This window comes from Mauremys reevesii, linkage group 1 (assembly GCF_016161935.1).
Source record: "Mauremys reevesii isolate NIE-2019 linkage group 1, ASM1616193v1, whole genome shotgun sequence".
NCBI lineage: Eukaryota > Metazoa > Chordata > Testudines > Geoemydidae > Mauremys > Mauremys reevesii.
The window spans coordinates 74,661,975-74,806,153 of record NC_052623.1 but is presented as its reverse complement, the minus strand read 5'-3'; the positions used below and the strand labels follow the sequence as shown (position 1 = coordinate 74,806,153).

At 41.0% G+C, this 144,179-nt stretch overlaps 1 long non-coding RNA gene across 1 annotated transcript; it reads right to left on the bottom strand.

Moving 5' to 3' along the window:
• Nucleotides 1-73,015: 73,015 nt before the first annotated feature.
• On the bottom strand, nucleotides 73,016-129,363 carry LOC120384991. The gene is made up of 4 exons (XR_005589189.1): nucleotides 129,240-129,363; nucleotides 121,425-121,498; nucleotides 86,460-86,530; nucleotides 73,016-73,110 (listed from the first exon to the last, which is right to left on the bottom strand). It is a non-coding gene; the product is annotated as an uncharacterized LOC120384991 (long non-coding RNA).
• Between the last annotated feature and the right edge of the window lie 14,816 nt (nucleotides 129,364-144,179).

Sequence of the window (144,179 nt, the reverse complement as noted above, 5' to 3'; positions counted from 1 at the left end):
ATGTAGAAGGTGTAGGAGATTGGACTGAATCTGTAATGACCCTATGACACCCCCTTGAAGCTGCTTTTCTGAAAAAATCCCTGATATCAGCTTGCTTACTATGCCTCTTTTGCATAAAAATAGAGTGCAGAATGTGCAATTGTATAACCTCCTGGGCAGTATACTACTCCCAGTTACTAGGTTGAAGATTTGTATTGAGAGATATCAGAAATGCTGGTTAATAGAGCTTTCCAGTTGATGAAGTGCCGGACAACACAGATTTTACTGGGTATATTTAGTCTAAATCTGAACAATATAACATTGTGATACCAGCAGTCATGGAGAAACCTCCAAAGATTCTGAGTTTGAATACAAATAAACAATCAGATATTCAGGGGTGAAATCTTAGTGTCCATTGCACTCAGTGATGAAACTTCCCTGGACTTCAGTAGACCAGGATTTCATCCAAGGTGTTTATTCTAAGATTTTGCAAAACACTGTTCTGGTGTCTGAGCTTCTATTTCCATTTGTCATCTATAAAATGGGGATAAAAACACACAGGATTGTAGTGAGGATAAATTAAAGATTTGTAAAGTGCTTTGAAAAATGTAAAGAACTATGAATATTTGTGAATAGCCCACCCACTTCTATGGAGTGCATTGCTGGAGAGCATGGCAACTATGATAAATGAATTATTAAGTCCCTATCCCCAGCTCCTACCACAGAAGCAGCTTATCTATTTCTCTCTCGTTTTACTGGATGCAAATTTTTACCAATATAAGAATGATATAGTTACATCTAATACTTGCATAACATAAGATTTAACATATACCTCTAAATGGCATTACTGCTATGCTTATCATACCTGTAGAATGCACCAAAATTCTCAAACTGGATACTATCCTTAAATCTCCAATTTCTTGTTTAAGTTCAACAAGTTGCAGCAAATCAATCCTCGTGTACGTCTGACAACTGCTTTGAAGAATTTCAGACTTGATTTTAATTGAAGCATAGCACCATGAAATCATTAGTTAAAATTGTCAATAACCTCTCAAAATGCTAAAATTGTGGACCTAAACTTGCAAAGCAATGAAATCCAGAATCCCAACATTGATTTATTTGAAACCTATCCATAGATTACATTAGGGCCAAGTAAATTGCAGCTTGAAGGGCTAATGATTTTTGGAGGTGTGCAAATCATATTGGGGCTATTATTTATTGTGGGTGTCATCAGGTATTCAGAAATAGAATCAGCAAAAGGAATTGAAATGCTAGTAAGTAATCCTTTTTCTTGATGACACCAGAGATTTGCAAAGTTTATCCAGGGAAAATAATACAATGGATTAAATGTCTTATAATATTTCTGAAACACAACTGATATTTAAATAGATATAGAAGCCATTCTTAGATTACATTGTATCAGACAGTGATAGGATTAGTTGAAGACTAAATGCGGGAAAACAACATGTTTAATATGAAACTGTGTACAAATCTCTCAAATATCTTCTCTCTTCCATCTCTTTTTCTTTAATGTTCTTTCTTAGTAATATGTCATTTTATTATATGGCTAGTATATAAAAATATGTGTATATTATTTATGCAATATAAAGCAATTCATTTTCTTGATTTCAATAGATTTACAATAACTAAGCAATATATATAATTTGAAAATATCAACAGCTTTCTGAACTTGTCCTCTGTGCATCTAAGCTAACCACTCAGTTTTCCTTGGATGCTTCCATTTATTTGTTTGCTTGTGAAAGACAGTTTATTAGTATTTGTTGAGCACTGACAGAATGTTCAGCACTGTAGAGGATTTAGGTAGGTGATACCGGGCCTGAAGAGCTTCTAATAAATTTAAAAAAAAATAGAACACAAAGGCCTTGTCTATACAGGGGAAGTTTCCCCAGAAAAAAATCAACCCAGTTTGAAAACCAATTGGAGTTACTGTGTAGAGAAGGTTCTGGGAGCCGGACCTATTTAAATAACTGGTTTAGTTATTTACATCCAGTGTCTGAGACCCCGGGAAGCCTGAGTCTATAGAAAGGAAGCTCATTCTTCCTAACTTCAGTAATATCTGTCTACCAGCTTTCCAGTGAGTTAGACTCAAGCACTGGCACAGTCAGACAACAACAGTTCTACACCATTTCTACTGTCAACATTTTTCTCTCACTTTCGGACTGGTAGGTCAGCCTATCATCAGAGCTATTCTATTGCTTGAATATGAGAACAGTTCCCTTCCCTAATGGTAGAGGAATGTTGTTTACTCCTGTATTCTTTTCTCTTCGTTCTCTTCTTCTGGCTCTGGGACTCAGTTCTAATGCCATATTGTCTTGTTCTAAGCATAGGTGCTGGAAGTAGGAGTTCTGGGGGTGTTGCCGCACCCTCGGGCTTGAAGTGGTTTCCATCATATACAGGGTTTACAGTTTGGTTCAGAGGCTCTCAGCACCTCCACTCATCAAATTGTCCCAGCACCAGTGGTTCTAAGCATTATTTATTTTCAGTATTATAGTTGGGCAGGTTATGGCAAAGCACAGGAGGAACAGTTTACAGCAAGGTAAGTTCCTCACTGGTAATAACCCACGAGTGACAAAAGTCAGCACTGTTTCTGTGTGTAGAGAGGCTTTTCAGTATTTAATCTGTATGGTTTTCATCCTGCAATTCATAGCACGTGGGTAAACTGCTGCATTTGCATGGAATCTAGTTGAAGTCAATAGATCGCTGCACAGGTTCAAGGATTAGCCTGTCTCTAAATGCAGGATCAGTGACCTAGTTCATTCCAGCACAAGGGACTTCTGCAAATCCTTGTGGATTCATATTTTTGAACCTTTTGTGAACAGTGACTAAAACATATACAAATTATTATAGTTCAGCAATCATTTTTAACAGTTCAAATATTTTGTTATATATTATTTTTTTATGAAACTAGTATTTATTTTGTATTCATGGCTCACTAAAAGTAGAGTAAATGTACTTGTGTAAACAATTATAGTTTGTAGTTACAAATTAAATTTAGATAGTATTATTTACACAGCAGTTCATTTGCATAATGAAGCTATTTTTAACCAGTCCAGATTCTTCCAGTATAAAACAAAACAATCTTATTTTTATTGCAGTATTTTGATCTGTTAATCAAAACAACGTTCCAGTTACCAGGGAGCAAATAGATTGTCCAGGGAAATCTAATTTTACAGTGTAACACAAGGGTCGGTAACCTCTGGCACGCAGCTCACCAGGGTAAGCACCCTGGCGGGCTGGGCCAGTTTGTTTACCTGCCGTATCGGCAGGTTCGGCCGATCGCGGCTCCCACTGGCCGTGGTTCGCCATCCCAGGCAAATGGGGGCGGCAGGAAGCCGCGGCCAGCACATTCCTCAGCTCAATAGTTAGGTGTGGTATGGTGAGGAAAAGAAAAACAATAAATTTTAACTCCAGTTTCACTACTTTTTATCATATTATGTGTAGCCCTTTCTTTGATCAGGACATGCAGGCAGATGGATCATTGCCACAAGGATGGCTTTTAAAGGAGAAAAAACCAAATTTAAGTTTAACAAATATCAAATGAGGTATTCTCTGCCCACCTCCAACACAAATACTAGGCATTTTAATAGGTTGAAAGCAGGATTGAATGGCCTTACACCTTATAATGAAAAAATCAGTGCTGTCCTCTGCTATGTCCTGGCCCAGTTCTTCTCTCTGGATGGAGAACAGTTTGTTATAAACAGACTCCACACTTGTGCTCCAAGTGCTTATAAATCCCCTGGATCTGCTCCTAGCTCTGGGTCTCTCAGGCACACAGACCTCATGTCTGATATCCTTCTTGGGTAGTGACACCATGCAGTCCAACTACTTAATCCACAGCCCTCCTGAGCCCGCAGTTACTTAGACCTTTTCTCCAAAGTATACCTGGCTGTGGAAGCTCTGGTTTTGAATTAAACATTTCAGGGACAATATAACAGGAAAGAAAGGAACATAGGCTTAGCAAGGAAATTTCTTAACCACAGATACTTTACTCTTAAATAGGACTAGAGTTACATATCTTTGAAAAGAAATTCGGAGTGAAACCCTCATGAGTCTGATGTTACCACTCTGTGAGTCTGGTCAGCATATTTAGGCCAGGCAGACCTTCTTGCCTTCTTGGTCTGGTCTCCTTTCACTTTGCATTGGTCTGATCTCCTACTCAGAGAAGCAAACACCTTTTACAATTGTCTCTCTCCACTTCTTGGCTATGTACTCCAGACTGAGGAACTGCAGCTCCTTACCCTAGCCAGCACTCTGCGTAGAGAGTTAATTGTTTTTGTGGATGGGGTGGTAGTTGAGAGACAATCAGAGTGGATGGCTCTCTCTGTGGTGTTTTATAAGCGCCCCATGTCTACAATAGACTGACCTTGTCAGGATTAGACTGGTTTGCCACAACACAATGGAGGTCACAATATAAAGTGAAGGTTTCCATGAAGGTTACAATCCCAACATGATTCACAAAACATGTGTAGCGCCCCTCTCCACCTGATTACCTCCTTTAATGGCAATCCGCTTACAGGTTCTGATGGACAGGTCTGGGTTCTTTTGGATCCCGCCACCCACTCAGCAGGGTGTATCTTTTTTTTTGTTTTTTGTTATGAAATTATTTGGCGGTGCCTCCACCCCCCTCGCTTCTTCCTGGCAGGGTCACCAGGGCAGCTTGGGCAGAAAAGTCTAACTACAGCGGAATCCCCACTTACTTGCCAGATAGTTGGAGACTTCCAAGAAATAACACACCACATAAAAATATATTCAACACAACAATTATATTAAACAGGCAACAAATACAACATAACAGGGTGAAACACTATTATTAGGGTCACCGGTGCCCACACTTAAAATACCCATGACTTGATGTAACAAGTGTAAAATTAGTGTCCTGTTGGTACGTGTACCTTGCTGGGGCCCTTGATGACCTATAAAATTCTCTGCAGAGGTTTAGCAGTGTGGCTGACAGGGTTCAGTACAGCCCAAAGGACCCACAAGTGGGAAGAGGTGGTGAAGCCCTCCACAGGTATAATAAGCGGTAGGTTATAAAATCCTCAAACCCTTACTCCCTGGTGTTGGTGTCCCTAGGCCTAAGTGAACCAAAGTTGTGACTGTAGGCCTGTGTGAACCAAAGTTCTTCCATGCTGTAAACTTTAACCAGCTAAGATGCTAATAAACAACAAGCAAAATGTGTAACTGTCAGCTTTCTTAGCTTGCAGCTGCAGGATAGCTCGAAACAACAAAAAGCGGCAGTAAGACGGGGGGGAGAAGGGGGAGGAAAGTCTGCATGCGTCTGTGCTGTGAAGGCCATAGATAAATATGCGAATGAGAACAGTTCTAACAAGCTACATTATAGTGTTAAGTGTAACTGTTGCAAGGGGGAGGGAGAAAGGGGGAAAAAAAGGGGGGTATAAATGCTGGGACCCCGCCTGCGTGCGGGTGTGCAGGATTTGAGATTGTAATTTCTCCCTTGCACCTTTTTTGAGCTCAAATAAACTTGGTTTGCCTCTCCACCCTGGTGTGTTAATTAGTACGACGCACACCGGGCAACGAAGCCCGCTGTTGCTCCTCCTCGGGCCCTTTGGGCCGGCAACAGTTTTGGCGTCCCTGGGTGGGCTCGAGGCAAAATTGTGCCTTGCCCGGACTCCTCCAATGGCCAGTGGACGATGGTCACAGCCGACGCCCAGCGCGCACCAGTGCCTTTACCGGGGGCCTCGGCAGAGACACATCAGGCCGACCTTGGAAGACACAATGGTGCAACTCACTCAGATAGTGGAGAAGCTGTTGCAGGTGACGGTGAGGAACCAGTCCTGTGGATAAGGTAGGAACAGTCCAGTGGTGTGGACTTTTGCCTGAGGTTGGGGACGCCCAGCCATTGTAATTCCCATTAGACGATAGAGCGTCCTATAATGGGTCAAGGGAAAGCCTGTGGTATGGGGGAAGGACAGGGTACGGCCGGTAGGGCAGGGTGTATACCCTTAGAATGCATTCTAGTTTGTAGGGAGAGCTCTTATAAAAATCCCCCATCACATGCACTGGGAGGAGGACTGTCCACGGGGACATCTGTCTCTGTTGGGCTCATGCCATCTGAACTTATTGACTGTGCAGCAAGATAAGATGCATCGTGGTAATAGGAAATAATTGCTTTGGTGTGTGTGTGTGTATATACTAGTGTGAGGTTTCAGAGTAGCAGCCGTGTTAGTCTGTATCCGCAAAAAAAAACCAGGAGTACTTGTGGCACCTTAAAGACTAACAAATTTATTTTAGCATGAGCTTTCGTGAGCTGCAGCTCACTTCTTCGGATGCATAGAATGGAACACACAGACAGGGGATATTTATACATACAGAGAACATGAAAAGGTGGAAGTATGTATACCAACAGGCAGAGTCTAATCAATTGAGATGAGCTATCGTTAGCAGGAGGAAAAAAACTTTTTGAAGTGATAATTAAGATGGCCCATAGAAGGTGTGAGGAGAACTTAACATAGGGAAATAGATTCAATTGGTGTAATGACCCAACCATTCCCAGTCTTTGTTTAGGCCACAGTTAATAGTATCTAGTTTGCATATTAATTCAAGTTCAGCAGTTTCTCTTTGGAGTCTGTTTTTGAAGTTTTTTTGTTGCAAAATTGCCACCTTCAAGTCTGTCACTGAGTGGTTAGAGAGGTTGAAGTGTTCTCCCACTGGTTTTTGAATGTTATGATTCCTGATGTCAGATTTGTGTCCATTTATTCTTTTGCGTAGAGACTGTCCGGTTGGGAGGCTGTCTATAAGTGACCATCCTAGACACTACTGTGCTAATAAACGATGGTCACATAAATACCACCCTATACCGGAAACTCACTGACCGCTATACTTACTTACTTACATGCCTCCAGCTTCCATCCCGGACACACCACACGATCCATTGTCTATAGCCAAGCTCTAAGATACAACCGTATTTGCTTCAATCCCTCAGACAGAGATGAACACCTACAAGATCTCTATCAAGCATTCTTAAACCTACAATACCCACCTGCTGAAGTGAAAAAACAGATTGACAGAGCCAGAAGAGTACCCAGAAGCCACCTACTACAGGACAGGCCTAAAAAAGAAAATAACAGAACACCGCTAGCCATCACCTACAGCCCCCAACTAAAACCTCTCCAGCGCATCATCAAAGATTTACAACCTATCCTTAAAGATGATGCCTCACTCTCACAGATCTTGGGACACAGGCCAGTCCTCGCTTATAGACAGCCTCCCAACCTGAAGCAAATACTCACCAGCAACCGCACACCATACAACATAAATACTAACCCAGGAACCTACCCTTGCAACAAAGCCCGATGCCAGCTCTGTCCACATATCCATTCAAGTGACACCATCATAGGACCTAATCACATCAGACACGCCATTAGGGGCTCGTACACCTGCACATCTACCAACGTGATATATGCCATCATGTGCCAGCAATGCCCCTCTGCCATGTACATTGGCCAAACCGGACAGTCTCTACGCAAAAGAATAAATGAACACAAATCTGACATCAGGAATCATAACATTCAAAAACCAGTGGGAGAACACTTCAACGTCTCTAACCACTCAGTGACAGACTTGAAGGTGGCAATTTTGCTACAAAAAAACTTCAAAAACAGACTCCAAAGAGAAACTAGAAGCAGCAAAGAATCCTGTGGCACCTTATAGACTAACAGACGGTTAGTCTATAAGGTGCCACAGGATTCTTTGCTGCTTCTACAGAACCAGACTAACACGGCTACCCCTCTGATACAAAGAGAAACTGCTGAACTTGAATTAATATGCAAACTAGATACTATTAACTGTGGCCTAAACAAAGACTGGGAATGGTTGGGTCATTACACCAATTGAATCTATTTCCCTATGTTAAGTTCTCCTCACACCTTCTATGGGCCATCTTAATTATCACTTCAAAAAGTTTTTTTCCTCCTGCTAACGATAGCTCATCTCAATTGATTAGACTCTGCCTGTTGGTATGCATACTTCCACCTTTTCATGTTCTCTGTATGTATAAATATCCCCTGTCTGTGTGTTCCATTCTATGCATCCGAAGAAGTGAGCTGCAGCTCACGAAAGCTCATGCTAAAATAAATTTGTGAGTCTTTAAGGTGCCACAAGTACTCCTGTTTTTTTTTTGCGGATACTAGTGTGAGTGACTGTTACCGGAAGATGCCCAGAGTACCCTGTGAAGCAAAAGCTCGTGACCAGGACTACTCTAACACAAGCCCGGTAACTAGTGGATCTTTAGGAGATCCGACCCACGGTGGGCTGACTCGGCCTGGCATCGTCCGGCGAGGAAGCTACCTGGGTCTAGTAGTGTGTGAACACAACTTCCCTCCCCTTTCCTTTCCGTGTGGGCTACTGACAGTCTGATCATCTCACTGGATGCAATTACAGTAAGCGGTGCCATCTCCCAGAGACTAGCCGATGCTCTTTGCTGAAGGGAGGTGTAGGAGAGTCGTGGTCATCCTCATTAGTCTCTCCTGTCTGAGTACCCTGTAGGAAGAGATCCTTAGTTTATGAGCCGCTAGCGCAGACAGGGCACCCTCCCTGTGTGTGTGAGTGGAAAATGGGTAAGGGACAGTCTAAACATTCTACCTCACCCCCTAAGGGTACCCCAGCATTTTACATGTACGTACATTATGGTCCTAAAACCTGCAGGTATTTAGAAAATTGGAATCTTCACACGTGTGAAAATCCATCTAAACAATGCCCATTAGAAGGTAACTTCAATCTAAATAAGATCATACATCTCAGAGGAGCTTTTAATAACCAAAAAAAAAGGCCTCTGACACAGTGTGAGCAATTTGTCTAGGAATGGGTTAATTTGAAATTCAGCTTGGCCCAGAGATAAAGAGAAAGTTGCTCTGCATTCAAGGTCAAGAATCAACGCAGACTATGCTAAGTACAAAGGAAAACTGCTTTCGGCCCCAGCTGGCTGTGGAAAAATAGAGACAGGCAAACCAAAGGCAATACAAGTTACAGAACTGAGATTGCATTTGCAAAGCTTAACTGTCCAGTGAGATCCAATAGTCTTTGCAACCCCGGAGCCGGTGTGGCTTGGTGACACTGGAGAAGCCACAGGCAGCAGACCTGGACTGGAATCTCTGAAAAAGACACCGCAGGAGATTCCAGGGTGTAAAAGAACAGCCCTCCCAAGAGCGGAAGCATGTTGAAAATTCTGGACAAGCTGTATACAGGATAATCTCCCGTCCACCTATTCCCCTTCTCTGAACGTTATACACAGACGTGGCCAGTCTGGACATGTGTAAGTATTAAAGTAGCTTAAAGCTTGGTGCATTCATATTTTTCCTGAGTGATGTGGGAGCGTTCCCAACACTCTCCATTGTTGTTTTATTATTTTCAATGAAGCTTTAAAATTTGGTTATATGGTGTGTTTTCTCTATCCTCCCCCACCGTCCTGCAGTGTCAGCCTGATCACCTGACATGAGGGATAAATTGGTAACAGAAATTTGTCAGTTTGGTGAGCAATTAAGAATGGGGGAGCCCTGCAGAATTTACACCATCTATCTGTTTTACTCTTGTTATTTTATGTTTGCTTTGTTTGATACTGTTGGTGTTATATGTTAAGAATTGCATGATTAAAGGTGAGCCCTAATAGGATAAGGAAACACTATCTGGTTCTGGTTCTGTTCTGTTTAACCGGTTACTGTTGTTTTTCTGCTCTGTTCATTTGGGCGTTAGGTGTGTGGGCAGAACTGAACTTCTCGTTCGTAATTCCTCAGGGTGGAAGCCATGTGTACGATGAAGCTCTGAGGTCGTATTGATATCCTTCTGTCCCGTCCCCTGTAATGGACAGCGTAATAGAAGTGGAAAAATCTGGCTTAGACTGTAATTCCCTCTGCTCTCTGTGTAATTTTCTTTTCTGTATAAGTGTCAGCAGACAAATGGGTGGGTCTCTGGGTAAACCCCCTAAGGGGTTTGGATTATATGTTAAGTAAATGGCCTTTACCTACTGGCCATGTATTTTTGCCCAGGTGGCAAGCCTCACAAGGGAGGACTTGGGTAGTCTTGTGAGTAAAAATGTTTTAGGGAAAAGACAAGAAGGTTGGGGGCTAGTTGAGAATCCCACCCTCCTAGCTAAACTGGTAGTGGAACAAGTTGGTGCCCATGGAAGGGACGGTTCAGCAAGAAAAGCAGGATCGGGCCCAGGCGAGCAGGCAACAGACAGAGAGATTGGAAAACAGGTTGGAAACTTTTGAGGGTGTAGTGGAAGGAAGGAGTAAGTAAGTATAAGCATGGGGATTTCAAATACCCAGGAGGATATTTGGAATGGTGATTTGAATTGGTAAGTGGCTGTTGAAAGACAAGCAAGTGATTTAAGGGAAGAGCAAGTGATTTAAAGGAGAGTGAAGAGTTAACTCTGTAGTTGCTGGAGGGAACAGCAGTTAAAACTTTGTAAAAATGCTAAAGAGGAAAGTTCTTGGTGTCTTTAAAATGTTTGTAAATTCAGGCAAAGAAATTATTAGATTGCAATCATTTGGCTATGAACAATTTTGTTGAATTAGCTGAAGAATGTATACAGTGCTATGTAATTGAAATTGTATTAGGCTCTAAGAGCACTATAAGTGGTAATGTTTTCTTTCAGTGTTTAAAATCAGCAATTAAAAGTAAAAAGCAAGCCAGAAAGCATCTGTATTAATGCAAATTATCTAACTGATAAGGTAGAAGCCACTAAAACCTGGGCTGCCTATGAAACACATACAAGAAAATATGGGGTAATTCCCCTGTTTTGCCTAAAATCAACAAGGGTATTTGTATATTTGTAAGCAATGGTTGACTGCCCAGAAGGGGTAGACCTCTGTTTTTGTCTTTCAGATAATCAAAGAAAACTAATGCCAGCTGAACAGCATTCAACGTAGCATGATTTACTGGCACAGTAAAAATTATGTTTTGTGTTCTATGTTCTGTCTTGTGGTGTTTGTCTCGTGGCCAGAATTGTTGTGTTTAATATTTTCATGGGATGGTCTGGTTTGAAATAAAGCAGAAGGGTTGGATTGAAATGCAGATACTTGTTTTGTTCAACTTAGAATACAAAGTGTTTGGATACATCAGGAAAAATGTGATATATTAAAGTCTAATACATTTTCTTAAGTAAGAGAAAGAAACTTCATTGGCCAAATCTTTTAATTAAAAATTGTTATTAAAATTTGCATACCAACAGTCTTTGAAAGCAAGGACATGAAAAGTTAACCCACTCCCCGTATTGTACAGGGGATCCTTCTGGCTACCTCAGATTTCTAGCAAGAGGGCTGGGGATGGTGGAAAGCTATTGAACTAGAATGAACTCATCAAAGTGGGTGTGCTTGTCCTGGCTTGTTGTTCCAAAGCTCTGTAATAAAGTTATTTAGTGAAAGAGTATATGTGGCATACATTAAATAGTAAGACTAATGTACTGTATAACAGCAATGTGTATGCGTTCATTGTTAACAAAAGGTGTATAAGTAAAAAGTAAAAGTTTCCTTTGTAGGTTAAAAAAAAAGCCAAAAATGGGAAAAAGAAAAAAACGAGTTAACTGAGAAAAAATAGCTAACATGCTCAGTCTAAGGATAAGGCGCTGGCCCCATTCAAGGACACTGCTCACAGTTAAAACTTGGCTGATAACCAGAAAAAGGGGGGGACTTAAATTTGCCCACGCAGCTATGAGATCTGCCAAGCACTAATGAAATGTGTTAGGTTTCTTTTTTCACAGGTAAAGAAGCGCTACCCAAAGACCCTAGCAGCCCTGCCACTCCTTGGAACCAGGAGACTGGATCAATGTAAAGGTCCACCAACGAAAGACTGCTTTGGCTCCATGCTGGAAAGACCCTTATTAAGTCCTGCTGACTATCAACACCGCTGTGAAGTGCCAAAGACTGACTGCCTGGACCCATGATTTTCACTGCAAAAAGACCCCTCCACATCAGGAGAATTCTCCTACTGATGATTAGCCTATTTCTCCTTCTAGCTCCACTGTGCCTTCTGGACAGAAGGGAAAAAGGACAAGGTGAAGTGCTAGCTAACCTCTCCCTTGTCCACTGACATACCTACTGTGCCTTTTAGCTTTTCTAGAAAAAGTAAAACCATTACAGGGTGACGTGCTGGTAACCTCTCCCCTGTAAGATGCTGAACCACGACTGTTTCGGGAAAGGAGATGGAACACTCACTCCACTAAAATTGCCAAAGTCCAGGAATTCCTGACTAAAAAGGACATTGAGAACTGACCCTGATGAAGAAACAAAGAATTATGCACTGGCAGGAAAAAAATTGTGGGACCCATGCTTGGGAATGTGGTATTAATTGGATTTTGGGGTTTATTCTACAGGCTGCGCCCTGTGTTTTGGATAAATCCTTCAGTATGTATTGTCCTCCCTAATTGGATTTTAAATGACATTGCCCTTATCCAGTTTTTAGATCACTTCTACATACCCAAATTGCTCACAAGGGACTGCCATTAGATTAACACAACAGAGAGCCTGGGTTATTTCCTCTGGAAAAAGGGAGAATTAACCAGATCCCTGTGGGTTAGGGCCAATAGTGCAGCAGCCATTTGAAATATTCTTAAAAGCCAAGAACATGATAAGAAATTGGGCCAACTAGAAAAGGCCACTAGCCTTATTTTTGAAGCTCAGCTATCCCAAGTACAGGCTGGAGTTGGTGAGTTACATGTCATTTCCACCATTAGTTCTATGACCCAGAAGTTACTGACAGGGATGGTATTGAATATCAATAAGGCTGGGAAGGCATTGCAGTGGGATCTAGTATGTTTAAAAATTCAGGATTTCCTGAATGACCAGCTGATGGCCATTCCGAGTGATCTTGAGCACCAGACTTGGCCCACTGCCCTTACAGACACATCAGGAGTACCATCTGATCTGTGGTCAGGGAGACATACTTGGACACTTTCTGGATGGAAGTGTGGACATTCACAGTGCTCCTTCCAAGCATATGGACCGGTTACGGTGGGTGTGGGTTCCCACATACCGAATCCTGCCGGGTCCACGGGGAGGATGAATGTGTAACTAAATTATTCACCGAGACATCTGGGAAATTAAACCACTTGGTATACCTACCTGATTTATAGTCAGTGCCCCGATCCCTTAGAGTGGAATCTTGTTCATTTAACAACTTTTGTCCATGCATTCATTCCTGGGTTGGGGGTGACTAAGCTCAAAAGAGCAGTTGTACATATTTCTGCAGAGCTTCTTTGCTTTTTGTCTTCAAAGTCTGAGAAAACTCAGCTAAACGTTTGTTGAGTATTATCAAAGGGGGGAGTTGTTGGTGTCCCTAGGCCTAAGTGAACCAAAGTTGGGACTGTAGGCCTGAGTGAACCAAAGTTCTTCCATGTTGTAAACTTTAACCAGCCTAAGATGCTAATAAACAACAAGCAAAATGTGTAATTGTCAGCTTTCTTAGCTTGCAGCTGCAGGATAGCTCGAAACAGGGGGCAGGAAGCAATTAATTTGACTTATGGCAGGGTTTTTAATTATGTTTGTTACTCTAATGCTAGTATATAAATAAAATCTAGAATAGAAGGTGGAAAATATTCACAGTGACATTGGTATAATGAAACATTATGTAGAAAGTGATATAACTACTTCCATTCCACTTGTCTACATTCAAATTTGTGAACATTTAACAACATATCACTTTTCAGCATTTGCCCTCAGTAAATTTTTGCTGTGATATTAATTTCTCCTGTTGCATAAGGCAATCTTTTTATGACTATCTCTACAGAATAAATGATGTATTTTAAGTACTGTGGATTAAGAGTGCCCACTAGTGTCAGTTTCTATTTATCAGAGCTTTTTGATGCATTTCCAATAATTGATCCCAAGAAAAATAACCCATTGGCAGAGAAAACACTGGAAGGAACAAAAGCTGAAAGTTTGTCTTCATTAGCGCTTGTGCAAAATATAATTTTAAATGAAAGCCAGACTGGACTTCTCTTATGCTGTGAATACCAACATATCCAAGAAGAGTGAATTAATGATTATGTTTGTAAGTCTGCACTGTCTAATAATTTCATGTCTGTCTTTTGGGACCTGAAGGTGAATTAAGTTGTGAGTTATAGATGATTCCTTGTCTATATTGATATCCAAACTGTCAAATTCAGTTTAGATGCACAAGAAAGAAAATCTCTGAACAATTAAAGTAAGATAATTTTGTACATACAATGGCCAGTGTAATGAGCTTCAGAAACAAGAGAAATTGATCAAACAATTTTTTTTATTCTCACCTCAGGTCCTTTTATCCATTTGGTTAATAAGAAATAAAACACATTGATGGATGTAGTCTTGTACTATAATTTGAAAAGCATAATTTAGACCTTGTGCTACAAAAATGCAATATCTATATAATTTGCGAGCTATGAAAATATCACCCAAATTAGTGAGAAATAAAATAAACTACAAAGGAATCAGGTTAATAATTATATAATAATTAAAAAGTTATCGTCCTTTTTAATGAAAAATCACTGTGATTTTCTACTGAACTTGGTTGTCTGAACCAGGTCATTGAACATTACAAATTCTGCTAACGTTACTGGAGACAGAACAATCTAAGAGGTCCCGTCCCATCCTAAAAGTACATAACATGCATATGCAGTTCCCAATTACCTTAATTGGAGCTATGCAAATGTATTTGAGAGTGGGATTTGCCACTGCATTGCAATATTTACTTGATATGAACATAAGAACATAAGAAAGGCCGTACCGGGTCAGACCAAAGGTCCAGCTAGCCCAGTATCTGTCTACCGACAGTGGCCAATGCCAGGTGCCCCTGAGGGAGTGTACCTAACAGGCAATGATCAAATGATCTCTCTCCTGCCATCCATCTCCATCCTCTGACGAACAGAGGCTAGGGACACCATTCTTACCCATCCTGGCTAATAGCCATTTATGGACTTGGCCACCATGAATTTATCCAGTCCCCTTTTAAACATTGTTATAGTCCTAGCCTTCACAACCTCCTCAGGTAAGGAGTTCCTCAAGTTGACTGTGCACTGTGTGAAGAAGAACTTCCTTTTATTTGTTTTAAACCTGCTGCCTATTAATTTCATTTGGTGACCCCTAGTTCTTGTATTATGGGAATAAGTAAATAACTTTTCCTTATCCACTTTCTCCACATCACTCATGATTTTATATACCTCTATCATGTCCCCCTTAGTCTTCTCTTTTCCAAACTGAAGAGTCCTAGCCTCTTTAATCTTTCCTCATATGGGACCCTCTCTAAACCCCTAATCATTTTAGTTGCTCTTTTCTGAACCTTTTCTAGTGCTAAAATATCTTTTTTGAGGTGAGGAGACCACATCTGTACACAGTATTCGAGATGTGGGCGTACCATGGATTTATATAAGGGCAATAATATATTCTCAGTCTTATTCTCTATCCCCTTTTTAATGATTCCTAACATCCTGTTTGCTTTTTTGACCGCCTCTGCTCACTGCGTGGACATCTTTAGAGAACTATCCACGATAACTCCAAGATCTTTTTCCTGACTCGTTGTAGCTAAATTAGCCCCCATCATGTTGTATGTATAGTTGGGGTTATTTTTTCCAATGTGCATTACTTTACATTTATCCACATTAAATTTCATTTGCCATTTTGTTGCCCAATCCCTTAGTTTTGTGAGATCTTTTTGAAGTTCTTCACAATCTGCTTTGGTCTTAACTATCTTGAGTAGTTTAGTATCATCTGCAAACTTTGCCACCTCACTGTTTACCCCTTTCTCCATATCATTTATGAATAAATTGAATAGGATTGGTCCCAGGACTGACCCTTGGGGAACACCACTAGTTATCCCTCTCCATTCTGAGAATTCACCATTAATTCCTACCCTTTGTTCCCTTTCCTTTAACCAGTTCTCAATTCATGAAAGGACCTTTCCTTTTATCCCATGACAGCTTAATTTACGTAAGAGCCTTTGGTGAGGGACCTTGTCAAAGGCTTTCTGGAAATCTAAGTACACTATGTCCACCGGATCCCCCTTGTCCACATGTTTGTTGACCCCTTCAAAGAACTCTAATAGATTAGTAAGACACGATTTCCCTTTACAGAAACCATGTTGACTATTGCTCAAGAGTTTATGTTTTTCTATGTGTCTGACAATTTTATTCTTTACTATTGTTTCAACTAATTTGCCCGGTACCGACGTTAGACTTACCGGTCTGTAATTGCCGGGATCACCCCTAGAGCCCTTTTTAAATATTGGCATTACATTAGCTAACTTCCAGTCATTGGGTACCGAAGCCAATTTAAAGGACAGGTTACAAACCTTAGTTAATAGTTCCGCAACTTCACATTTGAGTTCTTTCAGAACTCTTGGGTGAATGCCATCTGGTCCCGGTGACTTGTTAATGTTGAGTTTATCAATTAATTCCAAAACCTCCTCTAGTGATACTTCAATATGTGACAGTTCCTCAGATTTGTCACCTACAAAAGCCAGCTCAGGTTTGGGAATCTCCCTAACATCCTCAGCCGTGAAGACTGACACAAAGAATCCATTTAGTTTCTCCGCAATGACTTTATCATCTTTAAGCGCTCCTTTTGTATTTTCATCGTCAAGGGGCCCCACTGGTTGTTTAGCAGGCTTCCTGCTTCTGATGTACTTAAAAAACATTTTGTTATTACCTTTGGAGTTTTTGGATAGCCGTTCTTCAAACTCCTCTTTGGCTTTTCTTATTACACTCTTGCACTTAAGTTGGCAGTGTTTGTGCTCCTTTCTATTTGCCTCACTAGGATTTGACTTCCACTTTTTAAAGGAAGTCTTTTTATCTCTCACTGCTTCTTTTATATGGTTCTGCAGTGTACAAAAGAGAGGACCTAATCATGCAGTTTGTACTCAAGCAAAATTCCCATTGAAGGACTGCTGGACTGGCCATGACTAAATTCACTTTTCAGAACTGGGACATCATTTTACAGTGCTCTAGACCAGTGGTTCTCAAACTAGGGCCGCCAGTTGTTCAGGGAAAGCTCCTGGTGGGCCGGGCCATGTCCGCAAGTTCGGCCGATCACAGCTCCCACTGGCCACGGTTCGCTGCTCCAGGCCAATGGGCGCTGCAGGAAGTGGTGCAAGCCAAGAGACGTGCCGGTCCAGCCCTCCAGGGCTTTCCCTGAACAAGCTGCAGCCCTAATTTAAGAACCACTGCTCTAGACAAGTACTGTAGTATTTTTACAGGCAAAATACTAATAGCTCACATTGTATTTGTGCGTGATCCCAGTATTTCTGCTGTTCACAATGACACAAAGATGATGCCTATGGATTTCAGGTGTCTGCTGCCATTTTCTAAAAGCTATGTTTGGTAAGTAAACATACAGCTTTTAGAAATGAATCAACAACAATCAACTGAGGTTCATACAGAATTCTTTGAGGCTAACTTGATTTTAAAATGTTCTGTGTCTAGATTTAACCAGGTCAGTTTGTATCAAAAGCAGGAGTAACTGAACTTGTATAAAATACTGGAAGAAATTAGGCTATTACAAACTCTTTTTCTCTTCCATATGCATACGTGTATTAAATTAAATTAAATTAAATTAAATTAAATCACTGTGTTCCTTTCCATCTCATCTTAGACTCTTATTGTCCCTGACCCTTACTCACACTGACCCTTTTATGCATTGCATGGAGATGGATGCTTGTAGGAATATCTCTGTGCACTCTGTACACTGAATACCTTCAAAAAGACCTTCAACAAACTTATCTAAGTGGACAGAATCTTACCTAGGTAGAGAGAAACATAGAGACATAAAATGTGTGTGCATAAATCATGAATCAATGCACTGACCAACAGTGACAATACTGGTTCATAGAGTCCAGAGTTTAAGGCCAGAAGGGACCACTAGATCATATCACAGGCCACCAACACCACCCAGCACCCACACACTAAACCCAACAATGCAAATGAAACCAAAGCAAATGAGATCCACAGGAGACTAGACTGTTATGTGCCACAGACAAAGAATTGGTGGGGCTGAGGTGCACCAATGTCTGTGGCCTCTGCAATGTCAGGGAAATTATTAAATTAGATGTTCCCAGATAATCCTGGCAAGTAGCCCACAACCACATGCTGCAGAGAAAGGCAAAAAAACCAACCAACCCCCTCACCCTCTCAAAAAAAACCCCACAAGATCACTGTCCATCTGACTTGGGGGAAAATTCCTTCTGAATCCCACATATGATGATCAGTTTGATCCAGAGCATAAGAGCAAGATCCAGGCAGCCAAGCACCTGAGAATATAGTCTATTCTGAATATTGTACTCACTGCCAATTTTATTTGTTCAGCAAAATCCTTTTGGAAGACAAATCAAGTTACTCAACCTGAATTATAGTCAGTGGTCACAACAACTGACACACCACACAAAGCTAAATCTTTCTGAGATTTAGTAGATTATTTTGTTAAAACTGTGTAAGCTGATGGAATACAAGTCGCTTTGGGCAGCAAGTTTTTTTCCCCCTCAAAGGCTAGTGTTTATAATAAGAAAATAAAATAGTTTAACAATACCAGAAAGTAAATGAACTGTAGACTGGGAACTCTTCTCAGTCCAATCCCATGACCCCTGTGTTTGGAGCCATACATGTCTAAAAGTACTTGTCCTCCCTTTACTTCCCAAACATCTTCTTCTATAGCCTTTCCTATGAGCATCTGTGCATGGAACTGGGGAAGCAGAGCTCCAGTTAAACTCTTGTTAACCTTGGACAGGTAGTTCTCCTGTTCTTTAAAATGGAGCAATGTGGACAATAATAGCTGTATTTGGTACATGCCAAAATGTAAGTATAAAATACCTTAATGTTACAACCAAATTAATATCACTGCAGTCAACTTCAATTTTATATTTCTGGGCATATTTTAATTATGTAGTCCAAAAGATTGCATTAAAATAAGGTATTATAACACATTTGCTTGCAAATAACTATTTCCTTTATTTTATAGGTTTGTGGGTGTGTTTTGCTCATAGGCAACTTTAACTGCTTTTATTGGTGTTTTTGTTCAAAATTCAAGAAAACCAGTTAAGAGGTTGCTTAACAGCAACCATCTCCCCACAAAAAAGCAAGTTAAGAGAAACTAATTTACCATACCCAAACATTATCTAAAACACTTTCACTGTCAGACACTAGGTAGACACAGGGAACACCCTTCTTCCTACAACACATCCAGAAGCACAGTGTGAGGCTTTCATCTTGCAGGCTTCTCTGAGTAGTTACTGCAACAGCTGAGGAAGCTCTTAGAAGGAAGGCAACAAGGGCGATGTCGTGGTGGAGTCTGCTATATACCACCAGACCAGGGAGATGAGGTGGACGAGGCTTTCTTCCGGCAACTAACAGAAGTTACTAGATCACAGACCCTGCCTCTCATGGGAGACTTCAGTCACACCGATATCTGCTGGGAGAGCTATACAGCAGTGCACAGACAATCCAGGAAGTTTTTGGAAAATTGTAAGGGACAGCTTTCTGGTGCAAGTGCTGGAGGAACCAACTAGGGGCAGAGCTCTTCTTGACCTGCTGCTCACAAACAGAGAAGCAAAAGTGGATGGGAACCTGGGAGGCAGTGATCATGAAATGGTTGAGTTCAGGATCCTGACACAAGGAAGAAAGGAGAGCAGCAGAATACAGACCCTGGACTTCAAAAAAGCAGACTTTGACTCTCTCAGGGAACTGATAGGCAGGATCCTCTGGGAGAATAACATGAGAGGCAAAGGAGTCCAGGAGAACTGGCTTTATTTTAAAGAATGCTTATTGAGGTTGCAGGAAAAAAGCATCCTGACGTCTAGAAAGAATAGTAAATATGGCAGGTGACCAGCTTGACTTAACAGTGAAAGCCTTGCTGATCTTAAACACAAAAAAGAAGCTTACAAGAAGTGGAAGATTAGACAAATGACCAGGGAGGAGAATAAAAATATTGCTCAGACATGCAGGAGTGAAATCAGGAAGGTCAAATTGCACTTGGAGTTGCAGCTAGCAAGGGATGTTAAGGGTAACAAGAAGGGTTTCCTCACGTATGTTAGCAACAAGAAGAAGGTCAAGTAAAGTGTGGGCCCCTTACTGAATGAGAGAGGCAACCTAGTGACAGAGGATGTGGAAAAAGTTAATGTACTCAATTATTTTTTTGCCTCTGTCTTCACGAATAAGGTCAACTTCCAGACTACTGCACTGGGCAACACAGTATGGGGAGGAGATGACCAGCCTTCTGTGGAGAAAGAAAGAAGTGGTTCAGGACTATTTAGAAAAGCTGGATGAGCACAAGTCCATGGGGCCATATGCACTGCATCCAAGAGTGCTAAAGGAGTTGGCGGATGTGATTGCAGAGCCATTGGCCATTATCTTTGAAAACTCATGGCAATCGGGGGAGGTCCCGGATGACTGGAAAAAGGCTAATGTAGTACCCATCTTTAAAAATGGAAGAAGGAGGATCCAGGGAACTACAGGCCAGTCAGTCTCACTTCAATCCCTGGAAAAATCATGGAGCAGGTCCTCAAGGAATCAATTCAGAAGCACTTAGAGGAGAGAAAAGTGATCAGGAACAGTCAGCATGGATTTACCAAGGGCAAGTCATGCTTGACTAACCTAATTGACGAGATAACTGTTTTTGTGGATGAGGAGAAATCAATGGATGTGTTATTCTGTGACTTTAGCAAAGCTTTTGATATGGTCTCCCACAGTATTCTTGCCGGCAAGTTAAAGAAGTATGGGCTGGAACAATGGAGTATAAGGTGGATAGAAAGCTGGCTAGATTGTTGGGCTCAACGGATAGTGATCAATGGCTCCAAGTCTAGTTGGCATCTGGTATCAAGTGGAGTGCCCCAGTGGTCGGTCCTGGGGCCGGTTTTGTTCAGTATCTTCATTAATGATCTGGAGGATGGCATGGATTGCACCCTCAGCAAGTTTGCAGATGACACTAAACTGAGGAGAGTGGTAGATACACTGGAGGGTAGAGATAGGATAGAGGGGGACCTAGACAAATTAGAGGTTTGAGCCAAAAGAAATCTAATGAGATTAAACAAGGAAGAATTCCATGCACTGCTACAGACTAAGGACTGAGTGGCTAGGCAGCTGTTCTGCAGAAAAGGACCTAGGGGTTACAGTGGAAGAGAAGCTGGATATGAGTCAACAGTGTGTCCTTGTTGCCAAGACGGCTAACAACATTTGTATAAGTAGGAGCATTGCCAGCAGATCGAGAGACATTATCATTCCCCTCTATTTGGCATTGTTGAGTACAAGTACTGTGTCCAGTTTTGGGCCCCACACTACAAGAAGGATGTGGAAAAATTGGAAAGAGTCCAGTGGAGGGCAATAAAAATGATTAGGGGGCTGCAGCACATGATTTATGAGGAGAGGCTGAGGGAACTGGGATTATCTCATCTGCAGAAGATAAGGGGGGATTTGATAGCTGCTTTCAACTACCGGAAAGGGAGTTCCAAATAGGATGGATCTAGTTTGTTCTCAGTGGTAGCAGATGACAGAATAAGCAGTAATGGTCTCAAGTTGCAGTGGGGGAGATTTAGGTTGGATATTAGGAAAAACGTTTTCACTAGGAGGGTGGTGAAGCACTGGAATGGGTTACCTAGGGATGGGTGGGATATCCTTCCTTAGAGGTTTTTCAGGTCAGGTTTGACAAAGCCCTGGCTGGGATGATTTAGTTGGGGATTGGTCCTGCTTTTAGCAAGAGATTGGACTAGATGGCCTCCTGAGGTCCCTCCCAACCCTGATATTCGATGATTCTATGATTCCAGACTTCTGTTTCACTCAGTTCAACCCCCCCACTATCAACCTTGTACCCTACGTTATTGCTGATATCTTTCTACTATACACCTCAGATGTGTGTTGGAGTCTGGTAGCAGGCCCAAACATGTTATAACCCATTCCATCAATCCAGGTCTCCCACACACTGGACCCTAGTCTTGCACTCTTCTCCATGGACCATTCAGTACCTTCACATTCCGGGGTCAGATGTTGCCATGCAGCCTCTTTTAGACCTTCTAGATAGACCTTCACCAAATGTCTACACTGCCTGCAGAAGTGAGCCTCTCAATCCAGGTTGACAGACTTGAGCTAGTGGGGCTCACACGAGCGCTGTAAAAATAGCTGTGTAGACAGTGCTTTGAAGATGTAACTTGGGCTGGAGCTCGAGCTCTGTAAACCAGTCCCCACCCCACATCCTCGGCTTTACAACCTGAGCTTCAGCCTAAGCCACAACTTCAAAGTGCTGTCTACACAGCTATTTTTAGAGTGCTAGCACAATCCCCACTAGCCTGAGTCTATTTATCTGGGCAGGGAAGCCTGTTGCCACAACTGTGTAGACATACCCTGTGGGGTCTATGAGGTCACTGCCCTAAATCCATAGAATGTTCTTCTCAGTAGTAGATAGCATCCTACTTGTGCAGGGGGTTTCTTACTAACCATGCAAGATCTTGTTATCTCTGTAATGCAGTAGTGACTGAAGCAGTGAGTGGGGAGGCAATGAGTATCATAACTAGCCTCAGAGTATTCTATAGAAGTTGGGTGATGGCACTTACTTCACGGCTCCATAACATCTAGGTGAAAGAAATGGTTTTCTAATATTTCCTGCCTCTCAGATCACCAAAAAATCACTTGGCGAGTAAAGCCTGATAAAGCAGGAGTTTGACCATATTTGTTCCCTACAAAAACTGAATCTGTTTAATGGACCCAGTTGCAGTTCTGAATTAAGTTTAGATTAAAAAAACTACTACATGGAGTAGTTGTATCCACTGCAACTCAATCTGTAACAGTAGCCAAAATAGAGTTATACAGATGACATAATGCGTGTACATCTCTGCTTCAGTGCTGGTCTTCTTCTTGTGTCCTTCTACCACAATCATAGGTTTTTGCAGTGTTGGGCACATGATATGGCCTGGTATGTGACTCTGGTAAGGTCTTCTGTTAGAGCGCTTTCCCATCACCCCCGCCCCTGTTTCTTGTCATGCAGACAGAAAGCAGAAGACCAGAAGTCTGAATTGCAGGCAATGCGATGTTTAGTGGGGATAGTTTCAAGCAAGCATATCCATAGCTCTATACACCAGCAGAGTCTGTTTCCCATGTTCTGTTCTCAGCTCTGAACCTGCAGATTGTTTACCCGGTGTCCCACTTCCCAGCTGTGACACTGCAGAGCCTTGCCCGTTTCCCAGTCCCACTTCCTCCTTCTTAGCAGGCCTAAATATACCTGCAATGCACACCCCCATGGTCCCACCCCTTACAATTTATGGTCATGTTCTGTTTTTGGGGGATCCTAAGCCTGGGGACTTTGTCCCACTTATTTTGTATCCCATGGGAGGGGTAGGGAGTGAGGTTGTGTTCTGGCCATGGCCAGGACTCTCTTTAGCTTTTAGTGTTTCTTATGCCTCCCCCATCCCCCGTTTGCCCCTCCTAACTGGTTGCTTGACCTTTGCTTGACAGAGGAGCCAAGTAGCCTTCCGGTGTATGCTCGTATATTACATTCCCAGCATACCCTGTAATACTTTTAACTCCATCTCTTATCTCTTTTCACCCCATCTGATTGTGAGCAGATGTAACACACGGTGTGTTTGTTCTTCACACATATTAGTAAGGATATAAGAGTACCAAAAGTCAAACCCAAAATTCTATCTCAGGCTAACAAACAAGCCTATATACACCTTCCATGGTGCACGGTTCCTCCAGGAGCTGGCAGACCAACAGATGTTCTGTATTCTATATTTCATCATAGTCACCTGTTTCTGGGTCATTGAGGTAGCTCCACTTCCACATAATGACTTTTGATCTGCCAACTCTTGTTGGCATAGACATATTCTTTATTTATATTACAGTGGTAGGTGTTCAGCAGGATTCAGAGATACAAAGAATCTGACAGAGGCCATAACATGAATGTCGCAATCCGATGCACAGTTATGGCTCTGTATGGCCAATTGTCGGTCTACGGCCATCTTGTCCTGCTAAAAGGGCAAGGCAGCCTCCATCTTGGACCAGGTTCTTGTTGTATAGGAGAGGGCAGAGACTCAATCCTGCCCAGCAACACTGGCTGTGTATGCTCTCCTGTGTTTTTGTTTTTTTTTCTCTCCTGCTGGGCCATCTAAAGGTCAGGCTAGTTCTGTGTGTGGAGGCCTGATTCTGCCCAGCAACCTGTTTTTTTGGGGTCGGTCGTCTGGAGGTCAGGTTAATTCTGCCCAGAGACTCACTTTCCCGCTCTTTTTGGACCCAGTCATCTAAGGGTCAGGTTTGTTTACTCGTCAACTCCAGTGTGCCGTGTGCAAAGCCTTCCGACGTGGGGTGGCAACAGCTCGAAACCTGAAGGGAGGAGGGACCAGGGAGCCAATCAGATGCTGACACGAGGGAGTGAGACCCTTCTATAAAACTAGGTTTCCCCCCAAAATTTGTGTGGAGCATCCGCGTGTTAGCTGAAGGACCTGATCACTCATTCGGCCAGGGTCTCCTCCCGGTAAAGTGCACTCGTGTCGTATCGTTTGGATTCGTTGTCATTTGGACCCGATCCCTGTCAGCTCGTCATGCTTCTGGTGTCTGTTCTGCTGGTCAGCTGCGCCTGGAGTGCGGTATTTGCTTTTTAATATCTGACAGTTAGCTTATCTAGCCTTTTATTTTTCCCCTCCCTAACTTGGTGCCAAGTGTCTACTCGGGATATCGGGATTGTATTGGTGAGCTCAGAATTGCACAATTGTTTAGCTAGCTTGTATTATTGTTCTATTAGTTATTGAATTGTTAATTGCAAACTGCTTTATGTGTTTGAATCACTGCTCTGTCTGTGTCCAGTGTGTGTGTGTTTAACTGGGGAGCTGCCTCTACTTAGAGGGTAGCTGACCAAGGGGGTCCAGTCCCCGCAGTCTGAGTGAGTGGAATCTGCCCAGCTGCAGCCGCACCACACTCTGGGTTTACCTTCTGTGTGAAAGCAAGGGTGGCTGAGGCAGTGGCCCGTGGGTCTCTTTTCTGTGTTTGCACCGGGCACCGCCCTGACGAACCCGATTCCTATCTGTGTGATTGGTGTGTTTGCCTATTTGGTGTGGTGTGGTGAGCAGTATAAAGTGTATTATTACTGTGTTTTGGGGTGTGTTTGTACTTTTAATACCATCCCAGCCAAAGTTGCCTACTCCCCCGCCCAAGTTGTAACCTTCCCCTAAATAAACGCAGCCACTTGGCTTTTCAGTGTTACCCTGGTCCTGCCTGTCTTTTCCTCACGCAATACCAAGCTTGAACGAACCCCCAGCTAATTCAGACAATGAACACTGCTGCTTTGGCCCTCTTTATAGCTAGTGCAATATTTGGATTCAGAAGGCAAATGCAAAAATGCATATGTAGTGCATATGCTAGAGGCCAGATTGTGGCATCCAGTCTCAGACCCATGACAAATATAGTGTTGAACCCCAGTACCCCAGTGTGAATACCATGGCTCATGGGTATAAACAAAAATGGTCATGAATAAAATTAGTCTGGACATTAGAAGAAGGTGCCTAGCCATCTGAGAACAACCTCCCACTAGGAGTAGTGGGGACAAACAATCTAAGTAGGTTAAAGATGGAGTGTGATAAATTTATGAATAGGACTGTATGATGGAATTGCATCTGAAAGCTTGGAAATTGACTTAATGACCCAGGAGGTCCCTGCAGACTGTACAGACCCTGCAGACTGTACCATCATGTAGAATGGTTCTTTCCCAGTCACCATGTCCATGGCCTGCTTCACGAATGATCATCTTCCCACTTCCTTCCTGAAACCCTTGGGAGTAAAGGGGAAAACAGGGGACCACTCCTTCATAACACTGATAGGGGATGCACTGAAGGAGAGATCCCTGATCTCACCCAAGTGCAAGGGCTGCAATTGTGAATGCCATTTATAAAGGGTATAGGAGGAGGGAGTGGCTCCTTGTTTGTCTGCCATTCCTGTGAACTAAATAAGGACTTTTTACAATCAGGATCCTAGGTTCTAGACATGTATCTGAATAATACTCCAGAGTTAAGACTTATAGTTCCCTGTTAGTTGCATAGTATGAAACACAGTACTCTATCAAAAAGTAAATTAAAATATGTTATCACCATCCAAGACAAATTATAACCAGCTTTTACTGGGAAGTTGATTGTAATTTACTTTTTCTGTCCTAAAGCAAATTACTTATCCCTAAAATGTTTATGCTCTAATTTTTAACATAATTAATCTATTAAACACCATTTGAATTAGTAGATTATTGCAGGAATATTTGATGCCATGCATACCAACAGCAATATATTTTAGGAACGTGGCTGCTCATTACCACCTCTCCCCCTCCCCCCGGGGTAATGGACTAATGCTGCAAATTACATTGACTACAAATAGTTTTAATGATCATATCTCAGGTTCAGTGAATCTATTTCTTAATGAGACATTTTCATTAGTCATGACAATCTGATACACAATGCCGTAACATCACATCAGAGCTACTGAATTCTTAAACTTTCCTCTTTCTGAACTATATAATGGAGACACTAATTATTTGTTTAAATACATGCAAAGCAACAGCCATCCATAGCACTGATGTGGCAAGGTAGGTAAAATAGGGAGGATAACTTTATTGAAATAAAATATCTGCTATGAGGTGTGAAGGGAGTTGGCTACTATAGCTATTTCTAATCAAGCATGATTAACAGTTCTTGGGTGGAGTGCTTCCATATTCATGGCTACATTTGCAAAGCTATGTTTATAAAGTGGGCCTTTAGATATATGGAGGATGGGTAGGAGCACTCTTTTTGAATATTAGTAGACTTCAGCTTAACATTGATTCTGATTAGGCAACTAGTAGAAGTATGATAGAGTGGTACCTTCAAAGCAAAGTGACTTCAGGCTATACTTGAAGGAGCAGATAGACACCTAGATGCTTTTGAAAATCCCATATTGGTGTGTTTAGGGTTGGATTGAGACACAGAATTGCAGACAACAGTAAGAAAGTATATTCATAGAACAATAGAATAATAGGACTGGACCTCGAGAGGTCATCTAGTCCAGTCCATTCATGCAGGACTAAGTATTATTTAGACCATCCCTGACAGGTGTTTGTCTAACCTGCTCTTAGAAATCTCCAGTGATGGAGAGTCCACAATCTCCCTAAGCAATTTATTCCAGTTCTTAACCACCATGACAGTTAGGGATTTTTTCCTAAATGTCCAGCCTAAACCTCCCTTGCTGCAATTTAAACCCATTGCTTCTTGTGCTATCCTCAGTGATTAAGAAGAACAATTTTTCTCCTTCTTCCTTGTAACAACCTTTTATGTACTTGAAAACTGTTATCATGTCCCCTCTGAGTCTTCTCTTTTCAAGACTAAACAAACCCAATTTTTTTCAATCTTCCCTCATAGGTCATGTTTTCTAGACCTTTACTCATTTTTGTTGATCTTCTCTGGACTTTCTCCAATTTGTCCACATCTTTCTTGAAATGTGGCACCCAGAACTGGACACAATACTCCAGCTGAGGCCTAATCAGCCTGGAGTAGAGAGGAAGAATTACTTCTCGTGTCTTGCTTACAACGATTGCTAATACATCCCAGAATGATGTTCACCTTTTTCGCAACAGTGTTACACTGTTGACTCATATTTAGCATATGGTCCACTATGACCCCCAGATCCCTTTCTGCAGTACTCCTTCTTAGGCAGTCATTTCCCATTTTGTATATATGCACCTGATTGTTCCTTCCTAAGTAGAATATTTTGCATTATTGAATTTCATCCTATTTACTTCAGACCATTTCTCCAGTTTGTCCAGATCATTTTGAATTTTAATCCTATCCTCCAAAGCACTTGCAACCCCTCCCAGCTTGGTATCATCCACAAACTTTATAAGTGTACTCTCTATGCCATTATCTAAATCCTTGATGAAGATATGGAACAGAACTGGACCCAGAACCGATCATTGCTGGATCCCACTCATTATGCCTTTCCAGCATGACTGTGAATCACTGATAACTACTCTCTGGGAATAGTTTTACTACCAGTTTTGCACCCACCTTATAGTAGCTCCATCTAGGTGGTATTTTCCTGTATTGTACACAGACATTTTATTTTGAGAATGTGTAGCTTGAGCTGCGTGTTTTGCTAGAACCCTTTAAGGGAGCTATCTCTCTAGATCTCTGGGGTACTTATTTGGCCCCCTTTACCACAATATCTGAGCAAATCAAAATCTGTAATGTATTTATCCGTGCAACATCCCTATTTAACCTCCTTACTTCAGTCTCTCCCCTTTCTCTGTCCCTGTCATAAGCAGACAGTTAAGGGTTAATTCCTCTTTTACCTGTAAAGGGTTAAGAAGTTCACATAGCCTAGCTGACACCTGACCAGAGGACAAGATGTTTTCAAAAAGGGAGGAGAGAAATCAGTCTTTTGTCTGTGGAGAAAAGTTTGTGATGGAGCGAAGGATCCAGGAATCAGCCATCTAACATTTCTTAAAAGTAGTACGTGTTTAGAGAAGAAATATATTTGATTATGTTTATTTTCTTTTGTGACTTCATTTTGCATAAGAGGGAGAATCAAATTAGGTGCCTTTGTGTAACTAAGATTTTTGCCCAGAGGGACCTCCTCTGTGTTTTGAATCTGTTGTCTGTGAGAGTAGCTTGCATGCTAATCTATTCCTTTCACCCTTTTCCTTTACTTAAAAGTCTTCTTTTAAAGAACATGATTGATTTTTCCTTGTTTTAAGATCTAAGGGGTTTTGGGATCTGGGCTCACCAAAAGTTGGTGGAAGATGAATCAGTCTCAATCCTGCCAGGAAAAGGGGGATAAAGACTGGGGAAATAATTTGGGGGAAGGCAAAGTTCCAAGTGACTCTCCCCTTAAATTTGGAACAGGCTTGGTGGTGGCAGCTTACTGTTAACCTAAGCTGGTAAATAAGCTTAGGGGTTATCTTATGCAGGTCCCCACATCTGTACCCTAAAGTTCAGAGTGGGGGTGACACCTTGTGGGTCCCTTACTATCCAATTGTCACTAACTGACACTTAGGATCCACTGTCACCATATTCTAGATCTGTTTCATTGCAGGCTTCAGCTAGGAGCCTTCATCATCTATTCTGGTTTACAACCTCACTGCTGGTCCCAGCTTTCTCTCTTTTCAACACGTCTGTCATTATCACACTACTATCTCTTGCGCACAGGGCAGCAGCCATTTGTTGGCTGGTCAGCTGACAGGAAAATAAGGCAGTCCTGAGTCCTTCCTCAAGAAAGAAAGAAATTAAGACAAGATTTTCAAAAAAAAAATAGTTGCCTAAAGTTAGGCATGAAGTTTCATATTTAGGCACCTGATAAGATGGATGATCTTCAGAAGTTCCAAGTATTCAGCAGCTTCCAGTGACTTCAGATGAAAAATGACAATTGTTGTCTGTGTATCTCATGATTCCAGTCCCCAAGTGTAAGTAGATACTTCTGCAGAAATCTCATAGTAAAGAAGCTTGAAACAAAAGAGAAATGAAGTTAGAGTGAAGGTTGCTGATTATATACCTGGTTCTTTAGGATCCTGAAGGGATAAAAAGCTTTCATGCTGCTGGGAGCTCAGCATCTTTGTTTATTGATAGCACTTTACTGTATTTTACTAGCACAGCTTACAAAGGCCTAAATATGAACCTAGAAGTCCAACTTGTCCTTAACATTTATTTTCCCTTTCTTACAAATATAAAAGTTTTAAGTAACAAAAGAATCAAATCTCCTCCCTACTTCCGTGGGGAACTCTGTGCATTTATATCGTTAAGTAAACTTTTCCAAAGAGAGAACCTGGCAAATTGTAGATGATATTCCATCTTCCTAAAGACTATTACAATATTTAATAAAGCTCTATAATATGTCTTCCTTGTTAGTATAATTCCTACAATGTACTTTGCGGTTTCCATTTAGTTGTTTTGATCTGTGCCAGACTGGTTTCAGTGAGATCAAAAGATTATAAATTGCTAACTACAGACTTGATTGAAACATAGCAGGCTACAAATCCATGTGATGGCTTTTCTTACATTGAATATAGGTCAGTTTCATTATTTACTTTGTTGTTGTGTCTCTTTGTGTGAAGTGGTATTGAGAGAAAACAAGCTAGTTTACCTAGTCCAATACAATCTTTACTCATGTCATTAAACCATGTGCTAGCAGTGTTCATGTTATGTATAGCAGAATTTACTAGTTATGCATGACATGTCTTTTCCAAAAAGCTAGCATGTAGGCAAAAATATTAATACTAGTTCAAATTATACCACAGAGATAATATGTGTCAAAATTAGAGCTGTGCAAATAATTGATTTTCAGTTCATTGGCTGCTCAAAAAAAATTGAAAAAATATTTTTGGTCAAAAATGTAGCTGACATTCTTCTGAATTTTCTTACCTTTTTGCTTCAGTTTCCACTCTAGATTTATACTTCAGTTCCCTTTCTAAGCTCTATTTCTCTATTTTTGGTAGGTAATTGATGACCCAGTTTCCCTTATTATAGAATAGTTTGGCTGTCCAGCAAAACTAATGAATCCAGAATAAAGCCGTACAAAATGGTTCTTCTCAATAGTCTCTATGCTTAGTAGTATATCAGCCTTCCTGGTGATATAGGCCCAGACAATTTCATTGCCCCTATTGGGTACGCAGTCCCTTACCCTGTTGACACAGGGCTTTTCAGTCATTTCCATCTTTGAACTAAAATAAACTATAGAGGCCAAATCAATAATCCATTCCCCACCAAGGTCTTCCCTGGTGTTTCACAGTGATGCAGAAGTCCCTACACATTCTCACTGGAAGCTGCAACCTGGAGTCTCCATACAAGCCTCACACCCTAGACATCTGCTTACTTTATCTTTTTCAGACTTCATTTCTTTCCGTGTGCCTTTGTCTTTCATGCTCCCTTTAACTTTCTACCCCTCTCTGTTCAGCAATTTATCCTTCTTTTTCTTTTCATGACATTTCTAATGGGGTCTGTATATTGTTGTTTCTGTCAGTTTCTATGCTGAAAATCATGTGAGAAATTCAGGCTTGGTGCAAAGGAAAACAAGTTGCTCAACAGTAAGGATAGGAGGCCTCTAAAATAAGAAATATTTGAGTGGTATAATAAATGTGCTTTAGGTAACTCATCATTTATTGGAGCAGTGGGCTTCAGTTTGGGAATGATAACACCCATTGTTAATATGGTTTCATTTATTTTTAAGAATATTTCATTTAGTTTAACTTCACTGAGAGCTCTGTTCTCCAAAGAAGATATCCAGACATCTCTTTTTTATGTAAGGGGACATTAATTGAATTTATATTCTACAATGTCTCTGCATTTCTGAACATGCTCAGGATTTATGTGAGGTGCTTATTTCTGTGATGCTCTTGCCACTTAAAACAACAAGCAAGAGAGGTGATGTTCAACCCGGAATGTGTGAAAGGCTTTCAAATTCTGTACATGCATAGGTTGAGTTAATAAGCACACTGCGATTATCTGTTTTCTGTGTGATCTTCATTAAGAGTTGATATTCTTTCACTATAATGACAAAGCCTCAAAATCAGATTCTGCCCTCAGTTGTACCTATAAAACCCCATTGTTATCTGTGGGGTTTTACAGGTGCAATTGAGGTCAGTATTTGGCCGTTAGTTATGATTTTTGATAGAAGATACAACATTAAGCATTTGCCTTACCAGAAGGGAGGAAATAGGGTTTCAGGATATGCTGTCTCTCTTGTGTGCATCTTAGTCTGTGTGTGTTTTCCTCCCCAAAGCATAATTGACCTTTTATAAATCACCAGTGCTTGTAAATCTTGTTTTTTTGAGATGGTATGTTCATATTCCCACTTGTAGGAAGAATCTTCACCATAGTTGAGCTTCAAGACCTTCCTAGAAGTGGGCACTATAAAAAAAAAACAAAAAAACAAAAACCAAGATCATTCCTAGCAGTGCCACCTGCCAGAGGCAACTTCACAGATCAATTCAGACTGTAGCCAGTGCTATTTATCAGTTAATCTGGTGGGTATTACTAGACACTGCTTTTCAATAAGGTTCCTGAAGCTTAGGGGTGTTGGGAATTGGGGGCAAAGGAAAGGGAAGGCATACAGCAACACATCTAAGAAGGGTGAATATGGAGAGGCAACACTCTTTAAGAACTACAGTTAAGGCAATAAACCTCTTTTTTCTCTAATACTAGGAGAAAATGGATTACTGAAAACTATATTGCTATTTCAGAGTTTAGCTCCATTGCATTTCTCTATTTTGTAGATCTCTCTGCTTCTATATACTCTACTACAGATCTAAGTTTAAAAGGACAGAAATGCATGTAGCATTAGACAACTGTTTAATTTATTATTTTTGTTATTATTAATATCATTATTATTATTATTATTTCTGTTAAGGCAGCTCCTGCAATCTCTTGAAAAGGGGAGGAAATCACCATGTTTCAGGAGGAATGCTTCTTTTATATCCTTCACTCTTTCTTGCTTTCTCAGAATTTTGCATGCAATAAATAGGGGCACATTTTCTGCAAATTATGCAGTTTTAGTTCATTTTTAAAAAAAGTAGTCTGCCTAAACTAATCTGCCCGGGGCAAAAAGAAAAAGGTGCAGCCATTCTTTGTTCCTACATCAAGATGGAATTTAGTCCTAATTCATACAGATCAGGATCACAACAACTCCTGGAAGGGGCAGTTTTCCCGCAACTCTTGCTGCTGTGGTCAACATTCTCTCAGCACACTCCCAAAATTTCTGGTAATGCAGGATATAAAGCAGTGCATAAATGATTAGTTCAAAGACATAGAAAGTAAGCAGGTGTTAGTGTATGGAAAATCAGGTCCATAATATCTATCAGTACAGATATATTACGAAAGCTCAGCAGACTTCACAATTCTTGGAAAAGCTGTTTAGCATGATTATAAATACTTGTGTCTAGCCTCTGTCACCTGGATATTCTAGTGTTCCTGTATGCCAAGAATCTAAGCTTCAAGCAGATATCCTAATGAGTGTGCACACTGTGACAATCTGCTAGGTAAGCTACTAGATGCACAGCAATTTCATAATTTTTATATGTGTGCCCTGCCTATGAATAGTAGAGGTGTCTTTTACTCCTATCTCATCAAATTCAGGAAAAAACCCATGTAAAGCATCTAAGAAAAACTCTGATTGATATAAACTTCTTCTTAGCTTTTCTTGTACAAGCCATTTTTGTTAGTGTAAATGAATTTCATGATAAGCACCTGGAACATCCTTTTTTAAATTCTGAGATTAAAACTTCTCTTAACTTAATGCACAATAGATTTTTTTTGTTCATTCTCCATTCCTTAGATAGCAATATCATTTACTAGATAACTTATTTTTCTGCATAATCTTTATTACAATAGTAGCACGGACGTAGGAAATATTCAGCCTCATCTACTTGTTATAAATTAGTAACAGTAAAATACCACAGCCTTAGGTTAACAGCAGAAGCTGACACAGGAAGGTGACCCAGTGATTAAGGAGCCTAGTTTACAGTTTGGAAGACACAGATTCAATTAATTGCTCTCCCATGGACTTCCTGTTTTACCTTATGTAAATTATTTAACATCTTACGGATAGGGAACTTTGTGTCTGAGTTCCCTATCCGTAAAATGGGAATAATCACAATTCCCCACCTCACCCAGTTGCTGGGGGGGATAAATACAGTAAAGGCTATGAACTGTGTTAGAAGAAAAAAGAGCAGGTTGACCCAGAGGCAGATATGAGTACAGACTTCTTTATTGTGATACTTGTTCCCCTGGACCCAGTTGTCCAGTAAGCACTGGCTTAGTTACATCACACTCTTTTTATTTACATTAGTATGTAAACGCCTACGCCTACATCTGCTACAACCCTCCAAACCCTTAGTAAGTAACAGAAACTCTATACTATGATTATACCCACCCCTATTGACTGATTACAGCATTATGCATATTATACACACATCTTTACCTTAAAATACATTTCTTTGCAGTAATTTGTTGCTACAAATTCTCTTAATCTGCAATTCTCAGGGGAGGGAGGAAGGGGCCATGACCCCGGGCTCGCTTACGTAGCTGGGAGAGAAAGGGAGGATGCAATAACACTTCTTTACCCAAAATATATCCTTTAGACCCCCACGTTTCTTATACAGCTGCAACACTTATTAATTCTTAGCAAGGGGAAGGGAGGGGAAAGGGGTAACACTTTATCTATTAAGCAAAGAAATAGTGAGTGCCTGTGCCTACTCCCTGATACCATGGCAGCACAGCAGTGGTTTTCCATGTCTTTACTTAACCCTTACATATCCCAATGAAGTGCTCAGATACTACGATGGTGGGACTATACAAGTACTTAAAATATAAACTGGGGAGCTGTTTCTTATGCCCCCCACAACAGACCCAGTAAATGTGGGAGATGAATGGCCGGGGAAGATTCTTTACAATATAACAGCTGATTGTATCATGTTATTGCAGTCATACAATGTAGAGCTTTTGCTTTCATGCTACCACTCAATAACTGCTCAGGACAAATACATTCTATTGTCAAAATATATATGGAGTAATCCTGCTTGCATCCAAAGCAATGGCATAGTTCCTAATGCTTTTGATGACAGGAGGATTGTTCCTATAATTAAAAGAGTTGGTTGAGGATAATATAAAATATAGAGTTTTGTTGAATATTTAAATTATTCACCTATAGTAGGTTATTTGACATATGTTCTTCATTCGGTTATAAAGGTGTACAAGTATCTACAAGGAGACTTTGTCAAAAAAGGTAAAATATGATTCATCCTGCATTTGATTAATCCTATTTAAATATAATAATTATTAGCAATACATTGAGTTTTTTTAAATACATATTAATTTAATTGGTAATTAATATGTGAAGACCACAAAGCATTAAAAAACTTTTTACTTGCACAAAACTAGCTTTGAGGCAGAGGTAGACAAATATAGCCTGGTGTATTCAGCTATTTAAACTTCATGAAAACTAGTGGAGTGATACTTGCATTGTTTTCATTTCTCTGTTCCTGTCATAATGCAATACCAAACATTAACATGGTAAATTCCATTGTAACTAAAAAACACATCAAAGAAATCTTGTGAAATGCTAAGGAAGGACTTAAGGATTTTAACAGAAAATGCTAATTTGAAAGCAACTAGCCATTATGTATATGGTTGGCGTTAACAGTCAAAGGGTAGGTCTATACTTACCACACGGGTCGACGAGGAGAGTTCGACTTCTCGGAGTTCGAACTATCGCGTCTAATCAAGACGCGATAGTTCGAACTCCCCACACGCTCCGGTCGACTCCGGAACTCCACCACCACGAACGGCGGTGGCGGAGTCGACGTTGGAACCGCGGACTTCGATCCCGCGGCATCTGGATGGGTGAGTAGCCCAAACTAAGGTACTTCGACTTCAGCTACGCTATTCGCGTAGCTGAAGTCACGTACCTTAGTTCGACCCCCCCCTTAGTGTAGACCAGGCCTAAGTGCATTCCTCACTCACCATTATCAAAGGAAAAGCCCACATTGGTAGAGACACAGTCACCTTGCTTTCTGTGTTAAGATACTACAAATATGGATTCAAAGAAAGGTCCTGTACCTCTGGACAATTTCAATTCTAACAGGGGCAGAATAACTGAATGAGAAAACAGAGATCCCCAGAGTTATTCTGGGTAGCCCTGAACAACTTTTGGGAAACAGGCAGTCTATTACATGTCTACCACCATTTGAAGTTACAAACTGTGATTTACCTAGTATATTTTGCCTGCTTTAACTTCTCAGTAACTCCCATTCTTCTTCTTAGCTAATAAATCTTTAGTAGATTTACTTTAGAATTGACCACCAGAGTTGTCTTTGGTGTAAAATCTGGAGTAACAATTGATCTGAGGTAAGTGGCCTGTCTTTTAGGTCTGGGAGCAGCCTAATGTGGTGTGATTTTTGGTTTATGTGACCATTTTGTCATAAAGTTAAGTTTATCTGGATGGCAAGATAGACTGGAGAGGCTAAGGGGGACTGTCTGTGACTCCAAGGTAAGACTGGTATACTGATATATTGATCCAGAAATTCACATTTGTTGCTGGTTTGGGGAAAACTAATTATAGAACATACCACCAGTTTGGGCTGTCTGCCCTTGTTTCCTGACAGTCTACCCTGAGATAGGCACTCATGGCTGTGAGCCACGGCAGACAGTGTGACAATGACTAGCTAAGAAAAGGAGAATGTGTTGCATGCAAATAGTGCTTTGGATAAAATACCAACATCATGCCCCCTTCCTCTGAATGCAGATACTGTATCTCTTTTTATGGAATTCCCAAGATTCAGACCTAGGATACAAATAATGCACTGCTGCTCTCATTGGGCATGTTTAACTTCTTTTTCTCCCTCTCTCTCAGATTTTGTGGGAATGTATAGCATCAGCAAAATTCTACACCCAGCTCTGCCAGTATGCCACAGTTCTTTTCATTCAGCAACATTCCTATTATTCCAGATACGGACATCTTGTGAGCAGTTATTGCTGATCAGGTAGAATTGTGTGGTAGTTCTGTGATATGGATAAATACCCACTGTGAAGGATAAATAATAACTGCACTGCTCTGTTATGGTACTGGTGGAGGAGGGCAAGAGTTGACATTTTGACTGCATTATACCTATGGAAGAGAATAACATCTAGTGGTTAGAACAGAGAACTGGGGGCAGGGATGACTGGATTTCATTGCCAATTCTTACTCTTACCACTGGATAACTCACACAGGTCATTATTTTGAAAAAAGGCTACTGATTTTAGTTGTCCCACTTGAGACTCCTGAGACATCTCAAGTTGGGCACCCAAAAGTTGAAATGAAGTTCCCCATATGTCCTTCCTTCTTTCTCATTCCCTTCCTTACATACCCTGGTACACACACTCACACAAACCTTTGTATAATCTGTCATAATATAGCCCTTTATTTTGTAGTTTATCAGCAAATGAAATCCATTATATTTCAGAGGTATGTAGGGATTTCATTACATATTTTCTGGAACTACAGCAGTCCCATCTCAAATCACCATTATTCTTCATTTACAAGGACAAATTCAGATCTGGTGTGACTGAATGCAATTCCAGTAACTTTACAGTAAGTCATATGAATTTCACCAACAGTCATTTTGCCAGAAGGATTTCCCATAACAAATGACATTTTTAGGCTTGTTAGATAGCTAGCAAATACACAACCCGCACTATTCTCAGATACAGCCCAGTTTGGTGTCAGTATTTCTCATTTCCCAGAATGACAGTAAAGGATATGGCATTGTTCTTTGGGTGAGAAGGTCCACAGGTAACAAATAACTTGTGAGTCAGTGGGTATCAAACATTTTACAGAGGTCAGTTACTACTCCAGTGATGAAAATTTTAACACACTATGGTCATAAATAATGGCCTAGGATGGGAAGAACATATTTGCCACTCTTGCTTTCCCCTGAACTGAATCTTGTTTGTACAGTTGCACCCTTGGGGTTGAATAAAAGCCACTAATATCATAGATATGTCCATGATCCAGTCATTGGTCCCTGGATTCAGTTTTAGCTCAAGGCTGCAGCTACCATGACAGCAAGTGTATCTTTATGTGAAATCAAAGATTTGAGTGAGGATGTATGGTAAAATAAATAAAGCTTACTTAAAATGCTGCCAAGCCAGTCTCTTGTCTCATATCTTATTACAATTCCCTTTGCATTCAGAACACATGATATTTTTAAGCTAGTTTGTTGTTGAATGTGCTAAGATGGTTTCACCTCAGACATAAATCTGCTGGTAGTTTCTTGAGGCTCCTGAGCACTGAGCACAGACAGTGAGTGTTCCAATGACAAAATGTAAACTTAGTGTCTTCTGGAAAATTTGTTACACTAAAGCAGATTTACACAACTTTGGGATGGCTCATGTGAAAGTGTAATTGCAGAAAAGGTGCAATAAAATCCATCTTAGTTCTTCTATTTCTTCTCTGCTTTCTCAGAGCACTATCAGCATCCAGAAAGCAGCTGTTACTTAAGACCTTTCAGTTGCTTGTACTTTCCTTCAATCATTTTACAAAAGTATGCCCAATCTTTACTGAAATATATTCTTGAAATGCATACGTAGTTAGTTACACAGTGTACCTGACTTTCTCTGAGTCATAGTGTCTCAAATCAAATCAGGCATATCTGGAACTAGTATCCACAAAATTCACATATTGAAATGTATGGAGTCATCATGACATAGTAAGCCTCAACAGATATTTTAATATTTTTATTTGTATTCTGGTAGTCTCATTACGGTATGTGTTATACAGACACATAGTCCCTGTTCAGAAGACCTTCCAGTTGGAATAGAAAAGACGAACAAAGGATGGGAGGGACAATAAAGGCAATAGACAATAGAGCTAGGAAGGGAACTCAGCACTTCTGAGTTTCACTCTAGTGCTCTGGATATTAGATCATGCTGCCTGTCAGAATACAAGGATGTATTGAGCTCTTTAGAAATTGGGCAAGATGCCCTCTGCTCACATGGAACTATGTTCATATTACATTTGTCAAGTTAAACTATCAAACTCTAAACAACAAGTGTCAATCATCACATCTTCTCTTATAAGTCATTCCCTAAGCTCAAGTGTGCTCAGACATTTATGAAACTCTATTTAGTTCATTTTGAGCTTGGAGGCTATACTTCCAAAGGTCCTTTTTTATGTGTGCATGAACTGCTCACCCTACAATTCCCAAAGTGCATGCATGTGCAAAATGCATATATATACAAGATGGCACTTTCACTAATTTCCTTCCGAATCTTGAAGCATTTCTTGTTCTAAGCAAAATGATGATATAGTGCAGTAAACATGATTTACCTGATTTAAAGAGACAAAGAAACAGGTTTTGTTTTATTATAAAGCACTCTATTTGTACTGGCACAAACCTATAAGCCCCAATGTCAATAAGATTTTTTCTGTGCTCAGGGTGAAATTAGACATTGTTACTGAACTAGCTAATTTTCCAATTAGCATAACTAAATGAAGCTCAATATCTTCAGGAATGGCTCTTTCTCCCACAGTACTCATATGGCCTCCATTATTTTAGCATTTGATCATCTCACCTCACCCTGTGAGGTAGGGAATAATTATTATTATACCTATTTCACAACCACTGAGCTGAAGCACAAAGACACAAAGAGTGGGATTCGCAAAGGTGATTTTGGCACCTAACTGCAACTTTAGATGTCTAAAACCAACATTTAGACACTACTGGCATTCGCAGAGCTACTTCTCAGCCGCAGACTAACCTCTTGGCAGCTAAAGACCCTGTCTGCCTAAGCTTCCACCATTAAAATTTCCACTGTGCCTACATTTAGGAGTCCAAGAGCAGCCCCAGTCACTGAAGTCATGACACTGTGCAGCTGCTTGGCACCTAACCCCGATGGTGTTCATAAACAAGGTATTCCCCTTGCCGATTTTTTCGTCAGGGCCAGGGTACAGTACATGTATTCTGAGCAAACAAACCCCCACAAAAGACAACAAGCAGGAAGTGTTTCCCTCCACCACCCTCATAACTTTCATCCAAGTGGTTCATGCCCTCACGTAGAATGTGGGAGACTCTAGTTCAATTTTCTCCTTTGCCTGATGTAGAACATGAATTTCAACTTGGCTCTTTCTTTCCCCAGGACGCAGGAGAGTGTCCACCTCATTGGCAAAAAGGTGATAAGGGGAGCTGCCACTTCCCCTTCCTTATTTTTTTTCTTGAAAAAAGGTTGATCTGGCTTAGCAGAGGGTTCACATCTGAGAATCCACAGTGGTGATGGATGCCTTACTTCAGCCTGGACTTAGGCAACTAAATGAGGGGCTAGTTTTGGCAGCTCCCCATTCGACAGCTGGATTTTGTGAAACCCATTCTTAGATGCCTAACTCTCTCCATTCATTGCATATGTAGCCTAGGCACCTAACTCTGTGCAGTGAATTCCAGTAGGTAGCAGGGCACCTTAACATTCAGTATTACAACACTGAGGCTATGTCTGCACTACAAATTACTTTGATAGCACTTGTGTCGCTCAGGGATGTGTATAATCCACTCCACTAAGCAACATAAATTACAGGTACCTAATTGCCAGTGTGGATAGCGCTGTGTCAACAGGAGAGCTTCTCCTGCCGACATAGCTACCGCCTCTCATGGAGGCAGGTGTTATTAAGAGAGGCTTAAGAGTGAAGCACTACCGTGGTGCAGCAGCATTGGTGCAACTCCGCTGCTGTAGCAGCTGTGGTGTAGACATAGCCTGAGTGGTGCAGCAGCTAAATCACTCCCAAAGTCAAACAGGAAGCTTGCAGTAGAGCAGGGACACAAAGCCACATCTGCGAGGCATTAGACTAGAGCAACAATTACCGGACCATCCTTCTCAAAATAGTTCTTTTGTCCCACGTCTCTCAAATACCACTTTCCTCACATGCATTGTTGCCCAGCCTACAATTTCCAGGTTCCCTTTGAGATATACATGTCCCAAAATTTTCTTGGGCCTGAAGCTTTGAATAGGCTGTGGTGGACCTGTAACTTCCCTTAAAGGGCTAGCACACCTTGTTACAAAGCAATACCACGAATCTAACTACTTTTAATTTTTGAAAGAAGATAGTCCTGATGTATTGAGAGCAGAAGTGAATGAGTTAACCCAATAAAACAGACAAATTTCTTTGAAACTGTAAGTAAAATTTTCCCTTGATGTACATCTCTTTAAAATGTTCAATAAAATAAGTAAAAGATAAAAATACAATAGTTCTGTTTTCAAAGCATTCAGCTTCACATTACTAAACATTTAAAGGTGTTGTTACAGACTTGTAAATAGATAGTTTGTCAGGTTTTATTTCTTAAACCATCTATACTAAACTCTATTTCATTCAGTAGGAACATGAAAGTTTTAGCAGGGACATTTGACAGTATACTAAACTTTGAAATGTCAGTTCATTGCTGCTGTGCTTTGTATTAACTCTGGTGACTTAACACTCACCAAATGAATGATAGTGATTGCTTTATGTCTAAATCTTTGCTAATAAGTGTGAACATTTAGATGGATCAGAAGACTGCAGTAATTATTTGGTTTGCCTGTACCAAGATTTATATTAATTCCAAGCATGATCCTGTCACATAATACTAGAATTTAATTTCAAGAAGGATTATATATAGATTAGCTGTCCTATTAAGAAAACACAATCCCAAATGTATGTGTGATATATCACAGTTTGAAACCATCTTTCTTTATTAGCTTTGCACATGATGTCCTATAAGATATAGGAATTAGATACAATGTATTTAAATATAATTCAAATATGTCTAAAATTTGTTAAAGAGATTTCTGCTTTCATGGATTACAACAAACTAATAATGTTGGAGCTGGATGTAAATGGTGAGAATAATGCAAGAAGAAGTATAATTTATAATATGTTGATCAAGCAAGTGTGATGCATGCCTTAGGTTCATAAATGTTGGATTACTGAAATATCATTTACTATGAACCGGTAAAATGTTGATCCATTGCAATCAGCTAGCACAGAATATGACAAGATGAATTCTGGAATGGATGGAAATACTGCCTATCTGCCACATTGCTGTTCTTACCAACTATCACTTCACACAAGGATTGAGTCAGAAGGGTTGGTTTTGACCTCTCACACCCTTAACATTTCATCTCATCTTAAGGGATAGGCTTTCTGCCATGGTTTCAGACAGGAAATCTTGGAGACCAATTGTACAAGAAACTGACTGCTCCTCAGGTGCACTGAGACCTCTCAACTCCTATTGATTTCTTGGAAAGTGAAAGGACTCATCAACACTGATCAACAAGATTCAGCCCTCAGGGTAGGATTTCCAGAAGTGACCAGAGTGGCCCTAACTCTCATTTATTGACTTCAGTCAATTTTTTATCATTTACTTCTATGAGGGTGGCATTAGACCAGTGCTGAGCACTTCTGAAAAGCCTTGGCAATGACAAGAAGTGGCCTGGACTAGTCTTGCTGAAGATATACCCGGGGTATAGAGGCGAGTTTGTATTTGGCATGGCTAACTCATACTGCCATTCACTGCTGCCCTTGCTACTGGGGCTGCACTACTACTTTTAGTGTGTTAATTCAAGAAGACTTGGTGTGTGTATGTCTAAAGAACTGGGACGCACACGCCTACCTCCTAGTGTGTATGTGTCTTTACTCCAGCAGTCCCCAGACTTCTATTATATTCTTCACCCTGAATTTAGAATGACTGCAGTGTTAGTTCCTTTTAACACCTGTTTGTCATTTCTGAAAGCCTTCATCCTGGAAAATCAATCTCATTTTATGTCTTTTATGTGATTTTTCTTGTTTTATCTGTTTCATTTTGTTTTCTGACAAGTGCCTAGAAAACCATTGATGGATAGGAACCTAAATAATAAGATTAGTAGTAGGATAGTAGGAGTATTTATTAAAGTATATGAAGAAAACAGCTGTGATGAACACAAAGATGATGTACAGAAATATAATGATTTAATACAAACCTATCTTTGCAGTTTTTACTTAAGCAAAACCCTCAATAATTTTGTAATCCATTGTTTATAATGCCTCTTTGCAGTAAAAAAGTAGATGTGTGTCCTGCCACAAAGGTTATAATTTTGGTAGATAATACATAGATGAAGGGTGGTATCCATGGAATGGTTGCAACACCAAGAATATGATTTTGGGGTGAAATTAGTACATCTTAATAATTCCACAATATTTGTCTTGAGGTTTTGAAATTAATTTGCTGTTGTTTTAGTCAAAATGTTGGATTGGGGAAGAGATGAAGCTTCAGTCCTAATCCTGTACTTGAAAGTCAATTGGAGTCTTGCGACTGACTTCCATTGGTACAGGATGTGCATGGAGTAGGAATCAGAAAGTGGGTAGAAGAAGACAGTTAGTTGTGAAGCTGGGATGCAGTGAAAGGAGATTTCTACAAGAATTTTACTTAAATAAGGACTGCAGAACTGGACTCTATATTCATTATGTTGGCATAGGCACAATATAAGGAATGAAATGGCAGTACTTGCATAACTTATGGCATAAGTTACAAAGTATTATTTTTAATTACACATTCTTCTAATTTTCAGAATTATTTTCCTTTCACTTTTAGGGAGTGCAGACCTTAGAGATGTTTGTGATTTTTGGTATTTGTTTCCAGTCAGCTCTGTGATGCTTCTGTGCAGTATGAAAACTTTGTGTGGTTGTGGTCAAAAGAAAATGAATGTATAATTTCAACACTGGTGGGAAAAGTAATTGTTTACTAGCTTGATCCTCAGATCAAATCGCAAGCAGACCACAAACATTATTTTAAGCCCAAGTTCAGATACGTGCCTCTCCATGGGCACTAATAGTTTTCCTACTTTTAATGAAAGGAAAGAAAGATGAGCTAGTGGCTAAGGCACTTCTCCAGGACTGAAGAGCAACTGTTCTATTCCCAGCTAAGCTATAGACTTTCTGTGTGACCTTGGACAAGTCATTCAGCTGACTGAATTACCTCACCTAGAAAAGTGGGTACCTCTACTTCCCTCTGTCACAGGCAGGGCTGGCTCCAGGGGAGGGCAAGCAAGGCCATGAGACTGTGCACAATCTTCCAGGAAGCATTGAACTACTGTGACACTCAGGTTTCACCCTCTCCCGCAACTGACTTTTTTTCTCTCTCTCTTGTGCTCTGGGGTGGAGTGTCAAAAACATTTTATGCCTGGGCTCACAAAAGGGTGCTGGCTGCTCATGCTCACAGGAACATTGTCAGTATTAAATCCAGTAATGAGTGTGAGGTGCTCAGATACTCCAGAGATAAGCGCAATAAAGATACAGAAACCAAGAATGAACTCTAAGAAGGACTGGCAAATCTTATGGCAATAGTTGCCGTCTTCAAATCTCAGAAATTATAGGTCTTCTTGGGCATTCGACTGAGTAAGTACAATGAATTCTATGATATTTCTCTCAACTAGATGTAAAGTGAACTCCCATTCAGAGCACAGCAGAGGAAGTGTTAGACTTCTACTGGGGTGAACTGTTTCTAGAGGTAGTTGGAATTTTTTTTTCTCCATTGAAAATTTCAGTGAAAATGATTGTTCATGTTTTGTCAAAAATTTCAACAGATATTTTGTTGAAAAACTTAACCCTTCCCTCCCGCATCTGAACTCATTTTCTCATGGTTCTCAGCAAAGTTTAAAATATTCAACCCAAACATTTTCATTCATTTTCAAACATTTTCCTTCAAAAACCCCTGAAAACCAAAGCCTGAAAATATTTCAGTTTTCTAAAGAAAATAAACACACACATTTTCAAGGACACTTTTGGAATGGAAAAAACCAGTACTTTGGTGGAACACCAAATGTTCTGACAAAGTGTCAATGGAAAAAAAAATTGACAATCAATCCCTGCAGCACCTAGGATGAAGGAAGCAGAGGATACAGAAGAAGAGCCAGACTTTAGAGGCAGAGCATGATCCTGTTACACGCGCACCCTATTACTTGCAATTACAGACTAAAGAGACAGGGTAGACTGGATGAACTTCAGCCCCAAAAGGTTTTGATAACTTGTACAACCACATCCTTCTTCAGGCCCTGAAAAGCAATAAAGTGAATTCTGATTGCGCATGCCCAGTCTCTAAAGGTGGCTCCTAGCTAGGAGGGCTTTGGAATAAGGGGTGGCTCTGAAAAAAAGGCAATTTGTGAAGGGGTGTTTAAAGGTTTTCCAAGGAGTATTTGATCAGTTGGCTAGTTGGGGTTGTGTAGTAGTATTGGCTTGCATGCAGTGGAAGGGAAAGCTGGGCTAGGGTGTTTCCCCATCAACGTATGGGGAGTTATAATTGGTGTTTGGTGGCCTATGTGAAATGAGTTCTTGATCCCAGTGATTCTTAGAAAGAGGTTCACATTATCTGCATCCCACTCCAATTGACACTAATTGTTATCTTTGCTTGGAGTATCAGCAGAGACACCCAGAACTGACTGAAAATAAAAAGTAAACTATTATTTTTTCCCTTAATGGTGATCCCTGAAGAATAAAGCACACTGGCAGAGTCTTGTGGTGAATCTTGTACTGCCACTGCTCAGGCTGTACTTGTTCTGTGGAGTGAATGCCAGAGCCCTCCAGTATTGTGAAAAATGGCACGTTTTACAAGCATTACAGTCACATTTAACACCACTAAAACACTCATATTTCCTGACTGTCCCTGAAACTTAGGATTATGACCTTAGGAAAAGTTGTCAAGTGGCTTCAAAGTATGTTTCACTTTGTAAGTGCAAATCGCATTGGAATGAATCCATTTAATGTTTAGAACTGAATGTAAATAAAGCACATACATGAAAGAATATTCAGGATCACTGATACATGCATGGTACTATTTTATCAGAGATACTTTACTCGGTTTGTGACTCTATATAATATACATCTGAATCATTCTGTCATTTTTCATTTCTGCCAGGACAGAAGTGTAGATTTTTATTTTTTTTTACAAAAAGACAAAATAAATGAAAACTGTTTAACCTTAATTTCAAGAACTCAGGATTTTATTTTTAAATCCCCACTCAAAACAGCTCACATTGTGACTGCATACCAATCATGCTTGTGTTGCTTACTGTTCCAGAGAGATGTCTGAATGTGAGACACGCAGACTTTATTTATGTTTCCCCTCAGCATAATTGGTCTCAACAATGCATCTTCATCTTCAAGCCTAGATCGTTGTGTATTGGTTCCTCAGGAAAAAAAAATCTTCCTGAGAGATAGTGTTGTTTTTCATGCAGATTTGTATCGACAATAAATGAAAAGTCTTATTTCTAATGTTTCTAATGTCTGTTGCTGAAAGTCCATTGTACAGAAAATCTCTTTTCGCTTCTTTAGTTAGTATTATTTGGTATTTGCATTTAAGAGTTTGGGAAATTTTTTAAATATTTATCTCTTCCTCTAAAAGTCACTTAAAATGAATTGCATTTACAGCTTTGTTTGCTTTTCTGAGGTTCACCACAAAATTCCAAAGGCTCTTAAGCAAAGTAAGCTGTCACAGGATAAGAGGGAAGGTCCTCCAATGGATCAGTAACTGGTTAAAAGATAGGAAATAACGGGCTGGAATAAGTGGTCAGTTCTCAGAAGGGAGAGGGGTAAATAGTGGTGTCCCTAGGGAGCTGTACGGGGACCAGTACTATTTAACATATTCATAAATGATCTGGAAAAAGGGGTAAACAATGAGGTGGGAAAATTTGAAGATGATACAGAACTTCTCAAGATAGTTAAGTCCAAAGCAGACTCCAACGAGCTACAAAGGGATCTCACAAAACTGGGTGACTGGACAACAAAATCACAGATGAAATTCAATGTTGATAAATGCACATTGGAAAATATAATCCCAACTGTACATATAGGATGATGGGGTCTAAATTAGCTGTTACCACTCAAGAAAGAGATCTTGAAGTCATTGTGGATAGTTCTCTAAAAAAATCCATTCAATGTTCAGTGGCAATCAAAAAAAGGAAACAGAATGTTGGGAATCATTAAGAAAGGGACAGATAATAAGAAAGAAAATATAATTTTGCCTCTATAAAAATCCATGATACATCCACATCTTGAATACTGCATGCAGATGTGGTCACCAGTATAAAAATATATATATTGAAATTGGAAAAGGTTCAGAAAAGAGCAACAAAAAGTATTAGAGGTATGGAACAGCTTCCATCTGAGGAGAGATTAATAAGATTGAGACTTTTCATCTTGGAAAAGAGACGACTAAGGAGGGATACGATAGAGGTCTATGAAATAATGACTGGTGAGGGGAAAGTAAATAAGGAAGTGTTATTTACTCCTTCTCATAACACAAGAACTAGGGGTCACCAAATGAAATTAATAGGCAATAGGTTTAAAACAAATAAAAATATCTTCATGCAATGCACAGTCACCCTGTGGAACTCTTTGACAGAGGATGTTGTGAAGGCCAAGTCTATAACGGGGATCTAAAAAGAACTAGATAAATTCATGAAGGATAGTCATCAACGACTTTTAGCCAGGATGGGCAGGTATGGTGCCCCGAATCACTGTTTGCCAGAAGCTGGGAATAGGCGACAGGGGTGAATCACTTGATGATTATCTTTTCTGTTCATTCCTTCTTGGGTACCTGGCATTGGCCATGGTAGAAAGAGAGGATACTGGGCTAGATGGACCTTTGGTCTGACCCAGTATGGCCATTCTTATGTACCTGTTTCTATTATTCCCAGCAATCTCTGGAACAGAATAGCATTCTCAGAGGTTTAGGATGTTCCCCTTTTTTTTTCTTTTGTATGAAATTTACATTTTTGCCAAACTGGCAAATGTCTAGGATGTTTGGGTTTTTTTGGTTGTTTTATGTTTCTTCCTTCTACATTTGTGGAAAATGGAATATAAGATATACTGACATTTTAATTAATAGTAACCTATACTGGTAACTTCCTACATATGGAGGCAAGAATACAACATGTGGAAAAAAAGGAATAGATGCAACACAAATTGTCTCTAAACTCAAGTGGGAAGAATCATACAATCTTTATTGTCAAGAGGAAATTGCTGACTTTGCAAAAATCTTTGAAATTCTTTTTAAAAAGTCAGTTACCTCTAAGAGGTCCCATTAAATCTTGCCTGTAAAATGTATGGTAGTAAACATACTAATGACTATAAGTGGCAATATTTTTACATGGCCACATAAAAGAGATTTATTATTAGGAATGACTTCTGCATGTAACAGGAGTAAAGGAACTGATGTTCTATATCAGTGTCTTCTGCTGGCTATTTTAGGAATACCATCTGATCTTACTGAAAATTCATAATTTTCTGTCTAGTCTAGATAGGGTCAAAAGTGCAAAAGAATTTAGTTTCTTTTGAAATGGAAGAATAAAAGTAGGACAAAATGAGGGGGCTTGATCAGAACACAGGAAGATCTATTAAAAATAGTCCAACTTAATAACACAGCATGGTTTTGATAAGAGTCTAAACAGTAGAGGGAAGGGTTATACTATAAGAAAAAAAAGTGTTGAAAGCTTTCAGTAACTGGTTGTTCTTTATTTTTCAAGGAATAGCTGCCAAAATATTTTTTAAAAGAATATTTTGTGGGTTATTTTATTTGCCTTCTGGTTTTTGAAGCTTTAGAATACACTCAAGTCATGTTTTCAATCTTTTTGCTGCAACCAGGAGGGCTAAAATCTTACTTTTTCTTAAATGACAGCTCAGATTATCACAGAATAACACAAATTCCAGGATCTGGGCTTTAGGAAAAAACTCTAAGAGCTAGATTCACAAAAAAATATTTTAGCACCGAACTTACAGTTTAGGTACATTCAAGAATCAGGCCACAGTGGTATTCACATAACCCCAGCTCAGCTATATCCACTGAAGCAATCTTGTCCACATGATTGTTTACCCTATCAACAAATTCTAATAGATTGGTGAGGCATGATTTCCATTTATAAAAGCAATGTTGTCTCTTCCCCAACAAATTGTGTTCATCTATGTGTCTGATAATTCTGTTCTTTACTATAGTTTCAACCAATGTACCTGATATTTAGGTTAGGCTTACCAGCATGTAATTGCCAAGATCACCTCTGGAGCATTTGTAAAAAAAAATGGTGGCACTTTAGCTATCCTCAAGTCACCTGGTACAGTTCTGTAATTTTACATATGAGTTCCTTCAGAACTTTCGGGTGAATATCATTGGATCCTAATGACTTGTTACTGTTTATTTTATCAATTTGTTCCAAAACCTCTTCTACTTACATCTGAGTCTGGGACAGTCCCTCTGATTTGTCACCTAAAAAGAATGGCTTAGGTGTGGGAATCTCCCTTACATTCTCTTTACCTCATTTACCTTCTCCAAAATGGCCCTGTCTTTTTGAGTGGTCCTTTAGCACCTAAGTTGCCCAGTGGACCTACTGATTTCTTGGTAGTCTTCCTGATTCTGATGCCTTTTTTTCTGTGTGTGTGTGTGTGCTGTTAGTTTGAGTCTTTTGCTAGTTGCTCTTCAAATTCATTTTGGCTTGCCTTTTGCACTTGACAGAGTTTATGCTCTTTTATAGTAGAATTTAACTTTCATTTTTTAAAGGATGTCTTTTTGCTTCTAACTGCATCTTTTATTCTGTTGTTTTGCCATGGTGGCTTTTTGTTTTTGGTTCTCTTACTATTCTTTTAAATTTGAGGTACACTTTTAATTTGAGCCCTTATTATGATGTTTTTTAAAAATTTCAAGTTCCAAGTATTTGACTCTTGTAAGTGTTCCTTTTAATTTTAATTTAACAAGCGTCCTTATTTTTATGTTGCTCTGATTTCTGAAGCTAAATGCTACTGTGGTGGGCTTCTTTGGTATTTCCTTCCCTCCACAAGGATGTTAAATTTAATTATATCATGGTAGCTATTACAGAGCAGTTCAGCTATATTCAGCTCATGGACAAGATCCTTTGCTCCACTTAGGACTAAATCAAGAATTTCCTCTCCCCTTGTGGGTCCCAAGACTTGCTGCTCTAAGAAGCAGTCACTAATGATGTCTAGAAACTTTATTTCTGCATCCCATCCAGTCAGTATGGGGATAATTGAAATCCCCCATTATTATTGAGTTTTCTAATTTTATAGCCTCTCTAATCTCCCTGAGCATTTCACAATCACCATCATCATCCTGGTCAGGTGGTTGGTAGTATATTCCTACTGCGACACTCTTATTTTTACAGCATGGATTTTCTGTTCATAGAGATTCTATTGTACAGTTTGATTCATTTAAGATTTTTACTATATTTCACTCTATGCTCTATTAGACTCAATAACTCTGTAGCCTGGTGATTAAAGCACTCACTCAGGCAATGGGAGACCTAGAATCCAGTCCCCTTACTCCAGTGACTTTAATTATTAATTCAGATAATGATGCAACAACTTCACACATCAGAATATCCCATAGACTATTAGTTAGGGCCCTCAACTGAGAGGCAGCTGAGCTACCCTTCTACACCTAAGGTGGAGGGAGGACTTGAACCAAGGATCTCCTACATCCCAGGTAAGTATACTAACCAATGGACTATAAGTTGCAAGGGAGCACCTTCTCCCCTCCCTCTGGCTTCTTGCTAAAATGTCATAAGTGCCTAATACTAAGCGGGGCTTGTAATTGAGAATCCCAAGCAGAGGGCTGAAGCCTAGACTTACACACCTATCTCTGTGAGAGTGCCGGGCTTAGGACACACTCCTCAACTTGGCATCTCCCATTGGCTAGTTTAGGTAAAGAGCTGACTCGCATACTGGCTTTGTGATTCTCATTCTGAGGCACCTCTCTCTCCCCATTCATTGTATAGAAAGCTTAGGCACTGTAGTGAGGCAGAGTGGCTCCCCTCCGTCCCGGAGGAGGAAGACCCCAGCCGGAGGCCAGAGTAGGCGGAGCTAGGGAGCTCTTAGCCCGCCCCTCAAAGGGTCAGGCGGCAACCTGGAACTATAAAGGCCAGACCTCAGAGCTCAGTAGGAGCCCAGCTGCCGGAAAGAGCAGACATCCCTAGGGGAGCTCCGGACTGGGAAGCTCCTGCGGCTCAAGGTGGCCGCCCAAACTGGCCGGAGCTACCCCACGCCTGCTACCCGGAGGAGCTGCTGGAGCTACCCCGCGCCCGCTACCCGGAGGAGCTGCCGGAGTTACACTGTGCCAGCTACCAGGAGGAATTGCCGGACCTGCCAACCAACCCCTGCCGCGATGAACCCATGCTCCAGGACCCTGCGGAGGCCAACGCCAGGACCCAGGTAGGGCCCGAGGGGGAGTGTGGAAGTGGCCTGGGGGCAGCCGACCCCAGTCTGGCTGCAGCATTACCAGAGCCTATGTCAGTGTGTTGTGGCCAGGATCCCCACTGACTAAGCAGCGGATCCTCAGCCTCTGCTAGGGCCCTGGGCTGGGACGCAGTGGAGTGGGAGGGCCTGCGTCCCCCCTGCCACCCCATTCCTGGGTGGCAGACTCCCCTTCTCCCTGGCATGAGGAGGCCAAAGCCTATCATTTCTGCTCAGCCCTGCCTGAGGGCCTGAGCACCCCTGACTCAGCGTTTGTTGCTCCGCCCTGACCTAGGGCCAGGCTCATAACTGCTGTTATGGCTCAGCCCTGCCTGAGGGCCTGAGCCTCCTACTCAGTGGTTGTTGCCCCGCCCTGACCTGGGCCGGGCTCATAACTGGTGTTACGGCTCAGCCCTGCCTGAATGCCTGAGCCTTCTGACTTAGTGGTTGTTGCCTCACCAGAGCCACGGCCAGATGCAACCACATTGCAACCGACTCGTGTACACGCACCTAACTCAGGCTTTGTGAACTGCAGTGAATTTCTGGGTGTCTTAAAATAAGGTGTGGCAATTCTTGGTGTCACCATGCTTAACATTTTTTTTTTGTTTTGGTGAATCTAGCTCTAAATATCATGAGACATGATAAATTTGCAAGACTGCAAAAAAAATGTTTTACTGTTACTTTGTGTGACATTTACATCAGTAAGAATACACTATGGCAATGTATATAACATATAATAATCACCATATAGGAGATATTGAAATAATGTGATTCTGCATCTTAAATCTAACTTTCTTATAGTGTCACAATTCAAGATGGGCAAAAATTTTCATACTAGTTTATTTGATGAAAAAGGAAGTTTTGGTAGACCCAAAACTATTTGCAGATTTGACACACAGTTCTGGCCACTCACAAAATGGCTGGGAGGACAAGGAGGTGCTGCTGCTGCTGGTACCAACACCTTCCTCACCTCCCTGAACCGTATCCTTTAGTCCCAGGGTTAAGGCACTAAGCAGACCTAATGTTCAAATTCTTGCAGGCTTTTTAAATTAATCCAAAATCTGAAAAAAATAAAATTTAGTTTGGCCCAACTAATTTTTTTTAACTTCCACCAAACCAAATGTATAATATATATATATATATTAGTCGCAGTTAAAAAAAAAGATTCATTGTTTATTTACCCAGCTCTTGCATCACTTGAGCAAGAATAGCATAGACAACCAGCTCCTCTCTTCCAGAACAAATGCCTATCACTCCACCTAATCTCATCATGCCGTCTGCATTCTAACTATCCTCATTAAGTGCTAGACATCCACAGAAGAGTAAGAGGTCCCTAATAAAAAAAGAAGAAAAACACTTAGCTATGTTAAACAATCTAACACTTGAAAGCAGGGAGCAACACTGTAATATAACCAGTATTTTGTCAAAAACAAAGCAATAAAATACAAATATTTCCTAGATAACTGTCTAGGCAGATATTATAAACTTACTAATGTTTCCTTCATTAATTCACAATGCCATGATTAGTTTGCCTGGTTTCCATGTCAGCAGCTGACATACTGCATTCCACAGACTGCATGGCATCTTTGGGGGTTGTAAAAATGTAAGTTTCTCCTCCAACAACAATCCTTAGTGTGCTGGGAACAATAAGACAGAATTAAAGTACAAAGACTTTTTTTTTAACTCTGATAAAAGCTCTGCACCTTTTCACTAAGAGTGCAGAATAATCAGGGAAAAACCTCCCAGATGCATCTTCAGACTTTATTTTTTCAGCTCATTTTACTGCTCTTAAAATCAGATTTCTGTCATATTTTCAAGTGCAGTTTCATATGGCTATAAATAGAAATTTCCAATTCCAAGTTAGAAGAGGGCTAATGGCATTAAATTGAAGAAGGCATGGTAGAACCAGTGGATCTATAGCTTACAATAAGTATTTCCATACAAATTCACCCTACATGGTTCCCTCAGGGCATACCAGAAGTCTAGCAATACAAATTTTACCTTTCATTTTATTGCCCAATGGATCAATCTAGGCTTTGAAGACTTTTATTTTCCTTTTATAACTTTGCTACTGTATGTGAGAGAAATGGTGTACTATTTTTATTGTAAAGGGGTTCTATCCTGATAAGCTTTAAAGTTACTTTTTTGTGCCAATATGAAACATTTCAAAGAGAAGTTATTTCCCCTATCACACAATTCCTAAACATAAAGCATACTGTTAAAAAAAAAGACTTGGTCACAGGTTCTCCAACTTATTTTTAATTTTGCTGATGGATGAATGTTGAGTAGCTATTGGTTGTGAGAGTTTTCTAAATCATTTTGTTTTATAGAACTTTGTGCCAAACTTACTGTAAACTGCTGACATAATGTAATCTCAAGACCTTTTCACTCAGACAAGGCCAAGTTAGCTTCCTCAAAGCTGGTCTCTGTTCTGTATTTTTGAAATTTTGGGGGATCATGGATATACAGCCTCTGTGACAAGCAAACATGGAATTTTTTTCCTATAAATTGCTGGCTTAAGCATGATTTTTCCTAGCACTGAAGTTTTCTATGGATGACCCAACTCAACCATTATTTGGGTCAAGTTGCATAGATCCAAGGAAAAGCCTCACACCTGGAAGTAGGTGTTTCAAGGCAGAGTAAGCACAGATCGTAAGATCGCAAGTCGTAAGAATCAAGGTTAAGGCCAAGAAGCCTCATCTTTTGGGTTTACAAGCCACTTGAGGGAAGTCTGATATTCTAGAACTCTGATGCTGATCACCTTTGGGAGAGGATGTCGCACAACATCAATGAACAGGCTACGCCAGCCTTTGACTCATCTCCCTGCATGTGAAAACAGCCTGCTAGCAAGCTCCAGCTTCTGTGCCAGAAGAGTCCAGAAGAATAAGAGATGAAGAGGTCATGAACCCCGTTATTATAAGTATCTGATTTTTTTTCCTTTTGTTTTTATTAGGAAACATCTCAGCCTTTTTCTTTAATTTTAGGGTGTGAAAATAATGTTGTGCTCATGCAAGTGTGTCCATGTGGGGAAGGCACCAGAAACTTTCCCATTTTTAAATAATCTTAAAATATAGTCTCATACAGATACTCATTGAAGTGTGTTCTATTTTCTATGAGTCCTAAGAAAATTAAAGGTATCAGCTGTAAACTGCCAAACAAGAGTTAAACATCCAGTCACCAAATTGTTTTGTTAAAAACTGTATTGTAAATCTCTGTTAGGTAGTCAGAAAGGGGAGAAAAGGGTTAGCCACCACACAAGAATTGCAGTCTAAGTAGGAAACTTTGTAATTGAATCAGAAGTTTCATTTCAGATATAAGATAATAATTTGGTTTCAGTATCAAAAGATTTAACCAGATCCAAGTTCTGATTTGATTGACTTGGGTGAAATTCTTTAGTGGAACTTTGTAACCAAAAGGACAGCCATCTCTTCAGGTCCTTTTTTAGGATTTATAAGGATTGATAATTTGGAGTATTAATCTGATGATTTAATTAATTTGATTATTTAATTCCAATTCAGTACTGAATTAATTTTGTTGATTTGACCTTGATTTGGTATTTATATTGTTTTATTCTTAGTTTAGTAGTGCTAATAGTAGTTTAGCTTTAGTTATATGTTATAATTATATGTTTTCTTGATTTTACTTTTAATATAATTAATAAAATGTATAAAATAGATACTAAGTCACATATCTTTCAATAAGTAAAGCAGCTCCAGGATCACTGAGGGCATGAGTGAATATTAACTAGTCATCCTAAAATCCTGGCCCCCTCCCAACCAATTAGTTCTCACATATATAGAACAATAGTCACTTATTGTGGATACCAAATCAGATATATTTTCCTGTGTAGACATAAATTATGAACCCAGGAGTTGAAATTGTATTATCTAGTGTAATTACTGTTTTGTACAAGTCAAACCTCACTAGTTTGTTGTTTTTCATTGTCATCCTGAAAAGTTTTAAACTCAAATGCACTAGATTTTAGAGCTCAGATGGTTGTAGTAGCTGCTGTAGCATCTTGTCACAGGTGTTTGCTCTTTTTAGAAAAAATGGCTTGTTCTATCCTTTAGGCATTATTTCCTAATCAAAAAGTGAGGGGGAAATATTTCTCTCTGCATCTAAAAATCACCTATATAGGATCATTAAGAATTCCCCCATAGTCTAAGCCAGTCTTTGAACTGCAGGGAAAATATTAAATGCCTGGTTGAGCTATGAACAAAACTTTCAATGACATTTTTTCACTCATATAACATTCATAAAATCAAAATACCACTGGTAGGTATTATTTCAAGGAAGAAAAAGGAGAAATATATCTAAATAGTATTTCATAGTCACTCTCCCATATAATAAAATAAAGACAACTGAAGGCCTCAGGGAATTAGCTAAATGGGAAAAAATATGTTTTCTGATACTTTGTTTGGATGTGTGGTGGAAACACAAGCATTTTCTAAGGGATTTCTGGCTCCAGTGCCAGTTCAGAACCTTCTACTGGGGAGATCTCAGAGTATTTGAGTTAGCCTATATTTGTTAACTGCATGAAGTTTTATTCATCTCCAAATCTTAAGGTCTGAGAATTTGAAGACTCCTTTTGCTCTATGCCACTGAAAAAGATTTCCCCAGATTCCTATACTCTTTATCAAGTGTTTTTCCTGCTTCAGGAGAATCTATTCACAAGTATTACTTTTTTGAGTAGTGTATCCTGTGATCTTACCATCCAAGTACATAGATGAAAGAGCTCTTTTATGTGAACAGAAAAAGTTAGTGTCTGGAGAATCTGCTAGCTGATTAATGTTCTGATGCCTGAATGTACCTCAAAAATACTACCTATCTTTTCCACATTTTTCTGCCTAAACTATTTACCATTTTCAAAGAAAGTTATTCAACAGAAATATCAGGTAGATTTTTCCCCAAAATCTTCCCACCATTAATGTTTCAGTCTGTCGTGTGATCTAAAATATTTGGAAGTTCACACACTTTTTTTTTCTTTTTGAGAAAGTGCATCCTCACAGCAGAAGTAGCAGGCATGTGAAAGGATCGAGATAATTTAGTCTACACACTTTCAGCATGCATGAAAGCTGTGAAGCTGCTGACGTGACAAGGACAAGAGATTAATCTTACTTTATCATAGCCAGCAGCAGGGAAGGTAAATAACAAAGCATGTGTCAAAGTAGCATAAAACAGCAATTAGCAAAAAATTGGGTACTTTTCACTACAATGAATCTGCCAATCACATATAAGGGTTACAGTAAGGAGAATTATTTTGTGAAGATTTTCTGTGGAATGATGATATACAAGATAATTTGTTCCTCTAATCAAAACATTACTTATTTAGAGTCAGTCAGGCACTTGTGCTAGCTGAATATCAAATATCTTCCATTAGAAAGATAGGAACTGACATAATAAATCGGAATATTGAGATATCCAGTCAAGTATCCTATCTTTGTCAGTGACCAATACTGATACTTCAGAGGAAGCTAAATGGAAAAACAACTGTAAATGTTCCCAGACAAATTGTGCAGTAACTCACACTGTAGTGGAAGAGATTGACCTCTAGTAAGTGATGAAAACTAGGTTCTCAAACATGAAACATAAGAAACAATTCAATTTAGCTTAATTATAAATGCAATTATCTGACATGCTTTGAGGTGCTGTGCATTGAACCTGCCAATCCCCTTACCTGATTTTTTTAGTGGATAACAGGTGCTGGAAGTGGTAGGATGGGGAGGGTTATGTTTTATTTGAACTATGCAGCACAAATCATGTTATTGTGAATTCCCCAAGTGATTTTATTGGCAGACCACAACTAACTGGGTTTTGTAGCACATCCATCATTGTAGTATCTGAGCACAGAGATTTTTTAGACAGGCTGCAAATTCTGTGGTTTCAGGGTGCAGGGTCTAGATGTGTGTGAGTGGGGTCCTAAGTAGGGAGAGCCCTAGAGAGGGCCAAGTGTAAGGAAACTTGCATGTTCCTTATTCATGAGACTGAACCTTGCAGAGCACAAGCAAAATGGAAGAGGAGCTACATGTGCTTTGCAAGCAGTAGAAAGACATGATTGATGAGACAAAGCTGCTGAGGCAATTTAGGTTGGCCACTTGACCACAGAAGACAGGACAACTGGAATTAGTTCAAATCCAAATCTTGAGATACAACTTCGGAGGGCAAGCAAATAAAATTCCTGTATTCAATTTTAACTCTCAGTGTAAGAAGGTCCCCTTTGCAAATACTTCTCCACTGCTGCAATGGAAGATACTCTTCCTGAACTGAAACCCTGGACCCTACCTCATTGACGTTTGCTGGAAGAGGTTTTGCCCACCCTTGGCAGCCCATGAAAAAAATTGCATGTAAACTGAAGGAAGGGTTGTAATGATTTCCCTGTCTCTGATGGAATTGCACCTTCTCTATGTCCCTGACAAATCATTTGTTCCAGGGACCCAAAATTAATTTGGTAAATGTAGGAGGTTGTATTTTTAAATGAATCTGTTTGCATCAAATGGTGCACACATACAGGATATCCCACGGCCCTGCTTAGATGTCTCACACTGAACAATTTTACACTTCCAATATTGTAGTTTCTGAATTTGCTTGTTAAGTCGTGTTGCTTCCTGCATTGGTAATGAGAAAGGGTTTTGATTAAACAGGAAAACAAATTAATATATTCCCCCATCCTTCATCCTTTCTGTCTGCAAACACATGCACCCGTAGTGCCCAGACTGAATCATGAGTAAAGGAGAACATTTTGTGGGACCTGTAGCAGGTTTCAACCCTTGCTCAGATTATTTCTGCTGGCCCTTTAAATGACTTCCTCCCGATTCCACTCAGACTGGCTGCAAATCCTCTCAAATAAATAACGTTTGAAACAAAAATCTTCATGACAAATGGTTCATTTCTCCCTGGGTATCTCTGTTGAGTGCATGTGTTTCCCAGTGCTTCTCAACAGTTTGGAAGCTGAGTGAAACAATTCAGTCTCCTTGGCCTAGGTGTGGTTATCAGGCAGTCTCCTTTTTTTTGGTGTCTGTCCTGTTATGAGGTAAGAAGTAAATTATAAACTGTCCTCCTTCCCAGAACTTGTTCTAATTGATGTGACAAGGATGGAGCTGATAGCAATATTAACAACATTATTATCTATGTAATAATTTACTGAACACTGTATGTGACCTGGTCAGTCAGGAAGTTATGTTGGGGTTATTAAAAGATCCTGTACCATAATTTATATTGGAGGTAGTGCAATGTTTATTATGCATCTATAATGGTCAGATCAGTGGGGGTCTGTACAGGAAGGCAACACAATGGCTTCCCAGATAAGAACACCTTAGCACACACTTGAATGATAATGACATTCTTACATACTTCAAGAGCAAAGTGACACCGCTGTTTTACCAGGCAGGGAGGCTAGAGATCAAAAGGGCTACAAATAAATTTAAAAATGTTTTGATCCCTGCAAAAGGGGATGACTTGTCAGGGTGCTGGCAGTGAGCTCTGCCAGGGAGACAAGCTGATGGAGAGAGAGACAGAGAGACAGAGAGACTATGGAGGGAGTCAAAAGAAACTGGGCCTTCCCAGATCCAGGGAATGAAAAGTCTTTGGGAAAAGCAAGATATGTGTACAGTGTGGTTTACTGATTTTAAGATGTATTTTCTCTTAACTACTTCCCCCCCCCCAAAATAAATGATACTTTGTTTTAAGGAGTCTGTCTGGTCACCAGTTTCAGAGTAGCAGCTGTGTTAATATGTATCAGCAAAAAGAACAGGAGTATTTGTGGCACCTTAGAGACTAACAAATTTATTTGAGCATAAGCTTTCGTGGGCTACAGCCCACTTCATCGGATGCATAGAATGGAAAATACAGTAAGAAGATATTTATACAGAGAACATGAAAAGGTGGAAGTACCCATACCAACTGTAAGAGACTAATTAATTAAGAGAAGCTATTATCAGCAGGGGAGAAAAACTGTCTGGTTACCGCTTATCACTGTCATTGCCTTGGAAGGAACAAAAAAGTCTCTGAGCCTAACACAGGTCTGGTGAGGTAAATCACAGTTAATACCAGGGAACTGTAACCCAGGGCTGGGTTTGAGTGTGGGAGAATCATGTGATTCCACCCCACACAGGTGATAGCTGAAGGCCTGAGTTCTGGTAGAGAGGGTGCTCTTGATAAGCTCAAAAGGAGTCAGAGGTGCAGTTCACCTAGTAACTGTGAAAATTGGCTCAAGAGAGGGGAGCCCTCCCTTCTGCTAAGTTAAAAGGAACAGTAGATTAGAAGGAGTCCAGATAGTGAGAATTATTCCAAACTGAGGTCATTTGCTTTCTCTCTGTGTCTGCCTCTGTCTTTCCCAAGGTTTCTGTCTGCCCCAGAACTCCTGGATTTGGATAGCCTGGGCCCACAACAGCCCGGTCCAGCTTTAAAGGACCAGTATATCCCATTACAGACTGCTTGTTAAAATGCTGGTGGCACATCACTGGCCTAGCTGGCTTTTCTACAAGTAGATTCCTTTCGAAATTTAGCCACCGTCTCAATTTCTGCCGCAGCTCCTTTCTGCCGTCAAGTTTGCTTACAGTGATCTTTTTCTCTGCAGTGCTTTATCTGACATGAAGTGGTCTAAAGTACTTCCAGATACTGGTGAAACTCAGCAGAGCAGAGGATTGCTCCATTTGGGCTCAACGAGGAGTGACAGGAGCAGCGCTGTAAACTGAAACTGCCTGGGAAGGATCCAAGTATACACAGCAGAATGGGAAACTGGTTATTTAGAGATGCCATGACATAGACTAGAACTGGCAGAAGTCTGGGAAGGGAAGGGCATCTGGTGGGGAGAAGGAGATCATGAGGAGTAAATGGACTGATGTATCACATACAAATGATGCCACCCAGCCAAGTGCTGTGTATTTTTATTTACTTCCGATTTAACAACTGCTTTAATAAATTATTATTAATGATTATTATTTGTAATTGAATTCAATGAGACTCCAAGCAGGCACAAAGTCCTGCCTTTGTGTAGCAACCGCATAGGCAGCCTTTGTTTGTTCTAACTGTCAATAACAGCCTAATGCAAGTCTAGAGTATTTAATTTCCTGTTGCTGTTGGTTTTTGGATTTCACTGATGAGCCAAAAAAAATCATCAACATTTGACTGCATTGCCTATGAAACAACTGATTGAATGGGAAGAAAGCGGCTTGAACTGTGGAATGTTCTGTCTGCATACAGAAAAAGTGGTGCCAATATAAGTAAAAAGGTGCAAGCAGAACTTTGCATCTACTCTCCAAAACTTTCAGCACTTTAGAGATTTTTCCCTCACTCATTTTTAATGACTAGACACAAGTAACTTGACAATGGTTAGGTTGCTGGTGTGTTGAGAGCACTGCCTGTCATGCTGATGGATAATGTCTCACTGTTTCCTTGTGATCCCCTGTCCATCTGTGTCCACTGTTGTGTCTTATATTACATTTAGATAAATTGTACATTCTTTGGAGGAGGAGGCCATCTTTTTAGTTCTGTGTTTGTACAGAGCATAGCACAATGGAATGCTAGTCCATGACTGGAGCTTCTATTGCTACTGCAGAATAAATAAATAAGTAGCCTACAGAATTGTGTTATACTAATCCTCTGAAGCCTACACTTTATTCAGAAACACCATTCATTTGATAATGACATCCCCTTCTCTAAAGCTTCTAATTATTTCTCAAGTTCTTTTATGAAAAATGTTCTCTTTCAGTGTCCAAATAAATAAATCAGAGTTAATCGCTACAAAGTGGTTTATGAAAGTATGAAAACATTAATATTGATATGATGGGTAAAAGGTCTGAACCTAACTATTTTTAAAAGAAATTGTGATTATATTAATGGAAACCTTTGAGAAAATTAATTTGAAGCCATACTTACAGAGTTCAAAGTAGTAATCAATTATTTAGACTTAATCACATCAAAGTGAATACTAAAGTTTGAAACTGAGATGTCATGTATTCTTGCAAGCTTTCCCTCAGTGGCATACCAAAAACCTACAGCTACCAAGAGAAAGATAATTATCTTCATATGTGATATAGCAATGGATGTTTAAAGCCTTTGTGCAACAAACAATGCAAATCTAGAGCTTTGTACATAAATTAAACACAAAAATATTACATATATAATCATAGGGCTGGAAGAAAACCAGAGAGGTCATCAAGTCCAGCCCCCTGTGCAAAGGCAGGACCAAGTAAACTGAGACCTTCCCTGAAAGGTAATTGCCCAAAATGTTCTTAGAAACCTCCAATGATGGGGATTCCACAACCTTCCTTGAAAGCCCCATTCAAGTGCTTAACTGCCCTTATAATTAGAAAGTTTTTCCTAATATTTAACCTAAGTCTCCCTGGGTGCAGATTACTTCTTGTTTTAAGCCCTTACTTCTTGTTTTACCTTCAATGGACACAGAGAACAGCTGATCACCATCCTCCTTATAATAGCCCTTAACATATTTGAATACTTCATCAGCCCCTCTGCTCCAGTCTTCTTTTCTCAGGACTAAATATGTCCAGTTTTTTTTTAAATCTTTCCTCATAGGTCAGGCTTTCTAAACCTTTTATCATTTTTTGTGACTCTCCTCTGCATTTTCTCCAATTTATTCTGTCTTTCCTAAAGTGTGGCACCCAGAACTGGATACAGTACTCCAGCTTAGGCCTCACCAGATCTGAATAGAGCAGGACAATTATCATCTATGTCTTGCATACAACACTCCACTTGATACTGCCAGAATGATATTAGCCTTTTTTTGCAATTGAAAAGTTTAGATTAAGTTTAGATTAAGTGACTTGCCTAGCTTCATATAGGCACTCTGTGGCAGGGGGAGGGATAGAATTGATTTTTCCAGTGCAGCATTCAACTGCCTTACCTGTGACACCGTCCTTTCTCTTCATGCATGACCTACTTCATTCAGTCATGACAAATGTTCCAAGCTCTGGAAAAATGAGGCAGGAGTCCTACAGACAACACCTTCGTTTACTACACAACTCTGATTCAACTCCAGAGCAGGTTCCTCCCGTACACTGAAAGAAGCTGCGGTTCTGTGTTAAAAATCGCTTATGATCATAAATAAAGGTTTCAGAGGTGTTGATCATAATGCATAGGCACAAGCAGAATAATGTTGCACAGACCACTTTAATTCTGCCATTTCCTAACTCCTGAGTGATTGACTTTGCACACTTATTAGTTCTTTTTACTTAGGAAATTGTGCAAAAAAATGTTTTTTAATAAAGCAAACTGAACCCCCCGCCCCCTGAAATACCATCATCTGGCATTATTTACATCAACATAGGTCATCCACAGGGTGGCAATCTTTAGATCCACCACACAGACCTGTGCCACTTGAATGAATGGAATAACGGAAGTTGAAAACCTCAATAGAGATGAGTCGGATGAGGAAATATGCCAGTAAGTTTCATAGATATTTGCTTACAGCAGAGAAATGATGAGAATCAGGGATTTTGGGTTGCATTCCAGGCTCTAGAGGACAGTGTGTTGTAAAGGCTGCTCTTATGATTAAATTTTATGCTTTGACACTTTTCAGTTTTCCAAAAGCTTGTGATTGTAAGGAATATCACTTCTTATTACATCTTAAATGAAAGCCAGTAAAGGCTAAATATTCCAATGTTTGTATGTTAGTGAGATTCTTTGAGCCAAAGTGGATAATGAAATATGTTACTTAAGGGACTTATCATCAAAAGTGAGTGTCATAGGTCTCACCCCCACTTGGAGCTGTTGGGTTCCAATGTGGGGACCCGCATGTATCCCCCCACCCTAAAATCCTAGGGTAGGTCTCCTTTTTGCTGCCACCACTCGGTCGATTCACGTGGGCCGAGACACCCCTGTTTTCCCCCCCTCCTCTTTCCAGAGACGTTCCCTGGGGGAATACAGATCAACTCACAGAGAGAGAAACCTCCCCCCTCCCCTCTCTGCCCGGAGATAAGCTTGTCTCACCACCAAGAGAGAGTTTCTTAGCCCCCTCCCCCTGTATCCACAGTAGAGGGATTTAATCAAATCTTTATAGAAAGAATTTATTAAAAGAAAAACAAGAAAATACAGAATCTCTATGAGTCCAAGCTGGACACTCATAGGGTATAACCTTGCTAAGTTCTGGAGAGAATCCTCTCTCCTTCTCAGTACAAACAATACAGGCAGAATTAAAAATAATCAATAACAAACACACAGAATTGCAAACATAGGATTATTAGATGAGGACACAAAGTATCTTTCTAATACTCACTATCTTGACTAGAAGAAATTAGTTCAGAAAGGTGGAAACTTGTAGAGACTTGATTAAAGCATCTGGACCCTTGTGATTCCAAACGGCTAAGAACAACACACACACAAACAGAGAGAAAAAGTTCCCTCCTAGGAATTTTAAATTCTCTTCCCTGATTGGTCCTCAGGTCAGGTGTTCACCAGGTACTATGTGTTAACCCTTTACAGGTGGAAACTTAACCCTTAACTAACTATTCATGACAGTGAGAAGTTTGATGGTTTTGTGTTGCATGTCTAGGTTTCCAGAATTACATATAATTAAAGTTTTGGAGCCATGACTGGTGATGAATCCTGTGGATTATGAATTCCTTGTTAGAGAACAAAAATAGAGTTAATAGACACTCTTTCCCCCTTTCTTTTCTATTAGAAATAAAACTGATTTTCTTTTTCTGCTCCTACATGTCTCAAAATGCATATGAAGTAAACTTACTAAGAAGAGATATAGATAATCTGTTCATGTTGTAGTGCATGTTCATTTAGACAAGCAGAAATGATTACTATTAGGTCATGGCGGAAGAGCATGATAAAGTCCTTATGGTTAGATATTGATATTTATGATGCTTATTCTTCAAGAGGTGTTGGTTTCAAGAGACATCTTTAAGCAAATTAATAGGAATACTCCACCGAAGGACTAGCATGACTTTTGGAGTGAACTTGATAAGGCGGTATGGAAAGATTAGCCAACTGGTTTGAATAAAAGTTGGGAGCCAACTTTATGTAGAAAGGCCAGGCTCCTGAAAAGGACAGCAGGAGTAGCAATGCTATTGTAAGGAGAAAAAAATTAGATCATATTGAACTTGCAGCGAAATATAGATTTTTTAAAAGCTCAATTGTGTGTTGTACATAAGAGCAGGGCAGCATTTGTGGGACCCAGAGATGGGGTTAATTGGGCTGAGGGGAGCTTAGAAAATTTAAAAGGAAAGATTATGCTCTAGGGAAGACACATGCATATTCGCCTTTTGCCCTCCCCCCCTTTGCTCTGCATGCTTTGTACTGTTGTGTACAAAGGGATAAATAATGCTTTGTTTTGAAGAAGCTCTTTGTGAGTGATTTTAATCAGCCACTGTCACACGGTCCCAGAGAGAAAGATCTTTCGGGTGTCACATGTTAATATGATTGGTGATTGGAGGGCTGCAGACTCAGAATCCAGGCCCATGGTGGTAGGGCCATGGGTTCCACTCCCAGTAAGGAGCAGAAATCCAGGCCTGTTACCTGAGGTGTGCACTCAAGAGAGACTGAAAAGGATGCAAAGCACAGCTTGCCCTTGCCAACATTATTAGTACATAATGATAAATGTGGAAAAAGAGACATAGTGTCTCCAACAAAAAGTGGAGGATGCAGAGAACAGAAAGGTTAGGGAAGAAAAATCGTCAACTAATCTGCCATTTTGATGGTGCTGTTGCAATCCAAGAGAAAATTTTATTGGAATGTATTTGTCAGGACTTTTCACCTGAGTTACAGAAAAAAAAACCCAAAAAAATGGCAGCAAGGGAGTAAAAATGTTTATCTCTGAGCATTTCTCTAAGGCCTGGTCTACACTGGGGGGGCAGGGTCGAACTAAGGTACGCAACTTCAGCTACGCGAATAGCGTAGCTGAAGTCGAACTACCTTAGTTTGAACTACTTACCCGTCCTCATGGCGCGGGATCGAAGTCTGCGGCTCCCCCGTTGACTCCGCCACCGCCGTTCGCGGTGGTGGAGTTCCGGAGTCGACGGGAGCACGTTCGGAGTTCAATATATCGCATCTAGATGAGACGCGATATATCGAACTCTGAGAAGTCGATTGCTACCCGCCGATCCGGAGGGTAGTATGGACGTACCCTAATATTTACTTCAACAGACAGCAGCCTATAGCCTATTACTCGCTTTGAGTAATACAGGGATGGAAAGTGTGTAAAATCTCAGACTGAAATTATCTCTTGTTTATGATGTACTGTTCTACGCAATAATGAGTAACAGGGTTCTGAGTGCTCTGCAACAAACTCTATCTAAATTCTTCTTCATCAAAACTCTCTGATGTCAGTGGTGCTAAACACCGTGTTCATTGAAATTTATGGCAATGTATACCACTTTAAAAATGTTCATGAATAGTGCAATCAGTACATTTACTGTACATTTTAATAAGTGCAATATAAACCTCAGTTCTGAAAGTTTTCTGATTTTTAAAGTGACCCAATAGCCTGTGAGACACAAAACTTTATATTGACAAATATAATAGTGCTGCAGAAGGTGTAGGGGAGGAAGGAAAGTGGAGAAGCTGGATGTTATGGAAGTCACACAGCATTTATTTTTCTTCTTGTTTTATCCAGGCCACAAGTAATTGAAGATTTGAATCTTTTCTGCCCATCCCATTGAAAGGGAGTGAGGGGAAAAGGTGATCTGAGAGTTTATGGGGTTTGAACTCCTCTTTCCCTGTTCCAGGAACACTTGAGAGTAACCAGATGCCTATAATCATAAAACCTATTAAAACTTTTACAAAAGCCTAGATCATTCTGCAATAAGGCCAGATTTTGCAGCCTTCCAGAACTGTAAATATCACAGGGACCCTAGTGAGCAGTAGTGCCCCTGTGAGAACATATAAACTGTCAGAGGTGTGCAATCCACCATTAATGGGAAGAAATGGAGGCTTGGGGTAGCATTATTCAAAGTATCTAAATCCCATTTTCAAATGTAAACTAAGCATTTATGCATTTAAGTCATATGGACTTGGCATGAAACTTAGGCTCCTGAATGCTCAATTCATTTTCAAAATGGATTTAGGTAACTAAATCACTTAGACATTTTTGAAAATGTCATCATTGGGCTTTTTAAATAAAGCATGTTTTCCAGAACCTGGAAGATGAAGCTTCACAGAGAGTTAAAAAAAAAAAAAAAAGGCTTGGACCAGAATCATGTCTATCTTGTGCACTCTCAGCATTGGAGGGTAGTGGTGGTGCGGGGAAACAACACCTTGTTACTTCATTTTGGAAAAGCAGAGAAATTTCTCTTAAGAATGATTAATTCATATTGGCTATAATAAATAACCATAGGCATGAAAAGTGGAAGGTGCAAAGTTACCTCTCATTGGATTGTCAATCACAGTTCAATTGACTGTGACAGTCATGAAGTGATGGCCAGCCAAGAGCTAACAAACCAGTACTTTGAGCCTATTGATAGACTGGGAAATTGTTGCAAACTGCTTTAGGTAAGATTTGTTTAAACAAATTGAAACCTAATTAACAGTCTAAAAATATATTGATACAATGTTGCTAAAGGGACAGTTTGGACTTTTACAAATAGAAAAGCAATTGTCAGATTCACAGAATTTCAACACAAACCTGGCACAGTCTCTGCTTACTCCTGGCAGAGTTGAATGTGTTCCACTTCATATTTTTCATATGTGTACCAGGCATGAAGCCAACACATATACCCACATATGGGAAATGTTTGGCATAACCAGATGTTAAGAGATGCATTCTTCTAGCATTGACATCTGGACCTGGGTCTGCTCCCCTGGCACATTCGCTTTATGACTTTTTGGTTGGCTCCACTGCTGGCTGTTGTGACAGCTGTTCAGTGGTCTGTAGGCTTGGTAAAATGTTGCTGGGCTTCTTTATCTTTTTGGATGTCAGATTCTTTGACTCACACAAGAGCATGTATAATTTAAATGTTATTCCATTGTGTTGGCTAATGAGGCAAAGTATGGATTTACAAAATGAGCCATACCAAGATGCAAGACCCTAATATGAGGAGTGAAAGGATTTGCTCCCCATGTCTCTGTTTATTCATTATGACACTGGAAACTTGTTTACGCTTCTATATTTTCTTACAAAAATTATATGCAAAATTTTAGTAAATAAAGAGCAACAGCCACTGCATCTACTTTAAAGGAAAATATTCATTACTTAAAAAGCAGCTATAAAATCCAACCCTTTTAAACAGGAACCCCAGTGATCATCAGTTTAGTAGTTAAATCAGCTCTTTATAAACAAATCTGATTTGAGTTTAATGCTGTATTATTTAGTAGCATACCACATTCATTAAACTTGAAAAACACAAGCGAAAGGAGTCCTTACTGCAAAAATGTTACAATTTATAGTATTCCACTGTTAAATTGTACTTAAATTGCAGCTGAGATTTACAACATGCAATCACTTTCTGGGACCATCGATCAATTTGCAACAGAAATTTCACTTGTTTGTAGGTTTGAGAAAATTTAAAATACTGTATTCCATACAAAAAAGTAACATTAAGGGTTGTGTCACAGTTCCAGGGCAAGCTGTACCTTTGACCCCCTCCTTCCTTCAGACCCAGTGCTCAAACTTCTCTCTGAGTGGAATCCCATGATTCACTGCACTTTTATATAGTCTCCTGGTTACAACAGCCTTGTTTACCAAGATTTCCTCAGGAGATACAGGTGGGTTTGGCCCTTGCTATGGTCTTCCCTTCAGTGCCTGTGATCAGTATGAACATGCAGTGACTCAGAACAGCCTCTTCAAAGCAAAGTATTATTTATTTATGTATAGAAACAAAGAAATCAGAGCTAAAATGGTTAAAACAACAAATGGGCTCCATGCATATTGTCTTATCTGAAGTTTAGCATTTCCCTCAAGACTTTAATAGGCCCAATTTATCGCAGGTAGCCATGTTCTTCTAGGAACTGCGTACAATGTGTCTCTCTGCAGACCTTCCCTCTTCCTCTCAGATTCAGGACTGAGGCTCTTTTATTCTTGTTCAGGTATCTCCCTTGCTAGAGGATGTGTTTAAAAGCAGTTTCTAACACTTTATCCATTTGTGGGCTTTCTGTGGGTTTTTCCATTCCCCAACAGTTTGTGAGACACAGCCTCCCACCTTCTGTATGATGGTCATTCTATCATTAAAAGCAATGCCACCATCAGGAAAAGGCCTAATCAATGTTGATGGTCTTCCCATTCAGGGATAGATAACTAGGTGACCGTCCCCACAAGCAGGATGATGTATTGTAACATGACAGTATATAGTGAAAGGCATCTGTGACAAGGGTCCTGGGGTGGGGGCGTGGGGGGTGGCATTCTGAGATTGCTCAATTAGGGCAAATTGCAAGGAATGGGACAGACAATACACAAAACTGGTGGTTATTCCAATACTTAGATTCACCAAGCCAGCATCAAAACTGCTTCTAAAATACCTTACTGGTAACCCAAAAGCCAGAGGGAACCTTAAAGGAACCAAGCTTTGGGCTTCCACCCAGACAGCCAAGTCAAATATGATGAGGATTACTGAACATTTTGTTCATCATATAAAAAGTTCTACCATTCCCAAAGTAGCGGACACATTACCCTCAGGTCAATAAACATTTCATAACTTACCAAAATATATGCTTAAATCCAATTCTTATGAACTAAACTAAAATTTATTTTAAAAGAAAAGAGAGAGAGAGTATTGATTAAAAGATCATTATACATACAGGTGTGAATAAAGTTCTTAGATCAGTTTCATAGTAGAGATGGTGAGCTTTAGAGTTGCAAAGAATCTTTTTCAGAATCAGTTCATCGAGTTATAGTCCAATGTCCAAATATTCAATATCGTGCTGGGTCCAGAGTGTAACTGGAGACCTCAGTCTTATGACTCAAACTTCTCCTGATGAAGCTTAAGCAGATCTGAGATGAGAAGGAGCAGGGCCCAAGAGTTTTATACAGTTACCAGGCAGCATCTTGACAGAATGCAGTCCTTGAGTGAACAATAGGCAATCGTTCCAGCTTTGAAGTAGACCTCCTATGTATACACAGGTTACGAGTGGCATTCATCAGCATAAGTTAATTATCCATTAAGCAAGTTCCTAGAGAGTTTACTACAAACATCAAAAAAGAAATATAGACAATGCAATTATCACAGCCAAGTTTAATCTAAATGTTAATATTTCCTTTTGATCTTTGAATTAACAGATATAGTAACAGACAGTGACCATGGTTAACATCTAATAAGATTGAAGTAAGTACATACAATTAGTATTACCTCTAATTCTCTAACAATACAGGTTTGCATTTCAATGCTCTAGTCCATTTAACATGAAATAGCCCTAATTACCATTTACATACTTTTCTAACATGTTTCTAAAGGCTGAATTTGGGTCATATTGCCTGCTAGTTGCTTAGCCTTTTCAGGCCCTGTATCACAACATTATTAGGATATAGTCATATGGATAGTCCATAAAATCAAATTGGAATTTTAGACAGTCCCAAATCTGTCACAGTTTGCAAAATGAATCACTCCAATGTCAGGAAATATCCAAGTCAAGGCCACATGTGCAACCTTAACTATGAGCCCTCATATGTATGCGTATTGATAACAGATTTCACCTCCTGCATGATCATGTAATATAATTTCCCCAGGAATCTTTCAGAGTGAAAATATCCCTATGCAGAAGGCCAACATAATGTCTAATGAACCACTTAAGTTCCACCTAAGCCATAATTTGAGGAATAAACTGAGATTTAAATACTATATAGAATTTGTGTGGGTCTCTGGACAGGGTTGAATTTCACATGCACTGTGCAGGGAATGAGGCAGCAAAGCTATTTACTTTTATTATACTTATTCTATTATTACTTTACATTACATTAACTGCATACTATCCACCCTGCACTCTTAAACAGGTATGAGTCCTCTGAAGCCCTGCATCCTTAACTATCTACTGAAAAGTCATTACTATCTAATTATGGCTTAGCAGCCTTTGTGAATTAAGTCGGAGGTCTCAGGCAGATGTCCATAACATAAAAAGTTAGCACCATACCTGGCAGACATGACACAATTATAGGAAAATGTCAGAAATCAGGCATAGATTGATACATCAGACGCTGAATTCTTTTCTGACTCTTAAGGAGGTCCCTACAGCTAAGGATTGAGATGCACTGCTGAGGTAGTGTGGTTAAGCTTGTAGTACTATACCTTTTCTATACATAAAGAGAGAGAAATTCAGTCTCCAGTTAGTCACTTGCCATGAGCTATACAGTCACACACAGACATGGATTAAAGAACAGCTAAATCAGGTGAAGAAGATGGAGTGAGAGTGCTATATTTGAAAAGCTCTTACAGGGTATAGAGTGAAGACTGAATCCTGGAATGTGTAGAGTAAAACTTTTTTGACAAGGCTTCTGTGAAAAAAAAATAAAGAAAAGGCCTGAAAGGTCACTAATGGAATGAGATGACACCTGCAGGTCCGTGATAGGTAATAAAAACTAAAACAATAATTCCCATGGTGAATGTGCTTCTACTGCATGTTCAGGAGCACAGGAGCAGTATCTAGGAGAGAGCTTCTTCTTAGCGTATGTGCAATGTGCCTCATGTGGCAGGTGACCAGGATTCATCACCAAATTTGATCCGCTGGTTGGATCACTAGCTTCCCTTGCCTGGGCTGGGTACTGACGGGGAGTGTGACATGAACGCTGATCGGATGAGTTACTCACAGATAGTTTCTGTTGACCCCAATTACAGATTATTTTGAAAAGAACTTAATTGCCTATAAGCCAATAAAATTTTAAAAAATGGTTCCAGATTGAATTTCACAATTTATTGTCTGGAAGAAAAATCAGGGGTGAAAAAATATCCTGGCCTGCAGATAGTATACATAGGGTATATCTACATCCCAGACCAGGGTATGTCAAACACAATAGCTGGAAGAGCATTTCCCAGTGTGGGTAGAGATGTGCTAGTCATGCTTGAGCTAGCATACTAAAGCTGCAGTATGGGCAGCAGCTTAGGCTAACCACTCAAGTTCAATGCTGACTGATCCCCTGGGCATGTACTCACCTTCCACAGCCACATTGCTATTTTTACCATTGTAGTTTGAGCAGAGTAATCATGTGTGTCTACCTGCATTGGGAAGCACACACTCATCTCTGTAGACATACCCATAATGACCAGCTTTTTATAACATGGGCTCAGCATTTAGAAAGTGTACTTTACAAATTGCAATCATGAAAATATTTCAGTGAATTTAGGACTTTATGCTTCAAGAAATGAAATTTACAGCTCTGTGTAAAATACGTTTTTTTTAAATAAAGTCTGTCAGTGCTAACATTGGGCTAGATTGGGTAAGCCTTGTTCATGTCAATGAACAGTTATTCTTATGTATCCCCAGAAAGTCAATGCAACTAATCGTGTAAATAAGTGCTCAACAATATGAATGAAGATTATACAACTGAGCCCCCATGGAGAGAAAATTAAGTTTTAAAAAAGCAGGGTTGAACTGAGGTCAATTTCATCTCTAGTAGGACTTATTTTTCTTGTACTTTTAACATATTCTATTTTCCCCCCCATGTTAAGTATCTTGTTAAACTGTCTTAAATGGGCTATCTTGATTATCACTACACATTTTTTTTCTCCTGCTGACAACAGTTCATCTTAATTAATTAGCCTCTTAGAGCTGGTTGGACAACTCCCACCTTTTCATGTTCTCTGTATGTATATCTATCTCCTCACTATATGTTCTATTCTATGCATCCGATGAAGTGGGCTGTAGCCCACGACAGCTTATGCTCAAATAAATTTGTTAGTTTCTAAGGTGCCACAAGTACTCCTGTTCTTTTTGCGGATACAGACTAACACGGCTGCTACTCTGAAACCTACTTTTTAATGGACTGTAATTGTTATAAATAATGTATATACCTATTAGAGATAGCTACCAATTGGGGTCCAAATTTGGACCCATTTCAATTAATATGAGTTTTGCACTTGACATGAACAGTGGAAGAAGGAAGCCCTAAGAATACAAAACTTTCCATGATACCCACTTTTAACATGCTTTTCAGGTAATTTTTTCATACCTTTAGGTTATGAATGGTCTCTTTTGTTGCAAGAATTCCAAACTTCCATATTCAGTAGAAAGGCTAGTCCTTAGGGATTCATACTGTTAAGAGCTACATTAAAATAAAACATTGTAAATGGCTCATGGTTTTTGAAGTGTGATATGCAGAAATCCAACACAAAACAGAATAAAGAAAATGTACAAAAGAATCAGAGGATAGGCTCGATTCAAAAGAGATGATTTTTTTTCTTAAAGAAATTCCTGCTAGTAAAAATGTGCATAATAATCTGATAAGGGGCTAACAAAACTCTGGGAGGCTAGAACATAAAGGGTCAACGCTCCCATGAACAGTTGGTACTTATCTAATGGTTATGCTAGTTAAGCATCACGTAGGCATTCACATTACAGTATAATCAGAGGTAATGTTGTACAATTATATATTGTTGTCCTGCCGGTACATAATGGTATTTTCATTTGAGATTAAGCTAGCAGCAGAGAAATAAACATCAATTTTAAAAAAGAAAAAAAACATTCCTAGTTCACTTCTGTTAAGCTATATTATATTAAGGATTGCATTTCTTGTTAGTGCATGATTCACATTCTGTCATCTTAAGCCAAAATATTTCAAGAGATAATTTTTTCGACCCAAAGTCAATTCCACATTCAGGTAAAATGGAGTGGCAGTATGGAAGACGAACCAAATGAATTCAGGCTGTGCAAAATGGGTGACATATTGTTTGGCTCTGTATTTTAGTGCATGCTTTGGAGTTATGTAATCTGTAATGTAATGTGTGAGATATTTCAAATTTGATACATATGTGCAAGTGTAAGAATGTGAAGAAGCTATTCCAGGAGTATTTAGTGGTAACATTTAAGTATTTAAGAAGGTGCATCGTCCTCACATTTAAACCCAGTATGGATATCCTTTAAGGTAAGGGGTTGTGAATGAGAGATACACAGTCTGTTTGTTGTTTGAGTGATGTAAATATTGAGAGCAAATTTTGATTGTGTTGTGGTCACACTTTTCTGAATACATATTTTTTACCACACGACTTCCACAATTCAATCAACAATAACATTTGAAATTAATATGACTTAGAGGCCTTGCAAAAATATAGTGCTAATGCTCTGTGATGTATAAGAGACAAAGGCTTTGACATCAGTGAGACACTGGGTAGGCACAGAGGCCTGAAATATCCTGCCTATGTAGGATCAGAGCCTAAAATATTAAATTCCAAGCTAAAGTACAAGCACATTATGCTGTCTATACAGTTATGTACAATTTTCAATGTACATTTTACCTTGTGACCGAAGCTCCAACTTCCAGCTCATACTATCCTTATGCAGCTTCAAGACAGCAGCTTTTACAGAACCGGTAGGTGCGATACCGTAGATTTCCTAGTTCTCTGAGGCTGCATGGGGTGTTGGGGGAGGGGAGAGGAGGGAACCAGCTGAGAATCTTGGGGTATGAGAAATGTGATAAAAAAATTTCCAGCTCGCCGCCTGCCCTGCTTCTTCCACCTGAGGCCCTTCCCCACTCTTTCTACCCAAAGCCCTGCCCTCACTCCACCCTTCCGCCCCCCCCCGCTCTTGCCAGACAGCCCACCAGTGTTACCCCAAACCCCATCCAGTGCCCAGAGTAGCCTCGAACTCCGTCCGGCCCACAGGCACCCCGAGCAGCCCCGAGCCCAGGCTGGACTGCCAGCACCTGGAGAAGCCCTGAGTCTCAGCTGGCCAGCAGGAGCCAAGCCCTGAGCCTGGGCTGCCCAGAGGAGCTCTGAGTCCCGGGGCTGCAGTGGGGAGCATTAGCAATGGTTTGGGGAGGCTTAGCCTCCTCCAGCCTCCATTACCTGCCTCACATGTCTATTTGCCAACCACAAACACCTAACCTCCAAAAAGACTAAAATATAAAGTACTACAAATAAGACATTAACTGCAACATCAGAGAATAATATTGTTTCTACTTGAAAAGAAGTTTATATGATAAATGTGGCAATTACTGTGAACAGACAGGGCAACAAATGAAATGCTAAGAGAATGAGGTAGATAGACATTCATGACAGATGTTATGAGGATGCCGATGGACAGATTGCCAGACAACTAAGTCAGAGAAGACACTGATAAATGTACTGCAAGGTAGAAACATTCAAAGAAGGTCAGAAAAGAAGAAGAATGATCTTATTTAATGCAAATCTATAGCAATTCTATGCTCAGCATCTTAAAGAAATATGATGCAGTACTTGACTACAGAGGGGCAGGGGAATGTTGCATTATCAAATACAAATCTTTTCATTGTAAGGGCAGCTACTTTACCTGGATCGCTCTCATTTCTATTAAACTATATTGTAATTAGTTAGCAGGTGTAATTTTGACCAGCAAAATTAAGGGAATAAGAGACGGTATTTACTTAGCCTCCCAAAATCTACCAGAAAATGCCAAAGAGACAGTAGACTCAATTGGGAAATGACACATGCACTTAAATATAGAAGATATCCAATGTGCAGTTTAGGATTATGCAGAGTGCAAGAGTAGTCACATACATGTAAATGAACTATAATTCAATGAAATGTAAACCTTTAAATGAACTGGGCTGTTTATGTTAGAAAGGAGACAAATAAGAAGGGACATGACAGGAGTACACAAAATAAACACTGTAGAAAAATAAATTGGACAGTTCTATATCTTTTTTCACAATACAACAACAAGGGGACATAAACTTCCTGTCTTTCCACTTCATTGTAAAACTGGTAAACAGATTAAAAAAACCCACAATGTATCTCTGGAACCCACTGTGTAAGGGATAATCCCTCATGCTTCAGGGGATCAGCCTATTGCTAACTGACTGGTTTAGTATGAAACTTCCTTGATGAGCAGGCAAGTTATTCCATATTTTTTCTTCTTTGGGGTTTCTTGCACTTCTCTCTGAACCATCTGGTAGTGAATACAGTCAGAGACAAGATTCCGCACTAGATAGACCAGTGGTCTGATCTGAATAGCATTTTCCATGGTCTGCCAAAGGAGATGGAGTTCAATAGGCCAGATTCATGAAAGATATCATGTATATTTAATTATTTGATTTCATATTAACAAATAAAGGATTTTCTATTAAAATTTGAAAGGGATAGACGTGCTCTTGGTAATAATATGTTTTCTATATTAAGAACATTAGAATTGCTATACTGAGTCAGACCAATGATTCATTTAGCCTAGTGTCCTGATTTCCCAATGGTGTCCAGTGCCAGATACTTCTGAGGGAGTGAACAGAGCAGGGCAATGTATCAAGTGACCCATCCCCTATCATCCAGTTCCAGCTTCCAGTAGTCAAGAGGTTTAGGGACGCCCAGAGCATGGGATTATAACAGAAAGTTAGTATACATATTATAGCATAATTCAGTCTCTAAATAATGTCAGGGTAGATCATATTTACTTATTGCTTCTAGGAACTAAGGCATACAAAAGAATATTTTTTTACTAATAAATATTATATTTGTTAACACTTTGACTGTGTAATATAGAAGCCCTGCCTTTCAAAATAAGGGGCAGTTTTAGTCTTTGTTTTTAAATTTTGCCTTTTCTACACTCCTTTGTATTAATCACAGAGAAACACAAACTGGAGGGGGAAGGAAACATACTTTATAAAGTAGGCCGCTGTTAGAGATAAACAAATAAGTCATAGTTAATAATTTATTCAGTGACTGTAGCCTCCTTATCTGATTGAAGAATGTGAGAAAAAAAATCACTTTCCATTAATATTTATTATTTGAATTTATATAATCTCAGTTCTCCTACAATTATTTATATTGAGAGCAGTACCTTAGTCTGCAGTGGTTTCAAAAGGACTCATTGCAGAGTACAGTACTCTCCACTTTAGTAAGAGTGTCAAAATCAGTGAATGTCTTTTTAAATAACTATTGATTGATCATAACTATCTGAGCAGTTTTGCTGCAATGTGATTTGATCAGATAACACATGTGACTGGATCTGTGTACCAGCAGGATATATATCTGCACAAGCAAATCTTAAATGTAGTTTTTGTGGCTATTCCAAAATTTTAATTGTCGCTGAAATGTTTATGGCATGAAAATTCAAAAGGGGCATGAACATTCCCACAGTGAATTTCTTGAAAAATCCAGGGAATATACACAGAACTTTCCCCGCCATTCATTGACCAGCTCTTCTTTCAGGTCACACAACATGTTGCTGCTAGTTAGAAAGATGAAAAAAGAGAGAAGTGTACAAGCAGTCTTGTTGCCATTGCAACCATTCCCAGTACAGTTAGAAGAAGTGATAATGAAATTGAACATGCTGCAAACAGTGTTTCTATGCACGATATAAAGCATCATTCCACCTGCACCATTATGCAAACTACTCAGCCTAACATTCTGCAAAAGATCTACAAATGTCATTTATTGTACAATATGGCCAAGCGTGAGTGCAGGCAAGGTCTTCATCTATGATAAGGCAACCTCTGGTACGCGGCTCGCCAGGGTAAGCACCCTGGCGGGCTGGGACAGTTTGTTTACCTGCGCCTTGCCGATGCGCCACTGGCCGTAGTTCGCCGCTCCAGGCCAATGAGGGCAGCGGGAAGCTGTGGCCAGCACATCCCTCGGCCAGGGCCGGTGCAAGGATGTTTTGCGCCCTAGGTGAAACTTCCACCTTGCGCCCTCCCCCGACCCCAAGCCCCCGCCCTGAGGCGCCCCCCCTGCGGCAGCTCCCCACCCTCCGCCCTGAGGCACCCTCCCGCCCCAGCTCACCCCTGCTCCGCCTCCACACCGAGCACGCCATCACTGCTTCACTTCTCCTGCCTCCCAGGCTTGCAGCACCAATGCCTGTGATGACTGGGGCGGCCGAAGATCCAGCCGCCACGGTCGCTGCCGAAGAAAATGCCGCCCCCCAAATCCTAGCACCCTAGACAACCGCCTAGGTCACCTAAATGGTTGCACCGGCCCTGCCCTTGGCCCACACTGCTTCATGCAGCCCCCATTGGCCTGGGACAGCGAATCGCCGCCAGTGGGAGCCGCGATTGGCCAAACCTGCTGGCATGGCAGATAAACAAACTGGCCTGGCCCACCAGGGTGCTTACCCTGGCGAGCCGTGTGCCAGAGGTTGCTGATCCCTGATCCATGAGGTTGAAGGGTTAGCAGTCTAAAGTTTTAATGAGCTTTCACCCTCAGCAAAGAGGATTCAGTAACTGAAAAAGTGTTTTCAAGAACACAATTTTTCTATTGCATACAATTCTGCTAAAATGTTTGTCGCTTATTCCAGTATTTGACTCTTCAGGCTCTTGAGTCCTGTTTTCTGTCACAAAATAAAGTACAAATGCACTCTTTCATCTCTAAAGTAATCTGCCACCAAAATTTGGACTTGTTTATGACAACTGCCTCTTCCTTTGTGACTGCCCCATTACATGAGCCTAGGAACTGTAGCAAATGCCTGAAAGTGAAATATTGAATGATAATGGAATATTCCTGAGGGGGTGGAAGAAGGTGTAAATTTAGACCTCCTTAGACTCATATTTTATTCTGTACCAATGCATATTGTATTCTATTCTATTCTATTCAGTTCATTTTCTTATACTGTGACTTTCATCCATCCATCCTGTGTGCTGAATGAGGCAAAGTCCATGTGGGATCATGTCACTAAAGTCTATATCATAATACATATATATATATGGACAACCTTAATTCTGGCAACTTTGGAGTGCATGACTTTGCAACTTAACTAATATGATTTTAACAAAATATGTTAAGGTTATAAAGTCAACCACTCACACATTAGGAAATGCCAGAATTGTTGCCTCTGCAAACTACTGAGATCTCCTGGCGTGTATGAATTATGATCTAATCTTTAATTACATGATCTCACAGTGTCATTTCCACAGGACTCCTCCCTCATTCATTGTACACAATAGACCCGGCTGTGGAGCTGAATTAGAATTGAACAGTAAATGAGGTTGTTGTCTGTAAGACCCCGTCTTAATTTATTAACAGAAGTTAGGTGGTATGAATGATGCAGGGGAAAGTAACACATTTAATTTCTCTATGCCTGCTTCAGGAGTGTTGTGGAAGTAAGTTCACTAATGTCAGTGAAATATGCAGATATTGTAGTGATGATTAAAGATTTAATAGATCATAATGAATATGCACAATAAGAGTTGCACAGGGTTTTAACCACATCTTTTTCTAAATGATAGCATGGGGATCTCAGGCAGAACTACCAACCAGAGAGAGGCAGAAAAGTGTTCCTTTTTGGGGTATTAAAAACAAATATTTAGTTTGTAGATAAAATATCATTCTGAACAGAGAGGAAGACAGGGAATTTATATGTATCCACTAATATAAGCATGAAGGAAGCAATTAGAAAGTGTCACTGTTGTCCTGTGCCTATGTGAGTCAAATATGGGAAGATTTTTAATAATAATCTCGATGAGGCAGTGGAGAGAGTTTAATTAAAAGGAAACCAAGCTTTTTAGTGTGATGTAAAAAGTGGTCTCTGATTCCTTTCAACTGAGAAACTCAAAGCAAATATGTGTGTGTCAAATAATCAAGGAACAGCGCCTTCACTCTTAAAAAAGGAATGTTTATGCCCCAGTCTTTCTTTGCCCACCATTAATCCTGTTGTGTGGTCTACGGGTTGCATTTTTCCAAGCTAGGATCTGCAGTTTGACAATCTGCTCTTGAGTTTCAGCATTTGCAAGAATTTCCTTACAGTAGCCATACAAAAATCAGATAATGTTTAAAAACGCCTGTCTCCCCTTACATCCAGGACACATCTCTCCAAAGTGTATGGAAAATCTAGCCATAATCGTAGTATATATTGTTTAACCATGGTCTATGTGGATATTATAATCAATACTCAATTCATTTGGTTATAGAACAGAAATAATATCACATGACCCATATAATGAACAAACAGTTTGCAAACCTTTGATTGTTCACAATAAAATTTTAGTAAAGTAGTTGTAGATCAGGAAATATTTGTTGATGAAATTCATGAACAATTTGAAATAGTAAATACCTGTGAAAATGTATTCTTATGGACATTGGAAATGGGAAAAATGGTGAAAATATGACTATACATTTTTCATTGTAATTGATTCACCCATACACACACAAATACACACACAGTCCCATTTTAATAAATATTAAGGTAGCTATGTATCATGATCAGTGGAACTGGAGTCAGGGGGTCAATGTTCCCTGGAGGCTATTGACAAGACAACAGAGGAACAAGGAACATGGGGAACTAGGCTGGAATAACTCATCCAGGGCCGGCCCAAGACCAAATGTCTCCCAGACGAGGAGTGTTTTTGGTCTGTAGGCCACAGCGAAATCAAGACAGCTTCTCATCAAAGTAGTAAAGGTTGTGATGTTCATTGACTGAGTTTGTAATGCCTTGCTTACAATGTTTACTTGATACATGATATCATGCTAAACCATAATTGAGACCAGAAATTTGAAATCAATGTTCTGATGTCAGATTCTGGCTTCGGCTTTACTCAGTTGCACCAGTTCCATCAGTGCGTGTAGTGAGGCGGCCTGGCTCCTGACGGCCCCTGAGAGAGAGGAACCGGAACAACCCCCTCAGTGGGCGGAGCCACTGCCACCTGTTCCCGCCCCCCGGAAGTCAAGGGGCGGAACAGGAAGTATAAAAGCCCGGCCTCAGCACTCAGTTGGAGCCCAGCGGCCGGAGAGGACGGACGCTCCTGGTCGGGCTCCCACTGGACCGAGCCTGCCCCGAGCCCGGTACCCTGAGGTGGACGGACCGAGCCTGCCCCGAGCCAGGTACCCTGAGGTGGATGGACCGAGCCTTCCCCGAGCCCGGTATCCTGAAGTAGACGGGCCGAGCCTGCCCCGAGCCAGGTACCCTGAGGTGGACTGGCCGAGCCTGCCCCGAGCCCGATACCCTGAGGAGCAGCCCGACCTAGACCGTCTTCAGCCTGCCGAGGAGCCCATGGTATGGGACCCCGCTGCCGAGCCCAGCGGGGAGCAGGTACCCGAGGAGGGGGAGATGGAGTGTAGCCCGGGGGTAGCTGACCCCTGTCCGGCTGAGGGCACCGACGTGCCCATGTCAGTGTGTTGCGGCTAGGATCCCCACTGACTGCAGCGGATCCACGCCGCTGCTAGGGCCCCGGGCTGGGACACAGTGGAGTGGGTGGGCCTGTGTCCCCCCCTGCCACCCCACTCACGGGTGGCAGACTCCCCCTCCTACCAGCATTCAGGCAGAGAAGCCTGCACTTACCTGGGCTTCCTGAACTGCTGTTACAGCTCAGCTCCTGCTACAAGGACCTGGGCTCTGAGACTATTGCTGTAGCTCAGCCCCTGCTACAAGGACCTGAGCCTTGAACTATTGTGTATTGCCCCGCCCTGATTAAGGGCCTGGGCTTCCTAAGACTATTATCACTGCTCAGCTCTTGAGGCAAGGATCTGAGCCCTGAAACTCCTATTACTGCTCAGCTCCTGAGGCAAGGACCTGAGCTCTGAGACTATTAGTACTGCCCGGCCCTGACTGAGGGCCTGGGCTTGCTAGCGCCCCTGTGTGTTCAGCTCCTGCTGAGAGGATCTGAGCTCAGAATTGCTGTATTACTGCCCCACCCTGATTGAGGGCCCGGGCTTAGCTTATTAACTTTGTTGGTGCTCAGCCTGCAGGAAGGACCTGAGCCCCTGGACTCTTGTGTGCTGCCCCGCCCTGAGCTAGGGCTTGGGCTTATGGACTTTGTGATTGCTCAGCTCCGGCTGCAAGAACCGGAGCTTAGAACTGGTTTGCTGCCCCGCCCTGACTGAGGGCCGGGGCTTATTGACTTTCTGGGTGCTCAGCCTGCAGGAAGGATCTGAGCCTAGAACTAGTGTTTGCTGCCCCGCCCTGACTGAGGGCTGGGGCTCACTGCAGTGACCGTGTGCCTTCTGTTCAGCCCCTGCCTGAGGGGCAGAACCCCGAGACCTTCAGAACACCGAGACCTTCAGAACCCCGAGACTGATTTGGGCCATGTAGTGAGGCGGCCTGGCTCCCGACGGCCCCTGAGAGGGCACGGCCCCAACACCGGACTATTACAGTGCATCATAAGCCTCACTGACCTTACACGGTCAACACAGTTCTTCCAATGAGTGTCACATAGCAGCTTCATGGTCATATTTGTAACATTGTCCATGAGGCTCTTCCATCTGATAGTTAATGTTGAAAACAGGATGTATATCCTTTGTAGTACTCCGAAGAGAGATAACTGAATCTAAAGAAGATGATGATGCATCTGGTAAAATCAAGCTGAGGGAATGGAAGCCACATGGCATGAAGAAAGCTCCTGGATTCAGCATAGGGATCCTTGCTGAATGTCATTGTTTTCCCTTCATGTTCATACGTTATCATACCCTTGGCTGCAGCAGTCCTGAAGCTTTATTTTATTCTAATTCGAAACTTTCATAAACAGCCCTGTTAGGCCTTTTCCAGTAGAGTCATCCACAGGCCGAAAACAGATAAAGTGTTCCTTTACTTGGATAAAGCCATCCTTGTCATCAACAAATCTTACTGTAAATGACATCTTTTCACTGTGACTAATGTTGGGAATGCAGTCCATTATTGCAGTGTAGTACTTTGCTTTGCTCAGCTACATCAATATGTTATCAAGCACCTTCCTTGCCATAAGGTCAATCAATTCATTTTGAATTTTTTTGCCACAGTAATGGCCCATCACTTCTTTATGAACTATTTGACATAGGAGCTCCACATGCCATCATTGTATTTCCCAAAGAGCTCTACCACACTGAGGAAATTCCTGTTATGTTCAGTGAACAACTTATCCGAAGAGCCCCAAAAAGCCAAATTATTCTTTGCAAGGAAGAGGACAATTGAGATCATACGCTCAAGCACATTCCTGCACTGCTGGATTTCTACATTAAAAATGCACCAGTTTTCTGTGTCTGTGAATTTATTCAGCTTGAACCTGGACTCAACCTCCATCCATTTGGAGCAGGCTGTAAAATGGCCAGGGGGCTTTTCATGCTGTTTCAGCGCATCAGCTAAATTATGCGAGTAATTGTACCCAGAAAGTGCAAACAACAATTTGGCATTCTTGTCAAATAAGAACATAAGAACGGCTATACTGGGTCAGACCAAAGGTCCATCAGACAAAACCTTGTCTTCTGTCTTCTGGCAGTGGCCAATGCCAGGTGCTTCAAAGGGAATGAATGAACAGAACAGGTAATCATCAAGTGATCCATCCCCTATTGCCCATTCCCAGCCCCTAGCAACAGAGGCTAGGGACACCATCCCTGCTCATCCTGCCTAATAGCCATTGATGAACTTATCCTCCATGAACTTATCTAGTTTGTTTTTGAACCCTGATATAGTCTTGGCCTTCACAATATCCTCTGACAAGAAGTTCCATGGGTTGACTGTGTGTTGTGTGAAGAAAAATATTTTGCAACAAAACCAGAACACTTTGTCAGTTGATTTAGAGTAAACTAGCTTATGCCAATTCAGTTTCTCACCATTCTCATGCACTCTTTCACAGTGTGACTTTGAGAAGTGTTGCTTCTGCTCATTTACTGGAAACATCATATCCTCAATTTTGCCCCGCCCATTCAAAATTGTACAATAAATATTGGCAGAGATTATGATAGCCAGCCATAAAGCAGATCTGATTTGTGGTGTGCAATTTTTCTCACTGCTGCATCTATCATCATGTAAGGCTGAATCTCTGTTATCATTTCTCTCCTTTTTCATGTAAACCAGGTTTTTCTTTGTCATTACTCCCCTTTTAACATGAGCCACAATCTTTATCATCATTCTCCTTTATGCTGCCAGGAAAACTGGATGATTCTTCATCACTTTCCTCACATTTCCATTTTTTATCTTTAGGTAAATCTGCTAATTCCTTAGTAATAGGACTTCCATCATTTATGCTTTGCTTTTCTTCTGCACTGGGATAACCACTGATGCCTAAAGCCTGGTCTATGTTGTTCTGTTTCAATGGACACTATTTTAACAGCTTATGGGGATTTCTTAAAGGTGATCAGTGTCTCAAAGGAAAGCTACAACTGGAAGTAGACCCCACAATGGAACCTGTGTATTTACCACAAAGGAAACTGAAGTGGCACAACGTAATCCAGTAAGCAAGTTGCTCAAAAGTGTTCAGAGCAGGAGTATCATAGCACCTGAAGAGACAATACAGCCTGGGTAAGCCTGGGTAAGCAGAAAGTGGTGATAAAGAACCCAACATGCACATTATGTATCTACATGGACCCAAAACCATTCAGCTGAGCACTGAAAACATGCCACTGTCTACTGCCCACAATTGATAACATCTTGCCAGAAATTTCCAAAGCCTGAATCCTTAATGTGAGAAATAGGTTTTGACACACAAAGCTAGATACAAATTCTAGCTTACTGACAACCTTTGGAACACCATTTGGTGACTACAAATAGTTTCACGTGCTGATGGGATCAAGTCCAGGCCCAGAGATGTTCCAAAAAAAGACTCACCCAAGTGCTGGAAGGACTGCCTGGGGTGAAAATAATTGCAGATGATAACCTCATTGTGGGTGAAGGGAGCAACAATACAGAAGATGAACAATAACATGACAGAAAACAACAAGCTTTTCTATAGCAATGCGGGGACAATACATAAAACCAAACACAGAAAAAATACGATTCAAAGAGCATAAGGTGACATATATTGGACATCTGCTCACAGCAGAGAGACTGAATACAGATCCCAGGAAGATCAAGGCAGTCAGAGACAAGCCAGCTCCAGAGTATGTGAAACGGGTACAGAGCTTCATAGAAATTATAAATTTTCTGTCCAAATTCATCCACACCTGGCTGCAGTAGTAGAACCTGTATGTCAACTCACAAACAGGATGTTTAGTGGGATTGGACAGGTCCCCAACAGCAAGTATTTGACACACTGAAACAAATGCCCATGTCCTGAAGTACTGCTAGTCAGGAGAGCAACTGGCACACCAGTGTGATACATCAGAGGTCAGACTAGATGACCATGTTGGTCCCTTCTGGTCTTAGAGTCTATGAGTCTAGGAGACTGGGTTTTTGCAGGAGCAACCAGTTGCTTATGGCAGCCAAGCCCTGTCACAGACTGAACAGGGGTACATCCAAACAGGAAAAAAAAAGTTTTTGGCTGTGGTATTCACCTACGGCCACACAGTAATAGCACAATCAGATCACAAGGCTCTAGAGACAATAATGGCAAAGTCCCTTCTTAGTTCTCAAAAGAGATTACAGTGTATGCAACTCCAGTGCTACCAGGTAGAGGATCAGATATTGTCCAGGATGGTTACTGGTGTTAGCTGACACGCTGAGCAGATCATATATACCCCAGCATCAATGAGTTGAGGGAATAAAATCAAGACATTGAATCCATTAACATGCTGCACTATCTCCTGGTTTCTATGGCAAAGCTGATGGAAATCAAAGAGTCTATGGAAAAGGACATCCAATTAAAGATAGCCAAGAGACCAATACTAGCAGGGAAACCAGAAGATAAAAGCCAAATACTGGTAGAAGCAGAACCATATTTTCAAATTAAGGAGGAGCTGAATGTCTGGGATGAAATTATATTTTAAGGTCAGGGAGCTCTTGACCCTGCCTTATTACTTAAGGATGTCATGCAAAAAGTATTCCTCACACCTGAGTATTAACAGTTGTCTTCGATTGTACAGGGAGATTTTTGTCAAACCGGTAAAGTGTCTGAAACCATTATTGCTTATTGGTAAAAGCAGCCAAGTCAGCAGGCCATAAAATGGTCATGCAGCAGCCTTAGCTTAACCAAGGCAGGAGAGGAGGGGTTTTTGGGTGCCACAGAAAGGGCAGCTTGACCCCGCATCTTTCCTGATAAGAATTATGTTGAAATTGCTGATACATATATTTTAGGGGCCTCAAGGAGTGCAAACTCTAAGATAACCACACCTGGTTAATCGATGACCAGAAGGAGACCTCTTGCTTGATATTTGAGACTGCTTCCTTAACAAGTTTTCTTTAAGTGACATGTCATTGTATTACTAATGTATAAATTAGGGGGGAAAGTTTGAATTAGTTGGACTCTTCGGGAGGCTTTCATCAGGAACTCTCCCTCTGGATGCATCTTGTGGTCTCCACCGGCAGACAGAAGATTTGGCCACTGGAAGGCTGCCGCTGTGCCACTTGAGAGTTGGGGGTGTTAATTATCAAGGATTGGGTTTGTTTTACTAACCTGTTGCAGACATGTGTAAGTGCTTGAGACTAAGTAAAGTTTAGCTTTAAGTGAAAGCACTCTTGTGTTGCCCTGTTTGTGCCAGCCATCTATGGGTCGGACGTCCGTGTCTCCCTTGATTTATTTCCTGGCACCACCTCACACAGAGTAAAAGTTACCAAGAGCTTTGGATTGAAAGAACCCTGGGTAACAAGACGGGTTCAAGAATGTGTTTATTGGCTGTCAGTGAACATACAACTGGACTCTTTGACAGAAGAGTTTGACACTTGCTAGTTGTGTGATAACCTTCAGATGAAAGAGACTCTGTTACCAAATTAGCTCCCCACCCAATTATGGGCAAGGTGGGAATTGACTTATTAAACTTCAAGATATACAATACTTTACTTCAGTGGACGGCTATCAAATTTTTGGGAGGTTGATGCTCCGCTTGATACAATAAGCAAGTCAGCAAGCTGAAGGCCCAATTCCTATCCACAGAGTAATGGTAAGGTGGAATCAGCTGAGAAAACAGCTAAAACTGTTACACAAGGCTTTTTATTTGGGTTCTGATGCATCGTTAGCATCTTTGGCTATACCCAACACAGGGTAGTTTCAAAACAGTCTAGCACAGGCACTGATGGGGCAAAGGACCAAAACTCTGTTACTAATGATGGGATACATGTTGCAGACAGAAGAATGAAGTTATTGTCGAGAGGAGATGAACAACAGAGAAAGCAGACACTAGAAGACAACAGGTCAACCAAGGACCTTCCAGACCTGGAGGCAGACAGTCCTGCAAGTATCCAGCCATAAGAGAGACACCAGAAGGAGTGATGAAAGGTGCAGTGGCACCCAGGTCATACAACATGACTACACAAGAGGGACAAGTGACTGAAGGGACAGGAGACACTTATGAGATAGCAGACATAACACCCAGAAAGAGCCTTCAAAGATACAGAGATCATCACAGAACAGAGAACTATCCAGAGGCCAATTTCATAGGGATGGAGGAGATTCCACCGTGAAATAGTTTAACAGAATTACAGACAAGTGACAGGGAAACAGAGATGGGTCAGAGATGGGTCACCTCCTGATACCTTTCCTGTTGAGAAGACCAACTATCGCAAATAATATGTAACCAGTTGATTTGGTGGTAAAGATATTGTCTTCTTTGCTAGCAACCTCCAGCTGAAGGGGCAAAGGATGGAGGTGTGTGTGTCAATTATTTTTTTCTAATTATTATATTAAAAAAGTTTTTAAATTAGGGATGTGGAGGGAGTGGAGGGCCTGGGCTCTAGGAGGGAGTTTGGGTGCAGGAGGGGGCTCAGGGCTAGGATTGGAGTGTGGTGGGGGTGTAGGCTTCAGAAGGGATTTTGGATGGGAAGGGGCTGAGGCATGGGGTTGGGGTGCAGGACAGGATGCAGGGTGCAGGCTCCGGGAGGGAGCTCAGGGCTGGGCCTGGGGGTTGGGATGTGGGCTCTGGGAGGGAGTTAGGGTGAGAAAGGGGATTCTGACCTGGGGACAGTGGGTTGAGGTGTAGGAGGGGATTTGGGGTACGAGTTCCAACCAGGCGGCACCTACCTCAGGTGGCTCTCAGTCAGCGGCACAGCAGGGCTAAGGCAGGTGGCTCCACACCCACACGCCTGGCAAACCTAGTTTGTGGTGGAAATGGTAGAAAGTTGTAGATTTAAAATCAGATGGAAAAGCAATTTGTTTTTTTTTTTACACATTAATTAAGTAAAAGTGTCATGGTATCTAAAGGTAAATATGAGATAGCATTAGCCTAAGCTATTAGTCAAGTTCAGTCTGTTTGAGTTCTTGTGTTTTACTTGCATATCTACAAGTTTTCATTTTGGACAATATGTGTCTTTTTGTCTCAGAAATAAAAGTTTATAAAGTGAATCACATCAGAATGTGTTTGATTCATTTCATGAAACCTTTATAGGTTTTGTGTTTGTTTGCTTTGGTGCCTGGCTTTCTTTACCCAGTCCCACATATTTCAGAAAAGTTAAAATTAGCCAAGAGACAACTCCAGGGCAGCCAGTTATGGAGTGCCTTCAAGTTCCATTGAGGACAATGGAATATGAGCACCTTCCAGGAGGCTCTCAACATCTCTGGATGAGCTCTTACAAGCAGAGAAAACTGTGTAATACTTGAGGGATAGGTGCAGTATCGTAGGAACCATTGGATGTGTTTAGATTCAGATACTTTCTTCACAGACTACCTGGTACTGTATGACCTATGGTATGATTTCAGAAACCCTTTCAATTTACCACAGACTCCAAGACTAGTAACATCATATCTGTGGTATTAAGTAAAAAAATAACAAAAAAGGCCAGTACAAATTAATGTTGACTACCAATCTAAGACAAGCAGCCACAGCAACAAACATAGTGTTTTCTGCTCCTTCAGATCTTCATTGTTAGAACTGCTTGATTTGTGGTCTAAGAAAGAGAGAGAGAGAGATCCAGGAGGTAGAAAAGGAAGACACAGAACAACTGTTTTTTTAGTCATTTTGTCACAACAGTCTTTGAAATGTTTTCTCCTCCATGTCATAGCCCTGAGAGAATGTAATGCAATAGCTGTAAATCATTCTCTGGTAAATTGTTTCAGTTACAAATCATTTTATGTTATTGTTATTGTTTTTATTGGGGTGAGAGGAGGAAATGAGAGGAAAACTCAAATATGGGTTGGTATTTTGGAAAGAGGTTAACGACATTATGTGGCATGGAACTTTCAAACCAATACCCACACACTTCTGTTTGTATATCAATAACACTAAAACTGGGATTCAATTAATACGAAGCATATTTCCTTCTCTTTAGTCTACTCCCCAGATTTATGAAACAATATTTTAAATTAAATATTTTAATGAGAGAAATTGTGATCCCCTCTGTTTGTTTCAATTCAAGAGTCAGCAACAGTCCAACAGTAATAAGTAGGCATGCTCTCTTTTATTCTTCAAGCAAGACAAATCTGGTAACTCAATAGGGATCAGACTTTCATAAGGTATGTCTGAAAATTGAACAGACTGAAAGGAACAGCACAGCAAATAAGTCTGTAAAATATAAATTGACAAAATTAATTTACTACATTTTCAGGTGCCTGCACATCATTTAAGATAAGTCCTTGTGTGTATTTATTTTAGGATGGGGGTACTTTGAGCAATCAGGAGAATTAACACCAAAATGTCCTAAGGAACTAGGTTTTGCTAAATAATTCAGAAAAATAAAACACATCTTTTTACAGATTAGAAAGAGAAACCATGCTGGGGGTATTCAGTTCAGCTGGTCTCAGCATAACAAGGCCTCTGAGGATGTAGCTTTTTGCGATCCCTATTTTATTAAATATCAGAAAGTGTGATGTTGAAGGCTCATGTTGAAGGCTCATGTAATGTAGCTTACCTTACACACATAACCTTCACAAAAAACATCTTCCAAAGCCGCTTGCTAAAAGATTTATGACATCATGCATGTTTTACGCCAGTGAGTGCACTAATGGCTTCCCCTGATGAATCCCTCAGGAGTCATTCTGACTGGAAAATGCCAAAGTATAGAGTAGCACTTAAGCCCCACAACAGTATGCTATAGTTTGTGTAAAAAGTTTTAGGGCACAGAAGATAAAATATTAATATATATGAAAATCTCAGATTTAAAAGTTTAAAAACCTTATATACTTTGGGGTACCTAAAAAGCTTTATATTTCACATATTAGGTCTTGGGGATGACATATATCTTATTTTCAGTGAAGTTCTGTGCATTTCCACAGTTAAAGAAGATTCTCTAGGTTCGATAGTAACAACATAAATCAGACAGCTAAAGGAATACAACTTAAACAATTACCGCGAACCAATATAAGAGAGATTTTTAAAGACACCTAGGGAATTAGATGCCCAACTGCAATGACTCTCAGTGGCAGCTGGGTGCCCTCCATTAAGCACTTTTAAAAATCCCATCCATAATTATCAGATTCATGGCTATAATCATCATGAACTATTTGTGTTTTTTTAAATGGAAAGGGGTTTCATGGACTCACCATAATAAATAAGATGCTGAAGAAAACACCATAGTGACAAAATTATTTGAAGAGTAATAATTATTTGAAGATTTTCCTTTCAGTGGTTTCAAGATATATTCTGGTCAAATTTTACCCTTAGGAGGATAAGGTAGCCTTCTCAAGAGAATGACAAACAACAACAACAAGAACATTTGACTTGCTCCACACATTATACTAGTTTAGATAGAAACTATTGTCTAGAACACTTCCTGAGAAGAAAAATGTTACTCTAAGTTGTCAAAAGGAGTATTGGTGTCATAAGTTGAATACAGTCTTGGGTTGGTCTGAGAACCACCCTAACTGAAGAGTTGAAAATAAAAGATTGTTTATAATAGAAAGAATCCCTCTTCATCTAACCTGCCCCCTGAAATGAATGTCATCTATAGTAGTCTATGGAGCTCATTGTCTTCATTCAAGTCAAGAGCTTAGTACAATTTGATAGATGATTAAGTGTTAAATCCTGACTCCATTGACGTCAATGGCAAAAATGTCATTAACTTTATCCTACCCAGGATTTCATCATAACATTTCATATAGATAATGAAAGCATCTGATGTTACCATTTTATTTATTTGAAAATACAATATTTATAATGGAGATAAAACCTCATGCCTCAGGGCATAATCCAACTACTAACTGGGATTAGAAAGAAACTTCTGTTATGAGCAGGTTATCCCATTACTGAGTTTCTTGTACCTTCTGAATGTTCTGGTATTGGCCACTGTCATAGATAGGATACTAGACTAGACTGACCACATCTGATCTGTGAGAGTATTCGTCATTCCATGAGTCTAGTTGCACTCTAACAGAGCTATATAAGTAAACACCTGTATCACATACCGAAGTAACCAGAAATACTGATACTGGGGTGAATCATGCAGTCCTTAGTCAAGTAAAACTCCTACTCTGGTTAATTCAAGTCAATGGGACTGAAATCTACATAAAGTAAAAATTGAACAATTAGGCCCATTAATATGAATCTGGCAGAACCCCTGATTTCTTAAGATAACACTTTCTGATTTGTCTGACCATTAGCTAGTGTTCAACAGTAGCAACTACAACAATGTCTGGAACTTTAAATTAAGCCACAAAGAATTAGCTGAAATAAAGCATAAGCCTGCCTGTGGGGTAAGGTGAGCTCATCTTTATATTATTTTTTGTTTTCTGTGACACTCTCTATAATTTCACAGGTTTAGGTGAACCAACTGGTTTAGACCGAAAATTAGAGATGTAGACCTAGTGTAACCCCTTTGGGGTTTAGAGAGCATGGCCCCTTTACATCTTTTTCCTAGGGAGGAGGGGGAGAGTGAGGAAAAAGGAGGGAAACCCCAGGGGGTCTGGAGCTCAGAGGGCGAGAGAGGCAGCAGCCGGCAGGCCCTTGCAAAGGAAGCAGAGAGAACCTGCCTCCTGGGAAGGACAGGGCAGCTGATCAGGGATACCCAGGACAGGAGTCAGGAGGAGCACTGTGCCAGGGAGGAATCGCCCAAGAAGGACAGGCCGGAGCTGGACCCAGTATCATGGCTGCTCAGAGCTGCGTGGGGCTGTGAGTACTGGTGCTTTTGACTCTGCATTGGGAACAAGGAGGGAGGTTGCTAGATAGTTAAGTGGGGAGGTGGTTGCACTGTGTGGCCTTGCAGAGAGAGGCAGAAGAAAGCACCGGAGGGGTTTGTTGGGGGAAAGTTCACTGGTGCCAAAGACGACCAGGAGCACCCAAGACTCACCACTGGACTGGAACTTTGCTCAGGCCTCCTGAACTCTGTGTGCAGACACATTGCTCGGTGTCTGCCCTTCCAGACTGTGCTACTACTGGGCCTGTGGGACCTTGTCTTGGATGCAGCCCTGTTCTACTGCTCCCCCTATATTTCCCCTTGTTCTTTTTCTCCTCTCATCCCTCTGTAAATAAATACCTCCCTTTGTTATATCCATTGTACTTTTCCTATGGGCAGAGGTGAAAGTAAGCGGGTAGGGGCCGGTACGGAGGACCGGTAAGAAAAGGTGTAGTAGCTACAGGCAAGAAAATGGAGCATTTGCTCCCTCTCTGACTCCGCCTCCTGGCTCCAGCAAAATTGAGGGTCCGGGAGCCCCGCTCCAGGAATGTTCGGGGCCGGGTCTCCCCCCTGGCTCCACCTGCTGCCCCCCGCGCTTCCCCTGAGTGTGCCCCGGCCCCCCTGGGTCCCGGAGTAGAGCGTTTGTCTCTCCCTGTCCCCTGCAGCTCCATGCTGCCTGCCTTCATTAACTGCCGCCACAGGGTCCTAATGCCCCCCTCCAATACTGCCAGGGCAGGCTGCCGTTCCCTCTCGGACCCTTTCATTTTCCAATGGGACCCTCTACCAGTACAGCTGCCCCTCTGCGCGTAGTCACTGCTCTTGCCCCATGCTGGGCAAGGGGCAGTCCCAGTGAGGCTACAGTGAGGGGCAGCAGCAGGAAGGAGGCGCACATGTGATGGCAACCCCCTCCCCCGGCATGGCACCCACCACAGGGGAGGTGAGGGGGATTCCTGGACCTGAGAGGGGCCCTAGGAGCATGTGCAGTAACAGTGGGGGGGGGGTGAGTGTGCTGCCGGGGGGGAGAAGGGGGTCCCTACCCCAGAGCTCGCTGCTGCAAGCAGGGAGAGGGCTGGGTGGAGTCCTTCTCTCTGGCTTCAGTCCCAGGGCAGCCTGCCTGCATCCCAAACTCATCCCCACCCCAGAGCCCACACCCCCAGCCAGAGCCCTCATCCCCCCGCACCCCAACCCTCTGTCCTAGCCCTGAGCCTCTCCAACACCCCAAACCCCTCATCTCCAGCCCCAGCCAGAGCCCTCATCCCCCTGCACCCTAACCCTCTGCCTCAGCCCTGAGTCCCCTCCCACACCCCAAACCCCTCATCCCCAGCCACATCCCAAATCCACCCCCAGCCTCACTCCACAGCCCTCATCCCTGCACCCTCTCCCTCCACACCCCCTCTTATCCCCAAACTCCCTCCCAGAACCTGCACCCTGCACCCCTCCTGCACTCCAGTCCCCTGCCCCAGCCCAGGGCCTGCACCCTAGACCTCCTCCCCCACCCAAACTCCCTCCCAGAGTCTTGGGTGGGGGGGTGGAGTTTGAGGGGGAAGAGTTTAGGCAGGGGCAGGTTCTGGGCACCACTAAAATTTCTTCAAACCTGCCACCTCTGCCGGCAAGAGCTGGTGTGCCATACTGGGGTGGACCGGCTTCCTGAGGCAGCAATTTAAAGGGCTGGAGCCCCGGGCCCTTTAAATTGCTGCCAGAGCCCCATTGCCAGAGCCCTGGGATAGCAGCTGCGGGGCTCGGGTGACGATTTAAAGGGCCCAGGGCTCCCGCCACCGCTACCGCCCCGGGCCCTTTAAATAGCCCCTGGAGCCTGCCGGAGCTGGGAGCTCAGGGGGTGATTTAAAGGGCTTGGGGCTCCCAGCTGCTGTTACCACAGCCCTAGCCCTGGGCCCTTTAAATCCTGATTTAAAGGGCCTGGGGATTTAAAGGCTCTGCCTCTTCCAGTGGAGGCCACGCCCTCCTCAGGATTCCGGAGTACCGGCAAGTCCTTTAAGTTACTTTCACCCCTGCCTGTGGGTGTGTGTGTTCACTCTGGGGGGTTTGGAACAGGCATCCCTGGCGTGGAAGGGATTTTTCCTGCTGCCTTCCTGCGTGCACTTTCTCTTGGCCAGAGCTGCCTGCAGAGCAGACTCCATCTTGGCCACGAGGGTGGTAAAGTTGCACTAGGAAAGAAGCAGAGCAGATTTCCTAAAAGTAGTAGCCTTTTCAAGTTAAATTAAACTCTGGAACCTGGAAGGGAAGGGAGAAACCATATATGGAAGGAAAAAAAATGACACACACATGTCCAGAGTTGCTCTCTGATAATTAATTTAACAACAATGAAAAAAGAATTCTCTACAACCTGTTTTTTTTTGCCAGTTTAAAGATGTTACTTTAAATTTTATTTCTTTAGTTCATTTACTGAACAGCTTTTTCAGCAAAGAAATAACTTGAAAGACATTATTAAAATGACAAAGGCCTTAATGAGCAACAGTCTTGAAATAATATTTTATGATAGTGAAAAAACCTTTTTAACTTGCCTTTTCCCTCATAGAAGGCACAATAGAAAGAGAGAGAAAGAAATGTGCTTTTAATGGCAGAGTCTTGGAGAGTACAAGATATGAATAATCCTTTTTGAAATATTTTTTTCACTTTGGTTTCCCTTGTGGAAGCATGAAAGAGATAAAGAAAAATGCCCTAAATGAGAGCATGGGGTCTTAAAAAAACAATTTTGATGTATTTTTATTTTGTCATCTCTTTCTTTCCAGAGAAAGTAACAGTAAAGACTAAAGATGGGACAGAAGAGCGCTGTTTTCAATAAATTCCTTATCTGACCTTGAATTTAGAGGGCTTAAAACTTAAGAGATATCAAGTCAAAGAGTTGAATTTTCTGGAGGAAATATTTGCATCTCAAAGTAGCTGCAATATTTTTCAGTCTGGAAACATTTTTTAAAAGGCACTGTCTAAGCCAGGGGTCGGCAACCTCTGGCCGGGCCAGTTTGTTTACCTGCCGCATTGGCAGGTTCGGCTGATTGCGGCTCCCACTGGCCGTGATTCGCCGTCCCAGGCCAATGGGTGCGGCTGGAAACTGTCTCTGCGAGCTGAGGGATGTGCTAGCCATGGCTTTCCGCCACCCTCATTGGCCTGGGACGGCGAACTGAGGCCAGTGGAGCCGTGATCGGCCGAACCGGCCGACACGGCAGGTAAACAAACTGGCCCGGCCCAGCAGGGTGCTTACCCTGGCGAGCCGTGTGCCAGAGGATGCCGACCCCTGATCTAAGTTGATAGCCCAGAACTGTGACTTATTTATTTTAAGTCTATAGTCTATATCATATGATGTTGTGAAGGCCAAGACTATAACAGGGTTTAAAAAAGAACTATATAAATTCATGGAGTGTAGGTCCATCAATGGCTATTAGCCAGGATGGGCAGGGATAGTGTCCCTAGCCTCTGTTTGCTAGAAGCTAGAAATGGGCTACAGGGGATGGATCACTTGATAATTATCTGTTCTGTTCATTCCCTCTAGGGAACCTGGCATTGGCTATTGTCAGAAGACACGATAATGGACTAGATGGACCTTTGGTTCTTACCCAGTATGGTTGCCCTTATGTGCTTATGGATAATTTAAATTAGCCTTGCAAAATCCCACTTTCCCACTGTCCCAGCATTAGTAGAAAATCTCTCCAGGTGAGTATGTCCAATGACCTTAATTTCCGCGGAATCTAAGCTTTTATTTGTAATACAGGAAGTTTCTAACAGCATGGTTGTTAAGAAAACTTTAAAATCACAAACCAAGTATATAATTGATGCTGAAGAAGCTAAGTGGTGTGAGAGCAACTTCTGCTCTTATATAGATAAGCCTGCAGGGAGCGTACCATTCACTCTGTCTCTGCTCAGCAGCCAACCAAGTGGAGGAACAGCTGTAATACCTTCTCTCCACCAACCCCAGTGACCCAACTGAAATCCTGACTCTCCTACCTGGGATTCATAGGGTGAGAGAGTGAAGATCAACAGCTCTTCTCTCTCACCTTCCAGCTGACTGAGGCAATGCCCAGAATGCTCCTCTTCTGATGATGTTACTTTTCATTTTCTTGTGCCTCTGTATTTCCAGGTTAAAGGAGACAGCAGAGGCAGAAGTGCCAAGACATTCCAAGAAAGATTATTTTTGTGATATTTCTAAACTCACTGGAAGCAAGAAGTAACAGAAATGTTTTGTAGAAAGCCTGTTGCTATGAGAATTCTAGTGTAGTTTTCCATATACAAGATCTTTATATAATGTTCAGATAAGGAGTCAAACTTTGGGGCACTTGTCTGAGCCCAATGGGAGGTTTAATATTTAATCATGATTAATCTCTGGGTGAGAGTGCTCTGGAAATTAGACATAGGATGCTGATTTAAGTATTATCAGGTTGGAGTATTTTGGGTATGTGCCATTATAGAACATGTGCCAAGGTTGTCACTGTGCCAGAGCCCATCAGTTATGTCCACTAGTTCAAAAAATATAAATACAAAAACTGTGACTGTTCTCTGACTCCGAATCAAACTTTATCTTGTCAAAGACAAACCAATTCTTGACAAAGTAAAAAATTCCTTTTCACGCTATGAGACAATTACATGTAAGAAAAATTTAACAAATGGACAAAAGATAACTTTTTTTTAGGTCAGCTTAGAAATGTTTATCTGCAATTTTGTTTTAATGAGAAAAGATAACTCCTAGAGCTTTGCTCATGCATGGAGGCAGGACAATGAACTGACAACACATACAAGAGAACATAATTCCAAAACCATGACTGCCCTTAAACTTTAATTGTTCAGTATTTTAAGGGTTGGTTTTTTTGGTCTTGCTTTAACAATGTGGCTTTTATCTTGCAATTGTTAGTAGACCGTTGTGCCCATTTCAGCTCCTCACCTGAGTCAGCCAGCAATTCACAACATCAAGCCTCTCAAATAGAATGAATGGCAAATAATAAGTTGCATCAACATTATTTAACCCACACACCTGGGTGTGGTTTTCTGTCCCATTTAGTGGTACTGAGACCACTTAGAGAAAGATAAATTAATGAGTCTGCTCTACAGCCTTAGCTAACAGCCTTTTAGCTCATGCAGTAGAGCAGTGGTGGGCAACCTGCCGTGCGTGGGCCATATCCAACCCATCAGGGTAATTTGATTGTGGGCTATGAGACATTTTGCTGATGTTGACCATCCGTAGGCACAGCCCCCTGCACCTCCCGGTGGCTGCGGTTCACTGTTCCAAGCCAATGGGAGCTGCGGGAAGTGACGGGCTGCAGGGACTGTCAAGGTCAGCAAAATGTCTCACGGCCTGCAATCAGATTACCCTGAAGGTCTGCATGTGGCCCGCGTGCTGCAGGTTGCCCACCACTACAGTAAAACATCGTACACTAAGCTCCAGAGGTCCCAGGTTTGAACCGGGGTCTGGTAGTGTTACAAGTAGGGGTTCATCCACAATTTCAACAAGGAAGTCTCTGAAGCTCAGGATGTGCTTCCTCAGCTAGGGGAAGTATGTGGCCCACACTTCCTGGGTGTGGTGTTGTGTCCCATCTAGTGGCAGGGAGAGAGATGAATGAGTCTGCTTTTCTGGCTTTTACCTCATGCAGTAGAAATTCATTAACTCTAACCTCCAGAGGCCCGAGATTCAATCCTGCCTGCCAATGACTGGGGTCTGCTGGTATTAAAATTACAAAAGTTTTTTTGGTGATTCTAAATCAGTGGTGGGCAACCTACAGCCCACAGGCCGCACGCAGCCCATCAGAGTAATCTGCTGGCTGGCTGCAAGATAATGTTTACATTGACCGTCCACAAGCATGGTCTTCCGCAGCTCCCAGTGGCCGGGGTTCACTGTTCCTGGCCAATGGGAGCTGCAGGAAGTGGCAGCCAGCGGATTACCCTGATGGGCCACATCTGGCCCACGGGCCACAGGTTACCCACAACTGTTCTAAATACATTACGTTGATAAGCTTTCTACCTGATTTGGGGCCAGATTTTTAAAGGTATTTAAATACCGGTATTTCTTTTTAGTTTTGGCCCTTTGTCTACAGCATTGCCTGAGTAAAATATTCTCATTTCTACCTTTTTTTGTTACTTTTTCCCCAAGTTATTAAACTCTGGTTTCACATCAACCATCAGCTTTTACATTTTGAAGATATTTTGGGAGATTAAAAGTTTACTTTGAACTCAGTGAAACATACAAATAGTTATGAAGAATTCATGTTATAGCAGCTGCAAGGTATTCTACTGGAAACTTTCATCACAAATATAAGGTCCTTTTGCATGACCTCCTCCTGAAAGATGCTGTTTTTATATAGCACTATACTCAAGCCTGGTTCTACCTGAATGAAACTGTTGATTGACACCTGAACAGATAAGCATGGCTTGGTGCTGCAAACTAATTGGTATATCACATACTGGCAGCTCATTATTTACAGACCTGTGCTGAACACTTTATGTGGAAGTGGATTATTAGCCACTAATGGTCTAAACTAGTCTGTAGGCAATAGGCACATAATTAACAAGCATTTAATATTAGATATCACTGTAATATCTTTTTTTAAATTTAATTACTGTTCTAAGCAGTTTGGTTTCAAGTACTGGGGGCCAATCCTTGTCACGCTGAACCTTGAGCTGTCATTTACACCAGAGAGAAGGTTATGATTTGGTAGCATTTCACATCTACTTTGCACACAGGGTATGTCTACACTGCACATGTGGCAGGTCTATGTCAGCTGACTCAGGTTCATGGGGCTCGGGTTAATTGTAGATGTTTCTTTAATTGCAGGGCAGCCTGAGCTCTGGTACCTTATCACCTCTCGGGGTCCTAGAGCTTGGGCTCCAGGCCATGCGTGAGCATCTATACCTCAGTGAAACAGCCCCTTAGCCCAGTCAGCTGGCATGGGCCAGCTGTGGGCTTTTAAATGTAGCATAGACATATCCAAAGTGTGTTTAGCCTTCAGCTCCACAATTGGCACAGATGGGAGGGAGCACTAAGCACATTTCTGCTCTCCCTATACTAGGCCAGTGTAGTTTACATCAGCATCAGGGACTCAGAGCTACTTTAGGTTACTTGGCCTACAGCCAATCAGGCCGGCACTGTGCCACTGAGGCAGGGGTGAAAGTAACTTACAGGACTTACTGGTACTGCCGGAGTCCTGAGGGGGGCGTGGCCTCTCCCAGAAGAGGCGTGGCCTCTCAAGATTTAAAGGCCCTGGGGAACCAGCTGTGGCTGGGAGACCCAGAGCCTTTAAGTCAACCAGGTGCTCCCAGCTGCAGAGGTGGCTGGGAGCCCCCCCGGGGCTCAGGGGCAAATTAAAGGGCCCAGGGCTCTGGCCACCAGGGGGAACCCCGACCTTTGTAGGGCTGGAGCAGGTATTTAAAGGGCACAGAGCTCCTGCCACTGAGGGAAGCCCAGAGCCCTTTAAATCCTGGCCCCAGCCCGGCCGCCAGAGACGTGGCCAGGATTCAAAGGGCTCTGGGCTGCCCGCAGCCACGGGGAGCTTTGAGCCCTTTAAATCCCCACCCCAGCCCAGCCGTTGGAGCCACGGCTGGAATTTAAAGGGCTCTGGGCTGCCCGCAGCGGCGGGGAGCTCTGAGCCCTTTAAATCCCAGCTGCAGCAGGGATTCAAAGGGCTCTGGGCTGCCCGCAGTGGCGGGGAGCTCTGAGCCATTTCAATCCCCACCATGGAAGTCGATGCGGTCCAGCACGGCGTACTGGCTCTTGCCAGTACACCGGACCGGACCGGACCGGCTTACTTTCACCTCTGACTGTATGTATGTGTATGTGTATGAATGTGTCACAAACAATGCAGCTGCAGCCTGCCACCGACCAGCAGAGACCCCAGCAACCGGCCCCTGTGGGCTGCTGCCTGCAGAGAGCCAGCAGGTGCCGCTGGGCTGGGTCTGCCAAGGAGTAAGTAACCAAGGCAAAAACCACAGCGAGCCAGCCAGGGAGGGAGCCGGAGGAGGGAGGGGAAGTCAGGGGTGAATGAAGGACAACTGGAATAGCCTTCATGAAATATACAAGATATTTAGAGAAAGTTTTGTCAATTTCAGCCTCTGCACTCTGCAGGCGGGACAAAACAAAAAGAGATCTGAGATTGCACCCGATGCCCTAAGGACATTTCAGGTGTTTAAATCAATATATAAAGAGGGTGGATTGGAATGAAAACTACTATTTCTTTCAAAGGAGGCACAATAATTTCCCTGAATATTCAGTTTTCCCCTCCAATCCCTCTGTGGTTTTGTCTATGGAGGCTATTTGCTTTCCCTGTAAAGAGTCCTGTGGCACCTTATAGACTAACAGATGTTTTGGAGCATGAGCTTTCGTGGGTGATACCCACTTCGTCGGATGCACGTACATGTATTCACCCATGAAAGCTCATGCTCCAAAACGTCTATTAGTCTATAAGGTGCCACAGGGCTCTTTGCTGCTTTTACAGATCCAGACTAACACGGCTACCCCTCTGATGCTTTCCCTGTGAATCTTTAGTTGCTTTAGCAAAATTGCTTTGCCCAAAATAAACCCTAATCATCATGACACATCTTTCCACCATGTTCTCCATGTTTTTTGTGTTTTTTTTTTTAAACAGTAACATTTCAAAGAGGATCTGCAAGCAGTTTGGACATCACAACCATGATCCTCTGCTGGGGAGGGAATGGGATAGATTTGAACTTGGAAATGGTTCCTGATTTTGATTGTGTTTAGGAGATCCCCTCATCCCGGGGGCAGAAAAGAACTGCCCCTGCCATGGTCACACATATCCAACAACAACTGGGAGTGAAATTAACAAGGATGCCAGAAACAGCTCCTAACTCTGGGCACTGAACTGGACAGGGAACAGCTGAGTTTAAACTTCTTTTGCAGGCAGCAGCAGCAGGCATCTCACTGCAAGCTAGAGCCTAGAGGAGAACCCCTGCTGGGGGTGTGGGGGGAGGAATGCAGAGCCTTGTCTGCAGCCTGGCTGGAGGAGGGGGAGGAAGGAGCTGAGAAACCAATGTGACAGTGAGTTTTCCCCTTCCACCTGCTTTTATTAGCTCTGGATTTAGGCCGTGCAGCCAAATGCTTGTATTTGTTGTGTATGTTAGTATTGGAGAGATCCCCTCATCCCGGGGGCATAAAAGGACTGCCCCTGCCATGGTCAAATACACCCTCCCCTCGACCCCCTCCCCACAGCTACTGTGAGTGAAATTAACAAGGATGCCAGAAACCTAGCCCTGGGGGCTGAACCATCATGAAACAGCTGAGTTTAAACTATTCTTATGCAGGGAGCAGGCTTCTCTCTCCCTCCTTCAGTCAGTCTCCTTTTCTTACCGGTCCTCCGTACCGGCCCGTACCAGCTTACTTTCACCTCTGACCTGAGGATTCCTTAGTGGTAGAGGGAATCCTCAGCTGCCCCTTTAGGGCAGCATTCTGTTTCTTTGCTATTCCTCAGGGCAGCGAGAACTGACATGAAGGATTGAACCATCTGAATGAGTTGTGCCTGCAGCTATCTGTGGACATGAAATCGTGAATCAACACAGAAGGCTTATCATATGTGTTAGAGTCATTGAGCATTGACAGACTACTCTCAGGTTTTTCCAATGACACTGCAACAAGGAACTTCATCAGCTCAAATGGGGAAATGTATGGTGCCATGAGACTTCATGCAGACCAGAACCAGTCTCAATATAACTTTATCCTGGGTTTCTATACTAATAACAGCATCAATGTTTTATTTACTAGTGACCTTTTGTTCTTTCCTTTCCACCATGTGCTCACCTTAGTAGGAATGTAATAACTAGCATACCAGATCAGACAAGTGGTATATCTAGTTCAGTCTATTCTACACCAATGTTGCTCTTTGTCATACCAGTTATCTGGATGAAAATGTAAAGATTTGCAGATCACATTAGGTAATGGAACAGTTCTTTTTTTGTAATGGGAATGGAGGGCAAATGCTTGACTGAAGGGCAAGAAAGTAAGGCTATAAGACCATCCACTGCCTTATCCACCATCTCCTTACTAAAGTTATATTCTTCTTCAAACTTTTGCTCTTCCACAAAAGACAGTGTTTCCCTTCTATTCCATGTAGATCTGGGCTGAGTATGAAGTCATTTTGGGTAATTGTATCTCTCATGCATCGTCCACTTTCTCTACATTACCGTGAGATGCCTACAGGCAATACAGAACCTTCCTCTGCAGTTTCCATTGGGTGCGTCACACATTATTTCTCACTATTATGCCTAAGTAAAGCAATCTGAATGTGTTGTACTAGTGATGCTTGAGTGCACAGACAGTATTCCTATTAGTAGTTCTATGCATACAATCTGCTGAATATGAACATAATTTTCCTAAATCTTGACCCATGTCTAAGAATACCTGTCCTTAATGGTTTAAAGTGCATTTCAGAATTAATATGTATAAACAAGGTACTGCCAAGGTTGCAAATTAAGGAATTTACATATATAAACTAAATACCATACACTCATTATTTACTTCTGTGCATGCATTTTAGTGCTTCTTAACAACCTTCCCACAGATACATTGTGGGTATTAAACAATCCTGGATGCAAGATATCTGTATGCAGAGTGAAGCATTCCTAGCCTGAAGAAAAAGCACAAAAATTACAGTGGAAGCACTTTATTTATGAATCACTTTATAAATACTGGTTTGATTATAATGAACTTTTATGAAAGTTTTGATTATATCTAGTTACATACGGTAGCTAATTATAAACTGTTAAATCGAGGGATATTGGAAATGTTTCAAATAGTGTTTCTGTTTTAAGTACATAATTTTAATATAACAAAAATTCATAGTTAGTACTATAGCAACAACATAAGAGATTCCTCCTATTTACAGTATATTGGGAGACAATCCAACATAATCATTGCCATTTCATTGCCTGTCAGCTGTAGGCTGAGAGACAACATCCTTTTCCAAATTCCACCTAAAAACTCTGTTGTCAGAACAGCACATGGACTTTTCTTGGCTCTGGAAATAGAATGCAGTCCCAGCCCTATTGAAGTCAATGGGAGTTTTACCATTGACTTCAATGCATCCAGGCCCTTACCCATAGAATTTGATCCAAGCTGATGCAAAGCCCACTGATGTCAATACAAAAATGTCCATTGATCTCTGTGGGCTTTGGATTAGGCTGAAGCAGCAAGGAGGGCTGGCAGCAATCTGCATACCCTGTGTAGAAAGTACTTGTACCTCTTCAAAGCAATGCGCACAATGAAAAGAAAATATTAAGGAGCTTCAAACTGGGATCCAAGTTGTGGTTTATTCACTAGTAGTTCTGATGTCCATAGTTTTTAATGGTTTAGGTACCGCATAGTTGGAGCTGAAGAAAAAAATTAGTTCTGGAGTTTGTTGAACTGTTTTGGGGTTTAGAACAATGCAGTTAAAGGTTCATTCTCCTGGTTTCTTTTTTTGTTAATGCAATAGTGAAAGTGTTAGCATTTATTGGACTCAGCCATAGACCTTAAAGGAGGACACCTGATGTCTATCCTCCAATAGCATCACTCAATTTGCATGAGAAAGTAAAAAGAGAAACTTTTCATAAAAAGGAAATGCTCTTAGACTGAGGGTAAGTCATAGTACCCTGGGGAGACAAACTGGGTGTTCACTCCACAGTGAGACCATTAAAAATACATGAAGATAAAATGAAATTCATTTTGTGCCACTGTTTTTTAAAGTAAGTTTTTAAGTTTTAGAAATAGATGCAAAGTAGCACAAACAAATATAAAAATTCACACGCACAGAAACTACTACTGCACATAACAGTGTAATGGAACAAATATACACAAGATAATATAGAAGAAACTGATTTAATTATACAGTGTAGCCACAATGGTTTATAATTCATTTCAAGACACATATGTCCAGTCTTCTTCCATTGGCTCCAGTACCATCAATGTAAGAAACACACTTTCCACAATCACTGTAGTTAAATTAACCCATCTAATTCAATCCATGGACAGACCTATGAACGACTGTTTGCTGAAACACAGTCATTGTAGCCATCTTCTGCTATCATGAAATCCCATTCTATTATAATAGAAAATCAGTAGTGAACTGAAGTGATACCTGGATTAATTTGACTTGAGACCTAATATTTGTTCCTTGAGTACAACAGTTGCCTAAGACGCTACCATGCTTGTTGAGCTTTTCTCCTTACTAAAACTATTTTGTTGATAATATGGTCATGTTTTTTCTATAACTGTATGTTCAAAAGCTTTCTTAATGGCTACCATTATCTTTATCTTTTATCTTCACTTATTAGTCTATCTTTGACCTATTTGACTTTTAGTTGCCTTGAAGCTGACTTCTTATACAGCTGAACAGGATTAAACTGTACTAATGTCTGTGACCTCAATAAATAAATAAGAAAATGTATTACTATTACTGAAAACAAAGCAACAGTCGAAGTCTTAACAAAACCCAGTTGGGAAGAAGTGTTACATTAAGACTTGCTGCATACTCATAGCATTAGTTTTATAAGTAAGAAAGGGTCTGGTGCACTATCAGCATATCTTTTGAGAAGTTAGCATTAACACCATGTTTGCATCTATTTCTTTGTAGCTGGTTACCATTTGTGTTTTGTTTATGGGGTTATGACTGTAGATTTATTTAGCCCAGATGGGATAATACAGATAATTAAGTATTCAAAGAGAGTTCCCTACATGTACCTCTTTCTCCTTTATACTGTAGTTTAGTGACCAGCTCTAAGAATGATGTACCCTATTGCACTGTTAATGTAGTTCATATGGCATTACAGGGGGAATCTTCTGTGTGTGTTTTCTGAACTTGGAGCTGTATTAACTGTATGTTAATTTGTGCAATGTATTTATGGGACACTTTCCATGTGTGAAACTCTCATTCACTTTGCCTGAAGTTTTGTGCTGAGGTGGGTCTTATGAGCTATATCTTATAGACTGGTGATACCTTCCCCAAGACATTGAGTGCATTCCACATGATGTATAAGTCAGCGAGAGTTATGTGTATTCATCACGTCAAAGGAGGTGATCAGCAGCCTGTCATGACCCATAGGCCTCGAACTCAATTCCACAGGAGCAGACATGCTTCAGTCTTCCGCTTGGCAGCCTGCTAACAACTGCTTACACAAAACCATGAAGCCCAGCCCCAGTTCAAGGCTCAGCCCTAATGGGTTTGGACCTGCTGCTTGTCCTACCCCCTGGGCCCCCCTCTGCAACCCCAGCACCGTTTAGCCAAAGCTAGGCCCCAGCCTGGGGGGCTCAGGGCTGGAGCTTCCCCCCTCAGCCTGCTCCCCCCCTCTGCTTCCCTCAGGTATCTAGCCTCCAGCTAGCAGCCAGGCTGCCTTTATAATCCCCAGGGCTTCAGTTTTGGGGCGTGCCCCAGCTGCAGCACACTCCCCAGGCTGCTTTGTCAAAGCCCTCAGAGCCGGAGCAGGGTCCACCCTGCTACAGTCCTATTGGCAGAGTCCCTGCGCATCTGATCATCCTGCTGGCCTATTTAAGCTAGCAGCAGGAACAGGAAGCTGTCTGAACAATTCGGATCCACGGTGCTTTGTGCTCTTGCTCCCCTGTCTTGATATCCTGGCATCCAGATTCAGCTTGACTCTTGGCATATGATTCATAGTTCTGATCTCAAGTTTGTCTCCTGCCTCTGACCCCCTGGTATGCCAATACAGCCTGACTCTGGTTACTGACTCATGGTTCTGATCTCAAGTTTCTCTCCTGCTTGTGGTCTCCCAATATCATGCCCAGCTGACTCTTGCCTCCTGTCTCATGGCTGTGGACTCAGGCTCTGACCACTAAGTCTGGCTGCCCATGACCTGGCTATGGCACAGCCTTACTTGTAATTTTTTTTTCTCGCACTTCAGAGCTCGCACAGAAGTCCATGTTATCCTTGTGACAGCTGTTCATTTCACGAGACATCATTGCTGTTAGTCTCATCCTTTCCCCACACACAAACTGTTCTAGTTTAACCCCACTCAACAGTTCACATACCTGCCCACTATGTACCTTAGGAAACCTTTTAGACCCTCTAAGAAATGTATAGTTCTCACAACAATTTTTCTTTTTCTTTTATAAAAGAACACGATAGATATAGGAAGCTTTTTGTTTGAAGAACATTTGTGAACCTGAATTGCAGAGTTTTGTGGGGAACATGAGAGAAAAATTACTTGCCCTTTAAATCCAGTTCATGAATATAGAATATAAAAGTTCTGAGTCAATCCTGCTCCCATTGATTTCAATGAGAATAGGATCAATCTCCCTATCTGTAATAGGGAATATGGAATCACTCTAATATTTAAATCAAGCTATATAACTGATATATACAGTGCTTGCGACCAAAATCCATCACATGGAAAAGTATATAATAGTTATTTCCAATTATAAGTGAGGAGGAAACTGTTGTATTTCTTCAACTACATTGTGTAGTAAGTACTAGGGAAATGTTGACTTTTAAGTGATGACCAGATTAGCATATACAACATTTTAAAAACTTGAATACTGATAGTGAAGAAACGTAATCAAAGACTAACACTAAGAAATCTAAGTATGTGTCTTTATTTTCAAAGGTTTTGACCCAAATGACTTGAAAACCAGGACACTTAGATACATAAGTATGGATTTAGATGCCTAAATTTAGTCATACACATTTGACCTTTTGGGCCTCTTTATATAAAGTGCCCTTTGAATCTGATGAAGACTGTAAAGTTGGTCTTGTTGATATATTATCAGGAAAATTGCTTCATGTTGGAATTGAACCTGAATGTTCTGCACCAACAGAATGATATTGAAAGAAACTGAAATTAATTCACCTCTCATTCATATAATGGATGAGGTATGAACCAAGTTCATGTATTGTTGCCAATTTGGAGAAGTTCATTTTCTGGCAATGTGTCAGAATATTTGATACAATACTTCATAAAACAAGCTTCCTTTTTCTTCCTTTGCTGGTGCAGAATAGTTGAAATAGGTTGTCAAAACAAACATGTTTCAATAAGGTATTAGTATGCAAAACTTTTAAGACTGGCAAATTGTATTTTTCTCCCATCCCAGTGACACATTAACTTTATGAAGACTTCCATATAGGAGAAAGAGGGGCTGAGAAAATAGTGGAGTGCCTATGGAGGACAGCATTGTAAAGTCTTACTAGTGTGAGAATCATTTCATATACTTCCATGGGCCTTGGATCAGGCTCCCATTTGGAAAATCCTCTGTCACCAAAGCATTACCTGTACATGTATGTATGTATCTAAATTATGTGTTATTTCAGTCTTTAAAAAACTATCATCTCCAGTAATCTCCAAATTCTCTCTTTCAATTTCATCAGATGGGACATTGTCCAGTCTACATTATAGTAAATTGTACAATGGAAATTAAAGCACAGCTTCCAATCACAGTATTTAAAAATATTTTCAAAACTATATTTGATTTATGATATTAGAGAGAAAAAACATGTTGTAGATTCCATACATTTAATCTAGCTGGCTTCATTAGAAAATATATATAGTGTTTTCTGCAGAATTTCAAATCTGATTCTACCAGGAGTTTTTATGAAAACAGCATTATCAGTTTTGTTTTGTTTTTCTCATTCTGAAGAATCCTATTCACTAGATAGGATCAGCTAATTCTTTTTGTTCCCAAGCTTAGACTTAAAACATAGGCTTGTCTGCTCTCAACAGATAGGAATTGTTCAAGAAGTTATTTTACAGAACACCAAAAGAGATAAATTAGAAATACACATCTACAATACATGATAAAAACAATAAGGGAATACAAACTTGAGTTTAAAGACATGTTAGTAATGCATCCAATTTATTTGTAAAAAAAATAAACAAAAGATGAGTTTTCCCCTAGGAGTTATTGAGAAACATATTGTGTTATCTCACTTTAAATCTGGCATGATTTTGCTTTACTTTCATCCAATGTAAACATTAATTCATTGACAATGTTTTATAATTAAACAATATAGAAAAGTGCTTTAAAAGTGTAAGATTGAGCACAGGGAAAGGATAGAATAAATATCGATATTAGAACTTTCCTCTATTAATAGCAAAACATGCAGTGGAGTACAACTGATTACATGAGCCTATTGTGCGATCACTTAAGTCAGCCCATAGACAGAGATCAACGCTCTTGTCAACATGCGAATGAAAAGGGTTGACCACTTACTACTAGCCTGGGTCTTTGGGGAGATACATTTTAATATAATTAAGATACATATAATTTAGATGCATATATACAGATAACTCTTTGATGACACAAGATTTTCCAAACTGGGGCCTGATCCAAGGCCCATGGAAGTAAATGAAATTCCTTCTGCATGGGAGAGCACAGAAATGCTCCCTCCATTACAGGGATGGGTAGTAAAGAAATGGGGCAGTACAAAGCAGGGAGAAGAGGGCACGGACCATCCCTCTTCTGCTTTGTCCATTGGAGAGGGCTGAGGCACTAGTGGAATAAGCTTCAACCTGTCAAGCCTTGTTGCAGCAGGTGTGCTTGTCCTGCATATTGGGCAGCTCTAGTTACTCCTCATGCTTCCCCTAGGGGAGGTTCAGCCCCATACTGCCCCAACATTAGCTGTGCACACAGGGAATGATCTTTTTGGCACTGAGCCGCTTCAACTCTCCTTGGACTCAGTATTCTAAATAGAGAAAAGTTTAGATAATACTGCAAGCACTCAGGCAATATTATCTATTTATCTAAAGTAAAGTTAGCATATGTTTTTAAGTGACTGTTGTATCTTTGAGTTTTTACTATCCTATATCTGGTTGGAAAACTTTTATTAAGATTATAATAATAATAAATAATATTATTATTAATAGTATTAGTAGTAGTAGTACAGAAATATTTACTTTTACATCTGGTCATGAAATTTTCACTGAAAAATATTTTCAGAGAAAAATGTGTGTGTGTGTGTGTGTGTGTGTGTGTGTGTGTGTAGGAGGAATGTAATATATTTTATTTATTTTTTTTTTAAAAACACACCACCACCTTTTCCCCTCTCTCTATTCATTATCATGGTATTTAAGTGCTATCACCTTGATTCAGAAAGTTATTGAAATTAATGGTGTTACTCACATTAACATCAGGCATATCATTAAATTGGAGCCTATATAAATATGCTTATATTCAAACCAATGATTTCAGTGCTCTCTTCTAATAAAGGTGGAGGGGTGGGAGGGAGACAAAAAACAAAGAAGCAAAAACAAAACTACCACAACAATGACATCACCCCAACCTCCATGAGGAAACCAATAATTATAACCTAAACTAGTGAAAAAGGTAACTTCAAGGAAGTGAAGGGGATTAATTTCAAAATTACAAAGACTTAAAAAAGAAAATGCTCATGGAATGAAAATTATTTTAAAATATATTTAAAATAATCCAGAGTTTTCAGTACAAGTGGCAATTATATGGCAATATGTGAATTCTGATTTGCAAAAGATATTTTTGTTCAGTTTTATTCTCCTCTGTTATGGAAGACCCATAAGAAACAGTGCCTGGATTTTATAAGTAATATTGAAATCCAGAGCTGAACAAGTTCTCAGTTTTTATTATCTCATCACCTGCAGAGTGGGGAGGGGAGGAAAGAGTCATGGGCTATATTATCCTTGCTTTGCTGTTGGGGAGACTAACAGTAGAATGCTCTGGTGGTTAAAAGTTCTGATTTCCTAAGGATAATAAATACAATACTTTGAAATGTAGCTGACAGAAAAACACAGACTGAAAAACAAAAACACCACCCCCATTTTTACAGAACATCTCAATACATCATACATTAAAATATGCTAATTAACCACGTGTTTGCACGAAAGAAAATCTATTTTTAATGGAAAAGCCCTTCAACATGAAGACAAATTCATCACCAAGAAAAAAACGAACATTTAAGGTTAGTTGAATCAGTGAGTTATGGCCTCTGGAGACTTAGATTCAAATTTGGCCTTGGGCTAGGAAGGAAATGGGTTTGGTGGCTTTATTTTAGTACTCAATAGATACTGTACCTTAACACAAGACAAACTTTACTCAACTTGGCAGAAATCAGCTACGATTAACAAATGGGACAGGTGAATTGGTTCAATTTTCAGAAGCATGATTTAACAATATATGTTTATCATTTTGTTATACCCAGAAAAGATCATGAAGTCCCATAATCCAAAAATGAAATAGATTTTCATAATTAAGAGATGTGAAAGGCAATGCATTGTTTCCTTTTTTTCAAAATCCATTACCTTATGATTTATACTAACTGAAGTATGGCCTATGTTGGAAAAATGACCACAAGAGTAAGAGTAAATATAATATCATACCACTATATTTCTCTGAGATCATGTGAGTTCAATTAATTCATATAGACATAGTAGAAAATGAATGTAAAACAATGGTTTTCATTTCTAACTTATAGTTCTGTCTCACTGTTCTCTTAAGATTATTGGTTTCTGTATGAACTCTGCTGCTGATTAACTGATAAATCTACGTTTGTTTGTTTGTTTTTGTGACTGACTGGTGCCTTGGTTTTTATAATACAACACACAATGTGTTATTTCTTCCAAAACTACATTCTGAATGATATGTTCTTCGCTTCAGCTAATCAGAAAACTAACTGATTCTCTATATCAGGGAACGGCAACCTCTGGCACGTGGCTCGCCAGGGTAGGCACCCTGGAGGGCCGGGCCAGTTTGTTTACCTGCCGTGTTGGTAAACGATCACGGCTCCCCCGACTGTGGTTCGCCATCCCAGGCCAATGAGGGCAGTGGGAAGCAGCGCGGGCCGAGGGATTTGCAGGCAAACAAGCACATACTGGTGGGACCGCATAGATATGGGATGATTCCCAGTGGCTTCGAAACTTTCGCATGTGTAAGGCCACTTTCCTGGAACTTTCTGAGTTGCTTTCCCCCGCCCTGAAGCACATGAATACCAAGATGAGAGCTGCCCTGACAGTTGAGAAGCAAGTGGCGATAGTCCTGTGGAAGCTTGCAATGCCTGACTGCTACCGGTCAGTGGGGAATCAATTTGGAGTGGGCAAATTTACTGTGGGGGCTGCTGTGATCCAGGTAGCAATCACTAGCCTTCTGCTAGCAAAGGTAGTGACTCTGGGAAATGTGCAGGTCATAGTGGATGGCTTTGCTGCAATGTGATTCCCTAACTGTGGTGGGGCAATAGACGGAGCACGTATCCCTATCTTGGTACCGGACCACCTTGCCAACCAGTACGTGAACCACAAGTGGTACTTCTGAAAGGTGCTGCAATCAGTGGTGGATAACAAGGGACATTTCACCAACATCAACATGGGATGGTGGAGAAAGGTGCATGACGCTGACATCGTTAGGAACTCTGGGATGTTTGAACAGCTGCAAAGAAGGGACTTACTTCCCAGACCAGAAAATTCCTGTTCAGGATGTTGAAATGTCAATAGTTATCATTGGAGACCCAGCCTACCCCTTGCTCTCATGCCTCATGAATCCAGAACAAACAGAAAAAGGAGTAATGGTCTCAAGTTACGGTGGGGGAGGTTTAGGTTGGATATTAGGAAAAAATCTTTTCACTAGGAGAGTGGTAAAGCACTGGAATGGGTTACCTAGGGAGGTGGTGGAATCTCCTCCCTTAGAGATTTTTAAGGTCAGGCTTGACAAAGCCCTGGCTGGGATGATTTAGTTGGGGATTGGTCCTGTTTTGAGCAGGGGGTTGGACTAGATGACCTCCTGAGGTCCCTTCCAACCCTGATATTCTATGATTCTATGATTCAAACACAGACAGCCTTGACAGTAGTAAGGAGCAGTTCAACTATAGGCTGAGCAAGTGCAGAACGATGGTAGAATGTGCCTTTGGACATTTAAAAATTGACTGGCACTGTTTGCTAACTAGGTTAGAACTCAGTGCAACTAATATTCCCGTTGTTATTGCTGCTTGCTGTGAGCTCCATAATATCTGTGAGAGTAATGGGGGGATGTTTATGACGGGGTGGGAGGTTGAGGCAAATTGCCTGGTGGCCGATTTTGAGCAGCCAGACACCAGGGCAATTAGAAGAGCACAGGTTGCCACACTGCACATCAGAGAGCCTTTGAAAACCATTTTAATGACTGGCCACCCTACGGCGTGACAGTTATGTGTGTTTCTCCTTGATTCAAACCCGCCCTCTATGTTGATTTTAATTCCCTGTGAGCCAACCACCCTCCCCCTTTTGATCACAGCGGGCAAAGGAAACAAAGTCACTATTGTTTTGAAACCATGCATTCTTTCTGTATTTATTAATTTTAAAAAAGTGAGATAACTGACAAGGTAGCCCGGGTGAGGTAGGGAAGGAGGGGAGGAGGAAATCACAAGGCCACATTGCTTATTGTAGCCACACTACAAATCAAAACTATTTGAATGACACCCTTCTGTTGCTCGGGCCATCCTCTGGAGTGGAGTGGCTGAGTGCCCAGAGTCTCCTCTACTACATTCCTGGGCAAGGAGGATATGGAACTTTGGGAGGAGGGAATGTGGTTAAATAGTGGATGCAGTGGTGGTCTGTGCTCTTATTGCCTTTCCTGAAGCTCCACCAGATGTCTGGCATGTCCGTTTGCTCCCCCATTAGCCTGGGCATCGCCTCCTGCCTCTTCTCATTGTGCTCACTGTATGCTTTCCTGACCTCTGTCACTGTATGCCTCCATGCATTCAGCTGTGCCCTATCAGTGCGGGAAGACTGCATGAGCTTGGAAAACATGTCATAGCAAGAATGGGGTTTTTTGCTTTCTAATCTACGATAACCTCTGGGATGGAGATGATGGGGGAGCATAGAAACATTTTCATCTGTGGGACGATAAAAAGGGAAAGTGGAATTTAAGAAGACATATTTCTGAGAACAAAAGGGAGACTCTTTCACTGTGAATCAAGCAATTCACAGCAGACAGAACAAGTGCTTTAGGTACAAGGTAGCATTTTGCCTTTTATATTGAGCGCCTGCCGGTATGGTGACACATCACATGTGACTGGGCAACAGAATTTGGTTTCCAGGCAGCCATGGTAAGCCAAACGGTAAGTGGGGTTGGTTTCTTCTGCCTTCATAACATGTGGGAATGGTTTCAAACTGCAATGCCCTCCTTTCCCATAGCAAGCAATACCAGTTGGGTTTGCCATTTAAAAGGAGGGATTGCAGTTTTCGGGTGGATATGCAACACATCCCTTCCTCTACCCCATCACATGGCTATTATCTGGGATGATAACTTCACCCCTGCCCCCACCGCTTGGCTATTCTCAGGAATGATCCCTTTTAGCCAAGAGCAAACAGCCCAGCATGAATGGGGTCCTTTTACTGTTCCCTTACAAAAATCCCTCTGTTTCAACCAGGTGACCATGAATGATATCACTCTCCTGAGACTAACACAGAAAGATATAGTCTGAATGTTGCTTGAATGTGACCAAAACCCAGGACCATTCTCTGCCATGCTTTGTGCTGCAATGATTCCAGACTACTTGCTACTGGCTTCGTGTGGTAAAGTGTCCTACCAAAGAGGATAAAATAAGGCAGCCCTCCCCAGAAACCTTCTGCAAAGGCTTTCAGAGTACCTTCAGGAGAGCTTCATGGAGATGTTCCTGGAGGATTCCCACTCCATACCCAGACACGTTAACAGACTTTTCCAGTAGCTGTACTGGCCATGAATGCATCCCAAGTCTTCAAGGCAAATCAAACATTAAACACAATTGCTTTAAAACCCTGTAATGTAGTTACCAATGTGCACGCACCAGAGGTGCCTTCTCCAGCTTCAGGATCCAGGAACCCACCTTAGGAGGGTATTGGCTCCAGGCTGATGAAAAGGTCCTGGCTGCCAGGGAGAACGGATTCTCCGCTTGCCTGCTGTGCATTCTCCTCCTCCTCCTCTTCCTCATCCACAAAAATCCTTCTCCCTGTTGCATGCAACTCCACACACTCTACTCCACTCCCTCCACTGGTGGGGTAGTGGTAGGGTCCCTCCCTAGAATGCCATGCAGCTGATCATACAAGGAGCATGTATGGTGCTCTGACCCAGAGTGACCGTTTTCCTCCTTTGTCTTTTGGTAGGCTTGCCTGAGCTCCTTAACTTTCACGTGGCACTGCTATGTGTCCCTGTTGTGGCCTCTCTCCACCATGCCTTGTGCGATTTTGGCATATATATTAGCATTTCTTCTTTTTGATCAGAGTTCCACCTGCACAGATTCTTCTCCCCATTCAGGAGTCAGATCCAGTGTCTCCCATTCAGTCCACACTGGAGCTCATTTGCGATTCTGGGACTGCATGGTCATTTGTGCTGCTGAGCTTGCTACGCTGACCAAACAGGAAGTAAAATTCAAAATTTCCTGGGGCTTTTCCTGTGTACCTGGCTAGTGCATCGGAGTTGAAAGTGCTGTCTAGAGTGGTCACATTGGAGCACTCTGGCATAGCTTCTGGAGGCCAATACCATCAAATTGTGTCTGCCCTATCCCAAATTCGACCCAGCAAGGTCGATTTCAATGCTACTCCCCTCGCCGGGGAGGAGTACAGAAGTCGATTTGAAGAGCCCTTTATGCTGACAGAATGGGATTGGTTGTGTAGATGAATTGCTTATAAAATCAACCTAAAGCAGCTAAATTTGACCTAACCACATAGTGTAGCCCAGGGCTGTGTCTTTTTTTACTGGTTGTTGCAGGAGCAGCTACCAAAATCAGTGTATTATGAGATACAGGACATGTATGTGGGAGATTAGGCAACATGGATTAGTCCATGTATATAATGACTCATCATTGATTCATCCTCTGTCTGGGCACAGGTGACCATGGCGGTCATCTCATGGACACAGATGACAACACAGAGAAATTGGAGGGTCGTTGGCTTTTTCACTTTGTGGCTCACTTGTATGCCCCTGCTACTGTAAACTAACTGGAGTGAAACGTCATACTTCTACAAGTGAGTGCATTTCCCTAGCTGGAAAAGTGCTGGTCCAGGTAATTTATAGGGTGCAATGGCAGAAAATTCAATATTTGTTGCTATGAGATGAGTGTCTTTCAACATGTGGGGTGAAATTGGCTGCAAGAATAAAAACAGGACTGACAGAGAAAGTTTGCCTTGAAATTTAATCCCTACAGTCCTGTTCACAATCTTTAACTCAAACTATAGAGCTAAATCTGCCCAGCACAATCTATCTTGATTTGTCACTTGATCAATAGCAGCAAGTCACTGCTATGGTACAATGCAGTTCAGGCTGGTAGACAGGCACCAATTGAAGCAATGCAATTATTATAAATTAATTACCTTTATTGCAACATCTGCTTTGCAAATCATGAATGAGTATGTTTTATAAGTTATCTGCATTAGACATAATTGACTTAATTATGAATATTTTTACATTTTTATTAATATAATTATAAAACGTGACACACAACTGAATAATGCCCTGCCAACATTGAAGATATTAAGCAATTTACTTAGAGTCTTTTTTTGTTCTCTCCTGGACTAAAATGAAACAAAACTGCTTAACATGATCTATATGCAGCCCAGATACCATAGCATAAATCTCCTGTGGTAGAATAAAGCATAACCACACCATACTAAATCTGATTCTATTGAAAGTTTGCTCACTCCTTAACTCCAAAAATGGAATAACCATTTATTTATGTCACTTGTTGTTTGAAGAGGAATATTTTATGCTTTCCTTACTGGAGAATAGCAATTCTATCTTAGCTGTTTAATTAATTTATTTCACTATTTTTTTTCCAAATCCAAAAAGCCATAAAAAACATTTTCAAAACCCAACAACATATTAAGAGAAGAAGTTATGCATCCTTTATCTTTATAGTTATCACTTAAAAATAAATGCTGCTACACTATTTCATATTTACTGTAAAGACAGTCTTATGAATTAGGGTGGGGTGAGGAACAAACGCCCACCTCCCAAATCTATCTTTCTCTCTGGCGAATACTCTTTTACTCCCACAGGATTTCTAGATATCTATATGAAGTTAGAAAAGACATATATCTACAGTGCAAAACTCTTTATCCAAAATGTTTCTAGGAACCAGAATCATTTAAATCAATGGAGCTGCAGATGTACAGGGCTCAGTGAAGCACTGTATGAATTACCAACTGGAGACATAAGCATGCTGCATTTGACTGTTTCATTTCTTTGGGCCATGACTATAGTAAGTAGTATCATACTCTGTATGTGTGTGTGTGTTTGTGTGTGTGTGTGTGTGAAGTACTCAAAAGTTTGGAAATGTCAACGTTACCTTAATTCAGCCTTTTGGTGTATATTATGATACAGTTGTTAATTATATTACCACATGCTAATTTTTCCACAGGAAACCTGTCTCCAATGCATGAGGGCACTAGAGCGTTTCAAAGAAAAGGTCACACAGAATTTTTTAACATGGGACAAAACAACATATTTTCCCCTAATCTTTTTCTCTGAAGAGGCTGAACTTCTTTGGCTGAAAAAAAAAATAAAAAATCTGTTTGAAGCACACACCTGACCTGGAAAAGTTCTGCCCAAGCAGTTAAAACGTTTGGCAAAATTATAAGCAACTACAGGCAGGATCTTATCATGGGAAGTAGGGGGGAAGCTGAACAAAAGATGGCACTACTTGCCCCACCTATAAAGTCTGTATTTATATGTGTGTGTGTGTGTGTGTGTGAGAGAGAGAGAGAGAGTGTAATCCTGGCCCTAATGAAGTCAGTCATTTGCCATTAACTTAAGCAGAACCCAGATTTCATCCTAAATCTATAAATATTATCAACAAGACATCTTAATTGTTTAATAATGTGTTTCCCCGTTTAGGGTCTGGTGAATAGCCCACTGAAGTCAATGTAAACTCTCCCTTTGAGATCAGGCCATTAGCAAATAAATAAGTAAGAGCTGGTGACCCCATAGCACCAACTGTATTAAACAAAATCTGTTCTATTTTACATATAGATCTTAATTGTTTAAGTGAATTTACAACTTATTCTTTTCTCTGAACTAATCTATAAAGTTAGAAGTTTCAAACTTGATTTCATTCAAAGTTGGCCTTGGAATAACAAATTTTCACTGAAGTTTCAGTCCACCATCTACTTGTGTGTACACTTTTCCCAAAGAACCCATGAATTTTAAGCACATGCTTAATTTTAAGTACATGCTTAAATGTTTTCCTGAAAAGGGATGGACATAAGCATGTGTTTAAATGCTTTCCTGGGTTAGGCTATAGGGAAAATGGTTATTGGGATGGCAGCACATGGCAGACAGAGGTAACAACACTGTATGGAACAATTCCATTCATTTTTAGTTTTGTTTCATGTGAGGTTTTTCAAAAAGATCTGCTCTAGGAATTATTTTGGGGAAGTTCTATGGCCTGTGTTATAAAGGAAGTCAGACTAGATGATCACAATGGTACCTTCTGACTTTTGAATCAGTCACAGTAAACACTGTTTTGGGAAACAAGCTATTGTAGTGAACCTAGGGTGGAAGAATTTGTAAAAAAAAAATCTATAAAGTATGTAATTTTGGCCTGAAAATGACTGCACACATCCTACAGTAGCTCACTCGCAGATTGGTTGCACCTCAAGGATGTTAAATGAACAAACTAAATGAATTTGCTGTCTCTTACATGCTCTACAGTTTCAATGACCTCCTTTTTTCTTTTTGTATGTGAAATATTTTTATTATATATCTTAGCCTCTTGTGCAAACTCCCTGTCTTTCTTTGTATATTCTTTTCTGTTCTTTCTTGTACTTTGTTCTATAATCATTCTAGTCCTCCATTGTCCCTGACATTTAATACATTGCATCTGCCTCTTTCTCACTCTTGATTACTTTTGGCACTTCCTTCCATATTCACATTTTTGTTGCTGTTTTTTTACCTATGATATATTCATAACAAAATGACACACATAACCCTTGGCATAATATTCATTTTCTTTTGAACACGTTACATTTCCCTGTGTCCTTCCTCTGTATCCCATTCAGTTTCAATCAATACTGTGCTCTGCATCCTGATCTTCCAAAAATATACTTTCTGCTGATGTTTGCAAAGTTATTTTGCTGAACATTACTGGCAAAGTTTTCAAAACCATGTAGCAAAATGTGCATGGAAAAGAATGTGAATGTAAACAGGTAATACCAAGCACAAAATATGTATCTAATTCATAATAGATAATTGTATGTAAAAATCACCTGTTTGTATATATGTACTTTATTTGTGTGAACAGCTGCATATTTTGCATGTGCAATTACTTTTTTTCTGGCTCTGGGCAAAAACCTTGTGAGGCCAGTCCAGGTGCAGAATTTTGAAAATTTGTATGCTCAGGCAGCTGACCAGGTTATATTATAAAAAGGAACAAGCAAACAAAAAGAAATGCAGTTGATGTTATGATTTCCAACAAGATTTGAAATGCTTATTTTACTTAAAAAAATATTATTCTTCACATAGTATAGAGAATATCTAGAATTATGCAAATATTGATTTAACTTTAATTCATTACTTAAGGCAACTGACAGGTTTTTAAGGATTGGCAGTGTATCCTGTTAAGGAGAAATACTGAGGGGTCCTAACTTGTGTTCTTTCCACTCTTGTTTGGTCTAAAAGGCTGGGGTTGCTATATGGTTCTATGAAAGGCAACAGAGTGATGATCTCTGATTTGACAGGAATATGAAAGACTCATCAGATAATCATCCCTCAGTACTGCGTTAAAAATCTTCTATATCAACCTGTTCTGCTTTGGGAGGAGATATTATTGTAAAAGGAGATGCAATGAGACTGGAGTGTCAATCATGGGTATATGTGAATTCAGACTGGGTTTGGTCATCCTTGTCTAGAAATATGTCTTAAAAGGATAATCATATACGCTGTCTAAACTAGTTTGTTAAAAACTGACTTTAAAAAACAAATTGGTCCAAGTGAGAAAAAAGGTAAAGTAAATAAAAACTTAATTTCTGGCTTAATTATACTTATTTAAAAATCAGATTTCTTATCAGCTGAAAGATGCAACTCTTTAGATCAATGAGGAAGCCCTAGATAATTTTGGTCCCAATTTTTATCAGCAACTTACAGCGCAGGCCCTATTTGATGTTCTTTTACTTTGCAAACTGCTCTGTGGCCATATACACTGGATGACATTGTCTTTAACCAATTAGAGTTTTGTAATCTCCCCTCACCCCCCAAATATCTGCACATATAGCCAGGATCACTGCAACTCTGTCATCCATGGTCTCAAAACTGAATACTCGCTTATTATAATTTTTTTTGAGGTGGTGTGTATAATTTGCAGTGCAGACTGTATAGTGAAATTAGCGTCTAGCTTCAGTTGTTTCAGGAGGTGCTCCATAAAAGATGACATTTTTAATAAAACGTGCCTTTTATGTCTGTGTCCTTATTTTCCACACTTACCAACCTATATAATTGGCAAGGTTAGCACTGTGGATGTGTTTACTTAACCTGATTTCCCCCTTTGTTGTACTGAGGAGTTTTGAGGTCAGCAAGAAGATTACCATTTCTAAAATTAAAACTCAAATACAATATTCCCTCAGACCAATAGAATAACAACTTAAAATGGGTTTTGGAAGCAGAATCAATCATTCTAATTTGGCTGTAAAAGAAAAGTCTTCATAGCTTAAAGCTATCTCAGTTAGAGCATGACCCTTTCAGTTCATATGTTCACAGTGGGTTTGCCCAACATCTTTCAGAAAATTTAAGCTATTGAGTCTGATCCTAGATATGAAAAGGCTATTGCCTAAAAATAGATAATAGAGGCATTTCATCATAGTGCACTGCTGAAGATCATGATTTTTTAATACAAATCATTATTCATTCAATGGCACTATTCAGGTGAGTATGTGCTACTCAACCTAATAAGGGGTGTAGAATTTTTCAAGTCACATATTGAAAAGGTTTTATTCAGCAGTGGCCTGACAGTCAACATTACTTGGTGATCACACTTATCAAGCCCTGGTTCTTGAAATCCTACTTATCACAGAAAGACAAACTGGCCTTAGGTGTTGTGATGCTGAATCTTTCAATACCTAACTCTGAAGCACCTAGCATCACAGGAAGAACACAGAGATCCACAAAGGCTGAGTCAGGTATCTAGGGTCCCTGTACAATGAGCAGGGAGAAAGAGGTGCCTTATGATGTGATCCACAAAACACATCACACTAATGTGGATCTGCCTAAGATAGCCAATAGGAGACACTGCTGACAGAAGTAGCACATGCTAAGCATGCTGCTTTCATTCATAAGTGCCTACGTCTCTCTATTTGATGCCTCTCTCTACTTTAAATCCACAAGCCAGGAGAAGCTAAGCTTTCCTCCACCTAACTAACGTGTGAGGCCCAATTGGGTTGGCATGCTCATAGGCCTCTTAATGTCACTCAAATCGGGTGCAGGAGTGGAAGAAAGGAGGCCAACCACCTCTCTACTAACCTTTAGCCCAGTGCCCATGATACTCAGATGGAATGTGAGAGACACCTGGTTCAAGTTCTCCCTCTGTGTGGGGCAGAGGAGGAATCTGCCATCACTCAACTGAGTGCTCTAACCACTGCACTAAAGATCAATTCCCACTCACTTAATATTTCATTATTCAATTATTTAACCACAGTGCAATAGCTTCAAAAAGAGAGACTGACAAAACTCCACATTAGAATATCTCAGGCATCGGCAGTCTTTGGCACGCGGCCCATCAGGGAAATCTGCTGGTGGGCCTGGATGGTTTCTTTACCTGCAGTGTCCACAGGTTCAGCCAATCACAGGTCCCTCTGGCCATGGTTTGCAGTTCCACACCAATGGGGGCTGCAGGAAGTGGCACGGGCTGAGGGATGTGCTGGCCGCCGCTTCCCACAGCCCCCATTGGCTGGGAACCAGGGCCGGCTCCAGGCACCAGTGCAGCAAGCAGGTGCCTGGGGCGGCAAATGAAGAGGGCCGGCATGTTCGGCTCTTCGGCAATGGGGTCCCTCACTCCCTCTTGGAGGGAAGGACCTGCCGCCGAATTGCTGCCGAATAATGAAGCGGCGCGGTGGAGCTGCCGCCGATTGCGATCACAGCTTCTTTTTTTTTTTCCTTCCCGCTGCTTGGAGTGGCAAAAAACCTGGAGCCGGCCCTGCTGGGAACAGTGAACCACAGCCATTTGTAAATTCATTGGTCTTATCAGTGCAACGTAACAATGCTAAAGGTAATGTCCAATGGCTCTTCACTGCTCATAAAATGACCTAGATATCTCTACATTCCTACCCCAGCAATTTAAGTCCAATGTCTTTACAGAACACATAGTATTTACTTTTACATAGGGAATGATTTCTCAGTAGAAGAGTCAATGCAATGCCTGAGAAGAAAAGATGTTCTTACAAAAACAAAGGGGCTCAGGACATTATAATCCTAAATGGAACCACTGTCACGAAAGAACTATAATACAAACAACCAGGCACTTTACAGTGATATATATGGTCCTTGAACAACCTCCTAGCCTCACAAGTACATGAATAGAGTTTAGCATCTAAAACAGGTGGCTGGAACAAAGCTGTTATACATTATAAATGGCAAACAGAACAAAGGAAACTCAGGTCAAACTGTCAGCCCCCACTGCAGCCTGGTTACTCAAGGTCTCAAGACACAATAATTTCCAGGGTAATAAAATAAGGTATTTGATATGCTTATGCTCCAAAATATGTCAGTCTATTCAGATGCTACATAGGTCAACTCTTACTCATTGACAGATCTTTTACAGTATGGTGATAAAAGTGCTAGGTGCAATCTCACTGGAGCAACACTGATGTTTATTGATACACCATTCCTAGCCTGATAACTGAAAATACTTGTTAAACACCTTGGGAAAGATCACTAATGTGTAAGCTGTAGAGAATGATGCTCCGATGACCTATAACTGTACTAAGTTTTTTTACCTGATATGTTTTGATAGCCAAAGCAATCATGGCTAAAAATAACACTTTCTAATATTTATTAGTTTTATCATTTATATCATCACCCTAAAAAACTTGCCTTTGATAAAGTTATCAAAGGGCAAGTCCACACTACAGCACTATATTGGTGGAACTGCACTAATGCAACTGTGCCACTGTGGCGTGTCTGGTGAAGACCAGGGGCAGCTCTAGGCACCAGCAAAACAAGCTGGTGCCTAGGGCGGCAAAATCTAGGGGGCGTTTCCTGCCGTCGGGGGGGGGGGGCGGCAGGCTGGGCCGGTGGACCTGCCGCAGTCATGCCTGAGGGAGGTCCACCGGAGCCCCGGGAGGACCGGACCTGCCGCAGGCATGACTGCGGAGGGGGCGCTCGTCCCGCGGCTCGGCTGGACCTCCCACAGGCATGACTGCGGCAGCTGAAGCGGAGCCGCCGGACCCGCGAACCGTCCGCAGCCACGGGAGGTCCGGCCGAGCCACGCGGGACCAGCGGTCCCTCTGCAGTCATGCCCGCGGGAGGTCCACTGCTCCTGCGGCTTCGGGGCGCCTCCCACGCATGACTGCTTGGGGCGGCCAAAAACATAGAGCCGCCCCTGGTGAAGACACACTATGCTGATGGGGGAAAGTGCTCTCCCATTGGCATAATTACTCCACCTTGGAGAGAAGTGGAAGCCATGTTGGCAGGAGAGAATCTCCTGCCAATATAGCACCAGTGTGGACAGTACAAAACATGTGTCATTCGGGTGGTGGGCTATTTCACACCCCTGAGCAATGTATAGTGTAGACCTACCCTCAGCGTTTGCAATATACCCTTACTAATGAGACTTTTGCAGATACTGAAACCAGAGGCAGGTCTTTTAAAGTGCCTAGTCGATTTAGGGGCACAAAACCAATTATATTCCACCACTGTGCTCTGGAGGCTTTTAATGGTCTTGTACTCCTAAATTTTTTCTGTTAGTCTATAAGGTGCCACAGGATTCTTTGCTGCTTCTACAGAACCAGACTAACACGGCTACCCCTCTGATACTATTTTTTTTCATTGCTTTTGAAAATTTCCCCCAATTTTTTGCTCCCACTCAAATACCTGGGAAACTATACATACCATTCTGGGCACCCTGGATTGGCAATACTTCTCCACTCACAAGCCTCAAGTCCAGGAGTTTAAAACAAAGAGACCTTTATTAGAGGGGAAGAAGAAGAGAAGAATTAACTCGGGAAAGTCAGAAATTAATAGTGTATTAGGCGAGACTCCCCTGCCCCCACCGGGTTGTCTTAACAATGGTACCGACCTCCACCCTCCTCTGGCAGTTGTGAGTGGCTGATACATTCCAGCCACTTGCCTCCTCCCCACTCTGTTTGGTGTCCTTGGTTGGTGGAGTCCAAGAATTCTAGTAGATCAGTCTTCAGTCCCTAGGGAAATGCTACCAGAGCTGCTCTGTGGGCTCTACCACCTGATCCAGTTGAGGTGATTTCAAATTTGTTTCTGGGTAAGGAAGTCCACTCCCAAGTCCCTCAGGTAGGCTGCCGTGTTCCACAGCTTCAGCCCAAGCCACCTCAGTGCTCGCACCCAAATCACTCTTGCCTCAGTACCAAGGGCACTCAGTACATGCTGCTGGCTGCTCCCTGACTAACCACTGCTAGGCAACCAATGAGCCCAACTGCACTGCCTTGGAACTGATGGAGTAGTCACAGCCCCTGACTGGTTGCTGATTTAGCAGCCCTGCTTACATGCCTAGGCCATATCACAGCTTAGTAGCTTCTCATTGTGTGACACACCTGTAGCTGGCTGTGTTCTTGATCCAGCCCACTTCTACTCAGATCCCTGGCTCTGCTGCTGCCTTATGACTCTGGTTGACCCTCTGGCATTTGTCTTCTGTCCCCTTGGTACTGACCATCGGCTCAGTCCTGGACTCTTCCCACCCTGGACTCTGGATTATTAAACTGAACTTTCATTTCAACCACTAGGCCTGGCTGACCACAGTCAGGTAGGCTACTCTCAATTGTGCAACATCTAATGTTTTATAGCTACCTCAGCATAGCTCTATAGAGAGGATTCAGAGGCATATCGGACCCTAAAGAGTCTTGACTACCAGAGAGCAGTCCCAGCCTCGTTTTTTTATGGATGTGCCAGGCTTCCCTACCCAATGTCCTGGAATGTAGACTCCCTCACTGCAGGCACATTTGGTGCAGTTCTTTTGTCCTTTAATTTTCCAACCAGGACAGTAACATTTTATTGCCCCAAATTCAAAACTTAATTGTATTTTAACTAAATAGTTGCATGCCTGAAACGTAAATAAGGCCTGGCCCAGTCAGTGATTTCCCCTAGCACACCACTGGAAACCAGCAGAGAGCTTGCTCCACTGTGGAGACCCTGCCCACCTGGAGTTCTCAAGCAGCTCTGAGCTGCCCCTCTCTCTATTCACCAATGAGTGTCAACAGTGAGCTTCCTATTTTCTAGCGCTCAGGCCAGAGGGCTTACAGTTATATTTGACAACTGGCATTCTTGGCAAGTATTTTGCACCTGCTTTGCACTCAGTTTTCACAGGCATAAGTGAAAACAAGTGGTGCAAAGCAGTGGAGAATCAGGACTAATCTTTTGGTCTGACGTTTATGAAATTAAGGCCACTTCACACTACTATGCCATTAGAAAGGGGTCTCGGTTTAAAAAAGAATCAAACCCTTTATTCTTATTTTTAGAAGTAGTTGCAACTAGGATAGTGTTCAATTTTCTTCACCTGTCATTCTTAGTGCTTACATTTCTTTATTTGTATAAGATACAAGGTAGCTGGTAACATAAGCAGCCATTTTCTTCTTCTAGCAACACTGAACCCTGTCTACTTCCTTTTTTCAGGTAAAAAATCCTTTGGAAACCAATTAAAGATTTGCCACAGTAATGATTTCGGTATCACACCCAGTTATGTAAACGGGATGACTTTGGTTTATGCTATCTGAGAATCTGGCCCATCACATTCCAAACAATCTCTTTTTTTCCCTCTCAAATTAAATACCAAGAATTGTGTACCTTCATTTACCTTCATTTCAATCAGAAAAGTTAGTTTAATTAAAATTCTCATTGACTTTCATCTGCTCTGACTTTAATAGGATCCTGGGGTAATACAGTATGTTGAAAATATATACGCCAAATAATTGTGATTGTACAGCTTGTGTGTGTGTATATGTGCTGTGTTATGTAAAATGATCTCTTTCTAAATAAGATTATACTCTCTATGGACCTTTCCCTGTTTGCATATTAAATGAATAAATAAATGGGAAAATAGGTAACTTTTTAATTTGTACGAAAGCTTTCGCTACTTTGGTGGAGTTTATACATGTGATTATTAATATTTTCTTTTCACCACCCTTTAATATAAAGAACAATCTATTTTATATTGATTTTAATTATTTATTATACTATTACTATCAAATTCATCAGGAAACTCTGACTACTTTGTACTGCTATGGTGAAGCGAAGTAGCTGAAGGAACATATATTATCCATGTTCGATATGGTTAAGTCAGACCGCTCCATCTTGTTGGATATGGTTAAGTCAGACCCCTCCATATATTTTATTTTCAAATACAAATTGTGAAGGATTTCATGATTTCATAAAGGTAGCTGTTTGAAACCCTATTCCAGTGGTGGGCAACCTGCGGCCTGTCAGGGTAATCCTCTGGCAGGCCGCCAGACCATTTGTTTACATTTGCATGGCCACCCGCAGCTCCCAGTGGCCATGATTCACCGTTCCCAGCCAACGGGAGCTGCGGGAACTGGCACGGCCGTGCAAATGTAAACAAATGGTCTGGCGGGCCACCAGCGGATTACCCTGATGAGCCACGTGCAGCCCTGGGCCACAGGTTGCCCACCACTACCCTATTCCCTGATCCTATTAAGGGAATCATATGGGTGGACCCACAGTGAAGTCAATATGCCAAGCATCGCCCAAGGTGTTATCTTTGTAGAGCTCGGACCCTAATATGAAGCATCCCTGTCTTCATAATAAATCTAAAACTCATTGAATTTTAAACAGGGTCATAATATGTGCTGGAGTTCTAGGTCATCAAACACTGATTCTCTCAAATTATAATGCATATTTTTGTTTGGGAAAACTAAATTATATTCATTTTTCTTATCAGAGACATGACACTCAATTTGTGAAATCTAGTATCAGCAGATAATACTCAGGTAAAATTGTAGACAAAGTAAAGAGTCAGAACATGTATTGTGTGCTGGTCAAGGAGGGTTTGTTTTCTTTGACAAAACAGCAAAATAATTTCATATATGTGGTAAAATACATTTAATCTCCAAGTACAAAGGATATATTTTAGACTTATACATACATTCATTAAAAATATACCTGTATTGCCTGATTTGGCACTCTCTGCCAATTCTTAAATACACATTACATTACTGGTAAAATCTGTAGATGACCCAGAATTAGTGGAGGGGTAAATAATAATGGGGACAGGTCAGTTATAAAGACTAGCCTAGATTGTTTGGTAAGGTGGGTTCAATTGAACAACATGTGTTTTAATACAGTCAAATGTAAGGATATCTACGAACAAAGAATGTATCTCACATTTAGAAGGCACGTACCATATCCTAGAATGTGGTATGTCTGAAAAGGACTTGAGAACCATGGTAGATACTCAGTTAAATGTGAATTCTCCTTTCGGTGCTATAGCTAAAAGGGCTAAAACAATTGTTGGATGTAGAAGTAGGGGAATATCAATTAGGAATAGAGATGATGTTCAGTATAAAGCATTTGTGAGACCATTACTGTAATAGTTAAAAAAACATGCTGAAAAAGTGGAAAGAGTTCAGAAAATAGCTACCAGGATGATTGAGAGCTGGAATACCTGTTTTATATTGAGAGTCTAAAGAAACTGAGTCTATTTGGTTTACTCAAGAGAAAGCTGAGCAGTGTTTTGATCACAATCTGTAAATGCTTATATAGGGGAGAGATTTCCGACAGTAGACAGAGCTATAATTTAGTACAGAGGTCGGCAATCTCTGGCACGCGGCTCACTAGGGTAAGCACCCTGGCGGGCCGGGCCAGTTTGTTTACCTGCTGCGTCAGCAGGTTCGGCGGACCACAGCTCCCACAGGCTGCGGTTCGCCGTTCTAGGCCAATGGGGGCGGCAGGAAGCAGCGTGGGTGAGAGATGCGCTGGCCATGGCTTCCTGCCACCCCCATTGGCCTGGGACGCTGAACCGCGGCCAGTGGGAGCCGTGATCGGCTGAACCTGCTGATGCGGCAGGTAAACAAACTGGCCTGGCCCGCCAGGGTGCTTACCCTGGTGAGCCACATGCAAGAGGTAGCCGACCCTTGATCTAGCAGAAAAAGCCATGATAAGATCCAATGGTTTGAAAGCTGAAGCTAGACAAATTCAGATTAGAAATAAGAAGCAAAATTTAAACAATGAGGATCATGAACTCTTGGATTCACTGCAGTGGATAGCTTTCTAAAAAATATACTATAGCTCAGACAAAAGTTATGGGCTTGATTCAGAGATTACTGGGTGAGGATCTTTGGCCTGTGTTATACAAACCAGATTAGATGATCATAATGATTGGTTCTGGTCTTCATATCTATGAAATACAAAATAGACTGCTCCTTTAAATGCCTTTCAGACATTAATCAACATATGCATCCCAACTAGCAATAAACCAGAAGCGTAACACATACTAATAGACCCTATGCAACCTTGACATTGGAAAACACATACTAAACATAACACATACTAAAGATCTCTAGGATCTCCCATCAACTAAAAACCATAATCATTTTGCGTCTCCTTATACTATGTGCTATACACCTGGTAAATATGTTGTACTGTTAGTATCTGGATATATCAGGAGTGGTAATTACAGTATTATTAGAAATCCAGTTACTATAACCCTTTTTCTCAGATCTGTGATTGATTTGTCAAGGCCAGGTTAAAATAACATCCTGGACTATAACTAAGGGTCAGACTTTCCAAATTATTTGCTGTCAGTGTTAGAATGAAGAAGACTGAATAACCCAATACATGTAATTAAACAATAATGATCTTTGCTAAGGCTTTTAGCAGTCATGAGGTGATACTGAATGTAGGGACTCTGTTGTTCTCTGCTGCTGGTGAAAACCAAACAAGGTTATAAATGTTTCACATTTAAAATAAAAAAAAAGGCTTTAAAGTGTCACCTAAAACATTTTCATTGTTTTTGTAAAATCCCAGTCACATCTGATGAAAATGCATTGTTCTCAAGGTACTGAGATCTTTTATTACGATGTCTTGATATCAAAACTTCTTGCTAGAGGGTGGGTGGCAGAATATTTTCAGTGAGTGCCCATAGGCTTTTTGAGTAGGACAGAGCTGATCAAAAACTTTCCATAGAAGATTTTTTCAACAGCAAAAGCCTTTTCTAACTAAACAATATTTAAAATCATATTAATGATAAAATAAAAAAAATAAGTGTTCAAAACTTTTCAGTTTTGATGAAAATTTTCAAAACAAATGGAACCCACTGCATCTCAGTTTTGATTTTTATTTATGTATTTATTTATTGGATTGAGGTTTTCTGCTTAGAATATCATTTCCCTTTCTTTTTCTTAAAAAACTAAAAAAAATAAAAAAACCTTTTATTTTTGCTGTCTCCCTCCCATTGCAGAGAAAATGGGAGAAATATTTTCCCTCCTTTTTCTACTTTTTTTCCAAGTTAAACACACAAAAACCTTATATAGAAAAGTGGCATTTAAAAGTGACTATTTAATGATTTATCCACAAACAGTCACTGGACCAGAGACCAAGGCAGCAAGTGGGATAATGACTCTGAAGTACAGTGGCTATGGCCGCACCTGAGAGGTGGGGGACCCTGGATCCACTCCCCCTGCTCCAATTGCTCTTTCATTATTTAGCCACAGTGGAGAGACTGAATAGCAGCATAGCCCATAGCAGCAGAATAGCCCATAGCTCAGTGGTTAGAGATCGCCTCTGAAAGGCGAAAGACCTCTATTCAAATTTCTTCTCCCCCTCCACTAGAGGGCAGAATTGAAGCTGGGTCTCCACATCTCAGGTGAGGGTTCTAACCATGGGGCTAAAAGTTATTAGGTGAGCACCCCTCATCCTCCAAGATTTTGAATGGGACCTGATCTGGTAGGCAGCATGGGTAGTGATCTGGAGCCACATGGGAGATAGACATTCAGGCTCCTAACTTCCCTGGTTTGGGATTTGCTCTGGAGCTTAGGAGGGAGATAGGCATCCAGCCATATAGAGTAAGGCACCAGTACATTTTTTCAGAGGCAGAAAAGTAGGTGCCCAGGGAACTTTCGTCCTTGAAAACTTAGGAACCCAGTGAGTTCAGGATTACAGTGGAGCCAAAACTTATACCTAAGCACCTAAGTCTCAGGTTATTAACTTCATGGATTTTATCCTAGGCAGGGAATGAACAATACCACACCTTTGAACATGAGGTGACTAGATACAGAGCACTGAGGAAGCTTGGCCTCACTATCTGATTTTTGGAAACAGTACATGAGCATTGTTTCATCAAGCTGGAGGGTCCTGCAGCAGTGTTTTCCCCACTTTCCACAGCCTTCTTTGTCAGGCCACTTCTCTTACATCATTCTAATCCTGCCTAAAAACTGATTTTTGATGTGACCTCTGACAACAGTGTTAAAAAATTCAATTGACGAAACCACCAAAAGGTTTATGTGACTTAGTAATAACTATGATATTATTTAAACCCTCATCTTTCCTCTTTCCATCCCTTTCACCCTCTTATTTTTTGCCTGTTTACCATCCTCATTTGTTTCACATCACAGTTAGACTGTAAGATCTTTGAGAGGAGCTGTCTTTACTTGGTTCTGGCAGGTGTCTAGTATACTTTTCGGTGCTTGAAAAAAATAAATATTTCTCATTCCATTTTGCCTGACCATGTTTCCTTCCCCAGAGGTGGTGTCATGGGTGTGCTCACATGTATTGTGTCAGTTGTGTGACAGTGGGGCAGCATGTGTGTTGTGAAGTGGCTTTCTCATACCCATTCCAGGTCAACATGGCAGTAAATCAAGCACTGCATTTTTATTAAGCAAGAGGGCCACAGAATGTGCACCTCTCTGTGGAAAGTAAGTAGTTATTTATCCCATAGTTTACAGAAAAGGAACTGAGTCAGGGAAAGTAAGTGACTTGAGAAGGAAACATTGTGGTCCAGGCAGTGTGCATGGGGCTGCGAGTAAAAAAAAACAGGTTTCTAATCCTGGTTTGAACACTGAGTTGTTGTATAATCCTGGGCAAGTCTTAACACCTCGAAGCCCCAGTCTGTTTACCTTTCTGCAAAATGGAAGCAGTGCTATTTATTTGCCTCAGAGAGATATCAGAAACATAACTAAAAAATGTACGTAAAACACACGGTATAATTAAAGCCAATCATTGGCAGAGGTGGGACTGCTGAAATTCCTGATTTGTAGTGCTTTATTGAATCCAGATACTGTGTGTGGGGCGGAGGTGGGGCAGAAGAAGGAATCATGGAACTGTGCAAATTTGAAAATAATTACAATATTTTGTGTACTTTATATGATGTTTTGTTACTGTGACTGTCCCGTTAGAGTGCTTTCAAGTTAGATGCTCTTTATTTACTGTCCTTGGGAAGCAGTCATTGCTAATTTTAGATGCCACCTGTTGAGACATTATACCCACTATTCTAGCTAAACAAAAAGATTCTCAGTAGTACTCTGTTTGGGATAGATTTCATGCAATATAGACACTTGTATTGGGCATACACAAAGGAAAGATTTTCCCTAATACATCTTGAGAGGTATTGAGTATGAGATGGACTATGCAGGAAAGAGCAGCATACTCCCTAGGGTGGAACATCTTAGAACTACTTATGTAAAAATAGCTCCTGACTCTTACAGAAAAGGATAAAATAGCCTCACTGACCTCCATCCCATTAGTGCTCTTCCTTTAACTTGCAAGATGCTTTGTTGTTAAATGGCAAACATTTTAGTGGCTTTTGACAGAAATCATTTTTGATATGCATCCCCCTCACAAATACACAGAAACCTACAGCAATAACAAAGAGGGGTTAAGTATCAGAGGGGTAGCCGTGTTAGTCTGGATCTGTAAAAAGCGACAAAGAGTCCTGTGGCACCTTATAGACTAACTGACGTATTGGAGCAAAAGCTATATAGCTAACTTGCTGAAAGAACTGTTTGTCTGAGTTCGGAGACATAACTAGATATTTTAGTGCCTGAGGCACATTTGCATCCCACAGAGGCAATGCATGGGGGGGGGGGCATGTACTCCCCCCCTCAATTTCTATTATTCATTTAGCACAGAGGTTTTCAAGCTGGTGGGAGCCACCTGGCCCACTTGGGCCCCTGGCTGTCTGCACTATGGTAGCTGTGGTGCTGACTGGCTGCCCAGCAGCCTCCCTGCCCTGCTTCCCAAGCCAGGCCACCTTTGCATGGCTGGGCACGCCCTAGGCAAGGTAGATGACACAGCTCTGACCTGCTCCCCACCACACTCTTGCCTCTCCCTTGAAGTCAGCCAGTGATGCTTCCTGGAGCCGGCCCATGTCCACGAAGCCTGCTGCCAGCAGCAGAGACAGGAACGCCAGGGCAAGTATCAAGTGAGCGCTTTGGGGAGCATCTTATAACAGCTGGGCTCATAAAGCTATTTATTGATCCCAAGCTGAAGTCCAGGGCCAAGAATTATTAGGATGGTGATGTTGGCCTTGATGTGTTGTACAAGAGTTAGATACCCTTTGTCTGGACCGTCATATGCAGAGGGGGTGTTTGGAAGGATTTTGGCAATTGCCTGAGTCCCATAGTTTGAACTGGAGGGGAAAGAGGGAGTTAATCCTATCTGAAGAGTCATAGATTGTCACTAATTGGGTTTCATTCAATATTGGGATTCTACAGGATAAGTGTGTTATGTGTTCTAACCCTTTACATACTTGTTTAAGTATGGTTAAAGCAAATCAAGTGTGTGTTGTCAATTCACTGACTTTGCCCATCTCAGCACATATTGCAAATATTCTCTTTCAAAATGCCAAACAAATCAAAGACATAGCTTCTCTTATGTGACCATTTTTCCTTTGGTCCAATACATGGCCTAAAAATCACCCAACTATTTCCATATTGGGATGCTGGGTACCCCTACCATGTCAAAATTTGGGGGAAAACACATGGAGATGCATTTAAAATTGACTTTATTGAAACTAGTGAACTATAAAACTATGAACAAATTAAAACTTTCCTAGATACAAAAGTTCACTGCACATTACTGATGATGTGGTCTTGCTGCTCCCATGATCAAGCACACTTTAAGAAAGCTATACATTAAAAAGTCGAACTGACCTCATATTTAGACACTGAAAATAGATAGCAACAGAAACAACATAAAAATGGCAGTAAATGGCCACTAGCTTGAACAAATAGAGCAAATGGGTGACATATGTTTTGAACATACAAAGTTTTTATACGTTGCCACATGTTTGATGTGTTTTTATGGCTCATTCTCTGCCACAGATTTAACAGCTTCCCTGTTTCTTAGGCTCTGTGTCGGAATCAAGCACACTAGATGCTGCTTCCCTTGAAGCCTGAGGTAAGGCAACAATGTTCCTTTCCTGAACCTATGGTTTCACCATTTCTGTACCTATGTCCCTGAGAAACATCCATTTCTTATTCAAAGATTTATTATGCCGTGAGTGAGTCAACAAAATCCAATCAATATATATGCAATCAGACATGCATTGTCCAAAATTTTGCAAAAAACACAATTTGGGACATCATTTATCCTTCTGTTTTGTGGTTTTTGAGGATACCATCTTGTCAGAAGTGTCCACATCTTTTTTTGTTTTGTTATAAAAACTAATGTCTGGTTTTCTTCAGCCCCAGATATGGAAACATATGAGTGCAGAGATTATGGCATTATTCCCACTTTGCCCTTTTTGGCTACATAACTCAAAAAGGTCAAAGTGCAGTGGCCTGGTCTTTGCTGGTTGGGAAGGAACTGAGCAGAAATTTTAGGTTTATTCATTCTCATTGTGCGAACCAAAGTAATTTTTTCGGCAGCAAGTACCTTGCAAGTCCAACAGTGGTGAATAAATTGTCCCTTCTAAAACTTGTGTTAATTTAACCACATTTCTTGTCAAACTTCCTGTTGCTGCTGCATTCCCCTCTCGGTCATTGTATATGTCAGCATTTAGGGCTTGTCTACACTACCAGCCAGATAGACAGGCAGCGATAGATCCAGCCGGGGTCGATTTATCGTGTCTAATATAGATGCGATTAATCAACCGCCAATCGCTCTAGCATCAATTCTGGTACTCCACCTCAGCGAGAAGTGCAAGGGGAATCGACAGGAGAACGTCTCCCATCGACACACTGCCGTGAAGACCCCACAGTAAGTAGATCTAAGTATGTTGAGATCAGCTATGTTATTCATGTAGCTGAAGTTGAATAACTTAGATCGATCACCCCCTCTAGTGTAGACTAGCCCTTAAAACAGAAGAAGTTGTAGAATCACAGCATAGCCAGAATTTAATGCTCTACCTGGCTGGTTTTGAAGGCATATATTGCCTGAAAGGACAGTGACCACGGAAAGCCACCAGCTGTTCATCAGTGGTGATGCTCTCATAGGGAATCAAACACTTAGGCAGAGTACCAGCAAATAAAGCCCATATCTCTGAAATAGGAGTAAGCTTGGTAGTCTTGTTTTGGCTTCTGCATGCCTCTCTGTTGCTAAAGTGCAGGACCTTTTGTTATGGTTTAAAATCAGTAGACTCAGAGACTTTAAGGTCAGAATGAATCATCATGATAATCTAGTCTGACTTCCTGCGCAATGCAGGCCATAGAACCTCAACCACCCATTCCTGTAATAGACCCATAACCTCTGGCTAAATTTCTGAATTACTCAAATCATGATTTAAAGTCCTCATTGAAATATATGGAGTGACATGGTGGCTTTGAATGGTCATTGAGTCTTCAGGGTCATTTGACCACAGCTCCTCTAATATTTCTCTGCTAGATCTATAAACATCTGCTAATATATGCCATCCCAAGTGGGCACAAAGTTATGTCTCAAGTACTGGCTGCCAAGTACTCCCAAACAACTCAGCTCCATACTTGCTACAGAATGGGAGAATGAGATTTAGCATAGCCTGAAGCAAGAAAAGCTGCAAGCATAATAGAATGTCCCTGACACACTGTATGGAGTACTTCATCATCCTGGAGCAAGGGTCAGGATGCTTCTGGCTGTAGGTTTTGCTGGCATCTGTGCTGTCTTTTCCCTTTTTCAGCTTTATTCTTGGACAGGTAAAAGTCAGCAGGAACATTCTGACTTTTCTGCACAGCAGTATCTCTGGAGTCAGTTTCCTCAGTGATTTCATCTTCCATTTCTTCCACACCACCACCATGCAGCAGGACCCCATTCAGAGTCATCACCTCCAATCTGCACAGTGTCAGAATCATCGGTTTCCTCTGTGAAAATTCTCAGGCACTCTTCATGAGATAGAGCTTTTCTTGCCATCTTGTCTCCCCCATAGGAGAAATACACAGTGAACGGAACTTTCAAACACAGCCATGGCTATTCATGGTAATAGGGCAAAAGAAGTTAAACTGAAACTGCTTTTCTCAACAGCGAGTCTTCTCCCCAGCAACAGCATCTGTCAAATTTGGGCTTGCCAGCAAATGTATCTGACAACTGTGGCTTACCCAGAAACTCTTCCTAGCAAGTGTAGGCTCCCCATAAAATCAGTTTGACAGTTTTATCTTCAAAGAAATTCTGTTTGATAGACAATTTTGTTGATACATGAGGCAAAGGTTAGCTGGGCTTTCAGGGACCCCCAAGAGCTTTTTGGTGTATTTTTTTTTTGAAAAACAAAAACCAATGACACTTTGAAACAATGCTGAAAGATTCATATAATTAGTGCCTCAAAATAAAAATAAAACAACAATGTGATGCTGGAATACCTGCATAATTAATTTGGAGTCTACCTGACCCCAATACCTTTTGAGTAAATTTTTGCAACACTAAAACCACAACAGATATGCAGACAAAACCAATGCTAACAGATTTCCCTCATCGTAGTTTGAGAATACTTAAAGAAAAAAGGCAGTGGTGTACCTGTCATGCTTTATTTAATTTTTGTACATGTTTGGGGTCCAAGAGGCCCTCAAAAATCTTGAAAGTGTAGTACTTTCATTTTTCCCATAGACCCCTCTATGTTAGTCAAGCTGACACCATTATCTTTGAATAGACCTTTTCTGATACACAAAACCCACAAGAAATGGGATGGTAAAATCAATGTGGAAAGATACACCTCATTTAAGTTTGAGAATACTTAATTTACGAAAAGGAACAGGTTTGTCACAAAAAAAATTATTTACATTTTTGGGTGTGTTGGGGTCAGATTGACTCCAAAACATTAGGGGGCTTAAATCAAATTTCTTTTTTTAACTTATTGTTAATATAGATGTGAATGTTAATGCCAGTGATCATTTTAATTGTAAACAAATGACTAACATATCCTATTCAATTTTATGAGGACCTGACATAAAATGTGTAGCTTTTAAAAATAGATTCCAATATGTATCCACCCCATTATTCACTGACTCCGAATTATATTTGCTTGAGGCATCTCAATGCATTCTCCATTTTTCTACTAAGACATCTGATTTCACTTTAACTTTATCCATTTATTAATTTTTTTCTTACATTTTTCATTGTTTGGGGAATTTCTCTAATTGTTTCAATGTTATTGCAGGTTTTCCTTAGCCTGCATTTAATCCATCTCCCTGATGAAATACCAATTAAACTTCCCCTAATAATAACTTTCACAAACTCCCATTGTGAGTGCTCATGGATGGTAAACTCTGAACTATCATTCAAATCTATATAACTTTTAATTTCATCCTTAATTTCATCCAACACCAAGGGACACTTCAAAATAAAATTATTAACCTGCCAGTCAATTATCAGGAATGTTTGAATAATTTGCTCTGTACCCAAACTGGTAGGTACATGTTCTGATTAAATGATTGTTCTTCAAGCTTGACCAAAGCCATGCTGGAAAATCTTGTTCATGTGTCAAAATCTTATTTTCAGAAAAATAGGAAATAGGAAAAACTTCTATTTGCACCTATGGAATTTACCCCAGTTTGAAACCAGGATAGTTTAACTAGTGCAGATTATGATTTATAGTGATTTTGCCTGCCTACACCATGGATTTGCGCCAATGCAGCTATAACAGTGATTGGTCAAAGTTGGCTGAAATTAGGGCAAAGTCCCAGTGTAGACAAGACCTCAAAGAAACCAGTGCAAAATTATTCTCATTTTGCCTCTGTAGAAAAAAAAAACTGGATAAAAGGAGCGAGAACCCAGAACTTCATCAGCCCCAATGTTACATCAGCTATGTATGAGAATGAATGGAAAGGCCTCTCTTCTCTCATAGCCAGCTGAGGAGTACTTAATGACAGAGAGCTGCTATCGGTTGTTATTTGATTCTTAAAAAGTGTATAGGCCCCAATGTTTAGGAAAAAAACAACAGAATTCTCATCTAAACTTTGGAGGGGTTCATTAGAATCTCTAAACTTTAGGGAGTACACCAATTACTATCTATTCACCAAAGAACATAGTAGATACCCCGCACCCCTCATAACTGATGTGCTAGACTCGAGTATTGTAATGGCACTAAGGCAATCATACAGAGAAATGTGCCTTCTCCACCCAACACTTCAGGGATGGACTCCCAGAACATAGGCTCTTTTTGTGTAGTCCCCTGTGATGGAGCACACCACCATCTCAATTAGGAAAAAAGCTAATGAGCTCTTCTGGGCTCAGCTGGTACTGAATAGGCACACCTGCAAAGTCTGTGTCACCTGGAGAAAATGAATTTAAAAGGCACAGTTGATCACAGGAAGCAGTAGCAATGAGAAGAGAGAATGCTGTGCCTCAGAGTTAGCTGACTCTTGCAACAGAGCCACTGAGATGAAGACAGTTTGTGAACCACTTTCTCCCCCACAAGAACCCAACCGACCAATTGTAGGCTGATTGCAACATGAAGGGGTCAAAGATAAGCCCCAGCCTAGGCTCTAGCTATACTTAACTTTCATAGACAAGGTAAACCTCTATAGATGCTTTGAAACACTTAAAGACCGAGCATCTCTGTAATTGGAAGAACTTCTAAAGGGAAAAGGCCTCTGCAAATCCTCAAACTGGACCTTAAAAATGCCCAGACTATTGCATTTTCAGATGAGTTGATGAGATCAGGCTGTGTTGTTTCAAACTTCACTCTGAGACATAGGCCTTGCCTAGACTAGGAAAAAAAGTGCTTAGCTCAGCTAACCTAACTTGACATTATTACTGCTTAACAGCAATGTAGACACAGTTTAACACCTGTAGCTTGATTTTTGCAGGTTAAATTATAATCTAGTGTCCTCCCTAGGCTTTAATGCAATCCGATTAACGTGACCTACATTACAATTGCTTTATAGGACATGAAATGATAGAGTTCATGATTCTAAGAAATGGTAGGAGGGAAAACAGCACAATAAACATAATAGATTTCAGAAAGGCAGACTTTAGCAAACTCTGGGAGTTGGAAGTAAGTTCCCATGATAAGCAAGTCTATGTGGAAAAACAGTTCAAGAGAGCTGTCAATTTTTCAAAGAGACATGAAGGGCACAATAGCAAACAATCCCACTTCATAGGAAAGCTATGAAGTATGGGAAGAGACCACCCTGGCTTAACTAGGAGATCTTCAATTATCTTAAACTCAAAAAAAGTCCTACAAAAAGTAGAAATTAGATCAAATTGCAAAAGATGACAATAAACAACACAAGTATGTATGGACAAAATTAGAAAGGCTATGGCACAAAAGAAGATTAAACTAGGTAGAGACATAAAAGTGTAACAATAAAACATTCTACAAGTACATTAGAAGCAAGAGGAATACCAGTGACAGGATAGGCCCATTACTCAATGTGTGTGTTGGTGGGGACAATAACAGAAAATGTGGAAATGGCAGAGTTGCTAAATAACTTTTTTTGATTTTCACCAAAAGCAATAGTAGTGATTAGACAACTAAAATGGTGAATGCCAGTGAAAATGAGGTAGGATTAGATGCTAAAATAGGGAAAGAACAAGTTTGAAATTACTTAGAGAAATTAGATGTCTTCAAGTCACCAGGGCCTGATGAAATACATCCTAGAATATTCAAGGAGCTGGCTGAGATATCATCCATTAGTGATTATCATTACCATTAGTGATTATCAATACCATTAGTGATTATCTTCGAAAAGTCATAGAAGAGGGGAGAGATTCCAGGGGACTGGAAAAGGGCAAATATAGTACACATCTATAGAAAGGGAAATAAGGACAATCTGGGGAATTACAGACCAGTCAGCTTAACTTCAGGACATGGAAAGATAATGGAGCCAATAACTAAGCAATAAATTTACAAACACCTGAAACATAATAATAAGTAATAAGTAATGATAATAATAATGATAAGTAATGGTCATCAAGGATTTGTCAAGAATAAGTCTTATGAAGCCAACCTAACAGCTTTATTTGACAGGGTACCATGCTTGTGGATAGTGGGAAAGTGGTAGATGTGGTATATCTTGAATTTTAGTAAGGTTTTTGCTACTGTATTGCATGACCTTCTCATAAACAAACTAGGGAAATACAACCTAGATGGAGCTACTATAAGGTGGGTGCATAACTTTTTGGGAAATCATTCCCAGAGAGTAGCTACCAGTGATTCACAGTCAAGCTAGCAGGGCATGTCAAGTAGGGACCCACAGGGGATCTGTTCTATATCCAATTCTATTCAATATCTTCATGAATTATTTAGATAATGGCACAGAGAGTACACTTAAAGCGTGCAGACAATACCAAGCTGAGAGAGATTGCAAGTGGAGGATAGGACTGAAATTCAAAATAATCTGGAGAAATTGTCTGAAGTATACAGGATGAAATTCAATAAGGACATATGCACATTACTCCACCTTAGGAAGGAATCATCAGTTGCACACACACACAAAATGGGAAATAACTACCATGGGAGGAGTACTGTGGAAAGGGATCTAGGAGTCATAGTGGATCACAAGCTAAATATGACTAACAGTGTAAAACTGTTGCAAAAAAAGCAAATATCATTTTCAAGAATCCCTTCTAGTGCTATATGTGATGTTATACCCCATATTATATATGGAAATAGGCCTATGATATGGATATGGCATAACTGAGATATATTTTATGCAAAATGGGTCTTATAAGGTATCATCGGAAAAGTTATAATTTACTGAATGTGATTATCCAATTTGTATGCATGTATCATTTCTGTATCTGAAGTTATAATATTGATTATGTAACAATTACAACTGTGTGTGTATTTGGGAGACACCCACTAGACAACAGGCCATCAGCCTTGATGGGCTATTAGAAAGAAACAATAAGACTTTGAAGATACTAATCTCTCTCCTTGCTGAAGAGGCATCCTGGAATGTAGCTGTGCTACTACTTGGTCAAGTGGTCCTGTCACCTGGTACTAAACACAATCTTGGACTTCTCGTAATTTTCCACAAAAAGGAAAAGGATGTAAGAAACAAAAGTTTCCCTCCTTATGTCAATCTTTTTTAAGGCTGGGGAGTAAGGCAAACAGGACTTTTCTCCATTGCCTTCCTGCCCAAAAAAAAAACTGCTGAAAGTACCTGAAGAGACAAAGGAACTGAGCGGTGAGAAAGGCAAGGGTTGAGTCCAGACTAAGATAGGAGTCTAGTCTGTAAAGAGAAATAACTGAAACTCTAAGCTACAGAAATTATTTCTTGAAACCAATCTCTTTAAGATCTTAAGCTTAGTATACGTGTTTTGTTTTATTTGCTTGGTAATCTGCTTTGTTCTGTTTGCTATCCCTTATAATCACTTAAAATCTGCTTTTCATAGATTATAAACATGCTTTTGTTTATTTTTAAACCTAGTTTTTGCAGTTTATAACTGCAGTGGGGGACACAAAAAGTTGTGCATATCTTCCTCCATGTTGAGGGAGGGGGGAAATTTATGAACTTATGTTGTATAGATTTCTCTACAGTGCAAGACAATATTATCTTGGCTGTACTTTCCATAAGGGAGTTGCACTTGAGTGCTGGGAAGTTTCATAGCTGAGTCTTCTCAAAGAGAGCCGTTTGCAGACTGTGTGATTCTGCAACTAATGTGTCCCTACTTGCAGGTGTATGCTGCCAGAGTATGGAGAGCCTAATTCAGCAAAACAGGGAGAGGGAGTCCAGGCTAGTGGAGCAGGCAGGCTCAGTTAAATCCCCATACATGAGGTGACATCCCAAAAGGGGAGTCCAACCTGTCACACTACGATTCTATATTGACTAGAGTTTTACATCCAGTTAGATAAGTTGATCTAACATCACACCATTATACGTGGCCTAGATTAGGCTGTACATTCATTCTGGCAGTCTAAAACAAGACTTTGGCTTGCACTTTTTTCATACGACATACTCCTAATTCCATTTTGCCACTTTGTACTTTTGTAGTCCATCTGCACAACATCCATATTATCTGATTGTAAACTCAGATGAGCATCTTGGAGTCCTTCAGCAACTGACAATGCAGAAGTATCAAAATTCAATCAAACCACTATCTTTGAACATGACAACACTCAAACTCCAATAGTAACACCTAGGAAAATGTGATCTATATATCCATCATGTAGAGGCTCTGTCACAGGGAGAGACAAAGTGAAATGGCAGCTTGCATTGATATGTGTGCAAAAGGCTTAAAGAATTTGTTGACAAAAGTGCTTTTTTAAAAATAGTTGCTATCCATCCAGTCTTACAGAGAACATTTGAGAAGAAAATCTTCCCTTTGTTTATACATTGATCTAGCTTTCATCTGACATCCCATTAAATCTTTCTAGTGAGCTTTCTAACACAAAACATATACCCCTAGTTAGAGCTGAATGGTGGTTCCTCAAACAAACAACCCCTGTTTCACATGGACAAAGGATTCTGTGCATGAACAAGGAGATTTATAATTCTTCCTATGCTTTGTTATTCTCGTCTTTCAAAATTTTCAGGTACTTGATCAGGGAACTAAAGCAATATATTGGGTGACTTCGGTGACCAATCACACACTGTGAATATTAGAATTGAAAAGATTTCAATCAGCCTTTGGGCTGAAAATTGTTCATCCAAGCTATCGAATGAATAGTTATGAATATTGGCTACATTCACAGAAACCAGAATCCTTCAAAAATGATTTGTAAATAGCAAAAAAGGCTAAATTGAAACAAATGTTGACAATATATAAATTGACTAGCTCTATTCCTTTTTATCCTGGTTTCTAAAATCCTAGGGAGAGAGCACTACTTTATACAATCCTGATATAAATAGCTTAGCTGAATTATATTTCAAAAATCCATAATGGTGCTGTAGTTACCTGTCTGTGAAAACTCATAGCCTGCCTCTTTCTATGCACTCGGTACACATGGAATTTAAATATCAAATAAAGCTAGAATATTTCCCCCAGTATTAGGAAGTGCAAGGGCAAGTCTTTTAATCTCTCTGTCTTAGATTTGCAATAAGTAAAATGGAGTTAATAATTCCTTTGGAAAGTGCTTTGAAATCTAGAGCTAAAAACTAAGTAGTATTCTAAGACTTAAAGAAATGCGATAAGACTACTTTGAGCCTGAAATTGTGGTGCATGTTTTTTTATCATACCATACTCTCTGTCTTGGAGTGCTCATGACTCTTGTTTTCACTTTTCCATGATGTGAATGGCATTTTAAGGGGTATTTACTTTGCGTGTTGGTGTTTGTGACCAAAACATCAGCATAAGGCTGTGTGATAACAGGAGGGGATGAGCTTGTGAACATGGAGGAATGTAGTATGACCAACTTAGTAGCCCTTTGCTGTTCACAGGTGCCATCTTGAGATGGTGAGAAGGTTGTAGATTGTAGCCCTCCAAGTCCTCTCAGGCTGGTAGAGAGGACTTGGGAGGATCTCAACAGTCCAACTATTTCAACTTCTTCTGGCCCTTTTATATTCCAAGGCCCTTCTTCCTCAGGGACCCTCAGGCCTCTGTGCTACAACAATGTTCTTTCCATCATAGACAAGAAGTGAAAGCAGACTTATCTTAGGTGTCTCCTTTAAGAAGCAAGGGGTAAATGTGATCTACCATGGATGCCCCTTCTCTTTGTACAGTAAGAGAGGATGGGAATGAACCCATTCACTCACCCCTCATATTTACCTCCCTAGGTCAAGGGAGAGTGTGTCATATGAGGTAAATTACATTTGGTGTTTTGCTGAATTGAGCGTGGGGGTTTATTGGCACAGAGTGGGGTATCATTGCCAGGCTGATCACAGATGAAGGGAAAATGCAACTGAATGAGGGAGAGGTGGGGCTGGAAGATTGATCTGAAGAATTGTGAAAGGGAAACAAGAACATTTGAGGGGAATAGTAGAGAAATAAGTGGGTGAAGATTGTGATGACATGGTATGGGTCGGCGAGAAAAGGAAAGGTGTGATTTTTGGGGCCAGAAAGGAAGATTGAGTGTTTGTGGGATGATAAAACAATGGTATAGTTGATAGTGTCCCTTTAAATGCAACACAAATATATAATGGTTTCCTATCTTTTTTTTTTCCCCAAAATCTTGACATCTCTAATTAGCTCTGTAAAACTATCATAGCTCAATTCTCAGTCAAGAGTTGTTGCATCATGAGGTAGTCCAAATAATCTCAGTACAGGGGCGGCTCTAGGATTTGCGCTGCCCCAAGCACAGCGGCACGCCGCGGGGGGCACTCTGGCGGTCGCCGGTCCCGCGGCTCCGGTGGACTTCCTGCAGACGTGCCTGCGGAGGGTCTGCTGGTCCCACGGCTCCGGTGGACCTCCCGCAGGCATGCCTGCAGAGGCTCCGCCGGAGCTGCGCGACCAGGCATGTCTGCAGGAGGTCCACCGGAGCCGCGGGACCAGTGGACCCTCCGCAGGCATGCCTGCGGGAGGTCCACCGGAGCCGCCTGTTGCCCTCCCGCGGGACGCCGCCCCAAGCACACACTTGGCGCGCTGGGGTCTGGAGCCGGCCCTGTTTCAGTAATTATATAAAAAACAACAAAACAAACAATTTAGGAATAAGAATTTCAGCACCTAATTTACTGTCAATTAAGTAATTTACTTCAACTAATGGTGTTGCTCTAGTTTTACACTGGTGTACCTGACTTTGCTAGCTGTGAAAACAGACATAGACTTCTTACTGTTATTTATTACTTGTACTATAGCAGGGTTTCTGAGACAGGGGTCGCCACTTGTGTAGAGAAAGCCCCTGGCGGGCCGGGCCGGTTCGTTTACCTGACCCATCTGCAGCTCCGGCCGATCGCGGCTCCCAGTGGCTGCGGATCGCTGCTCCTGGCCAATGGGAGCTGCTGGACGGGGCAGGTACAGGAACTGGCCTGGCCCACCAGGGGCTTTCCCTACATAAGCAGCAATCCCTGTTTGAGAAACCTTGTACTATAGGAATACCCAAAGACCCCAGTCTTGATTGCAGCTCCATTGTGCAAAGCATTGTACAGATATAGGGAGAGTCAGAGAGAAAATACTTCATCAAAACCACACAATGAGTCATCAGCAGATCAGAAACAAAAGTCAGGAGTCCTGATTGCCAGACCGCTGCTCCAACCATTAGACATTCTTGTTTCTCTTGAGTTTTAGGCTTATGTTTTTCTGTAATCTATCTGTGAAGTGAACTGGAACTTCAGAGGGTGCTGGTGGTATTATTTTAAGCAGCTGAGACTTTCCCACCTATTACATTTTTCTGCACAGGAGATCATGCAACTATAAGAACATAAGAACATAAGAAAGGCCGTGCCGGGTCAGACCAAAGGTCCATCTAGCCCAGTATCTGTCTACCGACAGTGGCCAATGCCAGGTGCCCCATAGGGAGTGAACCTAACAGGCAATGATCAAATGATCTCTCTCCTGCCATCCATCTCCATCCTCTGACGAACAGAGGCTAGGGACACCATTCTTACCCATCCTGGCTGATAGCCATTTATGGACTTAGCCACCATGAATTTATCCAGTCCCCTTTTAAACATTGTTATAGTCCTAGCCTTCACAACCTCCTCAGGTAAGGAGTTCCACAAGTTGACTGTGCGCTGCGTGAAGAAGAACTTCCTTTTATTTGTTTTAAACCTGCTGCCTATTAATTTCATTTGGTGACCTCTAGTTCTTGTATTATGGGAATAAGTAAATAACTTTTCCTTATCCACTTTCTCAACATCACTCATGATTGTATATACCTCTATCATGTCCCCCCTTAGTCTTCTCTTTTCCAAACTGAAGAGTCCTAGCCTCTTTAATCTTTCCTCATATGGGACCCTCTCTAAACCCCTAATCATTTTAGTTGCTCTTTTCTGAACCTTTTCTAGTGCTAGAATATCTTTTTTGAGGTGAGGAGACCACATCTGTACACAGTATTTGAGATGTGGGCGTACCATGGATTTATATAAGGGCAATAATATATTCTCAGTCTTATTCTCTATCCCCTTTTTAATGATTCCTAACATCCTGTTTGCTTTTATGACCGCCTCGGCACACTGCGTGGACATCTTCAGAGAACTATCCACGATAACTCCAAGATCTTTTTCCTGACTCGTTGTAGCTAAATTAGCCCCCATCATGTTGTATATATAGTTGGGGTTATTTTTTCCAATGTGCATTACTTTACATTTATCCACATTAAATTTCATTTGCCATTTTGTTGCCCAATCACTTAGTTTTGTGAGATCTTTTTGAAGTTCTTCACAATCTGCTTTGGTCTTGAGTAGTTTAGTATCATCTGCAAACTTTGCCACCTCACTGTTTACCCCTTTCTCCAGATCATTTATGAATAAATTGAATAGGATTGGTCCTAGGACTGACCCTTGGGGAACACCACTAGTTACCCCTCTCCATTCTGAGAATTTACCATTAATTCCTACCCTTTGTTCCCTGTCCTTTAACCAGTTCTCAATTCATGAAAGGACCTTTCCTTTTATCCCATGACAGCTTAATTTACGTAAGAGCCTTTGGTGAGGGACCTTGTCAAAGGCTTTCTGGAAATCTAAGTACACTATGTCCACCGGATCCCCCTTGTCCACATGTTTGTTGACCCCTTCAAAGAACTCTAATAGATTAGTAAGACACGATTTCCCTTTACAGAAACCATGTTGACTATTGCTCAAGAGTTTATGTTTTTCTATGTGTCTGACAATTTTATTCTTTACTATTGTTTCAACTAATTTTCCCGGTACCAACGTTAGACTTACCGGTCTGTAATTGCCGGGATCACCCCTAGAGCCCTTTTTAAATATTGGCGTTACATTAGCTAACTTCCAGTCATTGGGTACCGAAGCCAATTTAAAGGACAGGTTACAAACCTTAGTTAACAGTTCCGCAACTTCACATTTGAGTTCTTTCAGAACTCTTGGGTGAATGCCATCTGGTCCCGGTGACTTGTTAATGTTGAGTTTATCAATTAATTCCAAAACCTCCTCTAGTGATACTTCAATCTGTGACAGTTCCTCAGATTTTTCACCTACAAAAGCCAGCTCAGGTTTGGGAATCTCCCTAACATCCTCAGCCGTGAAGACTGAAGCAAAGAATCTATTTAGTTTCTCCGCAATGACTTTATCATCTTTAAGCGCTCCTTTTGTATTTTCATTGTCAAGGGGCCCCACTGGTTGTTTAGCAGGCTTCCTGCTTCTGATGTACTTAAAAAACAGTTTGTTATTACCTTTGGAGTTTTTGGCTAGCCGTTCTTCAAACTCCTCTTTGGCTTTTTTTTTTTATACTGTGATGTCAGGAACTCAAATCTAACAGATGTAC